We start from the raw sequence: 137,170 nt of genomic DNA, 5'->3' as shown, positions 1-137,170 counted from the left end.
GCCTTTCCAAAAAAGGAAATAGACTTCACGACTGAAACAGCTCGGTGCTTCAAGCCAGATTGAAAGCTATGCAAGAGGAAAAAGAAATTAATGCTGCCCTGGCTGAAGCTGAAATACTGGAAGCAGGCTTATCCGAAGCAGACTGTGAGTCAGTGTGCCTGTACCTCTTCCTCTCAAGCAACAACTTCAGCACACAGCTAACTCTGTGTCAATCAAGCTAGAGCCAAATCCATTCACCAGCCAGCTACATCAGATGACAAAGGCATGACTTTCTACCTACTTCCAGTCGTTAGTCAACCGTCTTTCAAACCTGACGCTGGTCAACATAATGAGCAACACCAGGCTCTCCCCCTTAAAAGCCACCCGCTTCACAACAGCATCGGCAGAGTATGCAGTATTCAAGACAGTTCTCATCTTGAAGCCCCCAAGCCTAGTCCTTTACAACCCCAGCAGCAGCATGGAGACAGTCAACAGGAACAACATTGACAACCACCTTCCGCCGACCGATCCTACTAAAGCCCCTTTGTCCCCACTAACCAAGGTGCCCAAACCACCACTCTTGACCTTGGCAAATGGGTCGCGGGCTGCTGGAGCCTATCCCAGCTATCTTCGGGCGGGAGGCGGGGTATACCCTGAACCGGTCACATAGAAACAAACAACCATTCGGACTCACATTCACACCTATGGGCAATTTAGAGTCTTCAATCAACCTACCATGCATGTGTTTGGGATGTGGGAGAAAAACCAGAGTGGCCGGAGAAAGCCCACGCAGGCACGGGGAGAACATGCAAACTCCACACAGGCGGGGGCCCAGAACTGTGAGGCAGCTGTGCTAACCAGTCGTCCACCGTGGCGGCCTCTTTAAAATCACTGGAGATAAACAACCTTACACGCTGAAGACATGTGCAGGACTCAAGCAGGCGCCTGGTAGAAGGGCCTGTGGGTCTGTGATCGAATCAGTGGATGAGAAGATTTGTCTCCCACATCCAAAACTTTTGGAATACAACCAGATCCCAAATAATCATTCTTAGATCCCCGCTTCAAATGCCACTCTTCATTATAGCCACCTGAAAAGCATTGCCAGAGAGATTCCTCCCTTTGAGTCAGAGGTCAACATCCTTCTCCTTTTGGGAAGACATATTTTGAGAGTGCATCAAGTGCAGGATTAGTTTAATGGTCCCCATGATGCACCCTTTGCTCCAAAAGTTGACTTAGGTTGGGTCATTGTTGGTGAGGTGTGTCTTGGGGGTGTCATTGTCTGTGTTTTGGTTTGGGTTGTGTTTAGTTTTGTTCCATGTTTTCCTGTGTTCCATGTTTGTCGTGTGCTCATTAGGTTGTTGTGTCCACCTGTTCTCGTCTACTTTGTGTCGACCAATCAGCTCTCTCCAGCCACTCGTGTCTTGTCCAGGTGTTCCTCGTTGTCTCGTCAATTTGTTTGTATTTAGTTCCCTGGTTTCTCTCAGTTCTTGTCGGTTCATTGTCGTTGTCACATGTCTTTGCCATGTCATAGTCGCCAGTTGTCTTTATCATTGTGGTATGTCATTGACAAGTGTCATTTTCCCTTTCTATTCCACGTCCTACTCACAGGTCATAGTTTGTTTCCAGTTTTAGATATTCAAGTGTTTCTTTGTTACTTTGGTTTGATTATCTGTTGTGGGACTTCGTTCAGTTTTGCTTTAGCTAATATCCTTGTTTTCCCTTTTTGAAGATTAAATATTATTTTGAGACTCCCGCACTCCTGCCTTGCCTCCCTGCTTCCCTGCAATTGGGTCCACCATGTTCTTGCCTTGCGTTACTCGCCTTCGCCCTAACCACGTACGTGAGAGGGGGAACACACAGGACATCTCAAGTGAACGCCATCAGACCTCTATCCTGGAAAATGGCCGTATTACTTACTTGGAGCCATGCACCAGCAAGATCCAAGTCACTGTCAGCCCCTCACAAAGAACCTCGTCACACGTCACACATTGACAGATGCCGGAGAGAATCTGGGCCAGTCAGTCTTCCATCAGTCACCTAATGACCACCAACTTGCCGCATCTATGGAAGATTTGAGGTTCCTTCAGTTAATGAAAGACGAGTGCTATCAGTATAGCTCCAACAGCTGGGTTCCGCCTCTGCCTTTACATTCCCGTAGAATCCAGTGGTTCCCAACCTTTTTTCTCTTGTTTACCCCCTGAACATTTTTGTCATACCACGCGTACCCCTTCACTCATACGTGTTTGATGATTCTCCCAAAGTACTGGTAGAACTTAATGCAAATGCTTATTGAATGAAAATCATTATATTTCATCTTCTTAATTTGAGCATTCAACATTCATTTCAACATTTTGAAATTCTCAGGCATTGTCGAATTAAACATAAAAATAAATAATGTTGAGTTGAAAATAAGTAATATAAATAAAAAATATGAAATCAAAATAAATAATAAACCTGCCTTTGTTATATATAATTCTTATAACATTTACCGCGTGTTATATGAAGCCTCTCCTGAATCCAGAGCAACTGGTCGTTTCAGCCATTTATCCATATTTGCCTGCACATGGCTGTTTTGATTTCTGCAAGGCTGTGCCACAGACTGATGTCTTCCCAGGTAAACTGGTTTTAGTGCACACACACCAGATTTTAAACAATTGCTTAGTTGAGGAAATCTTTTATCGAACTGTCCCAAAGGCAACAGCTTACTTTAGATAGATAGATAGATAGATAGATAGATAGATCTGTAGATATACATGTCATGGATGTGCTTACTTTATGTATTAACCTACTCTTTTTTTCATGTACAGTGGCTGAAATAAGTGTTTAACAGGTCACCATTTTTCTCACTAAATATATTTCCAAAGGTGCTATTGACAAGAAATTTTCACCAGATGTTGGGAACAACACAAGTAATGCATACATACAAAGAACGAAGAAGAAATAAGATCAGAAATTAAGTTGTGTGTAATAATGTGAAATGACAAAGGAAAAAGTATTGCCCACATTAAGAAAGGGAGGTGCAAAAAGGCATTTAAAGCCAAGAAAACACCTAAAATCTATGAATAATCAAACAGCAATCTAGCCCCTTGTCAGTGCAAATTAATATCAGCTGGTTTAGTCCTAATTAATGGCCTACAAAAACGTCTCATGGCCAAGGTGTGAGTCAAGACACATCTCATGATGGGTAAGAGCAGAGAGCTGTCTCAAGACCATCACAAACTAATTGTTGCAAAATGTAACATTGATATTGGTTTAAGGCTCACATCTAAGCTTGCGAACCTTTCAGTGAGCACGGTTGGGTCCATAGTACGTAAGTTGCAAGCTGATCATCCATCCATCCATTTTCTGTACCGCTTTATCCTCACTAGGGTCGCAGGCATGCTGCAATCATACTACCACAAATTTGCCTCGATCAGGTGATCCTCGCAAGATTTCTGACAGAGGAGTGCAAATAATAATAAGAAGAGTTGCCCAAGAGCCAAGGACCACCTGTGGAGAGCTTCAAAAAGACCTGGAATGAGCAGGCACTGTTGTCACAAGGAAAACAGTGAGTAATGTACTCCGCCGCCATGGCCTGTATGCATGCTCACCACGCAAGACCCCATTGCTGAAAAAAAAGTATGTCAAAGCTCGTTTAAAGTTTGCTGAACATTTGGACAAGCCAGTTAAATACTGGGAGAATATAGTCTGGTTGGATGAGTGCAAAATTTTACTGTTTGGATGCCATAATGCACACCACATTTGGAGACGAAATGGCATTGCACATCATCTTAAAAACATCATACCAACAGTGAAGATCGGAGGTGGGAACATGATGGTGTGGGACTGCTTTTCAGCAAATGGTTCTGGTAAACTTCACATTACTGAAAGAAGGATGAATGGGCAAATGTACTGAAATTTTTTTGGACAAAAATCTGCTGCCATCTACAAGGATGATGAAAATGAAATGATGGTGGAGATTTCAGCAGGATAATGATAAAAATATGCTGCCAAGGAAAATCAATTGGTTTCATAGAAAAAAACAATAACGCTACTGGAATGGCCCAGCCAATCACCTGACTTGAATCCAATTGAAAATCTATGGAAAGAACTGAAACTCAAGGTCCATAAAAGAAGCACACAGAACCTTCAAGATTCTAAGACTGCTTGTGTGGAGGAAAGGGACCAAAATCACACCAGAGCAATGCATACTTAGTAGTTTCTCCATACAGGAGGTGTCTTGAAGCTGTCATTGCAAACAAAGGCTTTTGTACAAAGTATTAAATAAATACCAGTTGGCGTGTTCAATATTTCTTCCCTGTGTCATTTCACATTATTACACACAACTTAATTTCTGAATTTATTTTTTCTACTTTCTATGTATGGATTACTTGGGTTGTTCCCAACATCTGGTGAAATTTTCATGTCAATAGCACCTTTGGAAATATATTTAATTTGAAAAATGTTGACGTGTTAAATACTTATTTCAGCCGCTGTATGTATCGATATTTTATGTTACTTTGTGTTCCAGTTTAACACTGTGGTTTCGTAAAGCTTCCAAAACAAGTTCTGGCTTCAACTGGTTTTATTAAACCCCATGTTTAGTTGACTGAGTAACCTACTGCTGGTGAGACCAGAACAATATATTCAGTATATATTTTTTTTATTAAAAGCAAAAATATTTTTCCACTATTTTGGATTTTTTTTTTAAATTCAACTTTAGAGAACACCCACACACCTGCCTGTTAGTGACCTTTTATTCACCGTGTACTATGGTTTAATGCATCCATCCATCCATTTTCTGAGCCGCTTCTCCTCACTTGGGTCCCGGGCGTGCTGGAGCCTATCCCAGCTGTCATCGGGCAGGAGGTGGGGTACACCCGGAACTGGTTGCCAGCCAATCGCAGGGCACATACAAACAAACAACCATCCACACTCACATTCACACCTACGGGCAATTTAGAGTCTCCAATTTATGCATGTTTTTGGGATGTGGGAGGAAATCGGAGTGCCCGGAGAAAACCCACGCAGGCACGGGGAGAACATGCAAACTCCACACAGGCGGGGCCAGGGATTGAACCCAGGTCCTCAGAACTGTGAGGCTGAAGCTCTAACCAGTCGCCCACCGTGCCGCCACTATGGTTTAATGTGATATGTAACTTCTAATTACAGTGGAACTCGATAAAATGGACTAATAAGGGTGGGGGCTGGTCCATTATAGCCAATTGAAGCCACATTGAAGCACTTTTTTGTTTGTTTGTGGATATATGCACCAATATTTTTGTACAGTACAAAATTAATGTTTTGTACTATTTTCGTGGCCTAAAATGCCCACTACACTACAAAGTGTGTAAATATAAATTTTTTTTAAAATATTTCAAAAGTTTCAAAATATATCCAAACTTACCACTGGTGTGCTTCATCTAGACATTGTTGACATACTCATCATAGGCGAGTGTTTCCTAGTTCCAACTCCGTTGTCAACGATGAACGACTTGACAAAAAAATTTTACTGAACCAAAAATAGTATGCTCCAGACTACAGAGACTTGTGTGTCGTATTCCTCTTTGCATAAACACTGCAACCAGCCATGTGAGCTCTGTTTCCGGCCTAGAGCACTATGCTAGGTCCTATATTAGATGAACTCCTACCATCATGGCAGTCACGTGGAATGTTGTCACATTCAACATGGGCGCCACATAGCCATATAGGTTAGTTGGATCTAGTCATATTGGGTATGACCAGAAACATGTGTCTTCCCAAATTGCACCACAGTGTCAGTAAACAACAGCGGCCAATTCTGGAACTTACAGACTTTGTCAACGGCAGTTTAAGTGACAAATGGAAACTATTTTTGGACACATTGTTTGATCCCTACGGTCAATTTTGTGCATCTTTACTTCCAGACTGCCAACGATTAAGTAAGTAAACGATCACAATAATGCGCCAAAAACCCAAAGAGCAAGCCACGCCCACACCTACATGCCTGCTGAGTGAGAGGAATGCTCCTGATGTACGCCATACAGGCCCTGCTCCCCCTGACCACCCACAAGGACACTCAACACAAAAACCTTTCAAGGGGCTTTACCAGTCTACCGCAATGGCCATGTTGTCCTACTCTCGGACGCACGGGTGACACCTGCCGGACAGGTTGTCGACGTGAGACAGGAGAAGGAGAAAAACACTTGTGGGAATGCGGCATGAGAGAGGCTTAGGAGGGTGACCATGACGGGGGACAACAGTACCTCGCCTGCTACCTTATGAGACACCTTAAGCCTATCTAATAGGGATGTGATGATATCAATGTCTCACAGTTCGGTTTCATCACGGTATGATAATTATTGCCATATCGTGGGAAAGCTTGTAGTATTGCAGGAAGGTTCATGGTACAGGTGAGGCGAAGAGGCGAAAGCAGGAGAACTGAAAGACCTCTCTTTTCTTTCTGGCCAAGTCCTTCTTCATAAGCTTTCGTAGCTTTCTGTGCTTTTTCTCACATTTTTTATGAAAAAAAAAACTTCTTTAAATCATATATTACCGTGCACTTCTATCTTGTCCACATCCAACATTTATATTTAAATAATTTTACCTCCAAAACGTTATTTCTGCAGCAATAATCAGGTCATGCTCACAATAGCAAAACTGTCCACTGAGAAATAGTCTGTTCATTAGTTTAACAGTATTTATTGTCATATTTTTTTGTTTATATCATGAGAAATTGGATACTGCCTACTAATAGTTATTTATTTGCTTGACTCCAAAAATTCAAGTTAAGTCAGAAACACAGGAACACTCTTAAAGGCAAAGCAGGTTGGCAAACAGCCAAGAAACAATTTTAAGAAATTTAAATAAAAAATCATGGGAATCGTAGTTACTTTGTTTTCCTCCACTTAGTGATATTGTAACTTGATTTATTTTTCTGAGCAGCCTCTGTAATGTGTTTTAATTTGAAATGTGGACATTTCATTTGAAGAGAGGGAAGTATGTCTTTTTCTCTTCTTTTCTTCCTTTCCACGGAAAGTCGACCCGCCTGCCTGACTTGGTCTACCCAATGTAAGTCCAACATACTATTACAAAATACAAATTAGTGCATATTTGGGTAAAAGAAATAACAGTCACAGAGACTCACAACTCTCACACTGTGACCACGTATGCTCATTCGATCCTCGCATCACGAGTTCAGCCTCCTTTACCAATGTTTGTCTGTCCTTTGTTTTGCTTTTCTCTGCATTGTTCCCCTGAAGATTCCCCTGTTAGAGTTCATAAAATTTTATATAAAACACACTACCTGTATCATTCGTGTGTTAAAACACACTATCTGTATCATTTGTGTGTTTGGATATGAGATGAGACCTCTGGGATCTAGAAGTCTTATTTAATTCCTGTAGCAACCTTCAGATTATGAGACAGAGGTTTTTTCATCACTTTTTCCTAAACTTTTACACATCTAAAAAGAGATGTGGTGCACCTTTTCGAGATAAAATAGTCAGATTTTCATGTTAAAAACGTAAATCGGACTAACCTGGAAGGGAACACAGGGGTTCACCTTCGACGAATTTCCATCCATCCATTTTCTACCACTTATCTGGGTTGGGTCGCCCAGACCTCCCTCTCCCCAGCCATTCATCCAGCTCTTCTGGGGGGATCCCGAGGCGTTCCCAGGCCTGCCGAAGGACGTAGTCTCTCCAGCGTGTCCTGGGTCGACCCCGGGGTCTCCAGGTCACCAGGGAGGCGTCTGGGAGGCATCCGAATCAGATGCCCCAGCCACCTCATCTGGCTCCTCTCGATGCGGAGGAGCAGCGACTTTACTCTGAGATCCTCCCGGATGACCGAGTTTCTCACCCTATCTCTAAGGGAGAGCCCGGACTCCATGCGGAGGAAACTCATTTCGGCCGCTTGTATCCGGGATATTGTTCTTTCGGTTACGACCTACAGCTCATGACCATAGGTGAGGGTAGGACACATTTATTTCTTAAATAAATTACGTTTAATCCCAAATCCATATATGCAACATAATTGGTGCCCTGTGTGAGGCGAATACTAAGTTTCTTTGAACCCAAACACACAAAATTCACAATATTTTGCAATTAATCTAGGTAGCATAGAAGCCATCTTGGATTTGGCAGGAAGCAGCCGCAGTTTGTGTGTGTGAGTGTCACTTTGTTACCATGACAACACAGAGTCCCGAGCACTTGTGAGAAAACTAAGATTAGCCCTCTAGTGAAACTGGAGGAAATTTGTGGCAATATTATTTTTTGATCCAAGATGGCGCCTACCAGTGTGGTCGCCTTGGTTACGCGCTCTCTAGTATTGTTTTGGTTTTTGTGTTTTTCATTCGTCTTTGGAGTCGCCGCTCAGTTTTTTCCCCGAGTTACGCGACGCCACAGAGGGAAGCGAGCCGGCATCCAGGCGAAACTCCGCAAGAGAGGATATAGATTGGCGTTCCCGTCGATCCACCTCGCGAATGTACGCTCCCTACCCAACAAAATGGACGAGCTTCATCTTCTGAAAAAGACCAGTAAAGACTTGAGACGTTCCGCCGCCATGTGCTTTACGGAGCCTTGGCTTTGTGAGGCTGTACCCGATGGCGCCGTCATGCTTCCGGGTTTTCATCTTCACCAGGCAGACCACGACATGGAATCATCGGGGAAAACAAAAGGCGGCGGGATATGCTTCTATATCAACGAAAAATGGTGTACGGACGTCACGGAGCTCAGCATGCACTGCAGCCCGCATTTGGATTCGCTGTTTTTGAACTGTAAGCCATTCTACTCACCGCGTGAGTTCGCATCATTCATTCTCGCTGGCGTCTATATTCCGCCTCAAGCTAACACGAACGCCGCATAGCTAATGCTCGCCTAACAAGTCAATGAAATTGAAAAAAAACACCCGGACTCACCCCTCATTATTCTCGGGGACTTTAACAAAGCTAAACTCAACCACGAACTCCCTAAATACAAGCAGCACATCGACTGTCCTACCAGGGAAAATAAAATTTTGGACCACTGCTATACTACGCTAAAAAACACATACCGTGCCAAACCTCGTGCAGCCCTGGGCTCGTCTGATCACTGCTTAATTCACTTAATACCGACATACAGGCAAGAAGCCTACAGTGAAAAAGTGGACCAATGAAGCAAAGAGGGAACTTCAAAGCTGTTTAGATTGCACAGACTGGAGTGTCTTTGAAAATTCAGCTGGCAGCGTGGATGAATATACGGAGACTGTCACATCCTATATCAGTTTCTGTGAAGAGGTGTGTGTACCAACAAAGTCATTTTGCACATTCAACAACAACAAACCGTGGTTCACTGCCAAACTTAAGCAGCTTCGCCAAGCTAAGGAGGACGCATATCAAAGCGGGGACAGGGCCCTGTACAATTGAGCTAGAAACCAGCTGACTAAAGAAATTAACATTGCAAAGAGGAACTATGCAGCAAAGTTAGAAAAACAGTTTACCGCTAACGACTCTAAATCAGTCTGGAATGCATTCCAATCACTGACAAATTACAAGTGACGATCCCCCCCAAGCTGAGAACAATAGCACACAGGCTAACGACTTGAATACATTCTACTACAGATTTGAAAAGAACACTTTTACACTGCCTTGTGTCAACCGTAGAGACCTTCAGGTTTCTGGGAATTACAGTCTCTCAGGACCTGAAGTGGGCGATCAACATCAACTCCGTCCTAAAGAAGACCCAGCAGAGGATGTACTTCCTGCGGCTTCTGAGGAAGCACGGCCTGCCACAGGAGCTGCTGAGGCAGTTCTACACAGCGGTCATCGAATCAGTCCTGTGTTCTTCCATCACAGTCTGGTTTGGTGCTGCTACAAAACTGCAACGGACAATCAAAACTGCTGAAAGTATTGTCCGTACCCCCCTACCCACCCTTGAGGACTTGCACGCTGCCAGAACTAAGACAAGAGCGTGCAAAACCCTCTCGGACCCTCCAAATTCGGTCACCAGCTCTTCCAGCTCCTTCCCTCAGGTAGACACTACCGATCAATGCAAACTAGAACTAGCTGACATTCCAACAGCTTCTTCCCGCTTGCCATCAACTTCTTAAACACTTAACCTACAATTCCATTGCAACATGTTGTCAATTTTTTGTCTTTTTGTCTTGAGTTTGTTGTCACATTTCTGTCGGGCCAATTATATATTACTCGTGCACTCACTGTAGTAGTCTCACCACGCTGCACTATTTCCATATCTGTTGTTGACCAATACTGGCCACTCATGCCAGAGTAGCATCTGCTCCATTTCCACACTGACTCAGGAGTATCTGCAACATTTGCACAATCAACATTGTCCCAGATTATCGTACTACTCGCTTGAAGTGCATCTTTTTGCACAATTGTCAAAAAAAATAAAATAAATATGTACCGGCATTACCAGATAACTAGCAACCCTTTATTGCTCAGTGACAGTTTTTTTGTCAATGTCTTTATGTCCCAAAAGTGTTCTCTGTCAATTGACTTGTCTGTTGTCGTACTAGAGCCGCTCCAATTACCGGAGACAAATTCCTTGTGTGTTTTTTGGACATACTTGGCAAATAAAGATTAATTGTGGGCGTTTGTGTGGTACATTTTTCCCTTCTTATAGCTTCTGGCGTAGCTGACGAGACTAGTTATATGCCCGTTGTGGTTATGGGGAATTTTATTCTGAGCTTCGCTGTGTAAGATTTGGGAAGTCACTGGCCACCCTAAAATCCCTGTTGTGTGTCAGTCGAACTCCGAGCTAAAGTGTTAGCTCTTTGTGTTTGAAAAAAACACGTAGCGTCCGTGACGGTCGCCATCTTTGCTTTGTGTTGAAACCATGAGGCTCCTGCTTTGGTTGCCATTTGGTCATTTTGATTTAAGGCTTCGTAATTCGCTGTCTTTGTTTGGGGAAGACGTGATGTCATCGTGACATCGCCACTTTGGTTCACTCCTTCCTGGCTTTGAACCGTTGTATAGGTGTTGGTTTGTCCTCAAGTGCCCCTTCACTGACGCTCATGCTATTACGCGGCTCCCAGTAAACTGCCTGGAAGCTTTTAGCCACCTATCTGAGAAGAAGAAGAAGAAGAATCATCTTTTATTGTCATGAACATGCATGCATGCACGCACACGAAATTTGTTCTCTGCATTTAACCCATCACAGTGAACACATACACATACACATACACACTGGAGCAGGGGGCAGCTGAAGCGCCCGGGGAGCATTTCGGGGTATCGGTGTCTTGCTCAAGGACACCACAGCCGTGAGTCCGGAGGATGTTGGCGGATGGTCCAGTCGGGGTTTTGAACCTAGGTCCCCCACGGTGGCAGGCGATGATCTTAACCATTGGGCCACGGCTGCCCGCAAGGAAGCTGTAAGCGAACACGCATAAAAGACATCGTGTTCACTCTTGGTTGCTGCTGTTGAAATAATAAACTTTAGCTTGCCTACAGCACCGCCGAGTGCTTTTTCCTGCTTATTTTAAGCTTTCATTGTACTCTGATCTCCCACGAGCGCCATCCAACCTTGCATCACACGTCACCTAGCAACCAAGCACACATCAAGGGCACGGCTAACGAGCCGGCTCCACCCGCGATTGTGATAAAGTGCTCTTATTAATTTAAAAGCCTACGTGCTGCTAATTCACAACCACGCACGAAGTGACATCCACATTCCCAGATCTACTAGGCTTGGCGTCTTGATCTGCTCCGACTTCCACGACTTCAATCTCACGGTTCCCTTGATTAATCACCTCCCACTATACCTCTCCCCATTGCCTAGCTCTGACAGAGTACAACTCACTGTTCGTTCACGACACATTGGTTTTGTTCCAGTGGGACCTAATGAGTGCGATGAGATCAGAGTGGACCTGGCAGCGGACCAACACCTGGTGATCCATACACTCAGTACAATCCCAACTACACCCGATAGCGCATCTCCCACAACTCTTCCTACTCCCTCAAACTCCTCGCAAATCACCCCGCTGACGCCAATAACACCGTGTAATAGTCGCCCGCCCCCTTATCCCGACATCGAAACTCACGTGCAGCAGTTCCTGGTGGATGCTGTTGCCCTGAGTTCTGATGACGAACGACAGTGTTTGTGGGAAGTGCTCATCAAACATGCCGCTTTGTTCTCTAAAGACTCACTAGACTGCGGCCTAACTGACTTGCACATGGTCCGCACTCCAACCCCTCCAAAACAACCGCGACCAGTTGACGATCTTACAAAAGGGGGGACCGCAGCTGTGATGCCAAACATGTCCACCAGAGGTCGCTGGGGACACTAGCCCTTCTTTCAACCTTTTGGTGAGAAGCAGTGCCCTCTGAGTCGCACATTATGGGCCCTTTCCCTAGTCAATTGACCGCCTATTCAGCCATCGCACTGAGCTTTATTGTGACTTCTCTACGTAATTGGCCCGCTCCTTCAATGGGCGCTAAGTCATCTTGCTCATTTCGTGACTTTCACACATGCATGACTTACGACAGCACAGGAATTGTGGGTCTTAAAAAGCCCCTAAACCACAGACGAAGAAACATATGATGTCATTTTTAGGTCTGACAAATTATTGTAGAGCATGGATTCCAAACTATGCAGAAATTGTTGCACCATTGTCAAAATTAATGTATGAAGACAACCTTAAAATGACATCACCTGTTCAATGGAATACACAGGCAGAAAAGGCCTTCTGTGACATGAAACAACATTTGGTGTCCAGTGCTGCGCTGGCCCTTCCAAATTTAATGATAAAACATTCATTCAAATGGTAGATTGTAAAAGCTATTACATGGCCTCCGTACTTACACAACAATACAGTGATAAGCTAAGACCAATGGCTTATTTTTCGACTAAATTGGACAGCGTGACGTGTGCATTACCGCATTGTGTCAGAGCAGTTGTGGCAGCCTTGATGGCAGTGGAGAGCAGTTCCACAATTGTGTTATTTCATCCATTAACTCTTAAGGTCCCACATACAGTGTCTGCTCTCCTATTGCAAACGAATATGGCGTTTTTATCACCTGCAAGGCATTTATCTTGCATGGCCATCTTGCTGTCACAACCACATTTGACTGTTGAGCAATGCACAACCTTAAATCCAGCCACACTAATACCCTTACTTGATGAAGGCACGCAGCATGATTGTCAGGAATTGGCTGAACAAGCTGCTGAATTAGTAGCATTAACCGAGGCATGCAAACTAATAATAAATAAAGATGTTACAATCTATACTGATAGCCAATATGCGTATTCCACAACAAGAACGCAATTATTGGGAAAAACAAAGTGCAAAACTACAAAATGAAATTTTATATTAGCACAGAAGGGAAACAAATACTTCCAAAAAAAAACTATTCAAATGGGCTGCTATATTGAGCCATGGTGTGTCACATGTCTCAACCGGAGGGATGGTGGCACAGATACATCGACACTTTACAGCCCTAAAAAATGGCAGAAACAAACACGTGGGTTCATTTAACACACTGTAAGAGTCATTTCAGCTGAGTACTCAAATAGGGAAGGTGAGCAAAAGTCTGATAACGGAGCAGGAGCAGATGTGTACCTTTTAGTGAGAACTCAGCAGAAAGGCACACCCGTGTTGGTTATGAGATTCGATAGGTTGTTACGTAGCAACTTTGGCTACTATGGTGTTGGTTTTGTTTATGTGGTATATGGGACGTCCCACCCTGAATGATACCAACTGAGAGGTGTAAATCATGGGATCCATAACAAAAGCAGACAAACACAAACCAATGTTTTCTACTTTAGTAGCACCGAGTAATTTTACTTGTATAAACATGATTAGTAAAGGCAAGAAATTAGGACCTCTGTATACCCTATGCCTGTTCAAGATTTAATGGAAAAAGCACCAATGTTGTTGTCAAATCTAGAACATAGACAAAAAAGAGATTTATCCTGGCAGGGGCAAAATTATCCAACATAAAACATACATCGACGCCATAGGTGTTCCTCGTGGGGTTCCTAATCAATACAAATTAGCTGACCAAGTTGCAGGAGGATTTGAGTCCCTCATATGTTGGTGGTGTACGATTAATAAAAATGTTGATAGGATAAACTATATCCACTTCAATGTACAGAGATTAGGAAATCAGAGTGGGTTGGAAGCTGTGCATGAGCAGCTCAAGGCTACCTCTTTAATGACATTCCAAAACCGCATAGCTGTCGACATGCTCCTCGCAAGAGAGGGAGGTGTTTGCGGTATGTTTGGAGAACAATGTTGTACATACATTCCAAACAATACTGCTTCAGATGGCAGCTTGACCAGAGCCATCGATGGTCTACGGACCCTCAATCAACACTCTGGTGTGGACATCTCTTTGTGGGACAGCTGGATGGACGTTTTTGGTAAATGCAAAACCCTAATTTCGCCAATATTGATATCAATTGCTGTTTTTGCAGCCATTCTGACATTGTGTGGATATTGTTGTATCCCATGCATTCGGGCTTTAATCAGTAGATTAATCACCACAGCAATTACCACCATGGATAACCGTATGGAGCAGATGTATCCTTTACTGGAAGTTGATAATGATGACGATGATGATGATGATGTTGCTTTACCTGATTTGTTTCCTGATCCAGATGATTACGATGTTTAAACTACAACATTCATGTATGACAAGTTTACTCTGAGTATAAATGTATTTGTTTCATAAAAATGATTCTACAGTTAAAAATCGAAATGAAGTGACTGTAAGATGATGTAAGAATTTGTGCAAATACATGATAAACAGGAGGGAAATGTTAAATATATTGTAGAAGTTATCATTTATTTGCTTAGCTTGCATTAGTATTATGGACGATTTTGATGGTTGCTTGCTGACCGTTAGAGAAAGGAAGATCTCTCGCCTTCAAGAAGATGACTCAGCAGGAATCATCCGATAGAAGGGCGCCTTGACCAAGGACGTGGCCGGTGTTGGTCTCATGTCTTCACCTTAAAACCCTCCCCTTAGTGTGTTGTGTCTTGTAGCTTAGTATGTTGGCTGGCAACCAGTTCAGGGTGTACCCCGCCTCCTGCCAGATGATAGCTGGGATAGGCTCCAGCACGCCCGCGACCCAAGTGAGGAGAAGCGGCTCAGAAAATGGATGGATGGATATGCACTAATCTGTACTTTTAGTAGGCCGCAATGTTGGATTTACGTGTCTTGAACATGTTTGAGAAAGCCGGGTCAAGCTCTAAGTGTTCGGCCGGCCCGGTCCAAACAGGTGGATTTGGCGGAAAGGAAGAAGAAAAAGGAAAAAAGGAGCCAAAAAAAAGTTCCCAGGCAGGACGACAGGAGCCCAGATGTCTCGACTCACAAGACGTTCGGAACAGGCGCGTTGTGCCCGCTTCTGTTCCCTCGGGGGTGAGCTCAGGCCCCCAAACAGGGTAGCTCGGAGCGCGTGCAAACTGCTCTTCAGCCGGGGATGGTCCGATGTGTCCTCGTTACCTCATGGTGAGGTGGGCGTCCTGCCTGGGCCAGTCGTCGGCAAGTTGGTCGGGTGAGACAAAAGCTGCCCAGAGTATACCTCTGGCCATTTAATGGCCAAAGCGAGCCAAAAGGGAGTGGTTTACCCCCTCCCGCCTTCCTTTACCACCTATCTTGGCCTCACCAGGTTGGTATAACAAGTGTAGGCAGTGTCATGCGCCTTCCGATCATCATTTCGAAAGGGGACACTCCTGTGGACTCGTGTGGGGTGGCCCTGATGGCCATCAATATCAACAGGAGTTTCATGTCCCAGTCTCTGTGATTTGAGGTCACACATTTTTTTAAGAGACTCACCACTGTGTGGTTAGTGCGCTCGACCTGCCCTGACGAAATTGGGTGGTGGCTGATATGCAAATGAGCCTTGATCCCAAGGTGCTTCCATAGTTCTTGTACCACCTTGCTGTTGAAGTGGGTTCCCCTGTCTGAGTTGATCAGAGAGGGCAACCCATATCTGGAGAACACGTGGTTCATCAGCAAGTAGGCGGTAGTTTGTGCCGTGTCGTTTGGTGCGGGCAAGCATTCTATCCATTTGGTGAATGCGCATGTGACTGTGAGAAAGTATTTATTTCCTCGTGTGGACTTGAGTATTGGTCCCACCCAGTCAATCTGTAGGTCAGACCACGGGAATGCCACTCCTCTTTTTCGGAGAGGTGCTCTGTGGTTGGGGTTGGTTGGCTGAAATTGGCAGCATACCAGGCAGCCTTTGATGTAGGCTGGTACATCTTTGTGCATGTGTGGCCAGTATACTACTTGGCGCAGGGCCGTGGTTGTTGCTTTGACGCCGCAGTGTCCTGCACAGGGTGCATCGTGGGCATAGGTCAGCATCACCCCCTTTGGCCCGAGGGACCTGGGCAGGGAGTGGTCCTCGGGGACATAAACAAGTAGGCCTTTGACTAGACGCAGGTTGTCCCTTTTTAGCCACAAGTCTGCAAGGTCTTGGTCGGCGGTCATGTCGTCGGGAGAGATTGGGTTTCCATCAGAGTCAGAGAGCCAATAAGAGAGCTTGGTGAGTGCCGGGTCACCGGATTGTTGGGCAGTCAAGTCAAAGACACGAGGCGCAAAGATGCAAGGCATTGGGTTGACCGAGTCATACGAAGTGTCACCCTGCAGCCGCGGCTTGACGGCGTGTGATTGCCGTCACTGACGGGTTGGGTGGGGTGGGGAGCCATGAGGCATCAAATTGGGGTACCATAAAGCACGCCTTGCTTCGCCAGAGTCAGTCAAGTCGTTATAAATCTTATCAGGTCACGGAACACCAGAGTGACCTCAAACTTTCTTCCAGTAGACGTGCATGTTGTTCGAATTCACTAGATGGTCGCACGTAATGATTACATCGCTTGTGTTTGATCGGTTTTCGCCCCGACGTGAGGAACCCATTACGTTGCCACGTCAATAATTGGCAGGTGAATGCAAGATGTGCGTAGTTTGAGTCGGTACAGATAACCAAGGAGGTGGTCTTGTGTTTTACAGCTAAGGTTAAGGTTATTAGGATCCCTGCAATTTCAGGGTATTGGAATTGTTGTGGTTCACACGGCATGTCACCGACCCATGCAATGCCGATGCCAGCTTGCAGCTGCGTTTGGTGGAGGAAGGAACACCCGTCCACATATGCCGTTATAATGTCGCGGCATGCATTCTCATCGAAATAACGAAGGCGCGTGAAAACAGGCAGTGGTAATGCCAGGGTGGGAGGTCCTCCAGGCGGGTCTGTAGACAGACAGTTCTGGCAGGCGGCCAAGTCCGCTGCCAGTGGGAGTCTGGAGTTTTTAGAATAGCGGACCTCAATATTAGAGCTTTGCAGTGCCATAAGCCAGGCCGTGATATGAGCGGTGGTGACGGTCACTTCTCTGATGCGTTGGTTGTGAAGGTGGTTCGTGTCAATGGTCACTCTTTGGCCTCCAATGTAGTTGGAGAGCAGGCCTTTTTCACAGTCCGAGTATTTCAGCCTAGGCGACGACGCGCTTGTCTCAGTCGTACATTTGGTAAAGACCAGCGCTAAGGCAATGGTCCGAAAACCCTGCTTCGAGGAAGTATTATTTTTCAATGTCAGGGTAGGCAAGACATGGGGCGGAACCGCTCTTTTAGGGACTGCATCGTGGCTTCTTGCTCGTCACCCCAAATGAAAGGAGTGCCCTTTTTCAAGAGTTCGGTGAGGGGGCGTGCGATGTCCACAAAGTGTTCGACAAATAATTGCACACACCGAGAAAACTGCGAGGTTTGGACACCTTAGTGGGGGCGCTTATGTTTAGGAGGCCCTGAATGCAGCTGGATTAAGGTTCAATGCCATTCGGGCCAATCAGGAGGCCGACATAATTGACTTTTTTTACGGCACCATTGTCCCTTTAGGAGGGTGATTTTGGCCCTGGCGGCGGCAAGTTGGGATAGGACGTGGTCAATTTCCGCCAGGTGGGCATCCAGGGAGGAGCTCCTCATCATGATGTCATCAACGTAGATGAGGTTGCCTCTGGCTGCAGCGTAGGGACAGGCCTTGTTGAGGAAAATGTTGAATTCAGCAGGTGAGTTGACGTAGCCAAATGGACACCTGGTGAATGTGTATTGTTAGTTGGCAAAAGTGAAAGCCAATTTGTGTTGGTCCGCGGGATCCACTGGAATGGTCCAAAAGCCGGAGGCTACGTCGATTGTGATGAAAAATTTAGCATCAAGCACTTCAGGAAGTTCTTGTTCGAGCTGGGCCATAGGCCAGCGTGACAAGGGAATTTGAGTGTTACATTTTCGATAGTCGATGGTGGGTTGCCATTTACCGTTCGGTTTTAGAACTGGCCAGAGAGGTGTCGAGTAGGTGCTATTGCATAGCCGAATAATGCCTTTGTCTAGCATAGCGTCAATTGTTTTTTGTATCGGCTTGTAGGAGGCAAGCGGAATTTTATACTGTCACACAAAATGGAAGTGCAAGTTGGTCAGGCCGCAGTCGAGTGAGTCTTTAGCAAATGACGCAGCATGTTTGGTTAGCACTTCCCACAAATCTGGGGATGTGAATGTCGTTCCGTGTGTGTGTGCGACAAACCCATGTCGTTAAACTCCGACAAAGGTTGAAAGAACGCATCTGGACCGGTTACTGCTTGGTTAGCGCGCGCAACCGGTCGAATAGGGAAGTTAACAGTTGACGCTTTTACTATAACTTCGTCTTTGCTCAAAACTTCAGAAGCGTCGGGGATGGTCTGTCCGACTTAAGGTTTAACGGTTGAACACCGCGGTTGGCGGAGCCACGATTAGCACGCGGCCACACAACATTGTTAATAGTGTCAACTTGAACGGCCAGTCGGACAAGTACATCCGCACCAACATAAGTTTTATGGGGCAAATTGGGGACTACTAGGAAACAGTGAATTAACGAGCGATGGTTCCATTGCAGGTTCAAGGCGCATACGCCCACTGCAGTGACGGTAGATGGCGGCACGGTGTTAACAGGAAAGCGAAATGTCCATCCATCCATCCATCCATCTATTTTCTACCGCTTATCCGGGTCGGGTCAAGGGGGCAGTAGCTTAAGCAGGGACGCCCAGACTTCCCTCTCCCCAGCCACTTCATCCAGCTCTTCCGGGGGGATCCCGAGGCGTTCTCAGGCCAGCCGAAGGACGTAGTCTCTCCAGCGTGTCCTGGGTCGTCCCCAGGGTCTCCTCCCGATGGGACGTGCCCGGAACACCTCACCAGGGAGCCGTCCGGGAAGCATCCGAATCAGATGCCCCGGCCACCTCATCTGGCTCCCCTCGATGTGGAGGAGCAGCGGCTCTACTCTGAGATCCTCGAGGATGACCAAGCTTCTCCCCCTATCTCTAAGGGAGAGCCCGGACACCCTGCAGAGGAAACTCATTTCGGCCGCTTGTATCCGGGATCTTGTTCTTTCAGTCACGACCCACAGCTCGTGACCATAGATGAGGGTAGGAACGTAGATCGACCGGTAAATTGAGAGCCTCGCCTTTCGGCTTAGCTCCTTCTTTACCACAACAGATCGATCCAAAGTCCGCATCACTGCAGACGCTGCACCGATCCGCCTGTCGATCTCCCGTTCCATTCTTCCCTCATTCGTGAACAAGACCCCAAGATACTTGAACTCCTCCACTTGGGGCAGGATCTTATCCTTAAAGGGCACACCACCCTTTTCCGACTGAGGACCATGGTCTCAGATTTGGAGGTGCTGATTCTCATCCCAGCCACTTCACACTCTGCTGCGAACTGCTCCAGTGAGAGTTGGAGGTCACGGCTTGATGAAGCAACAGAACCACATCATCTGCAAAAAGCAGAGATGCAATACTGAGGTCACCAAACCGGAACCCCTCTACACCTCGGTTGCGCCTAGAAATTCTGTCCATAAAAGTTATGAACAGAATCGGTGACAAAGGGCAGCCTTGGCAGAGTCCAACCTTCACCGGGAACGAGTCCGACTTACAGCCGGATATGAGGACCAAAATCTGACTCCGGTTGTATAGGGACCGAACAGCCCATATCAGGGGGTTCGTTACCCCATACTCATGAAGCACCCTCCACAGGACTCCCCGAGGGACACGGTCGAATCCCTTCTCCAAGTCCACAAAACACATGTAGACTGGTTGGGCGAACTCCTATGCACCCTCGAGGACCCTGCCAAGGGTGTAGAGCTGGTCCACTGTTCCACGGCCAGGACGAAAACCACACTGCTCCTCCTGAATCTGAGATTCGACTTCCCGAGGGACCCTCCTCTCCAGCACCCCTGAAAGACCTTACCAGGGAGGCTGAGGAGTGTGATCCCCCTGTAGTTGGAACACACCCTCCGGTCCCCCTTCTTAAAAGGGGGACCACCACCCCAGTCTGCCAATCCAGAGGCACTGTCCCCGATGTCCACGCGATGTTGCAGAGGCGTGTCAACCAGGAAAGCCCCACAAGATCCTGAGCCTTTAGGAACTCCGGGCGAATCTCATCCACCCCCGGGGCCCTGCCACCGAGGAGCTTTTTAACAACCTCGGTGACCTCAAACCCAGAGATAGGAGAGCCCGCCTGAGAGAACCCAGACTCTGCTTCCTCATGGGAATGCGTGTCGGTGGAATTGAGGAGGTCTTCGAAGTATTCTCCCCACCGACTCACAACGTCCAGAGTCGAGGTCAGCAGCGCCCCATCCCCACTATACACAGTGTTGGTGGTGCACTGCTTTCCTCTCCTGAGACGCCGGATGGTGGACCAGAATTTCCTCGAAGCCGTCCGTAAGTCTTTCTCCATGGCCTCACCGAACTCCTCCCATACCAGAGTTTTTGCTTCAGCGACCACAAGAGCTGCATTCCGCTTGGCCAGCCGGTACCCATCGACTGCCTCAGGAGTCCCACAGGCCAAAAAGGCCCGATAGGACTCCTTCTTCAGCTTGATGGCATCCCTCACCGTTGGTGTCCACCAACGGGTACGGGGATTGCCGCCACGACAGGCACCAACCACCTTACGGCCACAGCTCCGGTCGGCCGCCTCAGCAATGGAGCCGCGGAACATGGTCCACTCGGACTCGATGTCCCCCGCCTCCCCCGGAACATTAGCAAAGTTCTGTCGGAGGTGGGAGTTGAAACTCCTTCTGACAGGGGATTCTGCCAGACGTTCCCAGCAGACCCTCACAATACGTTTGGGCCTGCCACGTCGGACCGGCATCTTCCCCCACCATCGGAGCCAACTCACCACCAGGTGGTGATCAGTTGACAGCTCCGCCCCTCTCTTCACCCGAGTGTCCAAGACATGCGGCCGCAAGTCAGATGACACGACCACAAAGTCGATCATCGAACTGCGACCAGCACAGAAGTCCAATAACAGAACACCGCTCGGGTTCTGATCGGGGGGGCCGTTCCTCCCAATCACGCCCTTCCAGGTCTCACTGTCATTGCCCACGAGAGCATTGAAGTCCCCCAGCAGGAAGATGGAGTCCCCAGCGGGAGCGCTCTCCAGCACCCCCTCCGAGGACTACAAAAAGGGTGGGTACTCTGAACTGCTGTTTGGTGCATAGGCACAAACAACAGTCAGGACCCGTCCCCCCCACCCGAAGGCAGAGGGAGGCTATCCTCTCGTCCACCGGGGTGAACCCCAACGTACAGGGTGGCAAGAAGGATACCCACACCTGCTCTGCGCCTCTCACCGTGGGCAACTCCAGAGTGGAAGAGAGTCCAACCCCTCTCGAGAGGACTGGTACCAGAGCCCAAGCTGTGTGTGGAGGCGAGTCCGACTATACCTAGTCGGAACTTCTCGACCTCACACACCAGCTCGGGCTCCTTCCCTGCCAGAGAGGTGACATTCCATGTCCCTAGAGCCAGCTTCTGTAGCCGGGGATCGGATCGCCAAAGTCCCCGCCTTCGGCCACCGCCCAGCTCACACTGCACCCAACCCCTATGGCCCCTCCCACAGGTGGTGAGCCCATGGGAAGGGGGACCCACGTTACCCTTTCAGGCTGTGCCCGGCCGGGCCCCATGGGTGCACGCCCGGCCAACAGGCGCTCACCTTCGAGCCCCACCACCAGGCCTGGCTCCAGTGGGGGACCCCGGTGACCCGTGTCCGGGCAAGGGAAAACGAAGTCCATTGTTTGTCGTCATCATTTGGGGTCTTTGAGGAAAGCGAAATGTTTTCAGCGTTAATTGAAGGTCAGGATGCTTAAGTCGTAGTGTGTCCAACAGCGCCTGCGACATTGCCAATTTGTCAGCCCACAAGGCCAGGATGACGTCGTCTGTTGGGCAGTCATGCAAATTAATCCCACCAGCAACATTGGGGCCGTAGCGCTCTTCGTGCGGTGTTTGGACAAGATGGCAGAGAAACGTGTCAACTTCTCGAAGTCGGTTCAGCAGTGGCGAGGTGGCTACAGGGGACTCGGAGGTGTCGTCAATGGATGTGTCGTCACTTGAAGGAGTGCAGCCTGACAGGTCGCCGTTCTCCGAGTGGTCCAACACAAGGCACCGGCCTGAGGACAGTTCCCGAGTTGGTGGTGGTAATGCCTGTTCCACCTGCGCCCACAGCTGAAGATTATTGTCATTAATTAGTGGCTCGAAAGGCAGAGCAGGTCTTGGCCGATGAGGAGGGGGACGGCTTCAGTTGGAGACACGTAGACCGGATGGACTAACGTCATGAGGCGAGTGGTCCAGTGGAGCATAGTTAAGGTGTTTCGCTCGGTGTTCGTCACTGAAAATGCGCTGATGGTTAGTGTGCAGCGTTGCAGTTGAAGGTTGTGGCCACTAGCTTGTAGCAATCTCAGAAGTTGATTGAACATGGCGTGGGACATAACAGTGATGTCTGCTGCGGGGTCAATCAGAGCTTCTCGGACAACTTTCGGGAAGTACCTTTAGCGGTTAGTTCACCCAAAAGCTGTCGGAATGGCAGAACGTTATTTAGTAGCATGATGTCACGCGAATCAGGGGCCTCGCCTGGGTCTCGTCGGACGATTAGGACGGCACGAGAGGGGTTTAGGGATTGGTCATCACAAATTTGTCCGCTAAGGTTATGGCAAGGTGAGGTCGTCATAGAGTCGGCCGGGGTCACGGAGACACTTGGCAGGTCATTAGGGGAACAACGGAGGTTACCTGGTTGACCTATCAGGTCCTCTGTGGCCCTCTTCGACTGAGTCAGGCCTAGTCATAATGATGGGTCCCGCTTTTTGTCTTTTTAGTCAAAAGACAGGGACAGGTGCATCCTAACCTATTCTTCTTCATGCTGATATGGTAAGATCTGTTTTTTACCTTCAGCAATACTGTTGAAGCCGATTAATGTTGATAAGATGCAAAGTAAAAATGTTGTTTCATTGGTAGATGTGATACGTAAAACGCTATTTCATCGACCTCAAAGGAGATTTTACATCATATACTTTTATGCTATAAGCTGGTAGACTCCTCTCACTGCCCCTTTGTCAACCCCAGTGTTTCCTGACCAAACATGTCACATGTTCATGTGTAACCTTGCATGACCTTTACCATAATTACACTATGTGACCTCACATAACCCTGTCTGACCTCACGTGATCCTTTGACGTGCCAGTCTTTGTTTTATAACCCTTTGAAATACCAATTTTATAGCTCATGATACTTTTATTTTTTAATAAGCCTTTGAAATGTCAGGTGGCAGCTCATGACCCTTTAAAGTACTGGTTTTATTGTTTTATGACTGGTAGAGGGAACCATAATGATGTCACGTGTTCAAAACTAACCTCCTAAAGGTCAAAGGTCAAAGCCATTAACCTGTCAAAACAGGCCACAGGCTGAGGGTCATACATAAATAATTACCGGTGACATCACGTCCGCTATCTGATTAGACTTCCGGCAACAACAGCACTTCCCACTTCCAGTGACGTCATGGCCATCCATCCTTTTGACATTTGCCGTATACTACAATTTTTTAGGATCTGTATCCCATTCATGCTGGAACAGTTTTACTGTGTTACATGGACTTTTTAAGCTGCCGCTGTGGTTTCTTTGTATTTTGATGGATATTGAGAATCACAGTCGATTAGTCGAAGAGAACAAGGTTTTTTAGAGGGGAGTGACAAACAAAAAAAAGGAGAGAGAGTGAAAAGATAACTGTCATGTGTGTGTGTGTGTGTGTGTGTGTGTGTGTGTGTTCCGGGTTTTGTCTCCCCCCCTGTTTCACACACACCTGCTCCTGTGAGCATCTTCACCACCTGTGCCTCGTTCACATTTTTTCAAGAGAAGGAACCAGTTGGCACCCTTGTATATAACCTCGTGTCTCATTCCCTCTCGTTGCCAGTTCGTTGTACCTTGTCGTCGCGTTCCAGCATTCCTTGTTTCCACGTCACAGACTCACAGTAAGACTTGACCCTGTTCCGATTATCGACCTTGCCTCTTTGCCTCATGTTTTTGGATACTGTTGCCTTTCTTGGATTGCCTGCCTTTGTACCGACCTATGCCCGTCTATTTAACCTCTCTTTTTGGAAACTGTCCATTTGTTTTGGAGTCGTGCATTTTTGGGTCCTATCCTCTGTTCCGTTCATGACAGAACGAACTGGCCATAACATGGACCCAGCAGACTCAGACCCGGTGCGCAAAGCCCTTCAAGCGCAGGGTCAACGCCTCACGAAGCAGGATGAGCAGATTGCTGCCCTCCACCTTCATCTAGAGGGACTGTCAAGGCATCAGGACAATATGATGAGACAGGTGGCCTCGCAGTTTGAACTTCTTATGAAATTTTTTCAAGAGAAGGAACCAGTTGGCACCACACCCAGTACCGCCACGGTATTTCCATGTGAAGTAGTCACCATGCAGCCACCTGCCACCTCCGCTGCTGTCTGCCCACAGATCTCTCAACCGGAGAGGTTCTCTGGAAATTCTGGGAACTTTAAGCCGTTCATCACGCAGTGCGAACTCCACTTTGAACTGCAGGCAGCTGCCTTCCCCACCGAGCGGGCAAAAATCGCATTCGTCATTTCCCACCTGACTGGTCGTGCGGAGGCGTGGGCTACTGCTGAATGGAGCTGCAATTCCGCCGCGTGTCATTCATGGGCTTTTTTCATAAAGACTATGGAGCAAATTTTTCAATTTTCCACTCCTGATCGTGAGGCAGCTCGCTCCCTTGTCACCTTACAACAAGGCAAGCGCAGGGTGTCAGATTACGCAATTGAGTTTCGCATTCTAGCAGCTGAGAGTCATTGGAATAATCAGGCGCTACTCGATGCCTTTTTTCAAGGACTATCCCCCGCCGTCAAGGATCATTTAGTCCCGCTAGACCTGCCGACCGACTTGGACACTCTCATTGCTCTCGCCGTAAAAATCGACAAGAGGCTTTTGGATCGCGAGCTAGATGGAGATCGGCGGAGGGCTGCGTCAACGCGCACTTGGAGGACGAGCCTCGGTGACCAGCCAAACCAAGGCAGATCCCCTGGTTCCGGTCTCAACCCACTGGCTAGCGTCCCCACGGATGAACCCATGCAACTGGGCAGGTTCCATCTCTCCCTTGAGGAACGTCAACGCCGGCTGAGGGAAGGGCGGTGCTTCTACTGCGGTCAGTTGGGTCATTCCGTGAGCAACTGTCACGTCAAAGTTGCCGGTGCCGGTAGCCAGGGCACGGGAGAGGTGAGTCTGAATTTCATTAACGAAGACCCTACACGGGTTCTTCCTAAAGTGACACTATGCTCTCCTGATCAAGAAATTCATACACCTGTATTAATTGACTCTGGTTCTGATGCAAACTTACTCAACTCCATCCTTGTTAGACGTATGCACCTTAGAACCTTTGGAATAAAACGCCACCGCAACACCTATGCTGCAGACGGCAGTTTTATGGGCAAGATCACTCACCGCACCCAAACATTGACATTCCCTGATTCTCACTCGGAACGCATTAGTTTTCATGTTTTTGACGCCATGAATCATGACCTTATTTTAGGGAACCCATGGTTGAAATTACATAACCCCCACATTGACTGGTCATCTGGGCAGGTTATGTCATGGGGCAGCAATTGCGCCCGGAACTGTTTCAAGCCGCCATGTGATGTTCAGGGTCATATTTCTAAGGACAATCCACAGACCCCATCTGGGGATCCTGATTTATCTCAAGTGCCCACCTGTTATCAGGATATTAAAGATGTCTTTTCCAAGTCCAAGGCCAAATCCCTTCCACCACACAGACCTTATGACTGTGCTGTTGACTTGCTGCCTGGAACCACACCCCCACGAGGGAGGTTGTTCTCTTTTTCAGGGCCGGAACACAAGGCCATGAAGGAGTACGTAGAAGAATCACTGGCAGCCGGGATCATTCGCCCATCTTCATCCCCTGCGGGAGCAGGATTTTTTTTTGTGGACAAGAAAGACAAGACCCTGCGACACTGTATCGATTACCGGGGTCTCAACGAGATCACGGTAAAAAATAGGTACCCTCTTCCTCTCATCTCCACCGCCTTTGAGTTCCTGGAGGGAGCCAAGATTTTCACCAAGCTGGACTTAAGAAATGCATATCATCTAGTCAGGATAAGAGAGGGGGATGAATGGAAAACAGCATTCAACACACCAACGGGACATTATGAATATTTGGTAATGCCTTTTGGGCTTACTAACGCTCCAGGTGTTTTCCAGAACCTTGTCAACGATGTCCTGCGTGACATGTTGAATGTTTATGTTTTTGTTTATTTAGATGACATTTTGATATTCTCCCCGGATGAGGAGACTCACATTATTCATGTCCGCTCTGTTTTGCAGCAGTTACTGCAGAATCAACTCTATGTCAAGGCTGAGAAATGTGAGTTCCACAAGGCGTCCGTTTCTTTTCTGGGTTTCGTCCTGGCTCAAGGTGAAGTCAAGATGGACCCTTGCAAAGTCGATGCAGTTATTAATTGGCCTACTCCCACGTCACGCAAAGATGTACAAAGGTTCTTAGGGTTCGCAAACTTCTACAGAAAATTCATCAGAAATTTCAGTTCTATAGCCTCTCCTTTGCATGATCTTACCTCGCCACACAAACCTTTTGTATGGAACCCGCTTTGTCAGGCAGCTTTTCAAAAACTTAAGTCGAGCTTTACCTCCGCTCCTATCCTTACTTTGCCAGATCTCAAACAGCAGTTTGTGGTAGAAGTCGATGCGTCTGATGCCGGAATAGGAGCAGTGCTCTCCCAGAAATCTCTCAAGGATGATAAGTTACATCGTTGTGCGTTTCTCTCCAAAAAATTGACCCCAGCTGAGAAAAATTATGACATTGGTGACCGTGAACTGTTGGCAGTCAAGGTGGCTTTGATGGAGTGGAGGCACTGGCTAGAGGGGGCACAGACTCTGTTTTTAGTATGGACAGATCACAAGAACCTTGAATATATTAAAACTGCCAAAAGATTAAATGCGAGGCAGGCTAGATGGGCTCTGTTCTTCACTAGATTTAATTTTACGTTATCCTTCCGACCTGGTTCTAAAACTGGTAAGCCAGATGCTTTGTCACGCATTTTCTCCGAAGAGAATTCTTTGTCCGACCCTAAGACTATTTTGCCTAGATCATGTTTCATTTCCGCTTTTGTTTGGGACATTGAAACTGCGGTTAAAGGGGCTCTGAAAGACACTCCTTGCCCTGAAGATTTCCCTGAGAACAGGCTTTATGTGGTTCCGACCTTAAGGGGAAGAGTCATCCACTGGGCTCACACGAACCGAACTGTATGTCACCCAGGCATTGCCAAGACGCAATCAGTGGTCGAACAGCGCTTTTGGTGGCCTAATGTTAGGAGGGATGTTATCGATTACATCAATGCTTGCCAGTGATGTGCTGCTAACAAGCCCTCTCATCAACGTCCTTCTGGGGAGTTGCGACCCCTGCCAATACCACAACGTCCTTGGTCAGACATTTCCGTAGACTTTGTGACAGGATTACCGGCCTCTAAAGGCATTACCACCATTCTTACAGTTGTTGACAGGTTCTCTAAGATGGCACACTTCATTGCACTTCCAAAACTCCCCTCAGCTAAAGACACTGCCGAGCTAATGATTAATCAGGTTTTTAAGTTCCATGGTTTCCCCAAGAATGTGGTGTCTGATAGGGGTCCCCAATTCATTTCGCAATTTTGGAAGGAGTTTTGCAATCTCATAGGTGGTACCGTCAGTCTGTCATCTGGGTTTCATCCTGAAACCAACGGCCAAACCGAGAGGCTGAACCAGGACCTGGAGACGGTGCTCCGATGTCTCGCTTCACAGGAGCCGCGATCCTGGTCTCAGAAACTGGTTTGGGTCGAATTCTCCCACAATTCCCTCCCCTCTGCATCCACTGGTCTATCGGCTTTTCACGTTGTGCATGGTTACCAACCATCTCTGTTTCCTGCCATAGCCCCAGAATCCACAGTTCCAGTGGCATTAACCTTGGTGAGACGCTGCAGGAGGACCTGGGAGCGAGCCCGCCAGATGCTGCTGCGCCAGGGACGGTCCTACAAAGCCGCTGCTGACCGTTGGAGGACACCGGCCCCGAACTACAAAGTGGGTCAGCGAGTTTGGCTCTCGACCAAACATATTCCACTCCGGGTGGAGTCCAAGAAGCTCGCTCCCAGGTTCGTTGGGCCCTTCCCCATCACAAAAATCATCAACCCTGTCACCGTGAAGCTGAGGCTCCCAAGGTCGATGCGGGTCCATCATACTTTTCACGTCAGCCTACTCAAGCCAGCCCGGGAGTCCCCTCTGGTCCCGCCTTCCAGGCCCCCTCCTCCCTGATCGAGGCAAATTTATAGTGGTATGATTGGCTTTCCACAAACATATTATGGCCCCAACCATGCTCAGAAGCTTAGATATGCGCCTGTAACCAATGCCATTGTTATGTTTTGCAACAATTAATTTACGACGGTCTTGAGACAGCTCTTTGCTCTTACCCATCATGAGATGTGTCTTGACTCACACCTTGGCAATGAGACCTTTTTGTAGGCCATCTATGAGGACTGAACCAGCTGATATTCATTTGCACTGACAAGGGGTTGTATTGCTGTTTGATTATTGATATTTCCCCTGATCTTGGCTAAAAGACTTAAACTGGTGTTTGATTCAATTATCGAGGAAACGCAATCGGGGTTCATGTTGAAAAGACACATACTAAACAATATTAGGTTAGTACTGGATATACTGGATTACCCAGAGTTAATTGAGGAGGATTGTTTTATTTTGTTCTGTGATTTCTACATGGCCTTCGATACGGTGGAACCATCAGTTCATTTTTCAATCGTTAAAGAAATTCGGATTTGGCAAATATTTCTCTACAGCTATCAAAACTCTCTATAAAAATGGTAATACTTGAATTAAATTAATGGGTAATACATCCCCTAGATTTAACTTGTCGAGAGGAATCAGGCAAGGCTGCCCCGCCTCCCCATATCTCTTCCTTATTGTAACACAGCTCTTAATAGACCATATTAGGTCTAGCGCTATGAAAGGTATTTCTCTTATTGATCGAGAGTTGATTATGTCTCAATTAGCAGATGATACCACTTTGTAAAAATTGAAACCAAATTCCGGTTGCTATTAAAGTCATTCAGCAGTTTTCAAAGGCTTCTGGTCTACCTCTGAATATTAATAAGTGTGAACTCGTGTCCATGCTCTAAATCTACCCTGTTCAATATTCCAATAAAAAGTGAAGTCCGATATTCAGGAATACTAATTAACAAAGATCAACAGAGAAGAAGTGCTCTCCATTTCAATGCTATTATTAGAAAAACTCAAAGAAAACTAAGCCAATGGCTCTTGCGAGACCTCTCACTAAGAGGGAGGATGTTTTAAAACTAAAGCAGAGGGAATCTCCTGTTTGACCTGTTCAGCCTAGGCTCTTCATGTCAACAATAAATTATTATCAGAGATCAACAAACTGTTCTTTGACTTTGTATTGAAAAAACAGGACACATCTTTTGAGAAAGTCATGTCATGAATTCATATGGAAATGGCGGACTTAATTTTTTGGAGTTCTCCACATTAAATAATACATTTAAAATAAATTGGCTTACACACCCATCCATTTGTCCATTTTCTGAGCCGCTTCTCCTCACTAGGGTCGCGGGCGTGCTGGAGCCTATCCCAGCTATCATCGGACAGGAGGCGGGGTACACCCTGAACTAGTTGCCAGCCAATCGCAGGGCACATACAAACAAACAACCATTCGCCCTCACAATCACACCTAGAGGCAATTTAGAATTGTCAATTAATCTACCATGCATGTTTTTGGGATGTGGGAGGAAACAGGAGCGCCCGGAGAAAACCCACGCAAGCACTGGGAGAACATGCAAACTCCACACAGGCGGGGCCGGGGATTGAACCCCGGTCCTCAGAACTGTGAGGCAGACGCTCTAACCAGTCGCTCACCGTGTGGCTTACACCCTTTTTCTGAAATCCTACAACTATTTGGTATACTATACTGCTCCATATTTTGGCTAAATTAGGTGGCTTGAACTTTTTAATGTGTCATTATGATATTGATAAAATCCTCGATAAAATGTTGGCCTTTCATCGTCAGGTTTTTTTGTCATAGTGTCTCATCTACAAGGATAATTTTTCACCCCATAAATACTATATATGGAATAACAGGGACATCTTATTCAAACACAAGTCTCTTTTCTTGGAATACTGGTTTCAAAATGAATCAATTATTTAATAGGGATGGTCATCTTCTCACTTATGAAGAATTCCTGTCAAAATATTATATCCCTGTTACACCTGCCAAGGTATTTGGTGAAATTTCCTCAGGAACCTGTATGTTATTTAAGTCTGAACTAAGATTTACTGCTCAACAGGTGCCCCTGTTATCCTCAACAGACACTCGGAGGAAAAATATGTTTTTTCAGATCATCTTTGTAACAACAACAATTCTATTAGAGCTTTATTCCAAAAAGATATTACTACATTGTCAAGTAATTTTGTATTGGAATCAAATTATGGGAAATATTACATGGAAAAAGGCCTGGTTGTTACCAAATAAATACTTGATTAAAAATCAAATTAAATAAATTTCTTTTAAAATCATTCATCAATTCTACCAGGCCAAAGACTATATAAAAAAATATTTTAAAAAGACATAGATGGGAATTGTAGTTTCTGTAAGGAGTACCCTGAGACTGTTGTTCACTTATTTTGGTATCGCCCTGTTGTTAAAAGATTCTGGCAGAGCTCATGTGATTTTGTTTGTGACCATATTGATGGTGATTTTGTTTTGTTGTGGAAGGATGTAGCGGTACGTCTCTTACAAAATGATAATGCACAGAACAAAACAAGCACATATATTATTAATTTTATTCTTATAATGGCCAAATTTCATAGTCATGCAGTAAATTAAGAAGAAACCTCCCTTTGTTACCTTTGATAATGAGATCAGACAATACATTCAATCGATCCAATATTATAGGCAATTAGAACACTAATTGAAGGACACTTCTGTCAGTCATTGTGCATGCGAAATTCACTTGCGTGTGTCCGCAGGCACACACCGCTGGGACTTTTTCGCCACTCACGTATTGTGACAAATAACTCATGAATATGTGAATTGCTTGGGTATCCTCTCACTCACACTCTCGTTCTATAGATTTATAATTTACATAGTCACTCCCACCACACTTCAGTTGTACAGCCGGGTTCCCGACCCTTGTCCTGCATGCTTCTTCTCCTGTCCTTGTCCTGTCCCCTTGTCCTGTTCTGTCCTTCCCTCACATGGTGTAGCACTGCTGCCCCATACAAGACTCATATCTAATGTTTCATTGTTCTAGATATGTAATGATTTACTTTTCTCATCTTGTTTACAATTAGTGCTTTGTCTTTTGTCTTATTTTCTTACCCCCCTGTAGAAACTTTGTTCCGTTAGACTGATCGAGTCTGATTCTCAATAAATATCCATTATAATACTAAGAAACCACAGCGGCAGCTTAAAAAATCCACTGTGACACTGTAAAACTGTTCTGGCACAAAAGGGATACAGATCCCCCATTCTGCTTGACCTAACAGCCGAACAGTACCAAAAAAATTAAGCAGTTAAAACTATGACTCCTTGCACTTTGTTCAAAATATTTTTGTAACTATTGCATGACTGCACTATGTACCCCTTGCATTGTTCTATTATGTTCATGTAGCAGCATCTTTAATTTACCATTGATTCTATACCTGCTACCGTTAACTTCAAATAAAGTTTTTTTTTTTTTTTAAAGAGTGCAACGAGGAAGTTAGGCACCCTGAGGGCAGCTATTGTTTTTTTTAAAGGACGGAAATAAACATATAGCGTATCTTTTGCGCCCTAAAATATAAAATTCACATGATACTACAAAAATAAACATGTTTAAAAAACAAACAAACAAACAAACAAACAAACGAACAATAAACATTTGCGTAGCCAGCTCTTCCTGTGATGCAGAAGCCAATCATGTTGCGGCGGGGCGTGTCTTGCGAGGCAGGAACGCGCGTGGGATTCCTAATCACGCGTGGCCTCCACCCTTAGTATTTTTCAAACCGGAAGTACTTCTTGTCTTTCCAGTCAGAGTAAAGTAAGGTCCTTTTAATCTGCAGCTATATGAACTGCTGTGCCACTTAAATTACGTACTATTTTTTTATTTTTTTCAAGCACAACTGACATTCCTTAAAGCAACATAGAGAAGCATATCACCTACATACACGATATTGGTTTATTGTGAAATGCTGGGCGGGAAGTGCATTGTCTTATCATTGATAGTATTTCCTTGTGATTTTCTACATATACGGAGTTCGATACGTTCGTTCATTTTCGAGCGTTTCTCCTGTCTTGTAGCACCTTTAAAAAAATGAACACCGTTCTGTCAAGAGCTAATTCCCTTTTCGCCTTCTCATTGAGCGTCATGGCGGCCTTAACTTTCGGCTGTTTCATCACAACAGCGTTTAAAGATAGAACTGTTCCTGTTGACGTCCGTGTCTCCAAAGTCATGCTGTAAGATCCTTTGATACGTCCCTTTATGAGAGCTGTGACACTAGGATGCGATGTTGTTGTGTTCTCAAATATATTCATTTCGAGGTTCTAGTAACATTTACGTTTCAATTGAGGGCTGTGCTTGAGAATGCTTTAGCTGTAATTTCAACAGAATTTGTAGCATCGTCCATTGCAGAAGTGGCTGTCATTGGCAGTAGATAATGCATGCAGAGGCTGCGTGACGATCTTACTTTTTGTGTTGAGCGAGAAATAATTACAATTGGAAAAAAAGAAAAGCAGTTAAAATGAAGATATGAGGGCATAGAAATATACAAATGAAGCAAGGTTTTTCCTAGCTACTGACTTGTCTTTCTTTGAACTTTACGGTTTTTCCTAGCTACTGACTTTCATCTCTTTGAACTGCATAGACATTTGCGCTGAACACATGAATAAGTAAGCATCAATCTAGACAACACATCAGCCCCATTGAATACATGGGCTTTAGCCACTAGCTTATGCAACACACGAGGGGCAGTTTTACTGTGTGCGTGTGTGTTGCATATATGCTTTTTGCACTTGGGTCCGCACACTTCGTACTGCTTATTTTTGTTGCTTGTGTTCACAACCTGGAATAATGAAAAGATCCGAAATTTGACTAAAACGGCTCTCTCTCTCACACGCAAGGCATGACTGACAGATGTAGTGCAACGGCATCACACACTTCAGACCCTGCAGATGGTGGTTCTGTAGGTTGAGTGGATCGGGCACCAGCATTCTCTTTCTAAATATGCTTCATGCTGGCTGCAGAAGCACGGGTTCTGGAAACATGTCTCAATTTGAGGTCTCACCAATGCCTTTCCCAGTTCCTCAAAAAAGAGGCATCTCTTCTGGAGCTTCCCTCTGTTCCACTCTAGGTTCAGCGCCATCCAAATGACACAGGCGTTGTATGCTGAAATGTCCCAACATGTCAAAGAATACCACCTGTGGCCAACATAGGGTCCACGGTTTGCAACTGTTCGCAATCACCAGCTTGTCCATGTTGTCTACCCCTCCTTTTATGGCATTATAATGCATGATGACTTCTGGGTTGCTTTAGCTCGATTCTCCCATCCCCATGCAGTGTACTCTTGAGTACCACATTCTTGCCTTTCTTTGGCACATACTGCATGATGATACCAGGGACATGTCATCCTTGTGCCCAAACTTGAAAGACCTGACAGGCCTCTTCTATGCTGTCCGCTGTTGAGTTGGGAGCTCTGGCTTGTTTTTCTGTATTATTCCCACCATGGTCAGCTTCCTTTTTAGGAGCTCCTGTCCCAGCTTGTGTGAGGTAAAAACTAAATGTTGCATGTGATCTTGTGTCCATTGAGTCCCAGAGACATGTCCAGGACACTCTCATTCCTTGAATTTTTCTCCATTTCCAAACTTCTATTGGACCTGAACAGCTTGTATGTAATAGAAATGTGGAGGGGGGAGGTACAGTGAGTGTTTATTAAAAATGTATTCTGATCATGTTCTTCGCAGAAATTGAGCCAAGGCCAGTGAGTCTGAGTTTGAACATTTTTGTACCATTTTTCTTTAAGTGAAAAGGTTAAAGATAGATTGATAGTTAAGGAAGAAGTGGGTTGCTAAAGAGCGATGACCTAAGTTAGAATAAAAGTGAGAGTGATGATATTTTAAAGCCATCTCCCTGACTCCATTCATTTGAATGTACCCAGCGTGTATGTACAGTTCGTGTACATTTTGGTCACAAACTTCGCTTTTTCATCCACCCACAGGGAAATTATACATTATGAATATAGTTACTGTAAGTATTGCTGTACAATACAATATTTGATGCTTTATATACTACGCATATGACTTGAGGCGGTGTGACAGCACAGCTCTTAAACCCTTAAATGTATTTTCTGTGTGAGTGAAAGCTTCTGTGCATTTGGCTGTAAGTGGGGCCGTTGTAACGGTTTGCACCCAAAACCAGTGGCAGACTCATGGAAACAGTTGCCAAACCCTGCACACTTCGCGACAGTTCAGTCGGGTTTGGCCAAGTCGCTCGGTGTGCGGTTGCCTTCGTGATGTTTACTTGCATTCACCCAACAAATACGGCAACCAGTCTTCAAAATCTGAGTTGTATCACGTCACAGGAAAAAGGTCAATTAGAAGCTGGAAAAAAAAACGGATAACCGATGTATTGCCTGATAACCGATATATCGGCCGATTATATGAATTGAGAACATTGATATACACAGGATAAATTCTGAACATGAAGACACATTCTTGTTATGCCAAAAATAAGCAGAACATTACTAATTTACAAAATGACAAGATGAGACGCCCAAACTTTGAAGTCTATCGGATAAAATCTCCACTAGGAGTTCGTAAAAATATGACTGTAAAAGGCGAAAAATAGGTCAGAATTTGACAGTAAATTAAAAATGGCCGACTTCCTGTCAGGCCTCACCTGTGTGGAGTTTGCATGTTTTCCCTGTATCTGCGTAGGTTTTCTCGGGGTACTCCGGTTTCCTTCCACATCCCAAAAACATGCATGGTAGGTTGATTGAAGACTAAATTGCCCGTAGGTGCGAATGTGAGTGTGACTGGTTGTTTGTGTGTCCAGCAATAGGCTGGCGACCAGTTCAGGGTTGTACCCCGCCTCTTGCCCACAGTCAGCTGGGATAGGCTCCAGCACGCCCATGACCCTAGTGAGGATAAACAGTACGGAAAATGGATGGATGGGATTACAACAGAGGAGAACAACAAAGTACAACCCCAATTCCAATGAAGTTGGGACGTTGTGTTAAAAATAAATAAAAACAGAATACAATGATTTGAAAATCATTTTCAACCTATATTTAATTGAATACACTACAAAGACAAGATATCTAATGTTCAAACTGATAAACTTTGTTTTTAGCAAATAATCATTCATTTAGAATTTTATGGCTGCAACATGTTGCAAAAAAGCTGCCACAGGGTCATGTTTACCACTGTGTTACATCACCTTTTCTTTTAACAACATTCAATAAACGTTTGGGAACTGAGGACACTAATTGTTGAAGCTTTGGAGGTGGAATTCTTTCCCATTCTTGCTTGATGTACAGCTTCAGCTATTCAACAGTCTGGGGTCTCCATTGTCATATTTTACGCTTCATAATGCGCCACACACTTTAAATGGGAGACAGGTCTGGACTGCAGGCAGGCCTGTCTCATACTCGCACTCTTTTACTATGAAGGCACGCTGTTGTAACACGTGCAGAATGTGGTTTGGCATTGTATTGCTGAAATAAGCAGGGGCGTCCATGAAAAAGACGTTGCTTGGATGGCAGCATATGTTTCTCCAAAACCTGTATGTACCTTTCACCATTAATGGTGCCTTCACAGTTGTGTAAGTTACCCATGCCATTGGCACTAACACAGCCCCATACCATCACAGATGCTGGCTTTTGAACTTTGTGTCCATAACAGTCCGGATGGCTCTTTTCCTCTTTGGCCCGGAGGACACGACGTCCATAATTTCCAAAAACAATTTGAAATGTGGACTCGTCGGACCACAGAACACTTTTCCACTTTTCATCAGTCCATCTTAGATGAGCTCGGGCCCAGAGAAGCCAGTGGCGTTTCTGGGTGTTGTTGATAAATGGCTTTTGCTTTGCATAGTAGAGTTTCAAGTTGCACTTACGGATGTAGCGCCAAACTGTATTTACTGACATTGGTTTTCTGAAATGTTCCTGAGCGCATGTGGTGATATCCTTTACACATTGATGTCGGTTTTTGATGCAGTGCCGCCTGAAGGATCGAAGGTCACGGGCATTCAATGTTGGTTTTCGGCCTTGCCGCTTACATGCAGTGATTTCTCCAGATTCTCTGAACCTTTTGATGATATTATGGACCGAAGATGATGAAATCCCTAAATTCCTTGCAATTGTACATTGGAACATTGTCCTTAAACTGTTCGACTATTTTCTCACGCACCTGTTCACAAAGAGGTGAACCTCGCCCCATCTTTGCTTGTGAATGACTGAGCAATTCAGGGAAGCTCCTTTTATACCCAATCATGGCACCCACCTGTTCCCAATTAGCCCGTTCACCTGTGGGATGTTCCAAACAGGTGTTTGATGAGCATTCCTCAACTTTCTCAGTCTTTTTTTCCACCTGTCCCAGCCATTTTTTAAAAACTTGTGTATAACTTAATATTATTTTTTGCCTGGCAAAAATGCAACTCATTCTGCGCAGCAAGAAGAATTTGAGCTGCGAGCAGCTATTAAGACCCCTCGCACCCCATGACCACGTTGGGGTCTTAGCACGTTGCGGAACCATTGAACAGAAATGTGCACCACACGTTTCAGAGTAATATTCGTGTAAAGCCATACATAATTTTTTTTTCCACTTCACAATTATGTGCGTACAGCACAGCGCAGCGAACAGCATGTCTCCACACCAGCCACGTTTGACAATATGAAGAGGTTTTAATAACTTCTCATTTACAATATGTTTTGATGAGAGATCCAAAGTTTGAATTCGATCGGATAAGATCTCGAGGATGAGTTTGTAAAAGTATGATTGCAAAAGGAGGAAAATAGGTCAGAATTTGAAACTAAAAAATTGTGGACTTGGTGTTGGGTTTCGGGGATGGCTCCAATAAACTTTTTTCGTTGGTCTTGAGCTGTTAAATATGCCTCCCAATTTTGGTAGACCTTGGTGAAATGTACAGGCGGGGCTGCTTCATTTCAAATTTGTAAGGGGCGCTACTCGGCCATTTTTTAGAAATCGCACAATAAACATTTTAAATATAGAATTTTTGCCAGGCTTCATATGTGTGCAAAGGTTCCTGAGTTTGCATGCATGTTTAGATCCTCAAAACAGCATTAGTTTCTTGGCAAACAGCGCTGCAAACAGCACATTGCCACGGCAACAGCTTTTGTCGAAAAGTCAGACACTTTGTATTGTAACATCTGAAGGCCTTCACATTCTTCTATATCTTGATGATGGTACACACCAAGTTTAAATTCAATAGGATGAAACCTCTAGGACTTCTTCTTTTCCTTTCGGCTTGTCCCGTTAGGGGTCGCCACAGTGCGTCATCCTTTTCCATGTAAGCATATCTCCTGCATCCTCCTCTCGAACACCAACTGCCATCATGTCTTCCCTCACGACATCCATCAACCTTCTCTTTGGTCTTCCTCGAGCTCTCTTGCCTGGCAGCTCCATCCTCATCATCCTTCTACCAATATACTCACTATTTATCCAAACCATCGAAGTCTACTCTCTCTAACTTTGTCTCCTAAACATTCGAACCTTGGCTGTCCCTCTGATGAGCTCATTTCTAATTTTATCCAACCTGGTAACTCCGAGAGCGAACCTCAACATCTTCATTTCCGCCACCTTCAACTCTTGCTTCCTGTTGTCTCTTCAGTGCCACTGTCTCTAATCCATACATCATGGCTGGCCTCACCACTGTTTTATAAACTTTGCCCTTCATCCTAGCAGAGACTTTTCTGTCACATAACACACCTGACACCTTCCTCCACCAGTTCCAACCTGCTTGGACCAGTTTCTTCACTTCCTGACCACACTCACCATTGCTTTGGACAGTTGACCCCAAGTATTTAAAGTCCTCCACCCTTGCTATCTCTTCTCCCTGAAGCCTCACTCTTCCCCCACCACTCCTCTCATTCATGCACATATATTCTGTTTTACTTCGGTTAATCTTCATTCCTCTTCTTTCCAGTGCATGCCTCCATCTTTCTAACTGTTCCTGCTCCCTGCTTTTAGTGCAGATCACAATGTCATTTGCAAACATCATGGTCCACGGGGATTCCAGTCTAACCTCATCTGTCAGCCTATCCATCACCACTGCAAAAAGGAAGGGGCTCAGGGCTGATCCCTGATGCAGTCCCACGTCCACCTTAAATTCGTCTGTCACACCTAGAGCACAGCTCACCGCTGTTCTGCTGCCCTCGTACATGTCCTGTATTAGTCTAACATACTTCTCTGCCACTCCAGACTTCCGCATGCAGTACCACAGTTCCTCTCTGGGTACTCTGTCATAGGCTTTCTCTAGATCTACAAAGACACAATGTAGCTCCTTCTGACCTTCTCTGTACTTTTCCATCAACATCCTCAAGGCAAATAATGCATCTGTGGTACTCTTTCTAGGCATGAAACCATACTGTTGCTCGCAAATACTGACTTCTGTCCTGAGTCTAGCCTCCACTACTCTTTCCCATAACTTCATTGTGTGGCTCATCAACTTTATTCCTCTATAGTTGCCACAGCTTTGCAGATCACCTTTTTTTTAAAAAATAGACACCAGTACACTTTTCCTCCATTCCTCAGGCATCTTCTCACACACTAGAATTCTATTGAACAAGCTGGTCAAAAACTCCACAGCCACCTCTCCTAGATGCTTCCATAACCCCACAGGAACGTTATCAGGACCAACTGCCTTTCCATTTTTCATTCTCTTTAATGCCTTTCTAACTTCCCCCTTACTAATCATTGCCACTTCTTGGTCCCACCACACTTGCCTCTTCTACTCTCCCTTCTCTCTCATTTTCCTCATTCATCAACTCCTCGAAGTATTCTTTCCATCTAGCTAGCACACTGCTGGCACCAGTCAACATATTTCCATCTCTATCCTTAATCACCCTAACCTGCTGCACATCCTTCCCATCTCTATCCCTCTGTCTGACCAGTCTGTATAGATCCTTTTCTCCTTCTTTAGTGTCCAACCTGCCATACATGTCATCATATGCCTCTTGTTTGGCCTTTGCCACCTCTACCTTTGCCCTGTGTCGCATTTCAATGTATTCCTTTCGCCTCTCCTCGGTCCTCTCAGTGTCCCACTTCTTCTTAGCTAACCTTTTTCCTTGTATGATTTCCTGTCCTGTGAGGTTCCACCACCAAGTCGCCTTCTCTCCTTTCCTGCCAGAAGACACACCAAGTACTCTCCTGCCTGCCTCTCTGATACCTTGGCTGCAGTGGTCCAGTCTTCTGGAAGCTCCTCCCATCCACCGAGAGCCTGTCTCACCGCTTCCCGAAAAGTTGCAAAACACTCGTCCTGTCTCAGCTTCCACCACATGGTTCTCTTCTCTGCCTTTGTCTTCCTAATCTTCCTCCCCACCACCAGAGTCATTTTACACACCACCATCCTATGCTGTCTAGCCACACTCTTCCCAACCACTATCTTACAGTTGGTAACCTCCTTCAGATTACATCGTCTGCACAAGATGTAATCCACCTGCGTGCTTCTGCCTCTGCTCTTGTAGGTCACCCTATGTTCGTGCCTCTTCTGGAAAAAAGTGTTCACTACAGCCATTTGCATCCTTGTTGCAAAGTCTACCAACATCTGTCCCTCCAAATTCCTTTCCTGGATGCCGTACTTACCCATCACTTCTTCATCACTCCTATTACCTTCACCAACATGTCCATTACAATCTGCACCAATTACGACTCTGTCTCTGTCTGGGATGCTCAGAACTACTTCATCTAGCTCCTTCCAAAATTTCTCTTTCACCTCTAGGTCACATCCTACCTGTGGGGCATAGCTACTAATCACATTACACATAACACCCTCAAATTTCAGCCTCATCACTCGATCTGATACTCTTTTCACCTCCAAGACATTCTTAGCCAACTCTTCTTTTAAAATAACCCCGACTCCATTTCTCTTCCCATCTACATCATGGTAAAATAATTTAAACCCTGCCCCTAAACTTCTAGCCTTACTGCCTTTCCACCTGGTCTCCTGGACACACAATATATCAACCTTTCTCCTAATCATCATGTCAACCAACTCCCGAGATTTTCCTTTCATAGTCCCAACATTCAAAGTCCCCACATTCAGTTCTAGGCTCTGTGCTTTCCTCTTCTCTTTCTGACGAAGAACCCGCTTTCCACCTCTTCTTCTTCTGTGACTTCGACCCACAGTAGCTGAATTTCCAACGGCGCCCTGCAGGTTGACGGCGCCGGTGGCGGACGTTGTTAACTTGGGCCACGACCGATCCAATATGGAATTCTTTGGATGAACGCTCATATTTGTTTGGCAACGTTTTCAGCCGGATGCCCTTCCTGACGCAACCCTCTGCATTTAGCCGGGCTTGGGACCAGCCTACAGTTTGGACTGACTTGTGCCCCCCATAGGGCTGCATTAGGATGAAACCTCTAGGACAACTTTGCAAAAATTTGCCAAAATTGCACCTTCAAAAAATCATAACTCACTTCCTGTTCATTTTTGGTTATAGCCTCTACTGACCTTTTTGTATGTCTTGGGGAGCTACACAGCCCCCAATTTTGTTAGCCCTAGCCCCATCTTACCGCAGAGAGTGCTCTATAGGGGATGCTACAGCCTTTTTTTTTTTTTTTAAGTAATCACCTAGAACAACACAAGGCCCAATGTGCTTGCCAACTCTCATTTAAATCGTGGCATGTTTTGGCCTTCCAAAATGTGATTCATTTTGCGTAACAAGAATAAAAATAATGAAAGAAAAATAATTCTTACGATTACAATAGGTCCCTTGCAGCGGTTGCTGCTAAGGCCCTAATAATGAAGGAAATGAAGAATAATTCTTACTATTATAATAGGTCCCTTGCAGCTGTTGCTGCTCGTGCCTTAGTAATTAAAATATGCATCATATTACTAGAGCTAATACAAGGGACTAAACTACATTTTAAATAAAGAAGCTGCATTCAAAACATGCAATACATAAAATTACCACTAAGTACATGTGTTGGAACCTTTTCAAAATTATTTTAACGACAGTAGCTTGTGAATTTATGAATCCCACTTAATTATGCATGGGAGCTCATGCAGACTGTGTAGACTTGCCACGAAGACTACTAAACATACTGTGTGTAGGAGTCTTGTATTCATGGTTGACATGGGAGTTACAGTGGCTGAAATAAGTATTTAACACGTCACCATTTTTCTCACTAAATATACTTCCAAAGGTACTATTGACCTGAAAATTTCACCAGATGTTTGGAACAACCCAAGTAATCCATACATACAAAGAAAGTAGAACTAATAAGATCAGAAATTAATTGTGAGTAAAAATGTGAAATGACACATGGAAAAAGTATTGAACACATGACGAAAGGAAGGTGCAAAAAGACATAGAAAGCCATGACAACACCTACAATCTATCAATAATCAAACAGCAATCCAGCCCCTTGTCAGTACAAATTAATATCAGCTGGTTCAGTCCTAATTGATGGCCTATTAAAAGGTCTCATTGCCAAGGTGTGAGTCAAGACACATCTCATAATGGGTCAGAGCAGAGAGCTGTCTCAAGACCATCACAAACTAATTGTTGCAAAACATAACGATGGCATTGGTTGCAGGGCGCATATCTAAGCTTCTGAACATTCCAGGGAGCACAGTTGGGGCCATAATACGTAAATGGGAAGTCAATCATACCACCATAAATTTGCCTCGATCAGGTGCTCCTCGCAAGATTTCTGACAGAAGATTGCAAAGAATAATCAGAAGAGTTGTCCAAGAGCCAAGGACCACCTGTGGAGAGCTTCAAAAGCAGACAAAAGAATAAGCAGGTACTGTTGTTACAACGACTGGGGTTCAATCCCCGGCCCCGCCTGTGTGGAGTTTGCATGTTCTCCCCATGCCTGCATGGGTTTTCTCCGGGCACTCCGGTTTCCTCCCACATCCCAAAAACATGCATGGTAGGTTAGTTGAAGACTCTAAATTGCCCGTAGGTGTGAATGTGCCTCCCGCCCGAAGATAGCTGGGATGGGCTCCAGCAGCCCGCGACCCTAGTGAGGATAAGCGGTAAAGAAAATGTTTGGATGGATGTTACAAGGAAAACAGTGAGTAATGCACTGCGCCATCATGGCCTGTATGCACGGTCACCATGCAAGACCCCGTTGCTGGGAAAAAAAACATGTCAAAGCTTGTTTAAAGTTTGCTGAACAACACTTGGACAAGCCAGTTAAAACTGGGAGAATATAGTCTGGTCGGATGAGAGCAAAATTGAACTGTTTGGATGCCATAATGCACACCACGTGTGGAGGAGAAATGTCACTCCACATCACCCTAAAAACACCATACCAACAGTGAAGTTTGGAGGTGGGAACATGATGGTGTGGGCCTGCTTTTCAGTAAATGATACTGGTAAACTTCACATAAGTGAAGGAAGGAGGAATGGGCAAATGTGACATTCTTGACAAAAATATGCTGCTGAAATGGCCCAGCCAATCTGTTGGATTTATCTTACCCAACATTATAAAAAATAGACACAAAAGGAATGAAGACGCTGGTTTCTTTTTCTCATGAGGAGGGCGTATGGGAGATTGTTCAGATCACAGCCTCTCAACACGCTCTAACCAATCTCTCCCGTCGCTCCTGCATTTATTTGAAAATAGGAGGGTTTTTCCCAGACATAATGTTCTAAACAATAAGACACAACACAAAACATTGGACCAACACCTGTCACGTCCCCGACCACATCCGATCACGTCCTTGGTCCAGGCGCCCTTCCATCGGATGATGCTGAGTCATCTTTTCGAAGGCGAGACATCTAAAATCGTCCATAATACTAATGCAAGCTAAGCAAATAAATGATAACTTCTAGAATATATTTAACATTTCCCTCCTGTTTATCATGTATTTGCACAAATTCTCATATCATCTTACAGTCACTTCATTTCGATTTTTAATTGTAGAATCATTTTTATGAAACAAATACATTTACACTCAGAGTAAACTTGTCATACATGAATGTTGTAGTTTAAACATCGTAATCACCTGGATCAGGAAACAAATCAGGTAAAACAACATCATCATCATCATCGTCATTATTATCAACCTCCAATAAAGGATAAATCTGCTCCATACGGTTCCATGTGGGTTATGGCTGTGGTGATTAATTTACTGATTAATGCCCGAATGCATGGGATACAACAACATCCACACAATGTCAGAATGGCTGCAAAAACAGCAATTGATATCAATATTGGTGAAATTAGGGTTTTATATTTACCAAAAACGTCCATTGAGCTGTTTCACAAGGAGTGTTGATTGAGGGTCCGTAGACCATCGATGGCTCTGGTCAAGCTGCCATCTGAAGCAGTATTGTTTGTTCTCCAAACATACCGCAAACACCTCCCTCTCTTGCGAGGAGCATGTCGACAGCTATGCGGTCTTTGGAACGTCCTTGAGCTGCTCGTGCACAGCTTCCAACCCACTCTGAGTCCAATTTCCTAATCTCTGTACATTGAAGTGGATATAGTTTATCCCATCAACATTTTTATTAATCGTACACCAACAGCATATGAAGTATTCAAATCCTCCTGCAACTTGGTCAGCTAATTTGTATTGATTAGGAACCCCACGAGGAACACCATGTATGTTTTATGTTGGATAATTTTGCCTCTGCCAGGATAAATCTCTTTTTTGTCAAGTATGTCCAAAACACACAAGGAATTTGTCTCCGGTAGTTGGAGCCGCTCTAGTACAACAGACAGTCAATTTACAGAACACTTTGGAGACATAAAGACATTGACAAAAAATAATTGTGCAAAAAGATGCAGTCCTCTAGCAGCAGTTTGAATGACTAATATCGCAATAGTCCGGTGCAAAGATCATTGTGCAAAGGGCGCTGAGACTTCAAGGAGTGTATGCGGTTTAAAGTGACGAGTAGTGCGATAATCTGGGACAATGGTTGTGCAAATGTTGCAGATGCTCCTCAATCAGTGTGCAAATGGAACAATACAATCTTGTGATAATTATGCCGGAACTATGCGCAACAAAGGCCTGGGACCCATGCAAACAACACAATCTTTTCTCGCTACATTTGCTGCTTGTTCCATCAATAGTAACCAATTGTTATTTTTTCCTGAAACTCCTGTGACAACAAGGAACCAATCATCAGTAGTTATGTTGTTAACCATTAAAATTTGTCTACCTTTCTTTGAAGTTTTCAATGGCATTTTTGGTTTAACACGGTTCCTATAACACAATACTACTTGGAAGTGGGGATCTTTTCCACCAGAATAGGCCCACAAGCTCACTATCAAACACATTGGGTGACTTGTATTTCAATATTAAACTATGGGCCGTTTTGCTTATGTTAAACTTCTTTCTTTGTTCTTTTGCTGTTCTTTTTGACCAACTGGACCAATCATAACCTGTTTCACCAATAAGGTGTTTCCATTCAAAACCTATAGTTGCATACCAGTCATATCTAAATCCCCAATTCTGCCCATTCTCTTGAGCATCATTGGTGAGAGCCGCATATGGAATTATGATTAAAGCAGCTTGATTTTGGGGGCACAAAATATTAAACCGTTTTGCCGCATTTGGAGGCCATGCCCACAATTTTGATCATCAGCTGTACTCCTTTTGATACGAGTTAATGATTAAAACAATTTGTTATTGGGTTCGTCATATTGGTCCAGTTGGTAGGTGATTTTCTATCTAAAAAATGGGTTTTATCATTGAGGGTGGGACGTCCCATGTACCACAAAAACAAAACCAACATCATAGTAGCCAAAGTTGCTACGTAACAACTTATCGAATCTCATAACCAACGTGGGTGTGCCTTTCTGCTGAGTTCTCACTAAAAGGGTTGGTGTCTTTTTTCTTCACTGACCAGCAAGCGTTTTCAGAATCTACACATCTGCTCCCGCTCTGTTATCAGACTTTTGCTCACCTTCCCAATTTGAGTACTCAGCTGAAATGACTCTTACAGTGTGTTAAATGAACCCACGTGTTTCTTTCTGCTATTTTTTAGGGCTGTAAAGTGTCAATCTATCTGTGCCACCATCCCTCCGGTTGAGACGTGACACAGCATGTCTCAATATAGCAGCCCATTTGAATAGTTTTTTTTTTTTTTTTTTTTTTTTTTTTTCCTGTGCTAATGTAAATTTCATTCTGTAGTTTTGCACTTTGTTTTTCCCAATAATTGCGTTCTTGTTGTGGAATTCTCATAATGGCTATCAGTATAGATTGTACCATCTTTATTTATCATTAGTTTGCATGCCTCGATTAATGCTACTAATTCAGCAGCTTGTTCAGCCAATTCCTGTCAATCATGCTGCGTGCCTTCATCATTAAGGGTGTTAGTGTGGCTGGATTTAAGGTTGTGCATCGCTCAACAGTCAAATGTGGTTCTGATAGCAAGATGGCAATGCAAGATAAATGTCTTGCAGGTGATTTGCAATAGGAGAGCAGACACTGTATGTGGGACCTTTAGGGTGAACTGCTCTCTAGTTGAAAAATAAGCTATTGGTCTTATCACCGTATTGTTGTGTAAGTACGGAGGTCATGCAATAGCTTTTACAATCTACCATTTGAATGAATTTTTTATCATTAAATTTGGAAGGCCTAGCGCAGCACTGGAGACCAAATGTTGTTTAATGTCACAGAAGGCCTTTTCTGCCTCTGTACTCCATTAAACAGGTGATGTCATTTTAAGGTTGTTTTCATATATTAATTTTGACAATGGTGCAACAATTTCTGCATAGTTTGGAATCCATGCTGTACAATAATTTGTCAGACCTAAAAATGATTATTATGTTTCTTCGTCTGTGGTTTAGGATTTTTTAAGACTATAGCTCTCCTGTCTTCTAATATAGTCTTTCCTCCTATACTTAAATTATGGCCTAGATATTTAACTTGTCTTTTACATCATTGCAATTTATTTTTGTTAACTTTATGTCCCTCTTCTGTTAGATGATGCAGTAAGGTCAATGAATCTTTGCATGTGTCTTCATCTGTAGATGCCAGAAGACATGCGTGTTGTCATAACTTGTGAATAATTAGTTAGACTTTCACAGTAACCTTGCGGTAATCTAGTAAATGTATATATATATATATTATTTTTTTTTTTTTTCTCAAATGTGAATGCAAACCAAAATTGACTGTTATTTTCTATTGGTACTGAAAAGAATGCATTAATGCATTAATGCATTAATGTCCACTACTGTAAACACAGTAGCGTCTGGTCTTAATGAATTTAACTATGTGCGTGGGTTTGGTACGCATGCTGCTCTCTGTATTACTGCAGCTCATCACATTCTTTTTTATCTTCTATTTTTGTGATAAGCTCCAAGGCTGCAGACAACAGCCTTTCCCACGTTTAACGGTGGCTTGTCTTTTATTTTTTATATAATTTGATTCCTGCAACGCGGCTATTTTTTGTGTATTTAACCAACCATTAAAGCCGTGTTCGGTTATCCCTGTCTCTAAATATAAAATTTTATCAGGATCCTGTTTCTTTTTTTCTTTTAAATTTAATTTAATGAACCTCCAACCTTTACACTGCAGTGTATTCCTGTTTTTTATTTTACTACTTCCTTTCCCCATTTGAAAGAATTTGGTTCAGTGTAATACTACCTAGGGTAGTCTAGAACACTGTTTCTTTTCAGTAGGACGGTGATTCAAATTTACTTTCTGTGGTAATTCTCACTTCAACTCTTTCGAGTGGAGAATTCTTGCCTTTGCATCCACAAAAGTCCACCGTTTACTTTCCCACTGTTTTGGTATGGAATGAAAAACCTAGTGGTTTCCCATTTCCCATTTACACTCTCATTCAAACAGTTTTCATTCACACTGGCTCGTCAGAGGACTCCGCCGTCCCATACGGAATTTAACTACGTCTGTCAACAGCTCATTAGAGGACTCCGCCATCCTATACGGAATTTAACTACGACGCCACGAAACTTTCCTAGTTTCTTTATTCTACCCGCCATTGACTAGTATCCACAGGGTTTATTAAACACGGAATTTAAGTACGTACAGGACTCCGCCGTCCTCGCGGAATTTCTGGACTCCGCCGTCCTTTTTCCTAAAAAAAATTTAAATTTAACTCACCAGTCGTCTTCAATCCTGTGGATTGTCGTCAACCTTCAGATCCCAGTTGAGGAGAACGAAGACCAGTCCCGTAAAGGGTCTTACTTGCCGTGGCCACGGTCTCTTAACTGGAAGTCGGCTCCACAACTGGAATCCTCGGGTGTGTTGACATCCGGCTCGAAGGACCAATTTAATGTTGGATTTATCTTACCCAACATTATAAAAAATAGACACAAAAGGAATGAAGACGCTGGTTTCTTTTTCTCATGAGGAGGGCGTATGGGAGATTGTTCAGATCACAGCCTCTCAACACGCTCTAACCAATCTCTCCCGTCGCTCCTGCATTTATTTGAAAATAGGAGGGTTTTTCCCAGACATAATGTTCTAAACAATAAGACACAACACAAAACATTGGACCAACACCTGTCACGTCCCCGACCACATCCGATCACGTCCTTGGTCCAGGCGCCCTTCCATCGGATGATGCTGAGTCATCTTTTCGAAGGCGAGACATCTAAAATCGTCCATAATACTAATGCAAGCTAAGCAAATAAATGATAACTTCTAGAATATATTTAACACAATCCCTGACTTGAATCCAATCGAAAATATGTGGAAAGAACTGAAACTTAAGGTCCATAAAAGAAGCCCATGTAACCTTCAAGATTTGAAGACTACTTGTGTGGAGGAATGGGCCAAAATCACACCAGAGCAATGCATGCGACGAGTTTCACCATACCGGAGGCGTCTTGATCCTGTCATTGCAAACAAAGGCTTTTGTACAAAGTATTAAATAAATACCAGTTGTTCAATAATTTTACCCTGTGTCAGTTCACACAACTTCTGATCTTATTTGTTCTACTTCATTTGTATGAATGGATTAATTGGGTTGTTCCCAACATCTGGTGAAATTTTCATGTCAATAGCATCTATGGAAATATATTTGAGAAAAATGATAAGTGGTAGAAAATGGATGGCTGGACGGATGGTGACGTGTTAAACATATTTTTCAGCCGCTGTAAAACAGAATTGGATGAGATGTCCAGTGAGAGCATTTATCGATATAATTTCAGAACATATCCATCTAAATATTCATGTTGTGATTTGTTTTATCGAAACTTTGTGCTCAAATAAGTTTGTATTTCTTTTTTTACAGGAGAAACGTTGATGACTTCACTGGACCCAGAGAGCGCAGTGATCTGGGTTTCATCACATTTGATCTCTCAGCTGATATCCTTTACATATGCCGCTGTATATGTACATGTATAAGTATATATGAATATATATTATGGGTGGAATGGTTTTTGAAAACTGTCCGAACCAAACTGCGTGTGTCCCGTTCAGTTTATAGCAGTGTACAGGAGAGCAAATGCGAGCCAAGATGGCTGTGGGCGTGGTTGCGGTGGCGCCTTCTTATGATTCACACTCAAATTCTAGGTAGGCCGTCATCTACGTCATACCCTTTCAAATGATGCAGCAGCCAATCATATTGCAGTGGTGCGCTTCCTGCTTAGTACTCGAGTTTGGATTCATAATAACTCTAGCGAGCATTCGTGAGCCACCACTACAGAGTCTTTATCTGACCAACCCAAGATCTCTGGTGCATCAAACGGACAACTTGGAAGTATAAATCGCTGTGTTTGTGACTGCTGTGTTTTGATTACCCTGGAAATTTGGCTTAACTCAAGGATCCGTGATGGTAACATCCAATTAAAACGTTGGAGGCAAGTACACAAACTGTTATAATTCCTACATCGTTTACCTGATTTGGTTGTAAATACCCTCACATTCAAGATGAAAGTCTGCAGTTTAAAGCACATCTTGTTTGTTTAATTTCATATCCATTGTAGCGGTTTAGAGCCAAAAAGATGAGAATTGTGTTCATGTCCCATTATTTATGGACCTAACTGGAAGCATGTCAATGCTGCTAATAACAAAGTTGGAGTTTATCGAGTGAACTTTATGCTGAAGCTGAGCTCATTCACATACGATTATCATCTAGTAGGTAATACACACAATTATGCGTGGATCAGACTACAAGACAATTTTTGTCTTTCAGGATGAAAGACTACTGGCATATAATCTTGCTTCATCTCGCACAGCCTCTGGCAACACTACAGGACATTTATTACGAGAAGACAGTGTCTTGTCTTTTTATGGTCACTGGGCTTTAGCTTGTCAAATCAAACGTTGTCGGTCTGTGGGATCAGAAAACGTCACTGGTTACAACAACAATGGATCGCGGCAAATTGTGTTGGGGGTGGGCGAAAAAAAGAACAAAGAGGGGAAAAAACGTGTCATCACTGGGTGCTCGGGAGAGGATGTTTTGGGCTGTCCATTCAAGAAGAGCTCGAGATATATTCACATACTTTTAATGCAGCTCGCAAGTACGCAACATGTCAGCTAATGCTAGCGCTAACATCTGTACGTAAGCCTGCTGCCGTTCTGTCAAATCATGGTCTAAAGCTTTGGTAAATATTGGTTTGTGTATGAATAAATGTTGACGACGACCAACTATCTTGACAACAGCGAGCAAGGGAGGCAATCTGCCGTTACAAGGCACAATCTTATGGGTCAACGTTAAGGTGTGCTGTCGGAGAGTTGTCGTTGATAGATTACACTACACGGAAGATATCCCAAAAAGTCAAAATGGCAAGACTTTATTTTTGTGCCATATTGCTATCGTAGGGCCCAATCGTTGGTCGTGGATTATGCCACACAACTAGGGATGTAACAATAGCTAACGGTTTGCTTTTATCACAGTGTTAATCGCACGGTACGATAATTATTGCAAATTCGTGGAAAAGCTCACCGTATTGCAGGAAGGTTCACGGTACAGGTGGGGCAAAGAGGTGAAAATAGGAGGGAAAAAAAACCTCTTTATCTCGCTGGACCTCTTTATCTCCTTCTTGAGCGGCTGATATGTCGAGAAGCTAGATTTGGTCACTATTTTATTAATGGTGGATGGAAAATCGGGATAATCGATTTTATCTTTTTGCTAGTCCGTGAGATTTCGTTGCCCCATGGCAGCTCTTGTTGCGTGGAGACAACATGGAGGACATGCTACTGACTAGCGAGGATGAAATAGTCCCCAAAAGGGGCATGTAACGTCTGTTATTTGGAAGTAACAGTAGTCCGCAAAACATGCACGAAAGATTTTTCAATGAAGACAGGGATATCCATGTAAAATCACCTCAAGATGAAGCACGTCATCGAGTGCGTGCAGGTAAAATCTATGTATTACACTAAAGAGTACCACTCCTGTAAAATGAATAAAACAACGCCACGGGCTGTTTAACGATCTTGGTGGCAGTTGAAGCGCTGGTGTTTTTGTGTTTGTTCCATGTACGGGCAGGAAGATAACAAGATAGCAGTTTGCAGATCACGGACGATATAGCAAGTGCTTCAGTGGCTTGTTTACATTAGCATTTAGCAGCTTGCTTCATTACGTGAGCGATCACGCAAATATTTTCTCAGTGGGCGGCCGTCGCTGTCTAAATTAACGGTTCCGGACAGTCACGACTCATCCGTGGGGACAGGAGCGATGCGCATAACACACGTCTTCAGTGGGCTGTTAATCAACGGAGGAACTTGTCAGCTGTGACACATTACGAGGAGGAGGATGGGGAGGAACGTATCAGTGGTGCAGGCATTGTTGTGGCTGCCTAGTTGAAACTGGTACGCACGCAGTGTGGAATCACCTCCACACCTCTCTACTCATGCGCACGTCACCTCTCTGCTCATGCGCCAAGATTTGAGTTTTCAAAATAATATGGAGTTGTCAAGGGTAAGTCACGTTATAATGCAACAGTGTCTGTGTAAATGTAAACATTACCTAATGTTAGCTAGCCACATTAGCTGACTAAATAGTAATATGGAGACGGCATGGTGGACAACTGGTAAGCACATCTGCCTCACAGTTCTGAGGTCACAGGTCCAAATCTGGCCTTACCTGTGAGGAGTTTGCATGTTCTCCCCGTGGGTTTTCTCCGGGTACTCCAATTTCCTCCCACATCTCTACACACTGTGTACACTCTTGGCCAAGTTGCAGCCATTGGCGGTCACAGCCAGATGACCCCCCCCCCCCCCCCCCCCCCCCCCCCCACCCTCTCTTTCTCGTCCACGATATGAGTGGCTGAAAACCGTTCGCTATTGCGCCGTGTACCCTACCTGGTGTCCGGCTGCCGTGGGGCTTCAGGGTGGTGGATCCTGTGCGGTTCGCCACTGCCTTGCAACGCAACGCAGCTTGCGTGGGGCCAGATGGCAGAGACACTGTAGCCCAAATAGCACACTAAACATTACACTTCGGGGAAGATATTTTTTCGAGTTGTGGGCATAGATTGATGGTTAACTGCAAGTTACACTGGTATGACTGTGTCCCTTATGAATGAGAGAGTGGCAATTCAGCCGAATGGGCACTGCATGGAATAAGGGCGCTTGGTGTTTATATAGTGGGGTGGGCCTCATGCCAGAAAGTATACGCCCAAATCTTTTGAGGTCACAAGGATAGTTTTTAGCCCTGCCCACAAAATCAGGACAATTTTGGTGAAAAAGAGTTTTAAGCCATATCTCAACAATTGAGTACTATATTGTTCTCAGTCTTGCACGTTTTCAGCACTTTAAACATTTTTAATGTATTTAGAAATGAAGCAAATGATATATGTTTTGGGGCACTTTAATAATCGTGATTATCATTTTGACCATAATCGTGCAGCCCTAATTAGATCAGTGCTTTCCAACCTTTGTTGAGGCAAGGTACCTATTTTACATGAGATAAAGCACACGGTAACCCACCAAACAAAAATATCATTAACAGTATGAATACTGAAAAAAATTCTCAATTTAGTCACAAATGTACTTAGTGTGAAGTCTGGGCTTGTTTAATTGAAGACATAGCTGATACATTTGCAGGAAGCCCTGACTTATTCTGTACTATGAATTGTAACAGGTGGATACACAGGTTTATTGTGCCTTTTGCCATCCAGCTGAAGAGCATTTACAGTGGGAAGAAAAAGTTTAACAACACTTTGCAATTTCTTATTTCTGCATAAACTGTTCATAAAATGTAGTCTGATCTTCATCTACAGTACTGTGAAAAAGTGTTTGCCCCATTCTGTAATTCAAAAATTTTTGCATAGTTTACCAACTTTAAGATCATCAAACAAATGTAAATATCAGACAAATATAACCCAAGTGAACTTAAGATGCTGTTTTCAAATGATTTAATTTATAAAGGAAAAAACACTATTCAAAGTTACACCTCCAAATCTGAGACCATGGTCCTCAGTCGGCAAAGTGTGGCTTGCCCTCTCCAGGTCGGGGATGAGATCCTTCCCCAAGTGGAGGAGTTCCAGTATCTTGGGGTCTTGTTCACGAGTGAGGGAAGAATGGAACGGGAGATTGACAGGCAGATGGGTGCAGCGTCTGCAGTGATGCGGACTTTGTATCGGTCCGTTGTGGTAAAGACCGGTACGTTGTGGTAAAGAAGGAGCTAAGCTGAAAGGCGAAGCTCTCAATTTACAGGTCGATCTACATTCCGACCCTCACCTATGGTCACGAGCTGTGGGTCGTGACCGGAAAGAACAAGATCCCGGATACAAGTGGCCGAAATGAGTTTCCTCCGCAGGGTGTCTGGTCTCTCCCTTAGAGATAGGGGGAGAAGCTTGGTCATCCGGGAGGATCTCGGAGTAGAGCTGCTGCTCCTCCACATCGAGAGGAGCCAGATGCCTCGGGATCCCCCCGGAAGAACTGGATGAAGTGGCTGGGGAGAGGGAAGTCTGGGCGTCCCTGCTAAAGCTACTGCCCCCGCAACCCGACCTCGGATAAACGGTAGAAAATGGATGGATGGATGGATGGATAATTCATGATTTATAAAGGGGTGTAATTACGTTTTCACACAGGGCCAGGTAACTCTGAAGTTTTTACGGGCTGTTCGGTCCCTGTACGACCAATGTCAGAGTTTGGTCCGCATTGCCTGCAGTAAGTCAGACTCGTTTCCGGTGAGGGTTGGACTCCGCCAAGGCTGCCCTTTGTCACCGATTCTGTTCATAACTTTTATGGACAGAATTTCTAGGCGCAGCCGAGGCGTAGAAGGGGTCCAGTTTGGTGGCCTCAGTATTGCATCTCTGCTTTTTGCAGATGATGTGGTTCTGTTGGCTTCATCAAGCCGTGATCTCCAACTTTCACTGGAGCGGTTCGCAGTCGAGTGTGAAGCGGCTGGGATGAGAATCAGCACCTCCAAATCTGAGACCATGGTCCTCAGTCGGAACAGGGTGGTGTGCCCTCTCCTGCACCAAGTGGAGGAGTTCAAGTATCTTGGGGTTTTGTTCACGAGTGAGGGAAGAATGTAACGGGAGATCGACAGGCGGATCGGTGGAGCTTCTGCAGTGATGTGGACTTTGTATCGGTCCTCTCCAGGTCGGGGATGAGATCCTGCCCCAAGTGGAGGAGTTCCAGTATCTTGGGGTCTTGTTCACGAGTGAGGGAAGAATGGAACGGGAGATCGACAGGCAGATGGGTGCAGCGTCTGCAGTGATACGGACTTTGTATCGGTCCGTTGTGGTGAAGAAGCTAAGCCAAAAGGCGAAGCTCTCGGTTTACCGGTCGATCTACGTTCCTACCCTCATCTATGGTCACGAGATATGGGTCGTGACCGAAAGAACAAGATCTCGGATACAAGCGGCCGAAATGAGTTTCCTCCGCAGGGTGTCCGGGCTCTCTCTTAGAGAGAGGGTGAGAAGCTCGGTCATCCGGGAGGAGCTCAAGAATAGAGCCGCAGCTCCTCCGCATTGAGAGGAGTCCGATGCGGTGGCTCGGGCATCTGATTAGGATGCCTCCTGGACGCTTCCCTGGTGAGGTGTTCCGGGCACGTCCCACCGGGAGGAGACCCCTGGGACGACCCAGGACACGCTGGAGAGACTATGACTCTCGGCTCGCCTGGGAAGGCCTCGGGATTCCCTCGGAATAGCTGGAGGAAGTGGCTGGGGAGAGGGAAGTCTGGGCTTCCCTGCTGAGGCTGCTGCCCCGTGACCCGACCTTGGATAAGCGGAACAAAAAGGATGCATGGATATATTCATTATGTATATGTATACGTGTGTGTGTGTGGACGGTCGCCTCTGGAAAACATTCAGTTGTGTGTTACGTTGCAAACCGGTTAGCTCTAAGCTGAATTCAATAAAGGGAGTCCATGCTTTTTGTGTTTTTGTCAGTGACTTTAGACGCCATACACCTCGTTACATTATTACTGGGCTTATTATTACAACAAGGGTACAAGGTACTTTCAATTCATTTCCATTCTTCAATATGCGTAACACATACAGAGGATTGAATTTACGGTACTCAAGAGCCAGCGGTGCTACAAAAGACTACATATATCACTATACAAAGCATAATAACACTGGTATGTTCAGTAAAAAAAGTGTTAATTGAAAGTGCTAATATCAAAGGTCAGGTGACGTGTGCAACATAGTCAAGGTCAAAGAACTAAGGCAAATAAGACAAATTCGATGACAAAACCCCAATGCTGCTAAAATGGCTGGTACGACCCTGAGTCTGGTGTGTGTGCATGTGCATGTTTGTGGGGCGTCAGAGTTCAGATATCAGGTGGGCGGAGGACAGGAGAGGTAGAGGGGGCAGAGCGGGCAGAGAGTTCAGATTCCTGACAGCATAATGAATAACAGCTACCCTCACTATGTAATGGAGTCTTGCGGCAGGATGCGGAGCAGGCTCTGTACCACACAGTGATGCAGTTGGTCAAGATGGTCTCTATTGTCCCTCCGTAGAACGAGCACATGATGAGGGGTCGGGGCTCTGGTTCTTCTCCGCTTGCGCGGGAATTAGAGACGCTCGTGAGCTTTCTTGGCCAGTGATGAGTTGTTGCTGGTCCAGGTGAGGTTGTCGGTGATGTGCACTCCCAGGAACTTGGTGCTGTGCACTCTCGCCACCACAGTACTGTTGATGTTCAGGGGAGCATGCTTGGAGTGCGCTCCTGAAGTCCACAACAATCTCGTTGGTTTTCTCCACATTTACACACGTGTAAATGTGCATTTGTATGTGTATTGAAATTCTAAAATGTATCAAGTATAGAATGTAATGTTTTCGATACCACCATTAAATGATTTAGGACCTCAAAGCAGTCTTGGCCCGTAGTAAAAAAATGCTCGGACCCCTTCTGCTTGACCACGTCCCTTTTTGCCGGTGTCCACCAGGTTTGGGGATTGTCCCCCTAACAGGCACTGACCAACTTATGGCCACATCTTCGGTGGCTGCCTCATCAATGGAGGCATGGAACATGGCCCACTCGGACTCAATGACCCACTGCCTCCTTCGGGATCATTGTCATGTTGGAAGACACAGCCACAACCCATTTTCAATGCTTTTACTGAAGGAAGGAGGTTGCCTAAAATCTTGCAGTACTTGGCCTCATCCAGCCTCTTCCCAATAACATGTAGTCATCCTGTCCCCTTCGTAGATCCCCAAAGCATGATTTATTTATTTTTTTTCTTCCCACCGCCATGAATCACAGTTGAGAGGGTGTTCTTTGGATTGTACTCATCCTTCTTTATCCTCCAAACACTGAGTGGAGTGTTTGCCAAAAGAGTTGTACTTTGGTCATCTAACCACATGACCTTCTCCCGTGCCTCTTCTGGATCATTCAGATGGTCATTGGCAAACTTCAGATGGGCCTGGACACGTGCTGGCTTGAGCAGGGAGGACCTTGTACGCGCTGCAGGATTTTTTTGTTCATTTGTTTGTTTTTGTTACAAATTTTACAAGAACTTTGTACTGTCTCAGTCACTATATTGTCAATACTGCAATGTAATGTAATGTCAAATATATTTTTAGTAATATCATGGACTGTAAGATAAAGTACAGTCCTCTTGTATATGTGTAGTTATAGTGACAGAAGTGATCTCAACCCTGCAGTTCTTAACAGTTTCTTTTTTCTTAACTTTTGTACATTTGCAGCCAATATTTGACTGGAATGTTAAACAGCTCTTTCTCTATTTGTCTGCTGAGTACACCACAAAAAGCAATGTAAGTTATTTTCAACTAACCTGTGTGAATTAGCTTGTCATTCATGTCTGGATTATTGTTTAACCACATTTAATACACAGTTAATAATGAAATCCTAATGGTACACTGCGGCTGAGCACTTATTTTGTCTTAGAAATTTTATATAATGAGGAATTCTTTTTAACAGTCATCTTTCTTAAAGACACGTCCTATCTGGAGTTGAAATCTCTGTTCCTCATTAATTGTCCTATCGCTGTTGGCAGGTCCCGCTGATTCGCAGATCATAGCAAAATACAGGTTATCTGGGCTCTGAGCTCTGGGATATTTACTTTTTTAGATTGTGTATGTTAAGAAAAGCATGCTAAGTTGCCACCACTGCAAAATATAATTGATTCAGAAAAGTTCAGATTCACCAAAATACAATGATAAACTATTCTGTTTAGCCCCAAATTTTGCAACACACTAATCTGCCCTATATTTTCCTCTCTCAATATTGGTTAACACTTTGAGTTAATTGCCTGTGACAAAGTCAAAGCTAATGTTTAAAGCTTACACACAATAAATTGACCGACAAAGACAGTCCCTCACTAGGGTTGGGCATCGAGAATCGAGAACCGATTGGAACCGGGACTAACTTTCCGGTACTCCCGGAATCGTTAAAATTTAAAAAATTTGGTTCCCAGTTTTGATGCCTACAGTCCGCGCACCCAGAAGAAGTGGCGAAAACCAATGAAGAAGAACGCACACGAAGACGTGCTTGTGCCTAACAGTGGCAGGGAAAAAAAGTGTCTTAACTTTGTTAAAATTAATAACAACTCGCCTCAGTATAACACTTGGAATAAGATTATATTGTGCAAAGGAGGCTTTCACAATGTGTAGCGTCTGACGCACTCTGAGCCTCAGCGCGGAGCTTCAGTGAAGTTGGCTCTCAGTCAGTTGGGTGAGTGAAACAATAAAATATGTCTATGCCAACTTTGAGGCACCTGACAAGGTAAACGGTTAGTTGCACTTTTGCACTGTTTTTTAGCACTTATTTTAGTCTTCAAACCAATGTAAGCGCCAATGACAGAAAAAAAAGAAGCTTAACATTGAGCTAATACTTCGCCGTAGCAACTTTACATCACAATGAATTGGGACAAAATTCACAAACGTCTCAGTTTCACAAACACTAACCTTGTGCCTCATCAGTGAAAATCGGGAAAAGAAGCGTTTTATAGCATTTGGTTCCATCCATTAAAAAAAATATATATATATATATCACTGGTTCCGTGTGAAGTTACTTTTTGTGTCAAAATGCTGAGGCAAAATGCGTACCCCTCAAAATAAAAGGCTACAAGCTTAATACAGCAAGTCAAGTTAAACTTATAAACATATAAACCATTTTACGTGATGAAACGGTCCCAAATAACTTTTAACAATGCTATATTTAAATTTTAGCTGAAACATTAATTAATGAATATTAAGTAAATTGGGTTAGTTCCACACACATCGGTTTCATATTGACACTGGTTATAAAGAACCCCGAGTCAAATGTTCATTTTAGTCTATGATGCGGGGTGCTCAAAAAATGGATGTTCATAAGTTGGACACCCTTTATTTCAACCATGCAAACGTTTTTGACCCAGCCCCCTAAAAGAATCGGAATCGACAATCGTTTGGAACCGGAATCGCTCAAATTCAAACGATCCCCAACCCTATTACTCACAAAATTTTCTTGGATTGTTGTTCCACTTAAGTCCCGTCATTACCATGCTTCGAAATTAACACAGACTGCCCAAAGAAAGCAAGCAGACGACATTCCTGACAACAGTTGACTCGTATTGGTAAAGATATAAACAGGAAAGTAATGTGGTTCTTTAACTGTGTGCCAAAAAGACACAATTTATGACAAACTAGAAATTGATTTGACAGTCATTTGACCAATCAACAGCTACCAGTCGTTCCTTGCTTTCCCTTGTGCCCGGCATGAACAAATGTCCAAAGAGACTTGAAATCGGCCAATTTAAAAAAAGGAGTTGGCCGACTCGTGATTATGTTAGAACCGGCCTTAATTTGGAGTGTATGCTCAGTTTGACTCAAGCAGTTTGAAAAGTGAATTTAAAGACTTTACTCAACATTTCATACAAATAATGAAAACTATTCTCATCATGAAACAAATGTGTGAAATACAGTATCTCATAAAAGTGAGCACAGCTCAATTTAAAAAAAACAAAAAAACAACCATTCTATATGATCTTTTGTCTTGAGAAAACACTGATGAAATGACACTTTTCTACAATGTAAAGTCGTCAATGTATACAGCTTGTATAACAATGTAAGTTTACTGTCTCCATTAATGTCCAAACCACTGGCAACAAAACTGAGTATACCCTGAAGTTCAAATAGCCATTTTCCCTCCTTGGTGTCATGTGAATCGTTAGTGTTACGAGGTCTCACGTGTGAATGGGGAGCAGTAGGATGCTGCAAACGCCCCAACCTTTGAATTTTACTTGGATCCTATGATTATTATTTTTTTTTGTACTCCAAGGGTTATGCATTTCAGTAAAAGTCTCTGAAAAGTGTACTACATTTACTCGGTCCACATTAAGCTTGAATCTTTAGCCAAAATCACTGTGTTTTTAAAGAATGTTTTTGTTTTGCAGAACTTTGCTGATGATGATGATGAAGAATTTAGAGACCTGTGTGCTTTTCCTGTGCTACTAGGCTTGCAATCACGTTTCATTTTAACTGACCAGGTCAAGAGCATAATGAATGGCAAAAATTATATACATCACAATAATCCTGGAAACACAAATTGGTAAACTTTCATCTAATAGAATAACAGCCAAAGCTCAGCAGCCAAAATTATGTGAATTTTGTCAACTCTCATCTGCTGTTCGTGGTGGCTGATGTGCGACAGCATCAACCATTGATGCGCCGTGGCATGATCTGTGCCTACATTACAACCTGCTTCAGTAAAAGAGGTATTTGTTAACTTCTTTCTGGTTACCTTTTGAATTTGGCGGTCTGAGTCCTGGGGTGTCAATCAGCTCGCTGCTTTGACCTCATACCCCTCCTGGATGGCTCACCACAATGAAGTGTCGCTACTTGTCCCTTCAGACTGGAGGATACCTCCTGGTTGACCAGCAGGTGGGACCGTAGCCCTGCCTCTGGTCAGCTCCCTTGGATGGAAGGCTGGCAAACTTCTCAGGAATCGGTTGGAGGCTGAGGTTTCTTGATGAAAAATAGCCAAAATTTTCATGAGGTCAAATAAAACTAAGACTCGAACATGCCAGATGCAAATCAGAAGACGGGGGCAAAGCTGGGCTCAATTAGATTTATTTAAAGCTTTATATAAACAATGAGCATATCACCTGAAGACAATGCACTGAATCAACAGAACAATTTCATGAGCTTATATACGTTTTGATGAGGTGATGCCCCTCCCCAGGTCTGCCCCTTTCTCCTGATTAGTAAGAGCCAGGCTTACCTAACCCTTTAGGCGGTCCTGAGTTCTGCTTGTGTCCCCAGAGAAGCTAGGCAGTTCATATCCATTAATCAAACCTTTGATCTTTACCTGCCTCCCCTATTTAGGCCTTATTGCTGGTCGTAAATCAGTCATACCTTAACCGTCTCTTGTCCTTCGGCTGCTTGCCACCTGCTTGTCTTGGAGACTATTCAAGGCTAATTGGAGTCAAGCCATAAATCATTTGTCCTGAGTAGGTAGGCCACAAACCCATACACCTCGTGTGAACTCCTAACCGGGCTTTACATCTGCCATGCCCTCTCTGTGAACTTCTAACTGCTTTGAACTTATTACATACGCGAAATGCATACATGTGAGCCTTTAGGCATCAGCTCGTAGGTATCTTACATTATAAGATAAAAAATAAGCATGGAAGACAAGGAAATAATACTCCACATGGTCATAGAATTAACTTGAATCTGACAAACGTAATAATACATACAAATTTTATGACAACCAATAAAAATCAGACATTGCTTTTGAATTATGGTTAAACAGAATTATGAAAAACAAACTCATGAAATGGGCCTCGACAAAAATTATGGTACCCCTAGAAAAGATCATAGGGACATCAAATAAGCTGTGTCCTCTAATTAGCATCACGTGTCTTCAAACTTGTAATCAGTCAGTCAGCCTACTTAAAGGGTGACAAATAATCACTGCTATTTGGTGACATGGTATGTACTACACTGAACATGGACCATAGGAAGCAAAGGAGCAAGTTGTCTCAGGACATTAGAGAGAAAATTATAGACAAGCACGTTAAAGGTAAAGGCTATAGGACCATCTCCAAGCAGCTTGATGTTCCTCTGTCAGTTGCATATATTGTTCATATTATTCAGAAATTTAAGATCCATGGAACTGGACGGGTGGTAACCTCCCTGGACCTGGTGGCAGGAGGAAAATTATTGACAAATTGAAGAAACTGATTATACGAATGGTGACAAAAGAGGACAGAGCAACTGCCAAAGAAATTAAAGGTCAACGCAAAGCTCAAGGTACATCAGTTTCAGATCGCACCATCCGTTGTTGTTTGAGCCAAAGTGGACTTCATTGGAGACGACTAAAGAGCCACAAAGCTTCTGGAAGAATGTCCTATAGACAGACGAGACAAAACTGGAACCTTTTGGCAAGGCACATCAGCTCTATGTTCACAGCTGCAACAAGGAAGCATACCAAGAAAAAAAAAACTGTCCCTACTGTGAAACATTGAGGAGGCTCTGTTATGTTCTGGTGCTTTTTGCTATCTCTGGCACAGGGTGTCTTGAATCTCTATAGAGGGTACAATAAACACAAGACTAGCAACATATTGTAGAGAGAAATATGTGTCAGAAAGCTTGCTCTCAGTTGCAGGTCCTAAGTCTTGCAACAGTATAGTGACACAAAACACAACGCTAAAAACACGATTAAAAGTTACCTGGCCTTGTGTGAAAAAGTAATGGCCCCCTAAACCTAATAACTGGTTGGGCCATCCTCAGCAGCAACAACTGAAATCAAGCATTTTCTAGAACTGGCAATTAGTCTTTCACATCTCTGTGGAGATATTTTGTCCCATTCTTCCTTGCAGAATTGTTTGAATTCAGCAAAAAATGAAGGGCTTTCAAGCATGAACAGCCTTTTTAAGGTCATGCCACTGCATTTCAATCACATTCAAGTGTGGAATTTGACGAGATCATTCCAAAACCTTTATTTAGAGATGGGAAGGATGTGCAGCAGGTTAGGGTGATTAAGGATAGAGATGGAAATATGTTGACTGGTGCCAGCAGTGTGCTAGGTAGATGGAAAGAATACTTCGAGGAGTTGATGAATGAGGAAAATGATAGAGAAGGGAGAGTAGAAGAGGCAAGTGTGGTGGACCAGGAAGTGGCAATGATTAGTAAGGGGGAAGTTAGAAAGGCATTAAAGAGAATGAAAAATGGAAAGGCAGTTGGTCCTGATGACATTCCTGTGGAGGTATGGAAGCATCTAGGAGAGGTGGCTGTGGAGTTTTTGACCAGCTTGTTCAATAGAATTCTAGTGCGAGAGAAGATGCCTGAGGAATGGAGGAAAAGTGTACTGGTGCCCATTTTTAAGAACAAAGGTGATGTGCAGAGCTGTGGCAACTATAGAGGAATAAAGTTGATGAGCCACACAATGAAGTTATGGGAAAGAGTAGTGGAGGCTAGACTCAGGACAGAAGTGAGTATTTGCGAGCAACAGTATGGTTTCATGCCTAGAAAGAGTACCACAGATGCATTATTTGCCTTGAGGATGTTGATGGAAAAGTACAGAGAAGGTCAGAAGGAGCTACATTGTGTCTTTGTAGATCTAGAGAAAGCCTATGACAGAGTACCCAGAGAGGAACTGTGGTACTGCATGCGGAAGTCTGGAGTGGCAGAGAAGTATGTTAGAATAATACAGGACATGTACGAGGGCAGCAGAACAGCGGTGAGGTGTGCTGTCGGTGTGACAGAAGAATTTAAGGTGGACGTGGGACTGCATCAGGGATCAGCCCTGAGCCCCTTCCTTTTTGCAGTGGTGATGGATAGGCTGACAGATGAGGTTAGACTGGAATCCCCGTGGACCATGATGTTTGCAGATGACATTGTGATCTGCAGTGAAAGCAGGGAGCAGCTGGAGGAACAGTTAGAAAGATGGAGGCATGCACTGGAAAGCAGAGGAATGAAGATTAGCCGAAGTAAAACAGAATATATGTGCATGAATGAGAGGGGTGGTGGGGGAAAAATGAGGCTACAGGGAGAAGAGATGGCAAGGGTAGAGGACTTTAAATACTTGGGGTCAACCGTCCAGAGCAATGGTGAGTGTGGTCAGGAAGTGAAGAAACGGGTCCAAGCAGGTTGGAACGGGTGGAGGAAGGTGTCAGGTGTGTTATGTGACAGAAGAGTCTCTGCTAGGATGAAGGGCAAAGTTTATAAAACAGTGGTGAGGCCAGCCATGATGTATGGATTAGAGACAGTGGCACTGAAGAGAAAACAGGAAGCAGAGCTGGAGGTGGCGGAAATGAAGATGTTGAGGTTCGCTCTCGGAGTGACCAGGTTGGATAAAATTAGAAATGAGCTAATCAGAGGGACAGCCAAGGTTCGATGTTTTGGAGACAAAGTTAGAGAGAGCAGACTTCAATGGTTTGGACACGTCCAGAGGAGAGAGAGTGAGTATATTGGTAGAAGGATGATGAGGATGGAGCTGCCAGGCAAGAGAGCTAGAGGAAGACCAAAGAGAAGGTTGATGGATGTCGTGAGGGAAGACATGATGGCAGTTGGTGTTCGAGAGGAGGATGCAGGAGATAGGCTCTCATGGAAAAGGATGACGCGCTGTGGCGACCCCTAACGGGACAAGCCGAAAGGAAAAGAAGATTCCAAAACCTTTATTTTGTTGATTTAAGCCATTCAGAAGTTGAATTGCTGAGGTGTTTTGGATTGTTATCCTACTTCAGATCCCAAGTCTGTTTCAGCTCGAGGCCACAAACTAATGGCTGATCATTCTTCTTCAGGATTTTCTGATGAGCAGAATTTATGGTTCCATCAATCTCAGCAAGTTCTCCAGTTCCTGAAGGAGAAAAGCAGCCCAAGACCATCACACTACCAGCACCATGTTTGACTGTTGATCTGATATTCTTTTTCTGAAATGCTCTGCTACATTTACATCAGATGGACCGAGACGCACACATTCCAAAAAGCTAAATTTTCATCTCGTCAGTCCAGATATTCTTCCAAAAGTCTTGGGAGTTATTCAGACGTTTATTTTGCAAAAGATGAGCCTTTAAATTCTTTAAGGTCAGCAGTGATTTTCAACTCGGAACTCTGCCATGTGTGCCATTTTTGCCCAATCTCTTCCTTATTGTTGTCATGAACACTGACCTTAACTGAGGAAAAGGATCCCTGCACTTTAGAAGTTGTACTGAGTTCCTTTGTGGCCTCCAAGATGAGTCATTGCTGTTGCCTTGGGGTAATCTTTGTAGGTCGGCCATTCCTGGCAATGTTCACCACTGTTCAATCTTTCTCCATGTGAGGATAATGGCTCTCCGTATGGTTCGCTGGAATCCTAAAGCTTTCGGAATGGCTTTTATTAGGCTTTCCAGAGTGCTGGATGGAAATTACTTCTCGACTGTTCTGGAATTTCTTTGTATCATGTCATTTTGCTGCAGCTTTTTTAGATCTTTTGTCTGATTTGATTTTGTCGGGAGAGATTTTTTTTAAAAGTAATTTCTTGATTTAACAGGTCTGGAGGTAATCAGGCTTTGGTGTGATCAGTGAAAATTGTGATTACCCACAATTAATTCATGATTTAACAGGGTAGGTTCTTTTCCACACAGGGCCAGGAAACTTGGAATATTTATTTTTCCTTAATAAATGAAATCACCATTTAAAAACAGCATTTTAAGTTCACTTTGGTTATATTTGTCTATTTAGATTTGTTTGATGATCGTAAACATTAAAGTGGGGAAACGATGCAAAAATCTAAGAATTTGAGAAGGGGGCTAATACTTTGAAGTTAAGGGTACTATAATTTTTGTCCAGGCCTGTTTGAAGTTTTTTTTTTAATAATACTGTTGAACCACAACAGTATTTTTTTATTGCTTCCGTTACATTGTTTATTATTTTGTCAGATTCAAGTTATGTGACCACTATGATTTTTTTCTTTCATTAACAAAGGGGTACCAACAATTTTATCCACGTGTGTTCACTTTTTCCTTCCTGTCCTGTGAATGTTTACACATTATATTCAATAAAAAAAATACAAAAACAATTGTTTTTGTATTAGTTTATGCAGACTGTTTATCCTTGTGATTTAGATGATCAGACCACATTTCATTACCAATTTATGCAGAAATGTAAGAAATTCCAAAGGGTTTACAGACTTTTTCCTCCCACTGTAATCATTGAATCTGCTGAGAGCAGTGTAAAGCTCAGCGCTGAATTATTCTCCTGCAGGTGGCAGAAGCCAATATTGAGAACAGCACCGTTTAAGAAAATGAAAACTGGAAATTGAAGCCGATTGAATACAGATTTTTACATTACATTTTTAAAAAGCTTACTGTCAAAACATTCTGAGTACTGATTTATTTTTTATTTTTATCAAAGGTCTTCTCTTAACAGAATTTGTTACTTAATGAAATCGATATGAAAATTTATAAATTGGTCCATTTTTAATTGCATCTATCTAATAGAAATTCTGCAACTATTCAGAAAATTGCAATAGTATACATTACGTTAATTTGGTGTTATCACTCACTCTCCGGTCACTGGTTGTTCTATTTGGCACCTCGTGGCAACGAACTGTGAGGATGTTAATAAAAAAAATAATAATATTGTTCCGATGCATAAAAATGACCAAGGCTATAAGATTATTGCCAATTGCCAAATTTATAAATTGGTCCATTTTTAATTGCATCTATCTAATAGAAATTCTGCAACTATTCAGAAAATTGCAATAGTATACATAACGTTAATTTGGTGTTATCACTCACTCTCTGGTCACTGGTTGTTCTATTTGGCACCTCGTGGCAAAGAACTGTGAGGATGTTAATAAAAAAAATAAAAAATAAAATTGTTTTTCCGATGCAGAAAAATAACCAAGGCTATAAGATTATTGCCAATTGCCAAATTTATAAATTGGTCCATTTTTAATTGCATCTATCTAATAGAAATTCTGCAACTATTCAGAAAATTGCAATAGTATACATAACGTTAATTTGGTGTTATCACTCACTCTCTGGTCACTGGTTGTTCTATTTGGCACCTCGTGGCAAAGAACTGTGAGGATGTTAATAAAAAAATAAATAAATAAAATTGTTCCGATGCATAAAAATGACCAAGGCTATAAGATTATTGCCAATGCTCTGAAACTGAGCTGTAGCGTGGTGTGTAAGACCATACAGCAGTTTAATAGGACCAGTTCCACTCAAAATAGGCATCACCATGGTTGACTAAAATAGTTGAGTGCACGTTGGACGTTGGTTGGACCGGCATCTGCCCCCACCATCGGAGCCAACTCACCACCAGGTGGTGATCAGTTGACAGCTCCGCCCCTCTCTTCACCCGGGTGTCCAAAACATGCGGCTGCAAGTCCGGTGACATGACCAAGAAGTCTATAATCGAAATGCGACGTAGGGTGTCCTGGTGCCAAGTACACGCGTGGACACTCTTATGCTTGAACATGGTGTTCGTTATGGACAATCCGTGGTGAGCACAAAAATCTAATAACAGAACACCACTAGGGTTCTGATCGGCGTTCCTCCCAATCACGCCCCTTCCAGGTCTCACTGTCATTGCCCACATGAGCATTGAATTCCCCCAGCAAAACGATGGAGTCCCCAGCAAGAGCACTCTCCACCCCCGCCCTCCATGGACTCCAAAAAGGGTGAGCACTCTGAACTGCTGTTTGGTGCATAGGCACAAACAACAGTCAGGACCTTTCCCCCTACCTGAAGGCGGAGGGAGGCTACCCTCTCGTCCACTGGTGTGAACCCCAATGTACAGGTGCTGAGCTGGGGGGCAATAAGTATACCTACACCTGCTCGCCGCCTCTCACCGTGGGCAACTCCAGAGTGAAAGCGAGTCCAACCCCTTTCAAGAGGACTGGTACTAGAGCCCAAGCTGTGTGATTAGTTGGAACTTCTCAACCTCACGCACCAACTCTGGCTCCTTCCCTGCCAGAGAGGTGACATTCCACATCCCTAGAGCCAGCTTCTGTAGCCAGGGATCGGATCGCCAAGGTCCCCGCCTTCAGCCACCACCCAGCTCACACTGCACCCGCCCCCTATGGCCTCTCTCACAGTGATGAGCCCATGGGAACGGGGACCCATGTTACACTTTTGGGCTGTGCCGGCCGGGCCCCATGGGTGCAGGCCCGGCTACCAGGCCTGCCTTCGAGCCAAACCTCCAGGCCTGGCTCCAGAGGGGGGCCCTGGTGACCAGCGTCCTGTCAAGGGAAACTTACATCCATTTATTTTATTAATCATAGGGGTTTTTGGAGCCGTGCTTTGTCTGGTCCTTCACTTCGGACCTGTTTGCCATGGGTGACCCTACCAGAGGCATGACGCCCCAGAGAGCTTAGCTCCTCGGATCATTGGGACATACAAACCCCTCCACCACGATAAGGTGACGGCTCAAGGAGGGGGAAAATAAAAGTGGGCACACAAAATATGGACACCTTTGGAAAGATTTGGACATTTTTCACTTGTGTGTACTCGTTGCCAGTGGTTCAGACATTAATGGTTGTGTGGTCATTTATTTTGAGGGGACAGTAAATTTACACTGTTATGCAAGCTATGTACTGACTACATTGTAGCCAAGTTGTTTGTCAGTGCTATCCCATGGAAATATTTAAAATATTTACAAAAATGTGAGGGGTGTACTCTTATGAGATGCTCTATGTATCAAGTAGAATGTTAATGTATAATGAAATACTGGACCCCTATTAAAATATCAATTTATAAAGTTTTGTCAATTGACATTTGCCACAAACAACACGTTGTACTTGCCAAATTGTAATACTATAAAGTGTTGATGTGCGTGTGTGTGTGTGTGTCAGTCTTTGAACCAGGTGGTGCTTTGGGATAAGATTGTCCTCCGAGGTGAAAACAACAAACTGAACCTCAGAAACACAAAGTCAAAATACTTCTTCTTTGATGATGGAAACGGTCTCAGGTAAGGTTTACTGTACTGGAGATGGTGGTTCTCTGGGTCCCAACTTTTCTGAGACTGACACAAAGTGAAAAATGTTGTCCACATTATAAATTGTTTTTAGAAATCATAATGTCCTCCGGGCCAAATAGGAAAAAGACCATCGAGATTGATATTGGTGCAAAGTTCAAAAGCCAGCATCTGTGAGGGTATGGGGTTGTGTTAGTCCCCATGGCATGGCTAACTTATACATCTGTGAAGACACGATTAATGCTGAAAGAGGTACACAGGTTTTGGAGCAACATATGGTGCCAGCCAAGCAAACTCTGGTCCTCAGTTCCCAAAGGCTTATTGAGTGTTGTTAAAAGGAAAGGTGATGTAACAGAGTGACAAACATGCCTCGGTACCATCTTTTTTGGAATTTGTTACAGGCATCAATGTCAATGCTTTGTATCGTGCCAATATCATTCTGAATAAAATTCAATTGTGTCCATTTGATTATAAGTTGAGTTACGCATATCATTTTCCTGGATAGGTCCCTTCTAGTTTTCTTCCTGTAATAGTCACTTTCTGGCCTCTCGCCCGAAGATAGCTGAGATAGGCTCCAGCACGCCCGCGACCCCAGTGAGGGTAAGCGGTACAGAAAATGGATGGATGGATATATCTTTTCTTTTGTATTTTTGTACAACCTTAAACCATAGTTCCAAAGGTAATTAAATAATTGAATCTAGTTTTTCCTGTATTTTCTGATAAATGTCTTTGTCCCCAATATTTGTTGATTAATTGACACGTAGACTTTGCCACTGCACAATGACGGTTATAGCTTATAGTCGACTATGCCAGTCGTGTTTTTGACACTGAAATCAACGTTGGATTCACGTAGCATAGTAGTAGTAGTGCCTCAAGCATGTGGGAACATTTCAATAAAAATTAGACTGGTAAGCAAGGTCAACTGCAAAATATGCAAGTCTATCCTGAAATATAAGAAAAGCACAAGTTCTGTCTGTATGCGAACCTGTTTTCAGACTGTTAACGCTAGCTGACGAGCTGTAAATCCTCACCACCAAATGCCCTCCTGTAACAGGTATGGTATCTGTGCCATCAGATTTTGAATTTGAATTACAAACAGATTATTTTATTTTATTTTTTTTACCATCAAAATATTCAATGTACTTTTCAGTTTTAAAAATCCAGCATGTTCCGCTGCAAATTTGACATTCAATTGTCAAATATTCAATGTATTCAGTTGCAAATTTAAACAATTTCAAGTATTTATTTGTTTATTTTTACATAAATTTGGGCTTCCAGCTCATAAAACCCACGAAATCAGGAATTAAAAAAATTAGAATACTGTGAAGAAATCAGCCAAAAACCTGCAGGCCATAAATATTTTAAACTGTGAGTGTTACACACTAATCATCTACTAAACTCAAAGCACCTGCACACGTTTCCCCAAGTCTCATTAAATTGCCTCAGGTTGGTTCAATTGGCTCAGTTGGGTTCAATATGGGGAAGACTGCAGACTTGACAACTGGCCAGAAGACCATCATTGATACCCTCCGTAGGATGGATAAGCCACAAAAGTTCATAGCTAAGAGTGCTGTGTCCAAGCTGTGTCTTAACTTAAACAGCATTTTAGCGTTTTGTGACATTAATACATTAGGTTCATGGCTGTGGATTTATGAGTTTAGACCACCTAACTAGGATTAAGACAAATACAATTTGGACTACTACAAGTTTTGGAAGTGTTCGATTTGTTCAAACTAAAATGAAGAAACCTCGAAAGAAAAATATTTCCTTTATCTCCCTTCACCCCGCTCCATCTGGGTATGTGATGATGATCCATTTTACTCTTATTCCTCTCTGGCCACATTTGCGACATTTTTCCACCTACTTGACTCTAAAGTTTTGCCACTTATGGATCATCAGATTGGCCATATGTCTCACAGTGACTACACTGAGTAAAAAGCACACTGTGTCACTTACATTTACGGATGTGGTAATTTGTTTTAATCAGTTTCGTCCTCTCTTCATTATGAAGTAGGTTCATGTTTAGCCTCCATAGTGTTTGACATTTTATGTTGTTTATACGTGGTATTAAATGTACGGCCCGTGGGCCAGAAACGTCCTGCAATGGGATCCAATCCCGGAGAGAGTCACTGCTGTTTTTCCATAACATATCTGTCTGTCGCTGTCTCTCGCTCTCTCTCTCTCTCTCTCTCTCTCTCTCCATCCATCCATCCATTCATTCATTCATTTTCTTCCGCTTATCCGAGGTCGGGTCGCGAGGGCAGTAGCTTTAGCAGGGAAGCCCAGACTTCCCTTTCCCAAGCCAGTTCATTCAGCTCTTCCGGGGGGATCCTGAGGTGTTCCCAGGCCAGCCCGTCCCTGGGGTTTCCTCCCGGTGGGATGTGCCCGGAACACCTCACCAGAGAGGGGTCCAGGAGGTATCTTAATCAGATGCCTGAGCTACCTCATCTGGCTCCTCTCAATGCGGCAGAGCAGCGGCTTTACTCTGAGCCCCTCCCGGATGACTGAGTTCTCACCCTATTCCTAAGGGAAAGCCCGGACACCCTGCGGAGGAAAATTATTTTGGCCGCTTGTATCCGGGATCTTGTTCTTTCGGTCACGACCCACAGCTTGTGACCATAGGTGAGGGTAGGAACGTAGATGGACCGGTAAATTGAGAGGTTCGCCTTTCGGCTTAGCTCCTTCTTTACCACAACGGACCGATACGAAGTCCGCATCACTGCATACGCTGCACCGATCCGCCTGTGGATCTCCCGTTCCATTCTTCCCTCACTCGTGAACAAGACCCCAAGATACTTGAACTCCTCCACTTGGGGCAGGATCTCATCCCCGACGCGGAGAGGGCTCGCCACCTGACTGAGGACCATGGTGTCAGATTTGGAGGTGCTGATTCTCATACCAGCCGCTTCACACTTGGCCTTTAACCGTTCCAATGAGAGTTGCAGATCACGGCTTGATGAAGCCATCAGAAGCACATCATCTGCAAAAAGCAGAGATGCAATACAAAGGCCACCAGTAACCCATACTCCTGAAGCACCCCCTACAGGACTCTTCGAGTGACACGGTTGAACGCCTTCTCCAAGTCCACAAAACACATGTAGACTGATTGGGCGCCTCGAAGACCCTGCCGATGGTGTAGTCCACTATTCCACGGCCAGGACGAAATCCACACTGCTCCTCCTGAATCTGAGATTCGACTTCCTGACGGACCCTCCTCTCCAACACCTCTGAATAGACCTTACCAGGGAGGCTGAGGAGTGTGATCCCCCTGTAGGTCGAACACCCACTCCGGTCCCCCTTCTTAAAAAGGTGGCCTTCTTAAAAAGGGGGACCACCACCACAAAATGCCAATCCAGAGGCACTGTCCCCAATGTCCATGCGATGTTGCACAGGTGTGTCAAACAGGACAGCCCTACAACATCCAGAGCCTTTAGGAACTTCGGACGAATCTCATACACCCCCGGGGCCTTGACACCAAGGAGCTTTTTAACCACCTCGGTGACCTCAACCCCAGAGATAGGAGAGCCCGCCTCAGAAACCCCAGACTCTGCTTCCTCATGGGAAGGCGTGTCGGTGGAATTGAGGAGGTCTTCGAAGTATTCTCCCCACCAACTCACAACATCCCGAGTCGCGGTCAGCAGTGCCCCATCCCCACTATACACAGTGTTGATGGTGCACTGCTTTCCCCTCCTGAGACGCTGGATGGTGGACCAGAATTTCCTCGAAGCCGTCCGGAAGTCGTTCTCCAGGGCCTAACCGAACTCTTCCCACGCTGAGTTCTTGGTTCTTGCCTTAGCGACCACCAAAGCTGCATTCTGCTTCGCCAGCCGGTACCCATCAGCTGCCTCAGGAGTCTCACAGGCCAAAAAGGTTGAATATATCTCCTTTAGCTTGACGGCATCCCTCAAGGTCCACCAACGGGTTCAGGGATTGCCGCCACAACAGGCACCGACCACCTTACGGCCCCGGCTCTGGTCGGCCATGCCTCAGCAATGGAGGCATGGAACATGGTCCACTCGGACTCAATGTCCCCTGCCTCCCCCGAGACGAGGGTGAACTTCTGGCGGAGGTGGGAGTTGAAACTCCTTCTGATGGGATTCTGCCCAACGTTCCCACCAGACCCTCATGATGTGTTTGGGCCTGCCAGGTCGGACCGGGATCTTCACCCACCATCAGAGCCAACTCACCACCAGGTGGTGATCAGTTGACAGCTCCGCCCCTCTCTTCACCAGAGTGTCCAAGACATGCGGCCGCAAGTCCGATTACATGACCACAAAGTTGATCACCGATCTGCGACCTAGGGTGTCCTGATGCCAAGTAAGGACACCCTGATGCTTGAACATGGTGTTCATTATGGACAATCCGTGATGAGCACAGAAGTCCAATAACAGAACACCACTAGGGTTCTGATCGGGGGGTAGCATTCCTCCCAATCACGCCTTTCAAGGTCTCACTGTCATTGCCCACACATGCGCATTGAAGTCCCCCAGAAGAATGATGGGAGTCCCCAGCAGAAGCCCTCTCCAGCAACCCCTCCAAAGACTCCAAAAAGGTTGGGTATTCTGAATTGCTGTTTGGTGCATATGCAAAAACAACAGTCCCGACCCGTCCCCCCCACCCGAAGGCGGAGGGAGGCTCCCCCTTGTCTACCGCGGTGAACCCAAACATAAAGGCGTATACCCACACCTGCTCGGCACCTCTCACCGTGGGCAACTCCAGAGTGGAAGACAGTCTCTCAAGAGGACTGGTACCAGAGCCCAAGCCGTGTGTGAAGGCGAGCCCGACTATATCTAGTCAGAACTTATCGACCTCACACATCAGCTCGGGCTCCTTCCCTGCCAGAAAGGTGAGATTTCACATCCCTAGAGCCAGCTTTTGTAGCCGGGGATCGGATCGCCAAGATCCCCGCCTCCGGGCACAGCCCAGCTCACATTGCACCCAACCCCTATGGCCCTTCCCACAGGTGGTGAGTCCATGGGAAGGGGGACCCACGTTACCCTATTGAGCTATGCCCGGCAGGGTCCCAGTGTGCAGGCCCGGCCACCAGGCACTCGGCTTCGATTCCCACCTCCAGGCCTGGCTCCAAAGGGTGCCCGGTGACCTGCGTCCAGGCAAGGGAAAACGTTTTCCTGTATTTTCAATTTTCATAAGAGGCTTTGGAGCTGTGCTTTGTCTGGTCCCTCACCTCTCAGACCTGTTTGCTATGGGTGACCCTGGCTTGGGCATAAAGCCCCAGACAACTCCTTGGATCATTGGGACACACAAACCCCCTCCACCACGATAAGGCGACGGCTCAAGGAGGTGATATATATAAAACAATATATATACACACACACACACACACACACACACACACACAGTGGGTACGGAAAGTATTCAGAGCCCCTTAAATTTTTCACTTTTGTTATATTGCAGCCATTCGCTAGTTTTTTTCCTCATTAATGGACTCACAGCACCCCATATTGATAGAAAAAAAATTGTTGAAATATTTGCAGACTTATTAAAAAAGAAAACTGAAATATCACACAGCCATAAGTATTAAGACCCTTTGCTCAGTATTAAGTAGAAGCACCCTTTTGAGCTAATACAGCCATGAGTCTTGATGGGAATGAGTTTTTCACACCTGGATTTGGGGATCCTCTGCCATTCCCCTTGCAGATCCTCTCCAGTTCTGTCAGGTTGGATGGTGAATGTTGGTGGAGAGCCATTTTTCAGGTCCCTCCAGAGATGCTCAAATGGGTTTAAGTCAGGGCTCCGGCTGGGCCATTCAAGAACAGTCACGGAGTTTTTCTGAGGCCACTCCTTCGTTATTTTAGCTATGTGCTTTGGGTCATTGTCTTGGTTGAAGATGAACCTTCGGCCCAGTCTGAGGTCCTGAGCACTGGAGAAGCTTTTCATCCAGGACATCCCTGTACTTGGCCCCATTCATCTTTCCTTCGATTGCAACTCGTCGTCCCGTCCCTGCAGCTGAAAAACACCCCCACAGCATGATGCTGTCATCACCATGCTTCACTGTTGGGACTGTATTGGACAGGTGATGAGCAGTGCCCGGTATTCTCCACACATTCCCCTGAGAATTAAGGCCAAAAAGTTGGTCTCATCAGACCAGCGAATCTTATTTCTCACCATTTAGGAGTCCTTCAGGTGTTTTTGTTTAGCAAGCTCCATGCGGGCTTTCATGTGTCTTGCACTGAGGAGAGGCTTCTGTCGGGCCACTCTGCCATAAAGCCCCGACTGGTGGAGGGCTGCAGTGATGGTTGACTTTCTCAAACTTTCTCCCATCTCCCGACTGCATCTCTGGAGCTCAGCCACAGTGATCTTTGGTTTCTTCTTTACCTCCCTCACCAAGGCTCTTCTCCCCCGATTGCTCAGTTTGGCCGGACGGACAGTTCTAGGAAGGGTTCTGGTCGTCCAAATTGTCTTCCATTTAAGGATTATGGAGGCCACTGTGCTCTTATGAACTTTAAGTGCAGCAGAATTGTTTTTGTAACCTTCCCCAGTTCTGTGCCTTGCCACAATTCTGTCTCTGAGCTCTTCAGGCAGTTCCTTTGACCTCATGATTCTCATTTGCTCTGACATGCACTGTGAGTTGTAAGGTCTTATATAGACAGGTGTGAGGCTTTCCTCATCAAGTCCAATCAGTATAATCAAACACACCTGGACTCCAATGAATGTGTAGAACCAGCTCAAGGATGATCAGAAGAAATGGACAGCACCCCAGTTAAATACATGTCACAGCTAAGGGTCTGAATACTTACGGCTGTATAATATTTCAGTTTTTCTTTTTTAATAAATCTGCAAAAATTTCAACAATTCCGTTTTTTTCTGTTAATATGGGGTGCTGTGTGTACATTGAGGGAAAAAAATGAACTTAAATGATTTTAGCAAATGACTGCAATATAACAAGGGCTCTGAATACTTTCCGTACCCACTGTAGGTATTAACACTAGATAAGCCTGCCCTGCTGACCGTCGTGCGTACGTGGCGGCCGTGTTGGGAAGGTCGTCGTTACCATGAAGGCAACGGTGCGCTACTCTTGTTTACATTTAGAAAACAACAGCTTTCATGTATTGTAGTGTTTGTCTGGCCAAACGTGAGTATTTCAGCTCGCTTACAACTTGAGAAAACACCGTGCAGTAAATTGCAGATGTTTTGTTGTAGTTTTGACTGTGCATGCACATAAACACACACACACATCATCATCAGAATCTGCACATTCACATATTATTTTATATTTTTTTGTGTGCTGATTTTCATGCTGTGGTATAAAAAAATTATAATTTACTCTCTATTTAATAGTAAGTAATAATTTCACTTTGTATTCTTCCTCAAGTAATTTTTTGGAGGACTACTTTTTACTTGGACAATATTTGGCTCCTCTACCCACCTCTGGAGCGGACATCCTCCATTGCTAGGTCTTACGTTCAAGCAACATTTTTGTTCATCAGATCAGTTAGTCGTATTTGTTGCACTGGTCTTTTGTATTTTCACGTTGAGGTGCTGTGGGTCGTGGCCCTGGTTGTGGTTCCAAGCGGAACCCCGAAGCACACGTAACATCGGCAACAAGTAGCTAATACATCTTGCATTAATTAGGAAATCCGGCTACCATTATCTAATTAGTTTACGGATGTTAATGTTAAATGTATTAAGCAACGGAGCAATGTTAGGGATTATGTCTCAGCACAGAATGAACTAACCTCATATTCAGAAATGGCCAATAAAAACTGAAAAATATTGTACTTAATATTTTACTGGAGGATGCATTTGGGATTAGCCTTTGAAGTTGGTAATAGTGAAAAATGAAGTGAAACAGACAATTGTTTTTGTCAATTTTCTTTTCCAGAATGATCGTGCTTAAAGAGGAGGATGCTATTCATGTGTCACAGCTTGAAGCAGGCATCAGGTGCAGGTGGAGAGGGGCCTGGCTCAAGTTGTAGGGCAAAACAAAAAATCAAAGAAATTAGGCAAATTTAATTATAAACTTAAATGTGTACGTCAATATGTACTTGCGCGGTGTAAATAAATGTTTTCCTGCATGAAGAAAATGTATTTTGCCTTCATGTACAACCCCAATTCCAATGAAGTTGGGACGTTGTGTTAAACATAAATAAAAACAGAATACAATGATTTGCAAATCATGTTCAACGTATATTTATGCATGCATGCTCACCACGCAAGACCCCATTGCTGGAAAGAAGCATGTCAAAGCTTGTTTGCTGAACAACATTTGGACAAACCAGTTCAATACTGGGAGAATATAGTCTGGACGGATGAGAGTAAAATTTAACTGTTTGGATGCCATAATGCACACCACGTTTGGAGGATAAATGGCACTGCACATCACCCCAAAAACACCATACCAACAGTGAAGTTCAGAGGTTGGAACATGATGGTGTGGGGCTGCTTTTCAGCAAATGGTACTGGTAAACTTCACATTATTGAAGGAAGGATGAATGGGCAAATCTACAGAGACATTCTTGACAAAAATCTGCTGCCATCTACAACCCCAATTCCAATGAAGTTGGGACATTGTGTTAAACATAAATAAAAACAGAATACACTGATTTGCAAATCATGTTCACCCTATATTTAATTGAATACACTACAAAGACAAGATATTTAATGTTCAAACTGATAAACTTGATTGTTTTTAGCAAATAAACATTAACTTAGAATTTTGTTGCTGCAACACGTTCCAAAAAAGCTGGCACAGGGTCATGTTTACCATTGTGTTACATCACCTTTTCTTTTAACAACAATAAACGTTTGGGAACTGAGGGCACTAATTATTGAAGCTTTGTAGGTGGAATTCTTTCCCATTCTTGCTTGATGTACAGCTTCAGCTGTTCAACAGTCCGGGGTCTCCGTTGTTGTATTTTACGCTTCATAATGCGCCACACATTTTCAATGAGAGACAGGTCTGGACTGTCAGTACCCGCACTCTTTTACTACGAAGCCACACTGTTGTAATGTGCAGAATGTGGTTTGGCATTGTCTTGCTGAAATCATCAGGGGCGTCCATGAAAAAGACGTTGCTTGGATGGCAATTTGAAATGTGGACTCGTCGGATCACAGAACACTTTTCCACTTTGCATCAGTCCATCTTAGATGAGCTCGGGCCCAGAGAAGCCGGCGGCGTTTCTGGGTATTGTTGATAAATGGCTTTTACTTTGCATAGTAGAGTTTCAAGTTGGACTTACGGATGTAGCGCCGAACTGTATTTACTGACATTGGTTTTCTGAAGTGTTCCTCAGCCCATGTGGCGATATCGTTTACACATTGTCGGTTTTTGATGCAGTGCCGCCTGAGGGATCGAAGGTCACGGGCATTCAGTGTTGGTTTTCGGCCTTGCCGCTTACATGCAGTGATTTCTCCTGATTCTCTGAACCTTTTGATGATATTATGGACCGTAGATGATGAAATTCCTTGAAATTGTGCGTTGAGGAACATTGTCCTTAAACTGTTCGACTATTTTCTCACGCACTTGTTCACAAAGAGGTGAACCTCGCCCCATCTTTGCTTGTGAATGACTGAGCAATTCAGGGAAGCTCCTTTTATACCCAATCATGGCACCCACCTGTTCCCAATTAGCCTGTTCACCTGTGGGATGTTCCAAACAGGTATTTGATGAGCATTCCTCAACTTTCTCAGTCTTTTTTGCCACCTGTCCCAGCTTTTTTGGAACGTGTTGCAGCCATAAAATTCTAAGTTAATGATTATTTGCTAAAAACAATAAAGTTAAAATCAGTTTGAACATTAAATATCTTATCTTTGTAGTGTATTCAATTAAATATACATGAACATGATTTGCAAATCATTGTATTCTGTTTTTATTTATGTTTAACACAATGTCCCAACTTCATTAGAATTGGGGTTGTAATACCTGGTACTCCTAAAGGCATTTTACCAGAAGCTCAATTGTATATTTAAATATCATTTTGGTTATTATCAATAAAACTATGCAAAATGGCTAGAGCTAGATATCGGCTCTTATATTGAACTGTTATAAGCTATTTTAGTTGTCATTATACTGTGCCACTACAAAGTATTCACACCCCTTCATGTTTTCCACATTTTGCTCTTAGACTAATTCTAAAGCTGATTTGAGTATTGTTTTCTTTTTAAAAATCTAAAATATCCCATAACAACAAAGTAAAAACATATTTTCAGACATTTGTGTAAATTTATAAAAAATGTAAACAGTCAAACATAATAGGTACATAAGTATGTTTAGTTTGAACATTAAATATCTTGTCTTTGTAGTGTATTCAATTAAATATAGGTTGAACATGATTTGCAAATCATTGTATTCTGTTTTCATTTTTGTTTAACACGTCACAACTTCATTGGAATTGGGTTTGTACTCTTCAGAGTCTTCCAGATTGCTTAATTTGTTAAAATCAAAACAATTCTCTGTGGGGGCCCAGGGGATGCCCCCAAAACCACCCCCCCCCCCTACAATTTTTTTGGGGTCACCTTTTTCACGTCTTTGTTTGCATGTCTGACTCTGACTCAAGTAATTTTTTACTACTTTTACTTGAGTCACATTATTGTCAAGTAACTACTCTTATTTGAGTACGTTTGGCTCCTCAACCCACCTCTGAAGTGGACATCCTCTCTTGCTACTCTTATGTTTAAGCAACATTTTTGCTCATCAGATCAGCCAGTCTCGTATTTGTTGCACTGGTCTTTTGTATTTTCGTGTTGAGGTGCTGCGGGTCATGGCCCTGGTTGTGGTCCCAGCGGAACCGCAAAGCACACGTAACATCGGCGACAAGAGTTGATCCGCTAGTACGTCTTGTATTAATTAGGATACAATTATGTAATTAGTTTACGGATGTTAATGTTAAATGTATTAAGCGACGGAGCGATGTTAGGGATTATGTCACAACACTGAATTAATTAACTTTAAATTCAGAAAAGGACAATAAAAGTAGAAAAATATTGTACCTAATACTTTCCTTGAGGATGCATTCGGGATTAGCCTTTGAAGTTGTTAATAGTGAAAAATGAAGTGAAACAGACAATGATTTTACTCAATTCTTTTCCAAAATGAGAGTGCTTAAAGAGGAGGATGCTATTCATGTGGCACAGCTTGAAGCAGGGATCAGGTGCAGGTGAAAATGGGCCTGGCTCAAGTTGGAGGCCAGAACAAAAAAGCAAAGAAATTAGGCAAATTTTATTTTAATCTTAAATTTGTATATCAACATGTAAATAAGATTTCTGCCTGAAGAATTAGTATTTTTAATTTTTTTGCCTTATTGTTCTGTACAGGTCTGTTTTTGACTGATTGGAGAGGACAGTCAAGCAAGGATGTGTCCGTTTGTTTGTGGATGTATACCCTAATCATGAGTTGCGTGTTTTGTGTCACAGTCGATAACTGACATTATTTCTATATCTGTCATCCAGGGCCAACAAGAACATCACTCTGACGCTGTCATGGAATGTCGTTCCCAACGCTGGAATACTGCCGCTTGTAGCTGGGAGTGGATACACCAGTCTTCCCTTTCCTGATAAATATGAGACTCCCAAAAGCTATTAGAGTGAAACAAAATTTGTATTTTAGAATTTACAGCACAGGCTTCACTCACAGGCTTTTTACAAGAGAAGTACAAATAATGGGTTAACTAATTCATTTAAGTTTTGGTATAAAAAAAAAGAGAGAGAGAATGGAATTGTTTTGAACCTTTAACATCTGATGCATGTATTGGCAAAATAATTAAGAAAGCAATCTTTTCTTTGTGTGTGTTTTTTAATTACAAGGAAGAAACCTACATCTATGTACAAAAAGGTTTTGAAAAAGTTAATGGGTGAGAGGAGAGAGGGTCTGAGAAGAGGGAGTGAGGAATGGAGACGGAGGGGGAGACTGCCAGCTGTCCTGATGCTCTTTGCAAGCCGAACCACAAAAAAACACATTATAAGGAAGTTTCTTCAGTCAGATCAAGTAAATTTCCACGAGAAAGTTCACACCGAACATCCAGCAGCCAGCTCCATCATTATTGATATAGACCAAACTTGCTGTTCTACACAGGATTTCCAGCTTTGCAAAGAGGACACACTGAGTTATGGAACAATGAGAATACACATTAAAGAATAGATTAAACCCTATAAAGGTTAATAAGTCCATCCATTTTCAACACCGCTTATCCTGGTTAGGGTCGCGGGACCCTGGAGCCTATCCCAGCTGACTTCAGGCGAAAGGCGGACTACACCCTGAACTGGTCGGCAGTCAGTTGCAGGGCACATTTCGACACGAACAACCATTCGCACCCACATTCACACCGTCACTGAGTGGGAACTGCACCCACACTGCCTGCAACCAAAGTCAGGCGAGTGTACCACTACACCATCAGTGACCATTTTGTAAGTAGTTTTGTCAATTCATAACATCTCATGCACAGACTAAAGGGTACAAGCTTTGGTGTTAGACAAATTGAAAAATGGTTATGTATAGCAGGTGTTAATATCCATCCATCCATTTTCTGCGCCGCTTCTCCTCACTAGGGTCGCGGGCGTGCTGGAGCCTATCCCAGCTATCATCGGGCAGGAGGCCGGGTACACCCTGAACTAGTTGCCAGCCAATCGCAGGGCACATACAAACAAACAACCATTTGCACTCACAGTCACACCTACAGGCAATTTAGAGTCTCCAATTAATGCATGTTTTTGGGATGTGGGAGGAAACCGGAGTGCCCGGAGAAAACCCACGCAGGCACGGGGAGAACATGTAAACTCCACACAGGTGGGGCCAGGGATTGAACCCGGGTCCTCAGAACTGTGAGGCTGAGGCTCTAACCAGTCGTCCACCGTGCCGCCAAGTGTTAATATATTTTACTGAATCCCATTGGGGCAGAGGGTATACTATGGATTGATCGTCCAGCCACTGCATAGAATTTTGGCACACAGAACACTGAGTCACCCCCTCCCTAAGCAGTCACCTTACCGTATCGGAGAGGTCTGTGTCCCAATGATCTGAGGCGCAAAGTTGTCTGGGGCTTTACACACCTGGAAAAGTCACCCATGGCAAACAGGTCCTAGGTAAGAGGCCAGACAAAGCATGGCTCTAAACCACTTATGATGAGTACAAGTTTTGGATCATGTTTTCCCTCACTTGGACATGATTCACCGCCTTCAGTTGGGGGGGATCGGTCCTGACTGTTGTTTGTGCCCATGCACAAAGTAGCAGCTCAGAGTACCCACCCTTCTTTGAATACTTGGAGGGGGTGCTGGAGAGCGCTCCCGCTGGGGACTCCATCGTTCTGCTGGGGGCCTTCAATGCCCACTTGGGCAATGACAGTGAGACCTGGAAGGGCGTGATTGGGAGGAACGGCACCCCCGACCGAGCAAAATCCAAGTGGTGTTATGTGATTTGACTTCTGTGCTCATCACGGATTATCCATAACGAACACCATGCTCAAGCATAAGGGTGTCCACACGTGCACCTGGAACCAGGACACCCTCGGTCGCAGTTCAATGATCGACTTTGTGGTCGTGTCATCGGACTTGTGGCCACGTCTTGGACACTCGGGTGAAGAGAGGGGCGGAGCTGTCAACTGATCACCACTTGGTGGTGAGGTGGCTCCGATGGTGGGGGAAGATGCCGGTCCGACCTGGCAGGCCCAAACGTATTGTGAGGGTCTGCTGGGAACGTCTGGCAGAATCCCCTGTCAGAAGGAGTTTCAACTCCCATCTCCGGCAGAACTTCACCCACGTGCCGGGGGAGTTGGGGGACATTGAGACGGAGTGGACCATGTTCCGCGCCTCCATTGCTGAGGCGGCCGACTGGAGCTGTGGCCATAAAGTGGTCGGTACCTGTCGTGATGGCAATCCCCAAACCCATTGGTGGACACCAACGCTGAGGGATGCCGTCAAGCTGAAGAAGGAGTCCTATCCAGCATTTTTGGCTGCAGGACTCCTGAGCCAGCTGATGGGTACCGGCTGGCCAAGCGGAATGCAGCTTTGGTGGTCGCTGAGGCAAAAAATCGGGTATGGGAGGAGTTCGGTGAGACCATGGAGATCTTCCAGATGGCTTCAAGGAAATTCTGGTCCACCATCCGGCATCTCAGGAGGGGGAAGCAGTGCACCATCAACACTTTTTTGTTTTTGTTTTTTTGTCCTGTTCGGCTGTTAGGTCAAGCAGAATGGAGGATCTGTAAACCTTTTATGCCAGAACAGTTTTACTGTGTCACAAAGATGCCGCTGTGGTTTCCTAGTATTATAATTCATGTTTGAGAATCAGAATCGATCAGTCGAACAGAACAAAATTTCTAAAGGTGAGAGAGAAATGAAGACAAAAGACAAAGCACTAATTGTAAACAGGATGAGAAAAGTAAATCATTACATATTCACAACAATAAAACATTAGATATGAGTGTTGCATGGGGCTGTAGTGCTACACCCTGTGAGGGAAGGATAGGACAAGCTAGAACAGGACAAAGCAGGAGAAGACGCATGCAGGACAAGGGTCGTGAACCCGGCTGTACAACTGAAGTGTGGTGGGATTGACTATTTAAATTATCAAACTCAGAGAGTCTGAGTGAGGGTATACCCAAGTAATTTGCATATTCATGAGTGATTTGTCTGAGTGAGTGAGTGGCCCCACACCCAGCGAAAGAGTCCCAGGGGTGTGTGCCTGCAGACACATGCAAGTGAATTGACACCGTTTCGCATGCACTGACAGAAGTGTCCTGTAATTGCTGTGCCTGCACCACGGAGGCTGAGAACCCCACCCAATCAATCGAGGGGCGGGATTGGGCCCAGGTGTTCACGCGAGAGCAGCCCAGTCTCTCTGGACTCTGGTACCAATTCCACTCTGGAGTTAGCAGTTGTGAGAGGTGCCGAGCCTGTGTGCCGCCCTTGTACTTTGGGATTTATACCAGTGAACAAGAGGGTAGCCTCCCTCCGCCTTCGGGTGGGGGGATGGGTCCTGACTGTTGTTTGTGCCTATCCACAAAATAGCATCTCAGAGTACCCACCCTTCTTTGAGTCATTGGAGGGGGTGCTGGAGAGCGCCCCTGCTGAGGACACAATCGTTCTTCTCGGGGACTTCATTCTTCTCATCATGAGCAGTGACAGTGAGACCTGGTTGGGCGTCATTGGGAAGAACGCCCCAAACCTGAGTGCTGTTCTGTTATTGGATGTCTGTGCTCATTATGGACTGTCCATAATGAACACCGTGTTCAAGCATACATGCACTTGGCACCAGGACACCCTAGGGCACAGTTCAATTATCGACTTTCTGGTCATATCATCGAACTTACAGCCACATCTTGGACACTTGGGTGAAGAGACGGGTCAACCAATCACCACCGGTGGTATGTTGGCTCCGATGGTGGGGGAACCATGCTGGTCCGACCTGGCAAACCCTAACATACTGTAAAGATCTGCTGGGAACATCTAGCCGAGTCCCCTGTCAGAAGGAGCATCAACTCCCACCTCTGGCAGAACTTCCCCCATGTCCCAGAGGAGGCGGCTCCCTTGTTGAGTTTGCCGACCGGAGCTGTGGCCACAAGGTGGTCCGTGGCTGTTGTGGATCGGTTGGTGGACACCAGTGGTGAGGGATACCATGAAGCTCAAGGAGGAGAGTATCAAGCCTTTTTGGCCAGTGGGACTCCGAAGGTGTCTGATGGATACTGACAGGCAAAGCGGAATGCAGCTTTGGTGGTCGCTGAGGCAAAAACTCTGGTGTGGGAGGAGTTGGGTGAGGCTATGGAGAACGACTTCCGGACGGCTTTGAGGAAATTCTGGTCAATGTGGCATCTCAGGAGGAAGAACCAGTTTACCGTCAACACTGTGTATAGTGGGGACGGGGCACTGCTGACCTCAACCCCGGACGTTGGGAGCTGGGAGTTGGGATACTTCTCAATTAGTGCCTCTACATTGGCAGACTGGGGTGGTGGTCGCCTTTTTAAAAAGGATGGCCGGAGGGTGTGTTGCAACTCCAGGGGGAACACACTCGTCAACCTCCCTGGTCAGGTCTATTAAGGGGTTCAGAAGAGGAGGGTCCGTGTGCAAGTTGAATTCAGCTTCAGGAGGAGCAGTGTGGTTTCGCCATGAAGTTCAAATATACATTCAAGTCTCACTGGAGCAGTTCACAGCAGAGTGTGAAGCGGTTGGGATGAAAATCAGCCATCAGGCCATGGTCCTTCGTCGGCAAAGGGTGGAGTGCCCTCTCTAGGTCGAGGAGGAGATCCTGCCCCAAGTGGAGGAGTTCAAGTATATCAGGGTCTTGTTCAAGAATGGAGCGGGAGATCGACAGACTGATCGGTGCAGCATCTGCAGGGATGTGGACCCTGTAGTCTGTCGTGGTAAAGAAGGAGCTGAGCCAAAAGGTGAAGCTCTCAATTTACTGATCAGTTTACCTTCATACCCGCACCTATGGTCTCGAGCTGTGGGTCGTGACCGAAACAACAAGATCGCGGATACAACTGGCCAGAATGAGTACCAGTCCCCACCAAAATTATTGGAATGGCAAGGTCAATTCCTTTGTGTTTGTTGCATACTGAAGACATTTGGGTTTTGCATCAAAAGATTAATATAAGACAAAAGTTTAGAATTCCAGCTTTCATTTCATGGTTTTTACATCTTGATTTGTTAAACAAGGCGGCACGGTAGACAACTGGTTAGAGCATCTGCCTCACAGTTCTGAGGAGCGGACAGGAACTCAGGACAGAGCACCTTTTGTTTGAAGCCACCCACTTTTCAAGCGAGCAAAAGTATTGGAACAGACATGATTAAATTAACTAAATGAATAACATTTAACATTTATGTGTAATTTGATGTGTTGGCAGTGTTTCATTGTCTTGTTGCATGATGAAGCTTCTCCCTATTAATTTGGATGCTGCTGCTTCCATCATGAGTTACATTATCAATAAAGATTAGTGTGCCCGTTCCACAAGCAGCCAAGCCATCCTTTACATTTCTTCTCTCTCAGTCTTCTTCGAACAGTGGATTGTGGTGCCTTCACCTCTGCCTTGTGGGGGTTGGCAAACGATTTTGTCTGGCAATTTAAAGGAAAATGCATCCAAACTATTCAGGAGAAGCTTTGTCATGCAACAAGAAAATGACCTAAAACACACTGCCAACACATCAAAGGACTTCATCAAGGAGAAAAAGTGGAAGGTCTTTGACTGGCCAAGTCGATCAGAATCAGAATCATCTTTATTTGTCAAGTATGTCCAAAAAACACACAAGGAATTTGTCTCCGGTAATAGGAGCTGCTCTAGTACGACAACAGACAGTCAATTGACAGAGAACACTTTTGGGACATAAAGACATTGACAAAAAACAGTCACTGAGCAATAAAGGGTTGCTAGTTATCTGGTAATGCCGGTAAATTATTTATTTATTTATTTTTTGACAATTGTGCAAAAAGATGCAGAGTCCTCGAGCACTGAGAGCAGTCACCAAATAAGAGCATGCATTTTAGCTCCTGAACAGAAGACTAAAGGGAGAAATCCCCAGAAACAAACAAGAACTGAAAGCGGCTGCAGTAAAGGCCTGGAAAAGCATTTCAAATGAAGAATGCAACAGTCTGAAGTCAATGGGTCACAGGAAACTAAGTATTTAGGTATTAGTATTTCACCCAAACTCACAAGAAATTACACACCATTTCTGGAAAAATTCTCAGCTGACTGAAAACGCTAGAGTAATCTATATATCACTCCTGGGAAGAATACCTTTAAAAAAACTTTACCTCAAATAAACTTACTTATTCTCAATGAGTTAATCTATACCCATATTAAAATGGTTCCAAATCTTAGATTCTGCCATAATTTTTTTTTTATTCAAATAAGAAAAATAGAAGTTAATAGAATAGTTTATCCACTCTTCAGAAAAGTAAACAAGGAGCAAGCCAAAATGCTCCCAACTTTAAACACTTATTTAGCTAACCAATTACAACACCTCATCAAATGGCCGCACCATAGGAGGATCATCATTCTTTGCTAGTATTGGAAAACATAGACTGCAAGAATGTCAAACTCAAAACTCTCCTTTATTTCTACAACTCTAAAACGCCATACTCTTTCGTCCATCCATTTCTCGTACCACTTATCCTCACTAGGGTCGCAGGCGTGCTGGAGTTTATCCCAGCTGACTCTGGGCGAGAGGCAGGATACACCCTGAACTGGTCGCTAGCCAATCTGCAGGGCACATACAGTATAAACAAACAACTAGTCACACTCACATTCACACCTATGGGCAATTCAGAGTCTTCAATTAACCTACCATGCATGTTTTTTGGAATGTGGGAGGAAACGGGAGTGCCCGGAGAAAACCCAAGGAGGCACTGGGAGAACATGCAACCTCCAAAGAGGGGAGGCCGAATTTGAACCTGGGTCCTCCGAACTGTGAGATGTGCTAACCAGTTGTCCACCGCCATGCATAACACGACACATCTAAGGAAAGCCTGGTCCACTTATCAAAGCCGAAGCACGGGAGACTCAACTTCTTACACGGATGCTAAATGAATTACCAGCCAGTCTGAAGGAGCTCATCAAACCGGAGACACGGACATCTGGTTTCTACTCGGATGCTAAGTTAATTAACTTACACCCCCAGCCAGCTTGAAGAGTCTCACCAACAAAAACAAATTTTTGGGGCACTGAACAAAAAGGTAAGAAACCCGCTGTTTGGTTGTTCTCCATGAAGCCACATGGACATTTGTTCCTTTTGTCTGGGACAATGGATGGAGCACGAGCGACACCCACAGGGGGTGGAAAGCTACTGCAACTTCAGGGGAACTAATCACAATCTGCACGCACCGATGTATGATATTTTAAGAACTTTGCATGAACATTCCCAGTGTTACCATCACAACAGTGCCACTAGTGATTGTATTTATGCAAATTTGAATGCCTGATGTCAAATCTGTATGTCAACTGAACCAGATGAGATGTTTCAAATGCGACATTGCAAATATTAGTTTTCTCAACAACCACATACAATTGAAATATTCATTACAGGATGTGCCCATGATGGTGCAAAGATGGAAACTGGTCTCATCTGAAATCCAATAATTAATATTTTATCCCATTGTTTGTAAACCACAAAATAATCCTAGGATGTAAAAGTAACATTAAGCGGCGGCCTATCTTCCCTTTTGGCCCCTGGAGGGGTGGAACCACACTTAATTTTTTCTTATTTATTTTTCTTTTCCTTTCTCCTTTTTCCACCAAATCCACCTGTTCCTCGTGCGGACCGGAGTGGCCAAATTTTTGGGAGATTGACCAGCCTGCCTAAATTGTGTTCCACGTACATAAATCCAATTTGCAGTCCACTAAATTACAGATTAGTGCGTATTTGGGTTTAAATTAATGAGAACAGGAACCCCCAGCTATATGCATTGTCACCGCACGCTCATTCCACCCTCACATAAATTCAGTCTCCTCCTACCAATGTTTGTCTGCCATTTGTTTTGCTTTCTCCCTGCATTGTTCCCCTGTAGATTCCCCTGTTAGATTTCATTTAATTTTCTATAAGAATTCACCACTTGTATTATTTGTGCGTGTTTGGGTTTGATAAAAGTCCTCTGGTTATCGAGAACTCATCTAATTCTTGTAGCAACCTTCAGATTACGAGACATAGAGGTTTTCGTCACTTTGTCCTAATGTTTTACACATCTAAAAAGAGACGTGGTGTCCCTTATCATCCATCCATCAATTTTCTGAGCTCTCATTTATTTAAAACGCCATAACTCTTTCATCCGTTTCCCGTACCACTTCTCCTCACTAGGGTCGTGGGCGTCCTGGAGCCTATCCCAGCTATCATCGGGCAGGAGGCGGGGTACACCCTGAACTGGTCGCCAGCCAATCGCAGGGCACACAGAAACAAACAACCATTCGCACTCACATTCACACTTACGGGCAATTTAGAGTTGTCAATTAACCTAGTATGCATGTTTTTGGGATGTGGGAGGTAATCGGAGTGCCCGGAGAAAACCCACACAGGCACGGGGAGAACAGGCAAACTCCTCACAGGCGGGGCCAGGGATTGAACCCTGGTCCTCAGAACTGCGAGCCAGGCGCTCTAACCAGTCGTCCACCGTGCCGTACCTTATCAAGATAAAATAATTTTATTTTAATGCTGAAACTTAATATCACGCTTCCGGCTTATTCTTTTCTCCTAAATTAATTACGTTTTTATCCAAACGTTTTGAAATGTACTTTATTTAAGAAATGAATACGTTGAAGGTGAACGCCTGCGTTCACTTCCGGGTTAGTTTGATTTACGGTTTAACGTCACAATCAAACTATATGTCTCATAAAGGGCACCACGTCTCTTTTTTTGTGTAAAATTTAGGAAAAGTGACAAAACTCTCTGTCTCATAACTGAAGGTTTGTCGCACACAAACAATACAGGTAGTGGAATTTTATATAAAATTTAATGAAATCGAAAAGGGAAACAAACTACAGGGAAGCAATGCAGAGAAAAGAAAAAGAAGATACAGGTAAACATTCGTAAAGCAGGTCGATGTAGGTGTGAAGTGAGCAATGAGCAATGCATAGAGCTGGGATTCCTGTTGCCGTTAATTTAAACCCAAATATGCACCAATCTGTACTTTAATAGACCGCACATTGGATTTACGTTGCATGGAACACAATTTAGGCAGGCTGGTCGATCTCCGGATGCTTGGCCGTTCCGGGTCAAGGAACAGATGGATTTGACAAAAAAAGAAGGAGGGGGAAAAAAAGCAAAAGAAGAGCTTCGAGTGTGGGGCGGCTGGAGCCATTGGGTGGCGCTGGTCGCCAGGCAGTCGGCGTAGACGTGCGCCGCCCAATTCCTTCCCGACGGAGCTCTATGTCCGTAAGCACGAAAGTGTACCTCGGTGCCCTGGCAGGGTGCCCTGCGATGGGGGAAGGTCAGGTGCGTCCTCTCCACCTCATGGTGAGAGGTGGGGCTTCCTGACTGAGCCAGGTTCTTCGGCAAGGTGAACGAGCGAGCGAGCCCCAGGACAAAAGGGCTCCGGCCTTTTATGCCCAGCAGAGGGGGGACCAAAAGGGAGATAGACCGCGCCTCTTAGTATTAACTTTCCTCCTAGGATTATTTATGGTTTTAAACCAGTGGGAATAAAATATTAATTATTGGATCTAAGATAATGAAACGGGTTCCCATCTTGGCATTGTCACGCACACACCCTGTTTAATCTCTGTAATTAGTGTTTCAATTTTATGTAGTTGCTGAGAGCATTTAGTATTTGTGATGTGGCATTTGTGTTGTGTGGGGTGAAACATCTCATCCGGTTCAGTTGACAAACAGATTTGACATCAGACGTTCGAATTCGAAGAAATACAATCATTAGTGACATTGGTGTGGTGGTAAAGACTGCGAGCATTCATGCAAAGTTCTTAAAATTTTACATATTCAAATTCGGTGAAGACTGTGGTACAGCTTGTGGCTGGCAGTAACTCTCAACCGCCAGTGGATGTCGCTGGTGTTCCATCTATTGTCCCAGAGGTCCTGAGTTGCATTTCAAAGGAGCGAATGGGGCGGCACGGTGGCCGACTGGTTAGAGCGTCAGCCTCGCAGTTCTGAGGTGCGGGGTTCAATCCCCGTCCCCGCCTGTGTGGAGTTTGCATGTTCTCCCCGTGCCTGCGTGGGTTTTCTCCGGGTACTCCGGTTTCCTCCCACATCCCAAAAACATGCATGAATTGGAGACTCTAAATTGCCCGTAGGCATGACTGTGAGTGCGAATGGTTGTTTGTTCCTATGTGCCCTGCGATTGGCTGGCAACCAGTTCAGGGTGTACCCCGCCTCCTGCCCGATGACAGCTGGGATAGGCTCCAGCACGCCCGCGACCCTAGTGAGGAGAAGCGGCTCAGAAAATGGATGGATGGATAGGAGCGAATGGTCCTTTTGAAGTTTTTTCTTGGCATGCAGGCACCACCGGGGGTCTTTGATGACTCGAAGGCCAGGTTTCTCAGGGAACTGTTAATTAATTTAAAGTCCACATGAGATAAATTAGGTGTGTGACCGACTGTCTCAGCGGGGGAGAAGGTGGGAATGCAGAACTATCAGAGGTTGGGGGCATTGATGGTGTGTGTCCGTTCCACTACAGAATCTCAATTAACTCCCAGTATGCTCTCCCCGATTTGGCACAATCCAGATTTCAAAATTAACAACATACCCCTTTATTTTAGCACATGGGAACAATGTGAAATTGACCACCTACAACAAGTACTTATGACCCGTGATAAATGCTTCCAAGAATTTCAAATAAGAGGTGGAAAATACATTTAATACAATAAATTAAAAACAGCAATCAAACAAAGAATCCCAACACTTGAGAGCACCCTTCAACCACCAGTTTCTTCAGCAAATCGTGAAGCTTATTCCCACAAAGAAAGACCTTTGTCTGCTGGCCATAATTAATGGATACAGATATGTAACAATATGTTTAGGATGACATACAATACAAATATGCAGGTCATACAATACAAAATGCTCCATAGAACACACTTTACTCAATACAGTATGCAATGAGCTTCTCTTCATCTAATATATGCACGCAATGCACTAAAAATAACCCAGACACCTTTTTTCTCACTAAATTGGGAATGCACAGCAATTCAGTGCTTTTGGACTTCGGTGATGCAGAAACTCACATATACAGTGTCGTGAAAAAGCATTGGGCTCCTTCTTAAATTCTTATATTTATATTTTTGTTTCCCCATGTCAACGTTTACGACCATCCAAAAAAATTAAATATCAGACAAATATAAACCAAGTGAACTTGAAATACTGTTTTTAAACGGTGGCTTCATTTATTAAGGAAAAAAATATATTCCAAGTTACCTGGCCCTGTGTGGGAAAAGTAATTGCCCCCCCCCTTGTTTAACCATGAATTAGTTGTGGCCAATCACAATTTTTAGTTATTTTCACTGATCACACCCAACCTGATTACCTCCCAACCTGTTCAATTATCCATCCATCCATTTTCTGAGCCGCTTCTCCTCACTAGGGTCGCGGGCATGCTGGAGCCTATCCCAGCTGTCATCGGGCAGGAGGCGGGGTACACCCTGAACTGGTTGCCAGCCAATCGCAGGGCACATAGGAACAAACAACCATTCGCACTCACAGTCATGCCTACGGGCAATTTAGAGTCTCCAATTCATGCATGTTTTTGGGATGTGGGAGGAAACCGGAGTACCCGGAGAAAACCCACGCAAGCACGGGGAGAACATGCAAACTCCACACAGGCGGGGACGGGGATTGAACCCCGCACCTCAGAACTGTGAGGCTGACGCTCTAACCAGTCGGCCACCGTGCCGCCCTGTTCAATTATGAAATCACTTAAACAGAATCTGTCCCGACAAAATGAAGTTGGACAAAAGATCTCAAAAAGCTGCAACAGAATGACATGATCTAAGTAAATTACAGAACAGTTGAGCAATAAAGTAATTGACATCAGTCTGGAAAGGGTTACAAAATCCATTTCTAAAGCTTTAGGATTACAGCGAACCATAGGGAGAGCCATTATCCTCACATGGAGAAAACAGTTGTGAACCTTCCCAGGAGTGGCCGGCCTACAAAGATTACCCCAAGAGAACAGCAATGACTCATCCAGGAGGCCACAAAAGAACTCAGGACAACTTCTAAAGAACTGCAGGCCTCCCTTGCACTAACCACAGTCTTTAGCGGACTTGACTGGGATCTAATATTTTCGGAACTTTACATGAACGCCACCCGTGACTGTATTTCTGCAAACTTGAATGTCTGATGTCGAATCTGTTGTCAACTGAACCACTATACTACGCGTCCGCTCCAAACGTCTTGTGAGCAGAGACACCCATGCTCCAGCCGTCCTGCCTGGGAGTTTTTTGTGCTCCCGTTTTCCTTTTTCTTCCTGCTTTCCGCCAAATCCACCTGTTGCCCGTGCGGACTTCCGAACACCCGGAAGCTCGACCTGCCTGCCTCAATTGTGTTCAAGACACGGAAGTCCAACAAATACACTACCTGTATTGTGTAGTTCGAGGAAAGAAACCTCTGGCTGTCTAGAACTCTTATCAAAATTTCAGAAAGTGTAGCAACCTTCAGATTATGAGACTGATAAAAAGGTTTCTCGTCACTTTCCCTAAAATTTATCCACATAAAAAGTGACATGGTTCCCCTTTTACTAGATAAAATAGCTTAATTTATAACGCTGTAATTTAAAATTACACTAAACCGGAAGTAACGTAGGAGTTGCTTCCAGCTCATTCTTTTCTCCGAAATTAATTACATTTTTATTTAATCCCTATATGCTACATATTGGTGCAACCCGCATGAGGAGATGCCAACTTTTGTCCAAACCCAAACACACAAAACTCATAATATTTTGCAATAAACCTAGACGGCAGCCGCCATCTTGGCAGGGTCATGTTTAGGCACGTTCTCTGCTATATAGGTTGAGCTATATTGTCTATGTGTGAGCACATTCCGTTACCATAGCGACCAAATTCTGAGCACTTGTTAACGAGGGAAACAAAGGTTAGTCCTAGTGAAACTAGTGTTGTTGCATTGCAAATGTTATTTGAATATCCGTTTTGTTGCGCTGCATGCTTTGAACGGTGGGGAGATTCCCTACGTAAAATTCTGTTGAAAAGGCCTTTGGGGATCGCGAACGGGTCACGAATCCTGAGTGTTCGCACGGTCCTTGTCTTTTTCCCGTTATAGCGTTTGGAGTAGCTAACCAGACTAGCTATATACCCGTTGTGGTTTGGGGAATTTTATGCTGAGCTTCGGTGTGTAAGTAGGAGATTTGGGAAGTCACTGGTCACGAGAACGTGTTCTATACCGAGAATCCCTGTGGTACGTCAGTTGAACTCTGAGCTAAAGCGGTAGCTCCCTTGTGTGTGGAAAAAAAAACACATGGCACCCACGACGGTCCCTATTTTCGCTTTGTGTTAAAGGCACAAGCCCCTGCGTTGAACAACATTTGGTCATTTAGACTTAAGGCTTCGCAAGTTGTCGTATTTTTATAACTTTTTAACTTCCGGCTGTGTGACTGAAAGCTGATTGCTAACTCGCCGCTGCTCACCCGCTAGTAAGCTATTACCGAATGTGTGCTAAGGCATCGCGTTCATCTTGGGTCGTTGCTTTTGAAACACTAAACGTGGGCTTTCATAATGGCACCGGCGTGTGCTTTTTCTGCTGGTAAGCTTCCTGTGTGCGCTGCTCTGCTGCGAGCACCGCGCAACCTAGCGTCAACCGTCGCCTAGCGACCGAACACACTCGAGAGCAGCTAATCAGTCGCCTCAACTCACAATTACTATAAAGGGCATCTATTAATTTAAAACCCTCCGTTTTCCCTCGTTTTTTTGAAACGCCGACGCCGCGATTGTGTTTTAAAGCTTTATGCCTGGTATTTTTAACCAGTTTTGAGATTTACAACGTGAGACTATAACGAGTCTCACCAATGGAAGGCACTGCATTGCTACAGCAATACCGCCATCTTCCGCCAGCAATCGCGCACTACACCTTTTGACGATTTACACTGACAACCACTTACAGTAACTAGAGTTACTAAACGGATCCCTTTTACAAAGTGGAGTTCAGTAACTAATCGTTTGTCTGTTTTTAATCACTTTGGGTTTAGATTCAAAACATTTTTAAAAACCTAATTAGAATTTAATTTTTCCGAAATTATAAATGTTTTTTTTGGGGGGAAATTTTTTTTTTTTTTCGATTCTTGGTTTTTTTGGATGGCTTTTCCCTCTGTCTAAAGCCCACAACATTACGAGCCATACAAGCAATTAATTAATACACAAGCCTAATTATAAGTACATTTGACTTTTACCAAAGTTAAATAAAACTTATGTGAATCAGCTAAAGTCCTAAACTGCTTCACAAATTCACAAATTGACTTGCAGTGATACCCAGCACGCACAGTAAAATCAAGTTGCTTCACTAAATGACAACTAAAATTAATTTATGTATCAAAACTAAATAAATAAATTGGTAATATTAGTTTCAAATTTAGTTAAAAATGCTGATTCGCTTCACTCCATCAAGTGCCCTTCGCAACTATTTTAAATCACCAATTAAATTGCCAACTCTCACGTAGCCATTTAATTTGATCAAATACCTTTTGTGCGCATAGCTTGACGCCATCAACACTTTTGTGCCACTCGATCACTGCTTCTACGCACATTCTCAAACACCTTTTAAAAGTCACGTGATAAACCCTCACACCATAATCTCCGCCATTTAATTGTTTCACGAGGAATTACATCGCCTCTATTGTGCCTCTATTCCAAAGTAGCTGCGCTACTCAAACGAGCCTACGTTACAAACAATTTCGTTGCGTACTGCTACTGCACACGCAACGCAATCATGGCGTAACTTTCACAAAGTCGCAGTCAATATGACAATCTTGGCACGCTGGAAGAGCTCGTCAGTAATTTAACTAGGGACCGTCTAATGACCAAGTGCTTGAATTACGGACCGAACATCAGCGAGCAACTCTTCTGCTGCGTCAAGCTTCAGGTGACATCCAGCGGCTCACTGAACGCACCGAAACGCTCAAAGCAGTATGTTCCAAAGAGATGAAACAGTCCTACGAGCTCAAGACACAGATGGCAGTCCGGGAGACAGAGCTGTCCCGCCTCCAGCAACAGCTCCGGGACCAAGAGGATAAGTTAACCCATGTCAGGCGTGAACTACAATCAGCTCGACAGGTGTCCGCCGACTATCTAACTCATCCCATTGCTCCGGCTCCTGCTACAGACAGCCTGGGCCCCTCCCTCGCCAGAAGTGTCACAGAGCCCTAAAAAACATCTCCAACCTTTGGGCCGGAATCCACCTTCAGGGAATACCATCCGGCCTCCTCATGGGTGGCGGCCCCACCAGCCGCATCTCGCCTTTTTTACTCACCCCCGGCTCTCCTTCCGCCCACCACCACTCCAGGTATGACGCTAAAAAACTTAGACAAAGTTGCGCGCAACATTCCGAGGTTCGAACCGAAGCCAAACGGGTCACACGATACAGCCGCGTATCTTAGAGACCTCGGATTTCACCTGAAACGATTCCCTTCTGCTACTACGGACGACAGACTGTACCTTATCAAAGTTCTGTCTAGCCGAGAAGTAAGTAGCTTAATTGAACGACAACCGGCTCATGTGCTGGCCGATTACCCGGCCCTCTGCCAAGCATTGTCTCAAGAATTTGATGACCCAGAGGCCGCAACCAGCTCATCTGCAGCCCTCACAGTTAAACATGGGGAGACTTGAGACCCCCCAAGCTTATTACTGCCGGTTGCGTAAAGCGTACTTTGGAAATTGAAATGAGCTGAATATGGAAGAGGACAAACATTTCAAAACACTGGTGTAGTGATTATAGGTCAAATAAGAATTGTAATTAATTTAGGATAAAGTAATAAGCCGCGAGCGACGTTTGCATTACTTCCGGTTTATCGTAATTGTGATTTCATTGTTAAAATCAAACTAATGTCTCGAAAAGGGCACCACATAAATTTTTTCAAGTTTAACTTTAGGCGAAATGACGACAAACATTTTTAATCAGTCTCATAATCTCGAGGTTGCTACACTCTACGACATTTTGAGTCCTAGGTTACAGAGGTTCATTTAAACTCAGAACACACACAAAATACGACCAAGAGTGGAATTTTATGGTGTATTTAATGAAACACAACTACAACTACAAACTACAAAAAGAAAATAACACTGAGGGTAAATGAAAGAAAGAAAATAAGGCGTACGAAAATGGAAAAGAGGACATCGTGTGTGGTCGCTGGGCTAAACTAAATGAGCGTGTGAGCGTTTAATGCGTTGAATCAGAGCGAGAGAAGGCAAAGTTGGGATTTCGTATGACGCTAGTAATTTCCCCACAATTATTACGCACTGATGTTGTACATCATAGTAAGTATTGCAGTGTCGACTCACGAACGCAGATCAGCTGGTCTTTGAGGGTGGTCTTTCTCCGGACCTCAGGCACATGGTCGACTTCTTCGACCGAAAACGCCGCCGGCTTGGTGTGGTAGTGGGCGCTCGCGCATGTGGTGGCTCCCAGAGGCACCGAGGACAAAAAGAACAAAAGAAGGGGGGTGAGTTGGCCGGTAGCCACCCAGCTGGCGAGCTGCCAGCAAAGGTACGAGGAGAAGGAAAAACCAAACTAGCCTCAGCTCAACTCACCTCAACTCAACTCTCAGAAAAGGTGTGAGTTTAGAGTTTAATACCCCAGGGGCGGGGCGTAGGAAGAGGGAGTGCCAACTTGGAGAAGACCACACGCATCAGCCTGAATCTTGTCTACAAATTTGAGTAAATGGGTTTAAAATCATATTAATCTAAAACACTCCCAACTTTGTACTCTCACGCATAGAATCATTGTTTAAACTTTGATCATGGCAGATGGGTTGCTTATTGTTCAACACAACATTTTGTACTGTTCGATTTCAAATCATGAACAGCTTTCAAAATCTTGCAGAGGACCTGTCGAACTGAGAATAGTGACACAGACACCAAGGGATACATTTGGAATATTTCTACAGAGTTTGCAACATATCAAAACAGATACAGAACATTTTATCTTCCGTTAACAAACAGGCGCGGCCACGGATGGCGCTTGCAGTTCCTTTCAACGCCAGTAGGTGGCGCCTCACGCGCATGGGTGAATATTAACCACATAGTCTGCTTGAAGGGAGTGTCCCTCCAATCTTTTAGTCAGGGAAGGAGTCTTTTGAAGACAGGAATCAAGATTTGAGGGGAAGCTGCTAATTAGGTTAAGGTCCACTTGACGTACACCAGGCACTGTCCTAGTCGTCGTCTCACAGCAGGGCAGCGTGGAGGAGTGAGAGTTCTCAGGTGGTCCCAAGTCTCTGGCGCCTCGATTTGCGGAGCGCATGTCCGCTACACTGTCGAAAACCTCCACCCTAACAGCAGCCATCAGTTGGGCGTAGCAGGGTGCCCGCGCACACAGTCCAATGCCCAACTGCGTGAACTGGCCGCCAAAGGTTTCACTAAACAAAAACACCCTCCCTCTAAAGCCGAAGACCCAGGCGTCTTCTTCACAAACGAACAACCGCAGATGGAATTAGAGGGCGCGACGTGCAACACGCGTGTGACTGACACACAACGTTGTGGTGATGTTAAACTCGACAATCAAAAGAAGTCGTTTAACCCATATAACCATATGGCCCGCGTACAACAATGGTCCTCGTAACCAGCAACGCCAATCCAATGATAAATCAAAATCATGGAATGACCGCAACTCTAATTCGCGTCAAACTTACATGTCGAAACAGGGTACACGCAGCGACCAGCCTAAATCTGACTCACCTAACCGATTCCCTAAAACGACTAGTGACAACTGGACAAAGGGCTCCCGAACTAACAGCTCCCAAAGGGAATTTCGTGCCCTGGGAGAAGAATTACTTGAGGTGGTCCGCAGCCTGTCCAAAGACAAAAAGTGGGACCCATCATTATGACTAGGCCGGATTGAGTCGAACAGGGCCACAGAGGACATGATAGGTCAACCAGGTAACCTCCGTTGTTCTCCCAATGACCTGCCATGTGCCTCTGTGACCCCAATCGACTCCACGACGACCTCACATCGCCATAACCTCAGCGGACCACTTTGTGACGACCCCTCTCGTGCCATCCTAGTCGTCCGACTCGACCCAGGCAAGGCCCCTGACTCGCGTGACTTCATGCTACTAAATAATGTTCTGCCATTCCGACAGCTTTTGGGTGAACTAACCGCTAAAGGTGCTCCTCAAAAGTTCTATTTAACCGTGACACTTGAGCATTAGCTTGTCCGCGAAGCTCTGATTGACCCCGCAGCAGACATCACTGTTATGTTCCACGCCATGTTCAATCAACTTCTGAAATTGCTACTAGCCAGTGGCAGCGACCTGCAACTGCAACGCTGCGGACTAACAATCCGCGCATTTTCAGTGACTAACACCGAGCTAAACACCTTAACTATGGTCCACTGGACCACTTGCCCCATAACGTTAGTCCATCCAGTCTTCGTGTCTCCAATTGAAACCGTCCCCCTGCTCATCGGCCAAGACCTGCTCTTCCGCTTCGAGCCTCGAATTGATTTAAAAAATCTTCAACAGTGTGCGCAGGTGGAACAGGCCTTACCACCACCAGCTCGGGAACTGTCCTCAGACCGGTGCTTGGTGTTGGACCACTCGGAGGACGGCGACCTGTCAGGCCGCACGCCCTCTAGTGACGACACCCCCATTGATGACACCGCCGAGTCCCCTGTAGCCACCTGAACCGACTTTGAGAACTTGACACGTTTCTCTGCCATCTTGTCCAACCACCGCACGAAGAGCGCTACGGCCCCAATGTTGCTGGTGGCATTAATTTGCATGACACCCGACAGATGACGTCATCCTGGCGTTGTGGGCTGACAAATTGGCAATTTCTCAGGGACTGTTTAACACCCGACGACTTAAGGATTCTGACCTTCAATTATTGCTGAAAACCTTTCGCTTTCCCGTTAACACTGTGCCGCCGTCTGCCGTCACTGCAGTGGGCGTATGCGCCCTGAACCTGCAATGGAACCATCTCTCATTAACTCACTGCTTCCTAGTAGTCCCCAATTTGCCGCATAAAATTTGCCGTATGTAGGCGCGGATATACTTATCCGACTGGCTGTTCAAGTTAACTTCCCTATTTGACTGGTCACGCGCGCTAACCAGTCCACATGCGTTCTTTCAACCTTTGCTGGAGTTTAACGACCTGGGTTTGTCGCTGTACACCACACCCCTCCTTGACTCTTCCCGGACAACCGTGCTGCAAATTCACAACCACACACGGAACGACATCCACATCCCCGGATCTACTAGGCTTAGCCACTTGATCTGCTCCGACTTCCATGACTTCAATCTCACGGTCCCCGTGATTGGTCACCTCCCACTAGACCTCTCCCCATTGCCTAGCTCTGGGGGAGTACAACTCACTGTTCCTTCGCAACACGTTGCTCTCATTCCAGTGGGACCTACTGAGGGTGATGTCATCATCAGAGTGGACCTGGCTCCAGACCAACACCTGGGGCCTCATGTACAAAGACTTGCGTTGATTTCCTCCTAAAACATGGCGTACGCTCAAATCCAGAAAACGTCGTACGCACAAAAATATTCAGATGTATTAAACTCTGCGTACTCATGAATCCAAGCACATTTCCTTCGTACATTCCAATCAACGTGGAAATGAGCGCACATGTTGGAGTAGCCGACTCCTCCCTGATTTGAATATGCAAATCATATTTAAATTAACCCTACACCTGAGATGCCGATCTCTCCATGATCAGAAAAAAAGGAAAATGAGCAAGGTAATGAAGAAAAATATTTTTTCTGAATGTGAAGTTGCTCAATGAAGTGGAGGCACGCAAGAAAATCCTCTTTGGCACGCTGTCCTCCGGCGTTAACAACACGAGAAAGAGGAGTGAATGGGACAGCGCGTGTGCGGCTGTCAATGCTGTGGAGACAGAATAACGCACACGCTGAACTAAAAAAGAAGTGGTCAGACATTAAGGTGGATGTGAAGCGGAGGAAAGCTGACCACCGCCAAAGTGTGGCCAAAACAAGGCGGAAGAACCGGAGGGCCTCACCCCGTTCGAGGAGAGAATCGTTGCGATCATGGGTGACGCTGGTCTCTCAGGGGTGATGGGAGGACGTGGCTGACTATGATCACCCCACAAGGTTAATACCATGTATTTTTAGAACTCATAACAAATGTGTTCATACAGTAACCTACACTCAGCCCTGTGAGATAAAGGTTCATGCATAAATGTTGCATGTGTGTTATTTGTAATAAATCTTTTGAATTCAAATAAAAGCACATCAGCATATCAAAAAGGATGTAAAAAACTTTGACTCCTTTTTGATTACTCAATTTATTATTTTAATACGCAGTAGGACACGCACACTGACAATAAAATCATGTTTTTTTTTTAGGAGAAGAGGGGTAAATTATGTCAATTTAAACACATTTTATCATGTGCAACCGATGTACATGTTCAAATGAAGTAAATTCAAACGACTCTTATTTTCAGTGCATGTGCTGGAGTCACGAAGCGATTGTGACGGCAATAGGCGGAATAAATGATCGCCTTGATCATTTAATAGGTGTCCTCACAAATATCAGTGGTTCATTAAATACACTGGTTAACAAATGAATTCTCAGTCCTTGCCTCAATTCCATTGTTGAAATCAAATGTTGCCGGGCATGAATTGTTCATCAGTGATTCATGTGTCTCTGGTGTGCAGATTTATGAGAACTGTTTCCCAGGATCACCTCTAAGTGTCGCCAAAGCACCAAAAGCTGCAGAAACGTGCGTACGCCAGCCATGCAGTTGGCGTGAGGCACCACACATTTCCATGGTCATGTCACTCTTGATACATCTGAACTTGCCGTGAAAAAGAACAGAGGCCACGTTTTTGTGCGTACGCACCTTTTGTACATGAGGCCCCTGGTGATCCATACGCTCAGTACAATTGTCTCCCGCGACTCCTCCCACTCCCTCGGACTCCTCGCGAACCAACTCACCGGCACCGGTAACACCGTGTGATAGTCGCCCGCTTCCTTACCCTGACTTTGAAACCCACATGCAGCAGGTCCTTGCGGATGTTGACACCCTCAGTTCTGACGGCGAATGACAGCGTCTGTGGGAAGTGCTAATCAAACACGGCGCATCATTCACTAAAGACTCACTTGACTGCGGCCTAACCGACTTGCACATGGTCCGCATTCCGATCCCTCCAAATGCGCCACCCACTTTCGTGCGACAGTATAAAATTCCGCTCGCCTCCTACAAGCCTGTACAAGAAACAATTGACGCTATGCTAGACAAAGGCATCATGCGGCTATGCAATAGCACCTACTCGGCACCTCTCTGGCCAGTTTTAAAACCGAACGGTAAATGGCGGCCCAACATCAACTATCAAAAATTAAACTCTCAAATTAACTTGTCACGCTGGCCTATGGCCCAGCTCGAACAAGAACTTCCTAAAGTGCGCAATGCTAAATTCTTCACCACGATCGACCAAACGCAGCTGCGAGCTGGCGTCGGCATTGCATGGATCAGTGACGTGCCGTGCGAACCACAGCAATTCCAATTGGGTCGCACTCCTCCCAATTTGCTGAAATTGCAGGCATCCTAATAACATTAACTTTTGCGGTGAAACACAAAGCCACTTACTTGGTTATCGGTACTGACTCAAATTACGCAGGTCTTGCATTCACCTGCCAGTTCCCGATGTGGCAACATAATGGGTGGTCATTCTCGTATTCCGGGACCGGATAAGGTTTTTAACGACTTGAATGACTCTCTGGCGAAGCAAGGAGCACTTCATGGTACCCCATGGCAGTTTGACGCCTCATGGCTTCCCACCCCAACCAACCCATCGGTGACTGTAATCACGCGCCGTCAAACCGCCTCCGCCACACCTGCCTCCGCTCGGCCGCATGATGACACTTCGTATGACTCTGGCAACCCAATGCCTTGCACCTCGCCGCCACGTGACTTTGACTTGACCGCCCAACAATCCAGTGACCCCGGCGCTCACCAAGCTCTCCAATTGGCTCTCTGACTCTGAAGCAAACCCAATTTCTGCCGAGGACATGACCGCCGACAAAGACCTTGCGGACTTGTGGCTAAAAAGGGACAACCTGCGTCTAGTCAAAGGCCTACTGGTTTATGGCCCCGAGGACCACTCCCTGCCCAGGTTTGTGGTCCCTCGGGGACAAAGGGGGGTGATGCTGACCTACACCTAGACGCACCTTGTGCAGGACACCGCGGCATCAGAGCAACAACCACGGCCCTGTGGCAAGTAGTATACTGGCCCGTAAAGGCACGCTGTTAAAGTGGGTTCAAATAAAGAGACACCACGTCCGATGGTCCTCAGTGAGGAACCACCAAGTTTCCCACCGGAACCCCGTCCGGAAGTTGGTCTCAGTGACAAAGGACCAGTAGCTCCGGCCCCACTGGGATGCTAAATTGACGCACCTTAGGCTTGTAACACCAAACGTGATCAAGACCTTGACCCGGGATCGGACTTAAAACCGGTGGTCCTCGGAGGTTCAATCTCAAGGTTTGGAACCAGTCAGTCTCAGCACCAGACCGACCCAAGCCAGGATAGTCACTTACCTGTTCTCCTGTCGTTGCCGGGGAAAAATGATGCTGCTGCTGAGCCTCGCGCTGTACCTGCTCCCCATCACTGCACAGCGTAACATGATTTAGGCCGGGGCCCACATCCAGGATCGCCCTGAAAGACCAACCGGGGCTGCTTATCACCAAATGTCGAACGCACAACCTAAAAGTGTTTGTCCGCCACAAACCAAGAGAAGTGTATTTGAAACACGTCGGGACGTCTACCAAAACGCAGGAGCCACGTGGTCCCGCAACACTATCCAACATGTCGCCTTCGACAATTTCGCCGTCACTCAGGACGACCTCAGCGGAATCCCCAGACGTTCAAAGCGTTATACTCATGGCTGCCGCATGCCTCGGCACATTGTTTAGCATAGGAACCTCCACTGTTAACTGTCAGCTTAAACACGGTTAAGAAACAAATTGGGGGGCTCCAAACCAAAATTCCTAACATCCGACGCAGCATCGAAAAGGCCGGAGCCACACTCTCTCGGGGTCAGCTCTTGTCTCGTCCGACCAACTTGCCGAAGACTGGCCCAGGCAGGAAGCCCACCTCACCACGAGGTGACACATCGGAACATCCCCGACTGCAGAGCATCCTGCAAGTGCTCCGAACTACTCTTTTCAGGGGCCTGAGCACGGCCCTTTGGGGACGGAAGTGGGCACTACGCGTCCGCTCCGAACGTCTTGGGAGCAGAGACACCTGGCCTCCGGCCGTCCTGCCTGGGAGCTTTTTGTGCTACCTTTTTCCTTTTTCTACTTCCTTTCCGCCAAATCCACCTGTTCCCTGTGCGGACCAGGCTGGCCGAAACCCGGAAGCTCGACCTGCCTGCCTCAATCGTGTTCAAGACACGTAAGTCCAACATTGCGGTCTACTAAAAGTACAGATTGGTGCATATTTGGGTTTAAATTAACGAGAACAGGTATCCCCAGCTATATGCATTGTCACTACACACTCATTCTACCAATCTCACATCACAAGTCGGTTTCCTTTGCCAATGTTCGTCTCTACTTTGTTTGTTTTGTGTTTTTCTGTATTGCTTCCCTGTAGATTCTCCATGTTAGTTCATTAAATTTTCCATACAATTCACTACCTGCATTGTTGTGTGTTTGGGTTCGAGGAAAGAAACCTCTGGCCGTCTAGAACTCTTATAAAAATTTCATAAAGTGTAGCAACCTTCAGATTATAAGATCATTTTCCCTAAATTTCATAAAGTGTAGCAACCTTCAGATTATAAAATCATTTTCTCTTAATTTTATCCACATAAAAGGGACATGGTGCCCCTTTTATTAGATAAAATAGCTTAATTTATAACGCTGTAATTTAAAATTACGCTAAACCGGAAGTAACGCAGGCGTCGCTTCCAGCTCATTCTTTTCTCCTAAATTAATTTTAAAAATTATTTAACCCGTATATGCTACAATATTCACAACCAATACTTGGTTGGATTAGGTATCAATGAGAAAACAATTTTACTAAACTGTATTATAAACTATCAATATTAAGCACTGGTTAAATCACATCATAGAATATCCTGAATTAGAAAAAATATCTGTGGAATAAAAAAATCTATTACATAATTACACAGATAGCTAGTCACCCTTCTTCCACATGCTGAACCTCAATCTTTGATTCTCTGCCTGGGTAGAATGCCATATCTGACAATGACAATATTATGTTGTAAATGGAAAGCAAAGCTTTGTCTTCTGTATTCTTTGTTGTTGATGTTTTATTTCTTTTTTCTTATTTACGTTTTCTCTTTCTCACACTTGAGACTGATTTGCATGATGATAGAACACTTGCATGGATTGGACATCTTCTATTCATGAGCATGTGCTTGCAGGGCTGGCGTCTGTGGGGGCGGGATTTTCTTTACTCCTTTGAGGGGAGATAACCAGGCTGGGCTCCTGGCGTGTGCTTGTGGTGGATTCATTCATGTTCCGCGGGTGCTGGGGTGGTGCCAACAGGCGTCCGTCTTGGTTCCCCGTTCCGGCCGCCGTTACACTTCTGACGTTTATTGTGCATCACTTTACTTGCATGTGTCCGCAGACTACTCCCTCATTGCTATAAATAAATCATAACTATGCAAACTTCCTGGGTATCCCCTCACTTTGCACTCCGTTTCTATGGATCTTTATACTTTTCATAGCCACTCCCACCACACTTTCGGTCCACTACCTCTGTCCTGCATGCTTTCCTCCTGTCTTTGTTCTGTCCAGTCCAAGATTATCATAGTAAATGAAAACAAACGAAATAACTAAAATTGAAAAAAAAATTTCATGAAATAAAATAAAAACAAAAATAGTTATTAAAAAACGATAACTGAAACTACATTTGTACCTTTACAACTGAAACTAACATTGATTCGAGCAAAAATGTCCTTAATTTTTGTCTTTGTCATTTGATTTCATACCTTAGCTTTCGGGGTTGATTTTGAATGCATTTATTTCGATACAGCTTTACGGAACAAGGAAGATCCAACGGTTGTTTGGTAAGTGTAGTTAATTTACTGTGTCAACTGGAAACGACGTCACCGTACAGCAGTGTCGCGGACAAGCCACTCAAAGATGCCACCCTGCACCCCCTCGCACTACCGCCGCTCCCAGCCGAGGTAGACAAATACAGGCTGACGAGACCCAACTTCACATGCAGACGCAAGACGAATCAACAGCCATAAACCATCAAAAACAAGACACAGACATTTGCTTTGCCGATGCTAAGTGAATTACGGCTGCCTGGCGCTTCAAAGCGGAGACCCAAGGATGCCGAGGTCGCCCCTGGACACTAAGTTAATTAACTTCCTGCCAGTCGAAGGTTTGCACCAACAAAGGCGCCTCCACCCCGTTGACTACCGCCACTTGGGAGTTGGAACAGGCAACAGCGACACCCACGGGCGACAGAACGACACTACAGACATGGGTTCATAAGACAGTCTGTTACTGGACTGGGAGTTAATATTTTAAGAACTTTATATGAATGCCACTAGTGACTGTATTGCTGCAAACTTGAATGTCTAATATAAAATCTGTTGTTAACTGAACCAGATGAAATGTTTCACCCCACACCACAAATGTCACATGGAAAATGGTATGAAAGAGGATGAGCGTGGAACAATGCAAGGTGAGGAAATGGTCTCGTTGTCTTAAATCCAATAATTAATATTTTATTCCACTGGTTTTAAACCACAAAATAATCCTAAAATGGAAAAATAATGCCAAAAGGCGCTCCATTGTTAACTGAACCAAATTAAATGTTTCACCCCACACCACAAATGTCACATGGAAAATGGTATGAAAGAGGCAGAACTTGCACGAGGTTATGAAGCCCGAGAACTGGGACCCATGGTAAGGAAATGCCATTTGGCAAATGATTGGCAACAAGGTCAAATACCCAATGTGTTGTATTCTCCTAGGTCTGAATGTTTTTGTATTCAGGGTGCCGCGGTGGACGAGGGGGTGTTGGAGCATGTGACACTGGTGCGATTCCATGGCAGAGAGCTCTCGGACCATGAGGACACTGTACAGCTGTTGAACTCGCTGCCGGACTCACTGTGGTCCGAGGGGCCTGCCAATGGGGGACTAGGTGAAAGAGTTTTGTGTTTCTTGTAATATAGGTCAGAATTTCAGTGTTGGCCCTACAACGAAGAGGGAGCTGCAACACACTGAGTTGGGCCGATGCCCAAATGACGTGGTGGTAATGGACCACACCGACGTGGTCGTCCCAGTCCAAGGAATGAGGTAGCTATTAATGATTAATGATTACTGGATGGCCCAAAGTCTATCCTTGTGCAAAAGAGGACGCGCCGTCCGTCATCAAAGCACTGGTTAATCATTATATCCCGACACATGGGTTTCTATGAGTAATCAGATCAGACAAGTGGTACTACGTGTCACAGACACGCCCTGCGCAGGCCTCTATTGTAGAGTAAAAAAAACGTGGACTAAGTGTGAATGGTATAAATATTCTATTTGATACGTCTTATTAATTGTGTATACAATATAAATAAACCCCTAGAACTATGATAAATATAATTATATTAATATATATTAAATATCTATAAAGCGCTTTAAAGGGTACCCATTATATTTATTACATAAATAAATAAGGCATAAGTATTGTGTGTATACATAGGTATGCACTCAATATTCTGGAAGATAAATTAAATAATAGATGAATTAACGCGTGTGCCTGGCGGATGTGATGACGTCAGAGTTGCGTCGTGACTTTCTACTTCCGGGTTAACAGAGCGGACAAGCCACGGCTCTGTGTGCCCGGCGGAAGAAGCCTGAAAAGAGTACCGGATGTTTTTTTTTGTCAGAAAACACTTCGGTGTATGAATAAAGGAGGCTGTTGAATTTGTGGAGCCGGATGTGTTATGGTGCCTTTACAACCCGATTGGAGAGAGCCGTCTCGTTCCCGGTCCGCTTCGGGCTCCACGCGGAGTTTGAATGAATGGCGTGCAAGTTGCTGTCTGAGATGGAGTGGTGCGTGATGTGGAAAATAATAAGTGGACGACTCTATTTTAGTGTGTTACGAGTGAAACTCAAGTTGTGTGTGTGCGGATGACATGAGTGTGCGCGAAGCGACGGCAGTCGCAGCTAGCTGGCTAAATGTTTTCGATGGATGACCTGGATGTGGCTAAAAGTGGGGTAAAGGAGTTTTGAAAATCAGAAAGGCGGAGTGCATAAGACAATAGTCAGGGTTACAGAATTACTTTAGTGTAGTACCGAAGGGATTGAGATTAAAAAAGCAAGGAAGTTTAATATTCGACTCGTGTGTTGACAATGACATTAGAAAGTGGGTAAAGGGCTTTGCGGTGAGCTCAGTTAGTAGGGAGAACTTGAGAAATTAGCTGTTAATGCATGTTGGATCGGGGATTTGAAATGTATTGCTTAGAGAGCACTTGAAATGATAGAGGATCGTGAGAAGCAGATTAACGCATTCGATGGCTCCAGTCTTGTTTGTGCCTAGAAGAAGAGCTTTGACATATGTTGCAAAGTAATGAAAGATCTGTTAACTTACGTGTCAGAGGGAGTTATTTTTCGTTTTTACGGAGTGGCATACAAGTAAGCGGCCGGAAGACTGTAATTAGGGCTAATAAAGTGAAGTAATGAGGGAAGAGCATGTTTGTAATATAAAAGCACCTTCGTGATTACATTAGGCTGTCAACTAGTCTATGCTCCAAAGTTTGGGAATATAAAGAGTTTGTAATTATAGTAAGTAGATATCCATAGAAGTTCCTGTTTGTGGAAAACCGGATTAAGAAAATTACTCAAGGGACCCGAGTCGACTATAGACATCCTTACAAAATTAAATTGATACAGTATAGTGAATAGTAATACAGTATAGTCAATGCAATCCTTTCCATTCACAGAAGAGGGAGGATGTGCCAGAGTTGTTCGGTTGATTCGTTACTTAGCATAGTGACTTGCCAGTTATGTTGGAAGGGAAAATACGATAGATGAGAATAGAGGGAGTTTGGGTGTTTATAATGACCAGCTACATACGCCATGAGACAGTGCCTAATTTGCATCATGTACAAGGGAAATTATGTGGAGTCCTTGTCTTTGAGAATGTCTAATATGGTGTGAGGATTAATCTGGCGGCACGGTGGACGACTGGTTAGAGCGTCAGCCTCACAGTTCTGAGGAGCGGGTTTCAATCCCCGGTCCCGCCTGTGTGGAGTTTGCATGTTCTCCCCGTGCCTGCGTGGGTTTTCTCCGGGCACTCCGGTTTCCTCCCACATCCCCAAAAACATGCATTAATTGGGGACTCTAAATTGCCCGTAGGCTTGACTGTGAGTGCGAATGGTTGTTTGTTTCTATGTGCCCTGCGATTGGCTGGCAACCAGTTCAGGGTGTACCCCGCCTCCTGCCCGATGATAGCTGGGATAGGCTCCAGCACGCCCGCGACCCTAGTGAGGAGAAGCGGCTCAGAAAATGGATGGATGGATGGATGGATTAATCTGTTTGGTTGTCTCCCCAGATTCAGCATTAGAGCAGGGAGGACAAAGGATTTTTCCCATCTGTCTGGCAAGTAAATATTGACGAGGTTTATTTATTTGCATTCTGTCTCCTAATTCAGGTTGATCGCAATAATTTGTGGACAAGCGTAAAATTACTTTTTGAGCAAAGGGGACAAATTTCTAAGAGTTCGTATTCTTCAAATTAAAAAAAAAAACTTAAGTCGTTAGGTTTGGGTATTGCTTGTATTTGAGCAAATCCGATTCGGTTAGGAGGTTGTGGAAAAATATATTTGTATGGATTAGATAAAGAGTCTCCAAATCCTGAACAAGAAAATGATTTTAGCAGTCGGCCGCGTAGACTAGACTGAACATTTGACTCTAGGTTCTTTATAACCAGTATCACTATCAAGCCGATGAACTCAAAGGCATTGTGTGTGAACCTAGCCCAGTTGACTTCATAATCATTAGTTAAGGTGTTGGCTCGAGGTTAAGATAACATTGTTGCTGCAGTTATTTGGGACTGGTTTACTCCAGAGGTTGGAGAGGCTTAGTCAAGGCGTTGATCATGTGTGACATAAAGTTATAATACATTAAAGGGTAATAGTAGAGCACAATGTATTGATTAATAATTATTAGTTAATGCTTCTTGAAGCCATAGAAGACAGAAGAACCCGAGAAGTCTTTCTTTGCCACAGGGCCCAAAAATTGCAGGGAGATGGTACCAAACTGTTTATGACAGGACACGGGGGTCCCAGCTGGGGGGGGGTGGGGTTGGGAGGAGAGCAGCTTTACGACTGGGCGCGTGTGCGAGTTTACGATCGACGGAAGATGGATGAATGCTTAGGAAGAAATGGTGCATGTCTAGTGGGGTACAGAGTATGACCAATAGAGGAATACCTAATGCAATAATGTCGAGGAATTTCACATGATATGCTAGTAAGTACATAAGTGTCACAATGACGCGGAGTACGATATGATAGGGGGAAATAATTAAAAAGAAAAAAACATCTATTAACAAAACAAGAAGAACGAGTGTGAAAGAAGGCCGTGAAGCCAACAGGGGCCCTAGAGTTGAACTACACGCTGGGGGAAAGTACGGTATACCAATTTGATTTGTGTAAGATGGTAAATTGTGTAAGCTGGGGCGATCTGGTGAGAAACGACATTTACTTGTGTGCTTTGAGTATAGGACATGGAGCAGCTAACCGGAACCCGGTGAACCATAAGTTCAGCGCGAACCACCTGGTGGAAATGTGTTACAGCTAGGAGTAGGTGATTATCCATTCGAAACCGGGATACTGGGAACCGATGAATGGGAGAAATTGGCAGTGGAAGGACAGGATCAAAATGGAAAAAGGTAGTATGCACCCAGTAACTCCTGGGGAACGAGTTACTGCTGCTGACCTTGTATGATATAAATAGCCCCCCGTTGAAAGAGTGGGGCGAACCAGTGCCAACCTTTACGGTCTTAACCTTGGGAATACATGACGACTAAAGACAATCTGGTGGGTGAGTGCCAGCGCTGGGACCACGTGTATCCTCTAACTAAGGTAAAAGGCGCTCCACTCGATGATGTCGAAATGGTCCCGTCCCTACCTTGCATCTCCCAAAATAAGGGTAAGGTAACTTTTGGCCCCAACGACAAACTACCTCGATCTATTGGCCACCTGGATCCACAGTTTTTTTAATTTCACACTTTCTATTGACTATTATAAAGCGGCCCGATTGAATAAGACGAGGTCCGATTTGTGGTGGATCTTTGGTGACGGTCTGTTGTGGGACTTCCTGCCCAGTGGATGGACAGGCACTTGTACATTGATTTCTATGATAGCCCCCACAGTGATCAAGCCGCTCCCTGAGCAGGAAATCAACCACATGGCGGATTTCACCTGGGAGCGTGACTGGTGGGGTAGCTTAACCCGTTCCCGCCGTGTGGTCAGTGGCTTCGACGTGGGTGGAAATGCTTGGGAGGAAGGAGAAGACCCCACTTACCTTGACGCCTTGAGTTCCCAGAGGTGTCCCGGATGAGTATAAAGCTCGATGTCAAATTTCCGCAGGTCTTGAGAGTATTTTCATATGGGTTATCCTGAATAAAAGTGTTGATTTTATTAATTACCATCATTACTAAATTCAAATAATGGTGAATTTCACCTCCCAATTGGCAGAGGGCATCCATGAGCAACTATCAGCTACCTCTCTCATGGCATTCCAAAATAGGCTGGTCCTCGATAGTATGTTAGCGGAAGAAGGGGGTGCCTGCTCTCGAATCAAGGGTCACTGCTGCACGATTATCCCCAATAATACGGCACCAAACGGTAAGATCACCAGAACCATGAAATGTTTGCAAGCCATGTCTGTTAAACTTAAATCAATGTCTGGAGTGGATGACAACCCATTCCATAGCCTGCTGAACAGGATGTTTGGTAGCTGGCGAGGTCTCATGTTGACTTTGGACTCTACCATCCTGGTTGTCATTTCTGTGCTTGCTTTGTGTGGATGTTGTATCATTCCTTGTCTCAGGAGTCTTATCCTCCGGATTGTTCTCAAGGCCTTTGAGGGGAAGGACCCCCACGGCCAATATCGGCTGCTGCCCCTGAAAGAGGACGTGGAGTCCATAAGCGCGCGCTCTGTTGAATGTCGCCGTTGTATCCTCTCCTTAAGTTTTTTGATATTTGCTATATTTAGTTTGGGCTTTATTGAGTATTATAGCAAACTAGGCTGCATGTTTAGAGGGTGTTGATCTCTGATTAGCAGAGATCAAAAGTGGGATTAATGTGATATATGGTTTTATTGTTTAACAGATCATTGCTTGAACATTGGTGCTTTGTTGCAGGGAGGATAACGTGTAAATCAGATAATGGTGTGGGGGTGTGCTGCTGGAAAGCTCCCAGAAGGGTGCAGGTGGAGGCCACAGGGAACATCTGTCGGAGATAATAGTGGCTACGAAGGATTGGTTTAAACTTTATGAGAAGCACGAAATGTTGAGACAGCATCTGGCACCAGCGGCAAATGGCCATCATTATGCCGTTATAATTGTAGTTCTTTCACGAAAACGAACACGCATGCAACCTTGAGAGTTAATAGGTGATTTTAAAACACAGGTTCCTTTGCCCTGAAAGCTGGTTTCCCACCGATCGTTTGTCTCAAATCTTAGCCTACTCGCTCGAAATTAAGTGCCCTAAATGTCGTGCCAAATTCACAAATGTCCTCATGTTACAGTTTAGGCAATAAAGGCCTACTACTGGAGCGAAACAGTGCTTTGAGATTCGCCCCTCGGCCCCACAGCCGTCCAGAGTCTTGGGGGTGGCCTCCCCTGAAAGCTGGATTCCCAATAATCGTGTGTGCCACGTTACAGCCCACTATCTTGAGATTAGGCACCCAAAAGTCCTGCCAAAATCACATAGGTCCTCATGTTACAATTTAGTCAATAAAGGCCTACTACTGGAGCGAAACCGAGTGCTTTCATGCTCGCCGCTCGGCCCCACGACCTCCGAGAGTCTTGGAAGACGCCTCACCTGAATGCTGGATTCCCAAGGATTGTCAATTCTTCGCCCACTATCTTGAAATTAAGTCATGCCAAAATCACAGAGGTCGTCATGTTACAAGAAAGGCATGAAAGACCTACTGTTGCAGCAAAACTGAACGGTTTGGCGCTCGCCGCTCAGCCCCACAACCGCCCAGAGACCTGGGGATGGCCTCCCCTGAAAGCTGGATTCCCAATAATCGTGTGTGCCACGTTTTAGACCACTATTTTGAGATTAGGCCCCCAAAGGTCCTGCCAAAATCACATAGATCGTCATGTTACAATATTGTCATGGTCTGTGTTTTGGTTTGGGTTGTGTTTAGTTTTGTTTCATGTTTTCCTGTGTTCCATGTTTGTCGTGTGCTCATTAGGTTGTTGTGTCCACCTGTTCTCGTCTACTTTGTGCCGACCAATCAGGTCTCTCCAGCCACTCGTGTCTTGTCCAGGTGTTCCTCGTTGTCTCGTCAATTTGTTTGTATTTAGTTTCCTGGTTTCTTTCAGTTCTTGTCGGTTCATTGTCGTTGTCACATCTCTTTGCCATGTCATAGTCGCCAGTTGTCTTTATCATTGTGGTATGTCATTGTCAGGTGTCATTTTCCCTTTCTATTCGACGTCTTACTCACAGGTCATAGTTTGTTTCCAGTTTTAGATATTCGAGTGTTTCTTTGTTACTTTGATTTGATTGGTATCTGTTGTGGGACTTTGTTCAGTTTTCCCTTATTGAAGATTAAATATTATTATTTTGAGACTCTCGCACTCCTGCCTTGCCTCCCTGCTTCCCTGCAATTGGGTCCACCATGTTCTTGCCTTGCGTTACTCGCCTTCGCCCTAACCACGTACGTGACAAATATAGGCAAGAAAGGCCTAATACTGGAGCGAATCCGAGTGCTTTGACGTTCGCCACTCGGCCCCAGGACCTCCAAGAAGCTTGGGATAGGCCTCCCCTGAAAGCTGGATTCCCAATAATTATGTGATTGAAGTTTCAGCCCACTATCCTGAAATTAAGCACACAAAAGTCCTGCCAAAATCACATAGGTCCTCGTTACAATTTAGGCAATAAAGGCCTACGACTGGAGCGAAATGGAGTGCTTTGACGCTCGCCCCTCGGCCCCACGACCTCCGAGAGGGAAGGCAGCAGGAAGGCGAAGTCTTTGTTGTTCAGGCTCTCCAGGCTAGAAGTTAATTAATTTAACATTGAGATTGGTTTGTGATTCATTTAGCGTCCGTATTCGAAACCACATGTCTGTGTCTTGGCTTTGATGCTACTGATTGTCATTCAATTAGCGTCTGTGCGAAGTGAAATATGGCATCCACGTGGTCGTCTTCCTCGGCGGGGGAGCGGCGAAAGCGATGTCGCTTGGTCTGGAGTGTGGGGGTCACGGTGCCATCGGGCGAGAGCTTGTCCTTTACACAACTCACATTATCATTAGCAGCCACAGCTAGCTAGCATCACTGTACTGGTTAAGCTAATCGCAATTAGCTACAATGCTAATTTAAACAAACGGGCAGTGATAGTTTTTTAAATATAGCCAGACAGATGTAATTAACTGTCATGAACGGAACAGAGGATAGGACCCAAAAATGCACGACTCCAAAACAAATGGACAGTTTCCAAAAAGAGAGGTTTAATAGACGGGCATAGGTCGGTACACAGGCAGACAATCCAAGAGAGGCAACAGTATCCAAAAACATGAGGCAAAGAGGCAAGGTCGATAATCGGAACAGGGACAAGTCTTACTGTGAATCTATGACGTGGAAACAAGGAATGCTGGAACGCGACGACAAGGTACAACGAACTGGCAACGAGAGGAAATGAGGCACGAGGTTATATACAAGGGGTAATTAGGGTGAACGAGGCACAGGTGGTGAAGATGCTCACAGGAGCAGGTGTGTGTGAAACGGGGGGAAGACAAAACCCGGAACACACACACACATATGACATTACCTCTTATGCATCCAGCGAAAACGGGTAGTTATCCCGATAGAAAGTACAAAAAAAGCTCAAAACGTTCGGTGAAACTGCTTCACTCCGGCATGTGCGCAAACATTCTCATGTTACATCTCCTGCGACAAAGTAGCCTCTGTTGAAATAAGTCCCACCCTCGATTTCAAAATAACTCACATTGGCTGAATTTGACATTACCTGACAATACAGTAAAAAGATGAATGACAGCGTTAAACTTTCCAGTATTGGCAGCGACACCATCAGCAGACAATGTGACCCACATACTTAATTTTTGTCTGACAGAAGTGACATTTGTCCAGTGAAATCTTCAGTCGAACTTCTCGAAGTCTGTCCAGGACATTCAGGAGTCTCTCCTAATGTTCCTCCAGTGACTTTCCAAAGACAATCAGGTCATCCAGGTAGACTAAGACTTGAAGGAGGTTCATGTCTCTGACTGCCTTCTCCATCAGTCTTTGAAAAGTTGAAAGTGCTCCTGTGATGCAGGGCATTCTTTCAAAGATGCCAAGGGCACAGAGGAACGCTGTTTTTTCCTTGTCCTCTTCTGTCATGGCTATTTGGTAATAGCCGCTCCGCAAGTCCAGGACAGTGTCAACCAGATGGCACCAACGATAAAACCTCTGAGAGTTCTGCATTCCCGCCTTCTCCCCCACAAGAATGCCTAATTTATCTCACCCAGACCTTAAACGAATTAACAGTTCCCCGAGAAACCTGGGCTTTTAGTCATCAAAGACCCCGTTGGTGCGCAGGACCCAAAATGTTTGAAAACCCGCTGGTCAATGCATGTCAAGATAAAATTTCAAAGAACCATTTGCTCCTTTGAAATGCGTGCAAGGCCCTTTGGGAGCACGGGCAACACCCACTGACAGTTGAGAGTCACTGCAAACTGCGGAAGCACGAGTGACAGTCTTCACCAAATTTAAGTCAATTTTGATATTTTAAGTAACTGGCGTATAGCCAGGGAACCCCGCCTCCCACCGCGAGGTGGCGGAGATGCACTCAACTCTCATGAACGGAACAGAGGATAGGACCCAAAAATGCACGACTCCAAAACAAATGGACAGTTTCCAAAAAGAGAGGTTTAATAGACGTGCATAGGTCGGTACACAGGCAGACAATCCAAGAAAGGCAACAGTATCCAAAAACATGAGGCAAAGAGGCAAGGTCGATAATCGGAACAGGGTCAAATCTTACTGTGAGTCTGTGACGTGGAAACAAGGAATGCTGGAACGCGACGACAAGGTACAACGAACTGGCAACGAGAGGGAATGAGACACGAGGTTAAATACAATAGGTAATTAGGGTGAACGAGGCACAGGTGGTGAAGATGCTCATAGAAGCAGGTGTGTGTGAAACAGGGGGGGGAAGACAAAACCCGGAACACACACCCATGACAGTACCCCCCCCCCCTTAACGGCCGGCCCCAGACGGCGCTGGGGCCCCTGGATGCGCATGATAAACGCAGACGGCACCCATGAACGCTCCTCAGGCCCATAGCCCTCCCAGTCCACCAGATATTGAAAACCCCTCCCCCTCTGACGAGACGACAACAGCCGCTTCACAGAGAAGACAGGGCCCCCATCAACAAACCGGGGGGGAGGAGGGGGCCTGGAAGGCAGGACCAGAGGTGACTCCCGGGCTGGCTTGAGTAGGCTGACATGAAAAGCAGGGTGGACCCGCATTGACCTTGGGAGCCTCAGCTTCACGGTGACAGGTTTGATGATCTTTGTGATGGGGAAGGGCCCAACAAACCTGAGAGCGAGCTTCTTGGACTCCACCCGGAGTGGAATATGTTTGGTCGAGAGCCAAACTCGCTGACCCACTTTGGGGCCGGTGTCCTCCGACGGTCAGCAGCGGCTTTGTAGGACAGCCCCTGGCGCAGCAGCATCTGGCGGGCTCGCTCTTAGGTCCTCCTGCAGCGTCTCACCAAGGTCAATGCCGCTGGAACTGTGGACTCTGGGGCTATGGCAGGAAACAGAGATGGTTGGTAACAATGCACAACGTGAAAAGGCGATAGACCAGTGGATGCAGAGGGGAGGGAATTGTGGGAGAATTCGACCCAAACCAGTTTCTGAGACCAGGATCGTGGCTCCTGTGAAGCGAGACATCGGAGGCCAGTCTCCAGGTCCTGGTTCAGCCTCTCGGTTTGGCCGTTGGTTTCAGGGTGAAACCCAGATGACGGACTGACGGTAGCACCTATGAGATTCCAAAATTGCGAAATGAATTGGGGACCCCTATCAGACACCACATTCTTGGGGAAACCATGGAATTTGAATACGTGATTGATCATTAACTCTACAGTATCTTTAGCTGAGGGGAGTTTCGGGAGTGCAATGAAGTGAGCCATTTTAGAGAACCTGTCAACTACGGTGAGAATTGTGGTATTACCTTTTGAGGCCGGTAATCCTGTCACAAAGTCTACGGAAATGTCTGACCAAGGACGTTGTGGTATTGGCAGGGGTCGCAACTCCCCAGAAGGACGTTGACGTGAGGATTTGTTAGCAGCACATACCTGACAAGCATTGACGTAATCGATAACATCCCTCCTAACATTAGGCCACCAAAAGCGCTGTTCGACCACTGATTGAGTCTTGGCAATGCCTGGGTGACATACAGTGTTTTTCAAAGCCCCTTTAACCGCAGTTTCAATGTCCCAAACAAAAGTGGAAATGAAACATGACTTGGGCAAAATAGTCTTAGGGTCGGACAAAGAATTCTCTTCACAGAAAATACGTGACAAAGCATCTGGCTTACCATTTTTAGAACCAGGTCGGTAGGATAACATGAAATTAAATCTAGTGAAGAACAGAGCCCATCTAGCCTGCCTCGCATTTAATCTTTTAGCAGTTTTAATATACTCAAGGTTCTTGTGATCTGTCCGTACTAAAAACGGAGTCTGTGCCCCATCTAGCCAGTGCCTCCACTCCATCAAAGCCACCTTGACTGCCAGCAGTTCACGGTCACCAATGTCATAATTTTTCTCAGCTGGGGTCAGTTTTTTTGGAGAGAAAAGCACAAGGATGTAATTTATCATCCTTGAGAGATTTCTGGGAGAGCACTGCTCCTATTCTGGCATCAGACGCATCGACTTCTACCACAAACTGCTGTTTGAGATCTGGCAAAGTAAGGATGGGAGCGGAGGTAAAGCTCGATTTAAGTTTTTGAAAAGCTGCCTGACAAAGCGGGTTCCATACAAAAGGTTTGTGTGGCGTGGTAAGATCATGCAAAGGAGAGGCTATAGAACTGAAATTTCTGATGAATTTTCTGTAGAAGTTTGCGAACCCTAAGAACCTTTGTACATCTTTGTGTGACGTGGGAGTAGGCCAATTAATAACTGCATCGACTTTGCAAGGGTCCATTTTGACTTCACCTTGAGCCAGGACGAAACCCAGAAAAGAAACGGACGCCTTGTGGAACTCACATTTCTCAGCCTTGACATATCGTTGATTCTGCAGTAACTGCTGCAAAACTGAGCAGACATGAATAATGTGAGTCTCCTCATCCGGGGAGAATATCAAAATGTCGTCCAAATAGACAAAAACATAAACATTCAACATGACACGCAGGACATCATTGACAAGGTTTTGGAAAACAGCTGGAGCGTTAGTAACCCCAAAAGGCATTACCAAATACTCATAATGTCCCGTTGGTGTGTTGAATGCTGTTTTCCATTCATCCCCCTCCCTTATCCTGACTAGATGATATGCATTTCTTAAGTCCAGTTTGGTGAAAATCTTGGCTCCCTCCAGGAACTCAAAGGCGGTGGAGATGAGAGGAAGAGGGTACCTGTTTTTTACCGTGATCTCGTTTAGACCCCGGTAATCGATACAGGGTCGCAGGGTCTTGTCTTTCTTGTCCACAAAGAAAAATCCTTCTACCGCAGGGGATGAAGATGGGCGAATGATCCCGGCTGCCAGTGATTCTTCCACGTACTCCTTCATGGCCTTCAGTTCCGGCCCTGAAAGAGAGAACAACCTCCGTCGTGGGGGTGTGGTTCCAGGCAGCAAGTCAACAGCACAGTCATAAGGTCTGTGGGGTGGAAGGGATTTGGCCTTGGACTTGGAAAAAACGTCTTTAATATCCTGGTAATAGGTGGGCACTTGAGATAAATCAGGACCCCCAGATGGGGTCTGTGGATTGTCCTTAGAAACATAGCCCTGAACATCACATGGCGACTTGAAACAGTTCCGGGCGCAATTGCTGCCCCATGACATAACCTGCCCAGAGGACCAGTCAATGTTGGGGTTATGTAATTTCAACCATGGGTTCCCTAAGATAAGGTCATGATTCACGGCGTCAAAAACATGAAAACCAGTGCGTTCCGAGTGAGAATCAGGAAATGTCAATGTGAGTGTTTGGGTGCGGTGAGTGATCTTGCCCATAAAACTGCCTTCTGCACCATTGGTGTTGCGGTGGCGTTTTATTTGAAAGGTTCTAAGGTGCATACGTCTAAGGAGGAGGGAGTTAAGTAAGTTAGAACCAGAGTCAATTAATACAGGTGGATGAATTTATTGATCAGGAGAGCATAGTGTCACTTTAGGAAGAACCCGTGTAAGGTCTTCCTTAATGAAATTCAGACTCACCTCTCCCATGCCCTTGCTACCGACAGCGGCAACTTTGACGTGACAGTTGCTCCCGGAATGACCCAACTGACCGCAGTAGAAGCACAGCCCTTCCCTCACCCGGCGTTGACGTTCCTCAGGGGAGAGACGGAACCTGCCCAGTTGCATGGGTTCATCCGTGGGGACGCTAGTCAGTGGGTTGAGACCGGAACCAGGGGATCTGCCTTGGTTTGGCTGGTCACCGAGGCTCGTCCTCCAAGTGCGCGGTGACGCAGCCCTCCGCCGATCTCCATCCAGTTCGCGATCCAAAAGCCTCTTGTCAATTTTTACGGCGAGAGCGATGAGAGTGTCCAAGTCGGTCGGCAGGTCTAGCGGGACTAAATGATCCTTGATGGTGGGGGATAGTCCTTGAAAAAAGGCATCGAGTAGCGCCCGATTATTCCAATGACTCGCAGCTGCTAGAATGCGAAACTCAATCGTGTAATCTGACACCCTGCGCTTGCCTTATTGTAAGGTGACAAGGGAGCGAGCTGCCTCACGATCTGGAGTGGAAAATTGAAAAATTTGCTCCACAGTCTTTACGAAAAAAGCCCATTAATGACACGCGGCGGAATTGCGGCTCCATTCAGCAGTAGCCCACGCCTCCGCACGACCAGTCAGGTGGGAAATGATGAAAGCGATTTTTGCCCGCTCGGTGGCGAAGGCAGCTGCCTGCAGCTCAAAGTGGAGTTCGCACTGCGTGATGAACGGCTTAATGTTCCCAGAATCTCCAGAGAACCTCTCCGGTCGAGAGAGCTGTGGGCAGACAGCAGCGGAGGTGGCAGGTGGCTGCATGGTGACTGCTTCACATGGAAATACCGTGGCGGTATTGGGTGTGGTGCCAACTGGTTCCTTCTCTTGAATAATTTTCATAAGTTCAAACTGCGAGGCCACCTGTCTCATCAGATTGTCCTGATGCCTTGACAGTCCCTCTAGATGAAGGTGGAGGGCAGCAAGCTACTCATCCTGCTTCGAGAGGCGTTGACCCTGCACTTGAAGGGCTTTGCGCACCGGGTCTGAGTCTGCTGGGTCCATGTTATGGCCAGTTCGTTCTGTCATGAACGGAACAGAGGATAGGACCCAAAAATGCACGACTCCAAAACAAATGGACAGTTTCCAAAAAGAGAGGTTTAATAGACGGGCATAGGTCGGTACACAGGCAGGCAATCCAAGAAAGGCAACAGTATCCAAAAACATGAGGCAAAGAGGCAAGGTTGATATTCGGAACAGGGTCAAATCTTACTGTGAGTCTGTGACGTGGAAACAAGGAATGCTGGAACGCGACGACAAGGTACAACAAACTGGCAACGAGAGGGAATGAGACACAAGGTTAAATACAATAGGTAATTAGGGTGAATGAGGCACAGGTGGTGAAGATGCTCACAGGAGCAGGTGTGTGTGAAACAGGGGGAAGACAAAACCCGGAACACACACCCATGACACTCAACGAAACGCGCAGGGCAGAAGCACTCTGCTGCGCCCCAAAACCATGTTTTGGTGCGTGTGGGGTAGCTTTGCGGATAACAAATCCGTTCAGAAGGAAGTGCGACTAAAGCGCTTCGGCCATACTACCCTTGTTTTTCTCTTTTTTTTCTTCCTTTTTTTCTTCCTTCCTTTTTCAGTCAACTCCACCTGTTCCTCGACCCGGCCCAGCCACCTGGAAGACCAACAAGCCTGTCTAAATCCTGCTCTACACAACGTAACTGCAACGTGGTATTCCTAGGTACAAATTGGTGCATATTTGGGTTTCGAATAACGATAACAGAAATTCCCAGCTTCCGCATAGACACTTGCACACTCTCAATTCACACCTACATCACAAGTTCGACCTGCTTCACGAATGTTTACCTGCACCTTGCATTGTTTCCCTGTAGTTTTCCCTTTTAGATTTAATTAAATTCTCTGTAAAATTCCACTACTTGTATCGTTTGTGTGTTTGGGTGCAACAAGAGACCAATGAAATCCAGGACTCAAATTTCATTCCTGTAGCAACCTTCAGACTATGAGACATAGAGGTTTTTCATCACTTTTCCTAGAATTTACACATAAAAAGCAGATGTGGGTACAGTAGCAAAATATTGTACTCAAGTAAGAATACTATTAATTTAGAATAATATGAGTCAAGTGCAAGTAAAAAGTAGTCATCCAAATATTTTCTTGAGTAAGAGTAAGAAAGTAATCAATGAAAAAGCTACTCAAGTAAAGAGTAACTTGTGCGTAACTACTGATTTTTATTTTTTTAAATCAGAGCATGAACATCAAATAAAATCAAAAAAAAAATAATATATGGAAGTTGACACACGGCTGCCACCATTTCAATTTTTAACTGCCCAAAAACCAACAACACATGCATTGGACCCTACAGAAACATTATTTGCTTTATTCGCTTAAATAACTTCATGAAGAAGCTGTTTGCTGAACAGTGATTTTGTGTGCGTGTGTGACACCATAGGATAGGGCTAATGTTATCAAAACAAGCAAGGTGTTTTCTCAAGTTAGAAGTGGGCTGAAATATCCAAGTTTGGGCAGTTGCAATTTAAGAGCTGCATGCCAAAAGCTGTTGTTTTTTGGAGTCTGTAAAGCAAACACAGTCGTGCGGGTGTTTTTTTCAGCCCCACCAAAATGAGTCATTTTGATTTGCTCGCGAAGGCTACGTGCACAGTCATGTGACTGCATTGTGTCGTCTGATTGGTGAATTGCAGTCAAATGACATAAGTGATCCCGTTTGATTGGTGCAACGGTTGCCCTATGCGGAAGTTGACGATGGAGTCTAAAAATAGAAGCCCACACGCAAAAATGGATAAATAAAAATAGTGAACGGCATGTCGATCATTGGAACGGAGTAAAAGTATCGATACTTCTTCACATAAATACTCAAGTAAAAGTAAAACGTACGGTGCATTTAACGTACTCTGACAAGTACAGTTTATCGAAAATGTTCCTTGAGTAAATGTAACGTAGTAAATGTTACGTGTTACTACCCACCTCTGATAAAAAGAGATTTGGAGCCCCTTTACGAGACATAGTTTGTTTATAACATTTAACGTAAAGTCAAGCTAAACCAGAAGCAACTCAGGCATCACTTCAGGCGTATTTCTTTCTCCTAAATTGATTACGTTTGATCCAAAACCAATATACGCCACATATTGGTGCACGCCCGTGTGCGGCGATATCAAATTTTGTTGAACTCAAACACAAAATTCACGATATTTTGCAATAAATCTAGACTGCGTCCGTCATCTAGGCAGGGTCAGGTTTAGGCACGTTCATGCCATGATCTATGTGTTCCGAGCACTTTTGAAGTTGAGAATCTAAGAATGTCTGCTAGTTCTAGTTTGCATTGATCGGTAGTGCCTCTCAGTAAAACTGCCGTGAGTATATTGCATTGTTAAATGTTATTTGGATATCCGTGTTTTGTGCGCTATATCCGTTGAACTGTGCAAAGATTTCCTACACAAGTTGTTGTTAAAAAGGCCTTTGAGAATCGCGGGTCACGAATTCTAGGTGTCTAGTGCGATATCTCGTCCCCATTATAACACCCGGATTAACTAATCAGATAAATTAAATACTTTTAGGGAATTTTATTTTGAGTTCCGCTACGTAAATAAGAGATTTGGGAAGTCACTGGTCACAAGAAACGCGTCCCACACCGGGAATCCTTAATGTGTGCAAAAGTCAGGCTCAGAGCTAACGTGGTAGCTCTTTGTGTTGGAAAACATGCGGCGTCTGTGACAGTCGCCATTGGTGCTTTGTGTGTGTTGAAACAACGGGAATCCTGCGTAGGACGCCATTTTGTCGTTGCTTTCGGCGTCCGTAGTTCGACATCTGTGTTTAGGCAAGACTCCCTGTGACGTCAGGATCAATCGCCGTCTGGGTCGCCTCCTTCGTGGCTTTGAACCGTTGTATATGCTTCTGTTTGTCCTCGAGTGCCCCCTCGTGGACGTTCATGCCATTACGCAGCTCCCAGTAGATTAACTGGAAGACTAACTAGCCGCTGCTCAGCCGGTAGAAAGCTACTAACAAATGCGTGCTAACGCATCGCGCTCATCTATAGTCATTACTGTTGAAGTAACAAACTTTTGTTTGTGTCTGTGGCACCGCTGAATGCTTTTCTGCTGGTTTGGGAGTGCTTTTCTGCTGGATTACGCTTCCTCTGTGTGCCGACCTCCGCCGTGCAGCCTAGCGTTCCTCGTTACTTAGACAGACTCCCTTATCACTAGCTAGCATATCCACTAAACTATCGCACCCTCCCACGATCGCGATCGAGTGCTTTTAATCATTTATAAGCCTCTGTTTTCGCTTGGGCGGCACGGTGGCCGACTGGTTAGAGCGTCAGCCTCACAGTTCTGAGGTGCGGGGTTCAATCCCCGTCCCCGCCTGTGTGGAGTTTGCATGTTCTCCCCGTGCCTGCGTGGGTTTTCTCCGGGCACTCCGGTTTCCTCCCACATCCCAAAAACATGCATTAATTGGAGACTCTAAATTGCCCGTAGGCATGACTGTGAGTGCGAATGGTTGTTTGTTTCGATGTGCCCTGCGATTGGCTGGCAACCAGTTCAGGGTGTACCCCGCCTCCTGCCCGATGACAGCTGGGATAGGCTCCAGCACGCCCGCGACCCTAGTGAGGAGAAGCGGCTCAGAAAATGGATGGATGGATGGATGTTTTCGCTTGTTTTTAAACACCACCGCGATTGTACCTTTAAAACTAATTGGCTGGTATTTTTAACCAGTTTCGAGATTTAGAGATAGCAACCAACCAAGCTATCGAGTGGCGTTGCATCCCCAAAGGCATACCATCACCTTCTGTTCTCAAATGTTCCCTACAGCGCATAACTTGATTTAAACCCACAATCCAATAGTAAACAATTTCTTCACGGACTCACGGAGTGTAGTTATTAATGAATTGCTTTTTCATTTATAATCATTTTCAGGTTTTATTTTTTCAAACTTTATTTGATTTTAATTAATAAATAAAATGTTTTTTGACATTTTCTTTTTGAAAGATTTTGGGGAAAATAAAAAAGAACTCTTTTGGAAAAAAATTTTGGGGCAGCATGTTGGCCGACTGGTTAGAGCGTCTGCCTCACAGTTCTGAGGACCGGGTTTCAATCCCCGGCCCCACCTGTGTGGAGTTTGCATGTTCTCCCCGTGCCTGCGTGGGTTTTCTCCGGGCACTCCGGTTTCCTCCCACATCCCAAAAACAACATGCTTGGTAGGTTAATTGACGACGCTAAATTTCCCATAGGTGTGAATGTGAGTGCGAATGGTTATTTGTTTATATGTGCCCTTTTTTTTCTGAAACTTTTGTTGTTGGCCTTTCCTCCACTACCTAAGCCAACATCATTGTAAGTCCATCCATCCATTATCCGAGCCGCTTATCCTCAGAAAGGTCGCGGGAGTGCTTGAGCCTATCCCAGCTAACATTGGGCAGGAAGCGGGGTACACCCTGGAATATCGCCTGTCTGGCAGGGAAGGAGCCCGAGCTGGTGTGAGATGTTGATAAGTTCCGACTCAATATAATTGGGCTCACCTACACACACAGATTGGGCTCTGATACCAGTTCTCTTGAGAGGGGTTGGACTCTCTTCCACTCTGGAGTTGCCCACAGTGAGAGGCATCGACCAGGTGTGGGCACACTTATTGCCCCCCGACTAGGGTCTGTCGGTTGGGGTTTATCCCATTGGACGAGAGGGTAGCCTCCCTCGCCTTGGGTGGGGGGGACGGGTCCTGAATGAACAGGCCCCAGGAACGACCCAAGGCACGCTGGAGTGACTTTGTCTCTTGGCTGGCCTGGGAAGAGGGAAGTCTGGGGAAGTCTGAAGAGGGAATATGGACTTTAAAAAAAAAAAGAACAAAAAGAAAAAAAATTGTGTTTGTGTTTGTATAGCTTTATCTTATGTGGAATACGAGCATGGTTTCCCATTCTCAGAACATGTTTTCTTGGCTCACCTTTTGGCTTTTCACTATTTTCAAGCTATTTTAATTCATCCTCAATAGATTCTTCTCTCAGTCTTATGTCTCATTGTAATGTTGGCCTTATGTGCCTCCTTGTTTACTTCAATCATCTTTCTTATTCTCTAAAGCTTGCATCCTCCCCCTATTTTCTCTCTTCATGCTCTCTATGCCCTTTTACAAATTGACCCATATGACACCAGTCAAACAGTGCTTACAAATGTGCATGTGTGAGTGGGTGTTTTGACCCAACATCAGTACCGTATTTTCACAACCATAAGGTGCACCATATTAAACCCATTCTACTTGCCTCGTGAATTTGCATCATTCATTCTGGCTGGCGTGTACATTCCCCCTCAACCTAACACGAACACCGCACTGCTAATGCTCACTGAACAAGTCAATGAAATTGAAAAAAAAACACCTGGACTCACCCCTCATTATTCTCGGGAACTTTAACAAAGCTAAACTCAACCACAAACTCCCTAAATACAAGCAGCACATCGACTGTCCTACCAGGGAAAATAACATTTTAGACCACTGCTATACTACGAAAAAAAAACGCATACCGTGCTATACCTCGTGACGCCCTGGGCTCGTCTGATCACTGCTTAATTCACTTAATACCGACGTACAGGCAAGAACTTAAATGCGCGAAGCCGACAGTGAAAACAGTGAGAAAGTGGACCAATGAAGCAAAGATGGAACTTCAAAGCTGTTTAGACTGCACAGACTGGAGTGTCTTTGAAAATTCAGCTGGCAGCCTGGATGAATATACGGACACTGTCACATCCGATATCAGTTTCTGTGAAGATGCGTGTGTACCAACAAAGTCATTTCGCACTTTCAACAACAACAAGCCGTGGTTCACTGCCAAACTTAAGCAGCTTCGCCAAGCTAAGGAGAACGCATATCAGAGCGGGGACAGGGCCGTGTATAATCGCGCTAGAAACCAGCTGACTTAAGAAATTAACATTGCAAAGAGGAACTATGCAGCAAAGTTGGAAAAACAGTTTAGCGTTAATGACTCTAAATCAGTCTAGCATGCATTCCAATCGCTGACTAATTACAAGCGACAATCCCACCAAGCTGAGAACAATAGCACACTTGCCAACGACTTGAATACCTTCTACTGCAGATTTGAAAAGGACACTTTCACACCCCACACCTGCCCAGCAGCATCACCGACCACTATCACACCACCGACTTCTGCGTTAACCATCCGTGAACAGGATGTGAGACGCATTATCAAACAACAAAAGATTAACAAAGCGGCAGGCCCAAACCATGTGTCCCCATCCTGCCTCAAAGTCTGCGCGTACCAGCTCGCTCTCGTCTTCACTCAGATCTTCAATCGATCTCTGGAACTGTGCGAAGTACCATCCTGTTTCAAACGCTCCACCATCATTCCAGTCCCCAAGAAACCTGCAATCTCGGGTCTAAATGAGTACAGGCCTGTCGCCTTGACATTTGTGGTTATGAAGTCCTTTGAACGTCTCGTGCTGGACCACCTCAAGAGCGTCACAGGTCCCCTGCTGGAGCCCCTGCAGTTTGCCTACCGAGCGAACAGGTCTGCGGATGAACTAAGACAAGAGCGTACAAAATCCTCTCAGACCCTCCACATCCCGGTCACCAACTCTTCCAGCTCCTTCCCTCAGGTAGGCACTACCGATCAATGCAAACTAGAACTAGCAGACATTCCAACAGCTTCTTCCCTCTTGCAATCAACTTCTTAAACACCTAAACTTCAATTCCATTACAACATGCTGGCAATTTTTTGACTTGAGTTCATTGTCACATTTCTGCGGGGCCAATTATATATTACTCGTGCACTCACTGTAGTAGTCTCGCCACGCTGCACTATTTGCATGTCTGTTGTTGACCAATACTGGCCACTCATGCCAGAGTAGCATCTGCTCCATTTGCACACTGATTGAGGATTATCTGCAACATTTGCACAATCAACATTATCCCAGATTATCGCACTACTCGTCACTTTAAACTGCATACACTCCTTGAAGTCTCGGCGCCCTTTGCACAATGGTCATTGCACCGGACTATTGCAATATTCGTCATTCGAACTGCTCTAAGTGCGAGAGGATTCTGCATCTTTTGCACAATTGTCAAAAAAAATAAATGTACCGGCATTACCAGACAACGAGCAACCCTTTATTGCTCAGTGACTGTTTTTTTTTTTTGTCAATGTCGTTATGTCTCAAAAGTGTTCTCTGTCAATTGACTGTCCTTTGTCGTACTACAGCGGCTCCAACTACCGGAGACAAATTCCTTGTGTGTTTTTTTTGGACATACTTGGCAAATAAAGATGATTCTGATTCTGACTGGGGACTCTGCCAGACATTACCAGCACACCCTCACAATACGTAATTCTCTTTCAGGTTGAACTTTCCCCTACCGGTACTGGACTACCGAGGACAGGAAGCAAGTGTTTGTTGGTCAGATCTTGTCAGAAGTGGGTCTAAAACGAAGACATGCGTAGACTTTGCAAATTTAATGCAGCAACTTGGCACGCTTGGCCATCCTCACAAACATCCCTTGTGACTCAATAATCATCTGAAATGTAGGAATCCACGTCAAGAGCATGAGATTGAACACAAAGTCTGTTGACGGAACATGGGCCACTCGGACTCAATGTCCCCTGCTTCCCCCGGGACATTACAAAGTTTTGCCGGAGGTGGGAGTTGAAGCTCCTTCTGACTGGGGACTCTGCCAGACATTACCAGCACACCCTCACAATACGTAATTCTCTTTCAGGTTGAACTGGCATCTGCCCCCAACATCGAAGCAAACACACCACCCGGTGGGAATCAGATTGCAGCTCTGCCCCTCTTTTGACCCCACTGTCCAAGAAATGCGGCAGGAAGTCCAATGACATGACCACAAAGTTGATCGTAAAACTGCGGCCTTAGGTTGTCCTGGTGCCAAGTGCTCGTCTGGAAACCCTTATGTGTGAAGATGTTATTCATTATGGACAGTCTGTGACGAGCACATTATTCCTATAACAAAGCAGTACTCATGCTCAGATCGGGGAGGGGTGAGGAGGCGTTCGCCTTTATCACGTCCTTCCGGGTCACATTGTCACGAGCCATGCGAGCATTGAATTCCTCCAGCAGAGGCGCACTCACGAAAAGGAAATAAAAAACAGAATGGACAAATTGTCTTGATACATCAGACATTGTCAGGAGTGGGATTTGAACCCATGCCTCCATTGAGACTGCAACCTGAATGCAGCGCCTTGGACCGCTCGGCCATCCTGACAGCGGGCTACAGTGTTGTTTAGAAGGAGCAAAGGGTCTGGGTCTTTATTCACCCCCAAGGGTCTGCTAATCCGGTGGGCCCATTCGAGAGCATTGGAATGTAGTCAAAGTTCAAGAGCCACTATACCAAGCATTGGTGGTTCAGTGGTAGAATTCTCGCCCCCCACGTGGGAGGCCCAGGTCTGATTTATGGCTAATGCAACTTGATTGTTTTGTGTATATTAAGCGCAACTTTCGGTAAAAGAGTGCAATCTCCTTCTGCTTGCAAAACACACATTTTCCTGGACTACCGAAGACAGGAACCAAGTGTTTATTGGTCATATGCGTAGACTTTGCAAACGTAATTCACCAACTTGGCGCGCTCGGACATCCTCACAAATATCCATTTCCATTTTCAACACCACTTATCAGAATCAGAATCAGAATCATCTTTATATGCCAAGTATGTCCAAAACACACAAGGAATTTGTCTCCGGTAGTTGGAGCCGCTCTAGTACAACAGACAGTCAATTTACAGAACACTTTGGAGACATAAAGACATTGACAAAAAACAATTGTGCAAAAAGATGCAGAGTCCTGTAGCACTTAGAGCAGTTCGAATGACTAATATTGCAATAGTCCGGTGCAATAACCATTGTGCAAAGGGCGCTGAGACTTCAAGGAGTGTATGCGGTTTAAAGTGACGAGTAGTGCAATAATCTGGGACAATGTTGGTTGTGCAAATGTTACAGATACTCCTCAATCAGTGTGCAAATGGAGCAGATGCTACTCTGGCATGAGTGGCCAGTATATGCAAATAGTGCAGCATGGCGAGACAACTACAGTGAGTGCACGAGTAATACATAATTGGCCCCACAGAAATGTGACAACGAACTCAAGTCAAAAAATTGCCAGCTTGTTGTCATGGAATTATAGGTTAGGTGTTTAAGAAGTTGATCGCAGGAGGGAAGAAGCTGTTGGAATGTCTATTAGTTCTAGTTTGCATTGATCAGTAGCGCCTACCTGAGAGAAGGAGCTGAAAGAGCTGGTGACCGGGGTGCGGAGGGTCCGAGAGGATTTTGCACGCCGTCTTAGTTCTGGCAGCGTGCAAGTCCTCAAGGGTGGGTAGGGGGGTACCGACAATCCTTTCAGCAGTTTTGATTGTCCGTTGCAGTCAGAATTTGTCCTTTTTTGTAGCAGCACCAAACCAGACTGTGATGGAAGAACACAGGACTGATTCGACTACCACTGTGTAGAACTGTCTCAGCAGCTCCGGTGGCAGGCCGTGCTTTCTCAGAAGCCGCAGGAAGTACATCCTCTGCTGGGCCTTTTTGAGGACGGAGTTGATGTTGGTCGCCCACTTCAGGTCCTGAGAGATTGTAATTCCCAGGAACTTGAAGGTCTCGACGGTTGACACAAGGCAGCTGGACATCGTGAGGGGCAGCTGTGGCGAAGGATGCCTCCTGAAGTCCACGATCATCTCTACAGTCTTGAGCGTGTTCAGCTCCAGGTTGTGTCGGCCGCACCACAGCTCCAGCCGCTCCGCTTCCTGTCGATATGCAGACTCGTCACCGTCCTTGATGAGGCCGATGACAGTGGTGTCATCTGGAAACTTCAGGAGTTTGACAGTCGGGTTCGCTGAGGTGCAGTCGTTCGTGTAGAGAGAGAAGAGCAGCGGAGAGAGGACACAACCTTGGGGTGCCCCAGTGCTGATGCTGCGTGTGGATGAGGTGGCCTCCCCCAGCCTGACCTGCTGTGTCCTGCCCGTCAGAAAGCTGTAAATCCACTGGCAGATGGCAGGTGAGACGCTGAGCTGGAGAAGCTTGGATGAAAGGAGTTCAGGGATGATGGTGTTGAACGCTGAGCTGAAGTCCACGAACAGGATCCTCACGTAGGTCCCTGCACTGTCGAGGTGCTCTAGGATGAAGTGGACTACCATGTTGACTGCATCATCCGCAGACCTGTTCGCTTGGTAGGCAAACTGCAGGGGGTCCAGCAGGGGACCTGTGACACTCTTGAGGTGGTCCAGCACGAGACGTTCAAAGGACTTCATGACCACAGATGTCAAAGCGACAGGCCTATAGTCATTCAGACCCGATATTGCAGGTTTCTTGGGGACTGGAATGATGGTGGAGCGTTTGAAACAGGATGGAACTTCGCACATTTCCAGAGATCTATTGAAGATCTGAGTGAAGACTGGAGAGAGCTGGTCCGCGCAGACTTTGATGCAGGATGGGTACACATGGGCCGGGCCTGCCGCTTTGTTAATCTTTTGTTGTTTGAAGATGCATCTCACATCCTGTTCATGGATGGTTAACGCAGAAGTCAGAGGTGTGATTGTGGTCGCGGGTGCGGCCGGGTGGGTGTGTGGTGTGAAACGGTATGCGTTTTTTACCGTAGTGTAGCAGTGGTCTAAAGTATTATTTTCCCTGGTAGGACAGTCGATGTGCTGCTTGTATTTAGGGAGTTTGTGGTTGAGTTTAGCTTTGTTAAAGTCCCCGAGAATAATGAGGGGTGAGTCCGGGTGTTTTTTTTCAATTTCGTTGACTTGTTCGGCGAGCGTTAGCAGTGCGGCGTTCGTGTTAGCTTGAGACGGTATGTAGACTCCAGCCAGTATGAATGATGCGAACTCACGTGGCGAGTGGAATGGTTTACAGTTTAAAAATAGCGACTCCAAATGCGGGCTGCAGTGTGTGCTGAGCACCGTGACGTCCGTACACCATTTTTCGTTGATATAGAGGTATATCCCGCCGCCCTTTGTTTTCCCCGATGATTCCATGTCGTGGTCCGCTCGATGAATGTGGAAGCCGGGAAGCATGATGGCGCCATCGGGTACAGCGTCGCAAAGCCAGGTCTCCGTGAAGCACATGGCCGCGGAACGTCCAAAGTCTTTACTGGTCTTTAACAGAAGATGAAGCTCGTCCATTTTGTTGGGTAGGGAGCGTACATTCGCGAGGTGGATCGACGGGAACGCCAATCTGTGTCCTCTCATGCGGAGTTTCACCTGAATGCCGGCCCGTTTCCCTCTGTGGCGCCGCTTGCGTCTCCATGCGCCAAAAACCGCGGACGTCGCTCCGGTGAGTAACTCGGGGAAAAGACTGAGCGGATTTGCAAAAGTTGGTGACAGAAAGTCCGGAGTAGCCGCCTTGATGGTTAGCAGGTCTCCCCTTGTGTAAGTGAGTCGTGTAAGGTCTCCAAAGACGGACGAAAAACACAAGGCGCCATCTTGGATCATCTTCCTGTTGGCATGGATGTGTTTTCGCTCACCTGGTTGACTGGGGATTGGGTTCGCTGGGGCTCCGTGCGGTGTGGGCTGGGGCTCGGGGCGCGTCGGACACTGTGCGTTGTCGGGGCCTCCTTTGCACGGTATGGTCTTGTTGCGGGTGTTGCGCTGGGGCAGCTGGTCATTGATTTAGGCGGGGTTGGGTCGCGCTTTTCTTTTGCCGCCATTGGACGCGTCTTCGTTCGCATTCTTTTTTGTTGTTTTTCGTCACTTCTTCGTTGTTTTTCGCCGCCTCTTCTTCAGGGTGGGCGGGCTGCGGGCGTCAGCAATGGGGGCTGGTGTGTTTGGGTTTGGGCAGCTCCGGGGGGGGGGGGGGGGGGGGGGGGGGGGGCAGGGCATTGGTCCCGGTTCTGGTCGGTTCTCGATGCCCAACCCTACTCACGACGTGCGCTTAACTTGGGCTCGTTTTGGCGTGCTATGACTGTTCTTTTGTTTTTTTGTTTTTTTTTGGGTTGCTGCTGGCTGCTGCATAGGGCCCTGGTGATAGCTGGGGCCCCCATGCTCTCCGGTCGTGGTGGCGGCAGTGGGGCTCTGACTGGTTGGGGTGGTGGGTGGTGGTCCGGTGCCCTTGCCCCTCCCCTTGGGACTGGTCGGGCGCTTCGGTCGGGCTCGGGACCTCCCTGGGTCCTGGGTTGTCAGTGGCGTCCCCCTGGTTGGGTCCCCTGTTGGACGGGCTCACTGACTTACCCCACCCCCCTTGCCAGTTGACTAACATGAATTTGATACGGTGTTCATTCACTAATAAGTTCGATCAAAACACTATAGACTATAATTACTTTTGTTGGCATCACTTATAACAACACAGGTTATACTAACATATCAACTCACAGGTTCTTCCAGGTGTTGAGACACTAAAAGAGAATCCCACCGCACCTCTCGACAGTCGCACTGCCTTTTCTCACATCCTGTCCTGCCCTTTTCTGTCCTCTCTTATCTGTTTCTCTTGGTTAGTTATTGCATGTCCTCACCGGGTGTCCCCACCCCAATCTATAAATAACTGTTGTAATGTTAGTTGTGTTGAAATATCTAATTGTTTCACTATTCTGCTGTGGTTCTCACCCCTCGTCCTCTTGTCCACTCTGTCCCCGTCTGTCCCCTAAAACCCTTTTCTGTCCGGCTGCATTTTCAATAAACATCAGATTAATTAAAAAAATGTAAAAATTAAGTAAAGGGTGTATTTCAAACTCCCCTGTTGCACAGCAAAACTGTTCCAGCACAAAGATCCACCATTATGCAAAGCCATGCAGCTGAACAGGACAGGTTTATAAAAGAAATAAATAAAGAAAAATAAAGACTTGGGCATCTTCTTAACAAATGAACGGCCGCAGATGGAATTAGAGGGAGCCACGTGCCACACACGGGTGACTGACACACAATGTTCTGGCGATGCTAAATCCGACAACCAAAAGAACTCATTTAATCCAAACAACCAATCTCGGCCCGCGTATATCAATGGTCTTCTTAACCAACAACGCCAATCCAAAGATAAATCTAAATCATGGAATAACCGTAACACTAATTCATGTCAAAACTACACGCCGTAACAGGGTACACGCGATGACCAGCCTAAATCAGACTCGTCTCAGCGAGACCCTAAAACGACTAGTGACAACCGGGAAAACGGATCCCGAACTAACAGCTCCCAAAGGGAATTTAGTGCAGTGGCAGAAGAACTACTTGCGGTGCTCCGCAGCCTGTCCAAAGACAAAAAGCGGGACCCATCATTATGACTAGGCCAGACTGAGTCGTACAGAGTCAGAGGTCGCAAAAGGTCAACCAGGTAACCTCCGTTGTTCCCCTAATGACCTGTCAAGTGCCTCTGTGACCCCGGTCGACTCCACGACAACTTTTCCTCGCAATAGCCTTAGCGAACCACTACCACTTAATCGCTAGATTCCTCCCGTGCCGTCTTAATCATGTGACTAGACCCAGGCGAAGCCGTTAACTCACGTGACATTACGCTATTGAATAACATTCTGCCATTCCAACAGCTTTTGGGCGAACTAACTGATTGACCCTGTGGCAGACTTCACTGTTATGTCCCACGTTGTGTTCAATCAGCTTCTGACATTGCTACAAGCCAGTGGCCATAACCTCCAACTGCAATGCTGCACACTAACTATCCGCCCATTCTCAGTGACTAACACCGAAGTAAACACCTTAAGTATGCTCCATTGGACAATTGGCCCCATGAGGTTAGTGCATCTGGTCTACGTGTCTGCTATTGAATCCATCCCCTTGCTCATCAGCCAAGACCTGCTTTGCCGCTTCGAGCCACTCATTGACTATAAAAATCTTCAGCTGTGGGCGCAGGTGGAACGGGCGTTACCATCATCAACTCGGGAACTGTCCTCAGATCAGTGCCTGGTGTTGGACCACTCGGAGGACTGCGACCTGACAGGCTGCACTCCTTCAAGTGACGTCTGTCACGATTGGTCATCGTATGATGTTGGACTGGGCCCCAAAGCAGACTGAGGTGGAGGAAATAGATGAGAATGGTTTATTAAATAATCGCTCAGCGGGTAGAATATCCGAGGGGCGATGGTGGGCCGTTGGAACATGGAAGGTGTAGGAAGCGGAAGCATGAGCAGGTGAAGTAGCTGGGCGGCATGGCTGGAACGGGCAGCGAGGCAGGAGACACGGAAGGAGCACTGGAGACGAAGAAGAACACAAGGGGGTAAGTACAGTTGCGAGTCATCGAGATAATTTACAAGGAGTCATGAACGTTGGCCTGTATACCACAGATTACGTCAATACTCTGGCGATGATTTCCAGACTCTGGCAGGCTTATATGCAGGCAGTGATGAGTGTTGATTGATAACAGGTGCACGGCCAAGTGGGTGCTGATTGCTCGGGAGAGGAGAGAGAGGGAAAGGGCGAGGCACAAAACTGCAAGGCACAGACTATGACAGTACCCCAGGCTTCTCTGGGTGCGCCGCATAAAAGTCCCCAATCAACGAGTCATCCAGGATGAGTTTGCAAAAGATTCAGGAGCGTTCTCCCGGGCCATACCCTTCCCAGTCGACGAGAAATTGGAAACCCCTGCTCCTGCGTTGCGCAGGTCCAACTTGAATATTTGGGCATCAATGAGGGGTTCGAGGGAAGGGTCTATGAGAGGCAGTGGGGCTTTGTTTTTCACAGTTATGTCGTTGAGGCCACGGAAGTCAATGCAGGGGCAAAGAGTGGTGTCTTTTTGATCAACAAAGAAGAAGCCGGCCCCCAGAGGGGAAGAAGAGGGTCGGATAAGTCCGGAGGCAAGGGAGTCATGGATATAATTTCCTTCCTTTTCAGGGCGGGAAAGGTTATAGAGGCGGCTGGAGGGGAGAGGGGCTCCAGGCAGGAGGTCAATGGCGCAGTCAAAGGGGCGGTGTGGGGGAAGTGAGATGACAAGATCTTTAATGAAGACAGGAGAGAGTTGTGGTATTCTTCCGGAACCCGGGAGAGGTCGACAGGTGTGGCAGGTAGTTGAGTTTTGCTGGAGGCAGAACGGCAAAAAGAAGACAATGGGAATGACAGAAAGGAAAAGGTGGGTCCAGTTGATGGCGGGGTTGTGCTTCTTGAGCCAGGGGTTACCGAGAACTAATGGGGTGTCCGGGGAAGGAATGACAAAAAGTTGGATGGTTTCCCGGTGTTGGATCTATCTCGCCCAACACCTATAAGAATAGACACAAAGGAATGAAGACGCTTGTTTCTTTTTGCTCATGAGGAGGACGTGTGGGAGATTGTTCATTTACATTCTCCTATCACGCTCTAAACAATCTCCCCCGTTGCTCCTCTATTTATTTCAAATAGGGAGGTATCTAAGTTACAAGACATAACATACTAAGGGGAGGTTTTCAAGGTGAAGATATGAGATTAACACCTGGCTATGTGTCCTTGGTCAAGGTGCCCTTTTCTGATGATTCCTGCTGAGTCATTTTCTTGAAGGCAAGACATCTTCCTCTCCCCCACGGTCAGCAAGCAACCATCAAAATCGTTCACAATACCAATGCAAGCCAGCAAATAAATTATAACTTTGTACAATTTATTTAACATTTCCCTCCTGTTTATCATGTATTTGCACAAATTCTCATATCATCTTACAGTCACTTCATTTCGATTTTTTAACTGAAGAATCATTTTTATGAAACAAATACATTTACACTCAGAGTAAACTTGTCATACATGAATGTTGTAGTTTAAACATCGTAATCACCTGGATCAGGAAACAAATAAGGTAAAGCAACATCATCATCTTTATCGTCATCATCGTCATTATCAACAACCAGTAAAGGATACATCTGCTCCATACGGTTCTCCATGGGGGTAATTGCTGTGGTGATTAATCGACTGATTAAAGCCCGAATGCATGGGATACAACAACATCCACACAATGTCAGAATGGCTGCACAAACAGCAATTGATATCAATATTGATGAAATTAGGGTTTTGTATTTACCAAAAACGTCCATCCAGCTGTCCCACACGGAGGTGTCTACACCAGAGTGTTCCTTCATCTTGTGATTGAGGGTCCGTAGACCATCGATGGCTCTGGTCAAGCTGCCATCTGAAGCAGTATTGTTTGGAATGTATGTACAACATTGTTCTCCAAACATACCGCAAACACCTCGCTCTCTTGCGAGGAGCATGTCGACAGCTATGCGGTTTTGGAACGTCATTAAAGAGGAAGCCTTGAGCTGCTCATGCACAGCTTCCAACCCACTCTGAGTCCAATTTCCTAATCTCTGTACATTGAAGTGGATATAGTTTATCCTATCAACATTTTTATTAATCATACACCACCAGCATATGAGGGACTCAAATCCTCCTGCAACTTCCATCCATCCATCCATCTTCTACCGCTTATCCGAGGTCGGGTCGCGGGGGCAGTAGCTTTACCAGGGACGCCCAGACTTCCCTTTCCCCAGCCACTTCATCCAGCTCTTCCACGGGGATCCCGAGGCGTTCCCAGGCCAGCCGAAGGATGTAGTCTCTCCAGCGTGTCCTGGGTCGTCCCCGGGGTCTCCTCCCGGTGGGACGTGACCGGAACACCTCACCAGGGAGGCGTCCGGGAGGCTTCCGAATCAGATGCCCCAGCCACCTCATCTGGCTCCTCTCTATGTGAAGGAGCAACGGCTCTACTCTGAGATCATCCCGGATGATCGAGCTTATCACCCTATCTCTAAGGGAGAGCCCAGACACCCTGCGGAAGAAACTCATTTCGGCCGCTTGTATCCGGGATTTCATTCTTTCGGTCACGACCCACAGCTCGTGACCATAGGTGAGGGTAGGAACATAGATCGACCGGTAAATCGAGAGCTTCGCCTTTCGGCTTAGCGCCTTCTTTACCACAACGGATCGATACAAAGTCCGCATCACTGCAGACGCTGCACCGATCCGCCTGTCGATCTCCCGTTCCATTCTTCCCTCACTCGTGAACAAGACCCCAAGACACTTGAACTTCTCCACTTGGGGTAGGATCTCATCCCAGACCTGGAGAGGGCACGCCACCCTTTTCCGACTGAGGACCATGGTCTCAAATTTGGAGGTTCTTATTCTCATCCCAGCCGCTTCACACTTGGCTGCGAACTGCTCAAATGAGTGTTGGAGGTCACGGCTTGATGAAGCCAACAGAACCACCTCATCTGCAAAAAGCAGAGATGCAATACTGAGGCCACCAAACCGGACCCCCTCTACGCCTCGGTTGCACCTAGAAATTCTGTCCACAAAAGTTATGAACAGAATCGGTGACAAAGGGCAGCCTTGGCGGAGTCTAACCCTCACCGGAAACGAGTCCGACTTACTGCCGGATATGCGGACCAAACTCTGACTCCGGTCGCACAGGGACCGAACAGCCCGTATCAGGGGGTTCGGTACCCCATACTCCCGAAGCACCCCCCACAGGACCACCCGAGGGACACAGTCGAACGCCTTCTCCAAGTCCACAAAACACATGTAGACTGGTTGGACGAACTCCCAGGCACCCTCGGTCCCCCTTCTTCCAGGTCTCACGGTCATTGCCTTCTTAAGAAGGGGGACCACCACCCCAGTCTGCCAAACCAGAGGCACTTTCCCCGATGTCCACGATGTCCACGCGATGTTCCAGAGGCGTGTCAACCAGGACAGCCCTACAACATCCAGAGCCTTGAGAAACTCCGGGCGAATCTCATCCACCCCTGGGGCCTTGCTACCGAGGAGCTTTTTAACCACATCGGTGACCTCAACCCCAGAGATAGGAGAGCCCACCTCAGAGAACCCAGACTCTGCTCTCTCATGGGAAGGCGTGTCGGTGGAATTGAGGAGGTCTTCGAAGTATTCTCCCCACCGGCTCACAACGTCCCGAGTCGAGGTCAGCAGCACCACATCCCCACTATACACAGTGTTGATGGTGCACTGCTTTCCCCTCCTGAGACGTCGGATGGTGGACCAGAATTTCCTCGAAGCCGTCCGGAAGTCTTTCTCCATGGCCTCACCGAACTCCTCCCATGCCCGAGTTTTTGCTTCAGCGACCACCAAAGCTGCATTCTGCTTGGCCAGCCGGTACCCATCAGCTGCCTCAGGAGTCCCACAGGCTAAAAAGGCCCGATAGGACACCTTCTTCAGCTTGACGGCATCCCTCACCATTCGTGTCCACCAACGGGTTCGGGGATTGCCACCACGACAGGCACCGACCACCTTACAGCCACAGCTCCGGTCGGCCGCCTCAGCAATGGAGGCGCGGAACATGGTCCACTCGGACTCAATGTCCCCCTCCTCCCCCGAAACATGAGCAAAGTTCTGTCGGAGGTGGGAGTTGAAACTCCTTCTGACAGGGGATTCCGCCAGTCGTTCCC

General features: G+C 45.4%; 1 protein-coding gene, 1 long non-coding RNA gene and 1 other non-coding gene across 6 annotated transcripts; 2 read left to right on the top strand and 1 right to left on the bottom strand.

Annotated features, from left to right (window-relative positions):
• The first annotated feature begins 32,520 nt into the window (after positions 1–32,520).
• On the top strand, positions 32,521–79,454 carry spcs3 (signal peptidase complex subunit 3). Of its 2 annotated transcripts, XM_061772044.1 has the most exons (6): positions 32,521–32,758; positions 48,700–48,775; positions 49,250–49,267; positions 56,511–56,579; positions 67,597–67,712; positions 79,128–79,454. In XM_061772044.1, the coding sequence occupies exons 1-6, from the start codon at positions 32,616–32,618 to the stop codon at positions 79,258–79,260; spliced, it is 555 nt and encodes a 184-aa protein (XP_061628028.1). In that variant the 5' UTR covers positions 32,521–32,615; the 3' UTR covers positions 79,261–79,454. The 2 variants fall into 2 exon arrangements, with proteins under 2 accessions (XP_061628028.1, XP_061628029.1); XM_061772045.1 differs by lacking the exon at positions 56,511–56,579.
• Positions 79,455–92,076: 12,622 nt separating this feature from the next.
• On the top strand, positions 92,077–105,023 carry LOC133477313 (uncharacterized). Of its 3 annotated transcripts, XR_009788296.1 has the most exons (4): positions 92,146–92,186; positions 94,179–94,345; positions 94,425–94,604; positions 104,278–105,023. It is a non-coding gene; the product is annotated as an uncharacterized LOC133477313 (long non-coding RNA). The 3 variants fall into 3 exon arrangements; XR_009788295.1 differs by having other exon boundaries at positions 92,077–94,345; XR_009788297.1 differs by having other exon boundaries at positions 92,077–94,345; positions 103,664–105,023.
• A 21,992-nt stretch (positions 105,024–127,015) lies between these two features.
• Positions 127,016–127,097, bottom strand: trnal-cag (transfer RNA leucine (anticodon CAG)). Its single transcript has one exon. It is a non-coding gene; the product is annotated as a tRNA-Leu (tRNA).
• Positions 127,098–137,170: the final 10,073 nt, after the last annotated feature.

This window comes from Phyllopteryx taeniolatus, chromosome 4 (genome assembly GCF_024500385.1).
Source record: "Phyllopteryx taeniolatus isolate TA_2022b chromosome 4, UOR_Ptae_1.2, whole genome shotgun sequence".
Lineage (NCBI taxonomy): Eukaryota > Metazoa > Chordata > Actinopteri > Syngnathiformes > Syngnathidae > Phyllopteryx > Phyllopteryx taeniolatus.
This window is presented reverse-complemented; position numbering and strand designations above follow the sequence as displayed.

Coding starts and splice junctions, on each gene's coding strand:
- spcs3 (XM_061772044.1), top strand. CDS start 32,616: ATGAACACCGTTCTGTCAAGAGCTAATTCCCTTTTCGCCTTCTCATTG. Junction 32,759..48,699: donor CGTGTCTCCAAAGTCATGCT/GTAAGATCCTTT, acceptor CTTTTTTTACAG/GAGAAACGTTGATGACTTCA. Junction 56,580..67,596: donor AGTACACCACAAAAAGCAAT/GTAAGTTATTTT, acceptor TGTGTGTGTCAG/TCTTTGAACCAGGTGGTGCT.